We start from the raw sequence: 144,179 nt of genomic DNA, 5'->3' as shown, positions 1-144,179 counted from the left end.
TACACTGCATAAAGAGCCCCTGGAAATGTCAGGGCAATTTTGCAATGCTTTAAAGGTTGTGGTTCACCTACGGAGGGGGACCTGTTCCTTTCTGAGGGACCGGCAACATCCTTTACCACCAGTACGTTTGAGCCCATAATTAGACTTGGACTCCAAAAGGTGATACATGACCTTCTGAAATGAGCTACTACAATTCCAACTACCAGGGCTGCTGTGCTCAGTGACAAAAATACTCCGGAGGGAGATTTTTTCCTACTTTCAGATTCAATATAAAGTGTTGTTTTTGGCAGTCAGCCCAGAGCTGTTAATATAAGAACGGTCTCCCTCAGAGCAGTGGACAGCAGCGTGTGCTCTGATACCCACAGGAAGTCTGCTGCAAGCAAGGGGCCTGTTCAGACCATGCCAACACACACTGCTTTGCAGGAAGCTGAGACCAGGGCCTACACACAATATCAGTAAGATGGCTCTGATTTAAAGATGTAATTATGGATAAAAGCTTATAACCTCACCAGATTCTGTTTTGCATTGCTTAGTGGGACAGTTTGCTGTAGTGGTTGATTGTGTTGCATCTTTCAATTTCAACTTTTTCTCAGAAGCATGCAATTCATTTAAGTCTGAAGAAATATATAGAAATTTTGCTTCAGTTTGGTTGTCCAGTTAGTTTTAGCTGATTTGCGAACTGTAAACTAATTGGACGGTCTACAGCATATGCTAAAATGCCAGACTGCTTTTTTAAAAATTAAAAATGTTAAACATTCAACTGTATGTCAGCAATATGTCTAATTTAAAGAGGGACTCTAACACACATGACTGGGTTGCAATGTCCAGGTTGCAATTGGATAAACAATTTAAAACCATTTAATGCATCATTTACTCTAGTGAGTAATGGAAACATCCTCTTCAAACCATGGTGAAAATTACCACATATCTGCTATCGGCATTTCCTTTATACTAGAGGGTTACTGTATTGCTTGGACTGCTCACCATTTTTAACAGCACCTGTAGGGACACTTTAAACTGTATATGTAACTGCTTATTCTGTCTGAGGACACCTGACTATCACACTCAAATGTGATTGTTGAACATCCCATCATAGATTTAGTCCTCCCTTTGCTGTTAGAATAACCTTCACTCTTCTGGGAAGACTTTCCATTAGATTTTGCAGAGTGGAAGTGGGGATTTGCCCATTCAGCCACAAGAGCGTTAGTGAGTTCAGGTACTGATGTTGGGTGAGGAAGCCTGGGGTACAGTCTGTGTTCCAGTTCACATTTACATTTATATGTCATCCTAAAGGTGTTCAGTTCATCCCAAAGGTGTTTTGTGGGGTTGAGGTCAGGGCCACTCGAGTTCTTCTACACCAACCTTGGAAACCATTTCATGCTGGAACAGGTTTGGGCCCCTTAGTTCCAGTGAAGGGATACTATATAACTCTGTGCTTTGGGGAAACAAGTTGGGGAAGGCCTAATTATGGGTGAGATGGTCAGGTGTCAAAGTATTTGCCATATAGTGTATCTTAGCATTTATTCTCTACAGTATATCTTTAATTGTTATTAACATGTTACACACCATAGAAGAAGATATAATCCCCACCAAAGATACAATATTTAAAATAATAGGCACAAAATAATTTCATGCTTTTATCTATGATAATGTATCTGCTTGTGGCAGCAAAAACTTAAGGTTTACAATAAAAAAAAACAACACAGAAGAAGTATCTGCACACTAATTTATCATCCAACCATGACATGTTCTTCCAAAACAATGTACACATTGCCATGAATTACCCTACAAATCCATCAAGCAAAATTGTGGAAAAAAATTTCCAGCATGCCATTGTGTTTGTTTCTCCAAATATTAAACTGCACTGTTCCAGACAGTCTTGCTTGCAAATTTCTTCTGCTAAAAGCTGTCCAAGAGTAATTTTCATAGTAGGCTCAGTGGCGCTGGGCTAATAACCCCACTTCAATACATTTATTTGTAAAAGCATAACTAGTCACATGTTTGGCCACACACAAAGGACCATCCATGCATTTCCTCTCATTATTATTCAAGAAACATGCCTGGAATTAAATAAGATGAAACCAGATCCAGATATTCAAGACCTAATGCATGGAACGACATGATTTTGATTCTGGCCAGAATGAACAGTTCAGATAGTTCAGCTTTCACGAGCAGCAAATTCATGTGGAGTGCTGATATGCTGTGTAACCACTTTTAAAACACACAAAATGAAATGCATTTGGTCAAATAAACATAGTTCAATGTTCAAGCCATATCCCCTTCAGTCTCATGTGGAATATATTATGTGTATAAATGCATGCCAAATTCTGCTAAACTGTTTGTTCCGAAATGAGAATTAAGAGGTGGCTGTCGAATTCCTCTCAATAAAATAATAACAAATTGAAGACGTCATTGTTTTTTAGGAGCATGGGCAAAAAAAAGGGGGATTTGAGAAGCAGATCATCGGTCAATACGAGATTCAATGTGAAAAGCAGATGGCTAACCACATAGTGTTCTCCTTCATTTCCAACTCATGCGCTCTTTCCCTGTCTGTCTTTCTCTTCCTCTCACACTGTCAGTGCTCTCTAGTCACCCATTTTTTGTCTACTACAGACTTTCCTGTGACTGTGCTCTTTCCTCATACATTCTCTGGCCCTCTCTTGAGACTGTGTGTCTGCTGGGCACAGTTAGCAGACAACACCTCTCCTCCCAGTAAAAGTGTTCTCTGGCAGCTGAACTGTAAGCTAATCACACGCCAGGAAAGGAGATCTGCCACTGCCTCTTCCTGTCAGCAGGCATGACAAGTTGAACTTGGGGACGCTTAAATGGCCAGAGCCACTGACCTCTATGCCTGACCTCAGCATGGAGTTTAAAGCTGCCTCTCATTTACAAGGGTGAAGCAGCCTTGCCTCTTCAGGGTATCTGAGGGGTATTTTTAAATTTGGATTAAATGGCTTTACTGAACTGGCTTATTTGGATATGCGTCCCGTGTGCTCTCGCAGGTGCTCTCTCATTCTTTCCCACCCTCTCTTTCTCTTTTCCGAATCGCTATCTCTCCAACTTGCTCACTCACACAGTCATTATTTGATCCAGTACAGTCTACATTGGTCTGTCATCAGGCAGAGCACTGGCGTTCTCTGAGTGCCCGTCATGCCAGGTGCCTGACATCCACCATTGACCTGAGAAAGTCCTGACACAAGAGGGCCCTCTAATGAGACAGTATGGAACCTCTGCAACCAAACTGTCCAAATGTCTTCACATAGCACTGCTCAACATTCATGATTGACTTGTCTTCACTGCTTCTGTCATTAATCAGGGTACAGTATGGTTTGGCAGGTCTGACCATATGTAATATAGACAATATATAGGGTGGTGGTTCTTAAAAATGACATTTGTTCAATAATTTTAACAGGAAACACTAACACTGATATGGTTAATATTATATCTGTTAATATTTCCTCAAGCTTGATTCCCTCACTAGATATACATTCATTTTAAATAGGAAATGTATTGACCTATAAAAATCTTTCTGTGAAGGAACTAGCCAGAATAGTCATACAATGTAAAGTGTGTAAGTAATATAAATCTGTACGTTGCTCCAAGAAAGCATTTAACACCGCTTGTTTTGTTTAGCTTGTTTTGTGTTGCTTGAATATATAATGTTAGCTGTATTGCTACTAGTTATCCAATAAGCTGTCATTGCTTGCCATTTGTAGCCCCTTTTGTGGCAGATTGCTCCACGACCCGTACTGCCATTATCAATTAAAAAGTGATCAATATTTCACATTCAGTAAAAAGCTAGCTAGCTAACATTACCTAGCTAGAAACTAGCTAAGTGTTTGATAGTTAATTTGCATGCTGACCGCTTACACCCACCCACCACACATGTTGATATATAATTTGCACTCTGCTACAAATGTAAAGCAATTAAACTCTGACTGAAACAATTTATCTTAGTTACTTAAACAAGCTGTGTGTGTCTAAAAAGATATGTTCTTTTGATCTCTATACTTTCTCACTGATCAACCATAACAGTAAAACCACCTGCCTAATATTGGGAAGGTCCCACTTGTGCCACCAAAACAGCTCTGACCCGTTGAGGCATGGACTCCTCAAGACCTCTGAAGATCTGCTGTGGTATCTGGCACCAAGACGTTAGCAGCAGATCATTTAAATCCTGTAAGTGGTGAGGTGGGGCGTCCATGGATCGGACTTGTTTCTCCAGCACATCCCACAGATGCTCGATCAAGACTGAGATCTGGGGAATTTGGAGGTTGAGTCAACATCCTGAACTCTTTGAACTCCTGAACAATTTTTGCAGTGTGGCAGGGCGCATTATCCTGCTGAAAGAGGCCACTGCCATTAGGGAATACTGTTGCAATAAAGGGGTGTACTTGGTCTGCAACAAAGTTTAGGTAGGTGGCACGTGTCAAAGTAACATCCACATGAGTGCCAGGACCCAAGGTTTCCCAGAAGAACATTGCCTAGAGCATCACACTGCCTCTGTTGGCTTGCCTTCATCCCACAGTGCATCCTGGTGCCAACACCTTCTGCCATTGCTTCATGTTCCAGTTCTGATGCTCACGTGCCCATTGTAGGTGCTTTTTTATCGGTGGACAGGGATCAGCATTGGCACTCAAATTGGTCTGCGGCTACGCAGCAAGTTGCGATGCACTGTGTGCATTTCTATCATAGCCAGCATTAACTTCGTCAGCTATTTGTGCTACAGTAGCTCTTCTGTGAGATGAGACCATAGGGGCTAGCCTTCGATCCCCGCATGCATCAATGAGCCTTGGGCGCCCATGACCCTGTCGCCAGTTCACCGGTTGTATTTCCTTGGACCACTTTTGGTAGGTACTAACCACTGCATACCAGGAACACCCCACAAGACCTGCCATTTTGTAGATGCTCTGACCCTGTCGTCTAACCATCACAATTTGGCCCTTGTTAACATCACTCAGATCCTTACACTTGCCCATTTTTCCTGCTTCCAACACATCAACTTTGAGAACTGACTCATCACTTGCTGATTAATATATCCCACCCCTTGTCTTATTCACATCACCTGTCAGTGGTTTTAATGTTATGGATGATTGGTGTATGTCTCCTCTTAAGTTTCAGTAGAGCTTTCCACCGTTACATATTGTGTTCAGATCTGATAAATTAATTATGTGTCAATTTCACAATGTACTAGTAAGTTTACTTGCAGACTAAAGCATAATCGGAGAGATGTAGAGTTTAATTTTGATGTACTATCGTGTCTAATTATATCTGAAGAGACCTACACTTTCTATTTGTATATGCTATTTGTACATATATTTGAAGATACACTAGGTGTCTGTCACGTATCAAGAAACTCTGGACTCCACTTCCCATCAGCCACTGCACTGCTCTAGTTGTCACATGACCACCTGCACCTGATTCACGTTTTGGTTAATGAGCACTCATGTGTATATATAGTCCTGGTCTGCACTATGTGCTTGTCTTTCGTTGTCTTAGACTCTGGTTGTTTATGTCTTGGTGTTTTGTTTCATGCCACAGTGTTATTCCACGTTGTCTTTGTTTCTTAGTACGTTTATTTCAATAAATGTCATTATCTGCACTTGCTTCTGGCTCAACCTCGATTTGTGACAGAAGGATCGGGAAGTTCCGGAAGCGTAGTCGTAGAGTCAGCAAGGGTCAAGCGATCGGGCGAACAATACAAATGGGGATATCCAGAAAGCGTAGTCGAGACAAGAAGCGAGGGTCAAGGATTATCAGAAACAACGAACTAGATAAGCTTGGTAACGCAGCAAACTAAGCTACTGAGCATATACTTCGCGCCGCTTCTCGGTGGCTGTCTTCTCTAAGTACTAGTGTGTGATTGGTGCCAGGTGTGTCTGATCAGAACTCCATGGATGGGAAGTGAGTATTGCATCCTGGGAATTGGAGTTCTGATCAGACCGAGCTGTGACAGTCTCAAGTAAACTATTGTTGTAGTTGCTGATGCTGCAATTAATTTATTAGACAACGTTATTTGAGTTTCCTAAATGCACAGGTCTACTTATTTATTGTGCAAATTAAATTATTTATTAGGTTTTATGTGAGCAAAAGACTTACATTTATGTGACCAACAGAATGAGATATTACTGTGCAGTCTGTGCAGTTCTTCAACCAACACTTGAAAAATAAATCAATAAACTAACTAGTGAATGAAGGAAAATATTCTCTCTTTTTTTCTGTTTTTTTACACTCTGTATTTACACTCTGACAAGAAGTTCACAAGTTTGAATCATGCTGATGTACAGCCTTTCTGTGTTTTGACTTCTTCTTTTCTAAAAAGTCTCTTAAGGAATTTTATGAGAAATATTTATGACAAAGTGGATACCTAAATAAAACACAAGTGAGAATCACTATTAGATATCAATTAGAAAGCTTCAGGAAATTTTTTGTCTCTGGATAGACATAGCTTTAAATAAGTAATCATATAGAATAAAATGTTGATTAATCAATTAAAATTTGTTTTTAAGACTCTCCTCTGGTTGGCCCATTATGTGCTAATAATGAGTTGTGTTGTGTGCTTTGCTGTTGCTATTGCTGGTGTGTAGAAGCTGCTATGACAAATATGCCATGCTTAGAGACCCTGCAGTCCAGCTCTGGTTTCACGCACACTAGGCATGGTCTCCCCTAGGTCCCTGGCCACAAGAACTGTCAAAGCTCACTTCCGGCAGCTGGAGGGGTGAGGCTTTAGAGGCCTTTATTCACTGGCCTTTCCTGCCATGCTCGATTGCTTTTCTCCTCATGGCTAATCCACTGCAGATGACCTCTGCAGACATGAGACTCTGCCTTATTCTTTCCATGAGCCAAATAGCAAACACAATCCACTGGATCTCCAGAAGAGTCAAATTAGTGAGTGTGACATACACATTTAAAGATAGACTCTTTAAACCAGTGTCTGCCTGTAGTCCAATTTCAGTCACAAAGCAGCTAAGTACTTTGGGATGTTCTTTGATGAGGCGGAAATGAGAGGTATGGGGGTGTGTTGTGTATGAAGCTGGCGGATCAGCGGCCTCTTTCTTCTCCTTTTCCTGAAGCATTGTCCAAGAAAGTGTCACTCAGTTCTTCAGCAAACAATATGTGGATTCAAGAGAACTCCTGGGGCTGAGACCTGGACTCAATCTAACAGTCATGAAAGCTTTCCTGTTCTCTGACACAGCCATTGGGTTATGTTCCATGGGGAAATCTCTTACTAACCAAAGAATATCCAGTACAGTGTAATCACCTATGATATTTGTTGGTTATCGAACCTTGCTTTGATCCATATGGAGATTTAAACACATTACTAACACTAGCCAATACTAAATTATGGGCAATAAACACACCTAGCCATACATCAATCTTTCCACATCAATAAATCATTGTTATTATGTATAGCACACATGTATGTCTGTTTTAGTACACTCCTCATGCAACAGTGATTCAATCACAAACGGTGTCACTATGACACACTCAGCAACACTATCTAAGTCACAATCAAACTGATGCCAATTGCTGAATAATAATGTTTACACAAACTTATTTGCTTGGCTGAGATTACAGTACAGTGGTGGAACAGTGGTGTGTTCCAGAAAGCAGGATTTGACTAATAGCATAAGTCAACATTCACAAAAATCTGGATTTTTCCATTCAAGTTAAAAGGATTACACAGATTCAAAATCAGTTACACAGGCAACTAACAGTATGCTCTGAAGCTGACCTTGTTTGTAGTATTTATGTTGAGAATCGGTATATCTTTAATAAATGTCATAAATGTCCTGCAAGTTAATTGAACATCTTATACAGAAGATCAACTGATGGTAAAGATTTACCCCTTTAAAGGGTTAAAAACTCTCTAAAATAACACAAGCCCTCTTCCTGGGATCCCAGAAAAGTGAAGGTCTAAGTGACGTTATCTTGAATATTACTTCAAGAAAAAGATAAGAAGAAAGTGACTGCTGTCCCCTCACCTCTAAATACCACACTCTCATAATCAGCCATTATTGGCAATATTAAATGCTCATTCTTAGGGCAGCTTTCATGAGCCCCTTTTCATAAATGGTGTATAATCTGCTCATTGAGGGAGAAAGGTTAAGGTTGGGAACCACTACCACTTTGTGGACGTATGTTTTTTTTTCAGTTGGCTAGAGAATGACAGTGTAGCCTATAATGTGTGGCCTAAACTATAACATCTAAGCTATATTATAGTATCTCATGATGTTTCTTTGGCTTAAAAAAAAAAGACAGGTAAATAAGACACTTAACATTATAATCTTGAGCACTGACTTTTTTTTTCACTTTTTGAATTTATTTTTTAACAAATAATTCTATGTTGTTAATCTCTGAAAAGCATAACTAGTCACATGAAAGAACACACGAAAACATTTTTTTTCAAACGCTGAAAAATTACACCCCGTCTTTCTGCACTGCAAGCCATAAATAATCACATTTTTCAGGGATCAGCTGTTTTAAAGTTCGTCATGAATGCACACAATCCTGATTTGACCTGTCATGGCACAGACCTTAGTGACCACTGACGCACAACACTTGATTAATTTAGAGTAGACTTCATTAGGTCACATTCTTATGATGCCAGATTTTTAAATGGCATTTATAAAATGGTAATCAGACACAAATCTGAATTTGCTTTAAAGAAAATAATGTTATTGATGGAGCATTTATTAATGTTTCACTATTGTAAACCATGCTAGACCTTGCTTTAAGATCCTATTTATGCAATTCATTGTGCTGTTAACAAAGACAACTAACATTACAGAGGTAGTAACACTAAATCTTTTCCATATTAACACACTTTGACTGTATATCATGGACACTCAACACTGAAGACATACAGCAATCAGGCTTTACCAGTTGAGCTTGTGGACCATAGAGTTGACAAATTCATGTGAAAGTCAGAGAGTTTCTTCATGGTAACTTGAAATAAAAAGGTAGTATCTAGATAGGCATATAAAAGCCAAGGCGGGCGTTTCTGGATAAACTCAGATTTCAGTTTGACTACAAAAGTGTGGTGAATGAGACGACTGCTAATAAGCAATAATCTGGATAAATACACAATTAAATTCATTTTAATGTGCTGAAATGTTTTTCTAGTATTGTAGGTATTGTGCAAGAGCTTAATGACCCTGTAAAATGTGTTTTGTGAAATACATGAAATTTTTTTATATGCTTTGGGGTTACGTGATAGATGATACCTTTAGGGATGTTTAGTTGTCTACCTAGCTGAAGTCTGTGTGTTTTGTATGTAAGCATGTGTGCATTTCAGGAGAGGTGTCTGAGGGCTGCGGATGGGGGCCACTACTGCGTGTCCCTTAGCACTGAAAATAAACAAAGGAATGGAAGCAATCCGAGCATGGCCTGAGGGAATGATTGACAGGCAGCAGCTGGAGGAAGGAGAGCACTACATATACATACATATTCATATTCTATTCACACACATACAGTAAACCTACACATGAGTAAGCATACATGTAACATAGGCTACTACTGGAATCCTATCCAGCAAAACCATCCCAGCTATATTCTATGCTAATTATTTATGCATAAACATGTCACTTTAATATTAAAGTATTGACTAACTCCGAAGCAGAAATGACAGAATTCACAAGGCAACAAATATAACTGTGGTCACTGTGAGACCAGGAAGTCTCTCACAGCAAAGTCATAAAATACAGACATGCTCAAACACAGACACCATCTGGGCCAACCGCTCCATTAACACACTGATGACTACTGCTGATGGGCAAATTAACACTTAGATGTGTGTGCTGTCTCGCCTCTTTCTCTTTTTCTTTCTCACACACACAAGCTAATGGCTTACACCTGGAGTCTGGAGTAAGGAAACAAATATCTGCATGACTGACTTTCTAGAACTTTATAGAGTGTACTGTTTTCCAGAGAAAGTTAAGAAAATACAGATAAAAAAACCAAAAGCATTAGTAACCAAACAATTGCCAAAAACTCCTTACTTTTATGTCCATGTTCCTGCCTTAACATTGTGGTCACTGTCATATCACTAGACCACATTGTGTTCCCATGATTGTGTTACTCAGGTTATATCCTAGGAGACATGACCCCACTGAGTCAGTGTGACTTATTAGCCATCCGCTCTGGACTTTGACGGTTTGCTCTGCACTGGAATTCTGAGATGATGCCATCCTGTCACTCTGTTTTGCATCATAACCCATCATGACACAAGTGAAAGTCAATGACTGCCAACAGCGCCCAAAATATGACTGCACCTGTCACTATAGAGATGCCAGATCAGAGGCACAAGTGTACTCCGTTTAGTTTGGATAAACAAGAAAGGACTATTTCTACACACACTTTTCACATCTTTCAAATTACATTGGGGAATGGAATTTAATTGACATCAGATATGTTTTCATCCCACAGTCATGCCTATAAATAGTCATCTTCAAATATACCTACAGGACCAGAATAGGAGTGGGATTTATGAATGGAAGTCTCAAAAAGGCACTGTGAAAAACTTAACCACAAAGCCAATCTAAATGGTGGTAACCACGGCTTTCTTCAAAAGCCGGGTGTGTTCCAGTCGGTATAGTTGGGTTCAGAAGCAAATGGTTAGACCTACCTGGTGGACAGAGACAGGCATGTGAGACATCCCGAGTCTCTCTGGTCTTTGGCAGACGAGACGCTAACTTCTGCAAAAGAACAAAGAAGACTTCAGTTATACCAGGAATGACCTTACATACTATTAATCAGGATTATCAGACACCCATTTACAGGAAGATATAAAAAATAAAGCTTGGTTTGTATAGAATTTAATAGCCAACTTGACTAGATAAACAATATACCTTTAGCAGGACACTCCATGCATTCCTTTTGCATAACAGAGTCGTTCTCTATCTGGGTTCTCTGAGGCCACTAACAAGCACAGTTAGTAGCTCTATTACTGTAATACTTCATACCATTATTACTCTAACACTACTTTCATGCCCATTTAAGGCACCTTTCTAATACATGGCTGCCACACCAGCTTAATATATATGTTTCAAAGACCAATTTTACATTTGCCACAATGAAACATACTACATGCATACTGAAGTAAATATTCATCAGTTACCACTAATGTGAGAAATAGTGAAATAAAGGTTAATATCTTCAAACTATTACTAATTTTACTAAGATCAGGATCAGAACTTATAACAGTCACTGCTGTATTATTTCTGTTTGATTGATTAGGGAAAGGTGGCAACTTAGTACCTGCCCACAGGTGACCCTATAGCAAATCTTGTAAATAATTTTTGCTACTATGACAACAAAGAACACAGTACATCATGCCCAATATTATAAAATTAAAATACTTGTGTTAAATTATAAAGAGTTATATCCAACATATTTTCTGGCCCCAGTTTACACTAACCACAATTCATTCCAGGGGTTTATTTGGTTGATACTGGCACACTCTCTTCCCAGCTGCTAAAGTCTTTACACAGATCAGGCTCAGGCACTACAAGCAAGCTGTTTTTCCACAACACTGACACTGACTGAAGTACGGGTGAGTGCCTTGTAAAACAAAACTAGAGCTAATGAAGATTAATAAGAGATGAGCAAAATGAGAAACAATGTCAGGAGAGTAAACTGTAATAGCTTGGTTAAGCAAGAGACTGTTTATGAAGAAATTCACTAAGGCTTGGAAAATATCTCATTAGAAAATCATGCATACTTTTCTCAAATTATTTTTCCAAATTACTATCACTTACTAAATAACTTTTTTTTCTGAAAGTTTTTGTCATATATAATTATGGAACAAATTCCCATATTTTCCAGTTTCACAGTCTTTGCTGAGACCACTTGTTTTTACAGGGCAAAACCTTGAACACCCACAGTTATATAAGAAGCTTTTCAGTTAGAACGGACAAAGGACAAATTATTATTATGATTATTATTATTATTGCACCTTTCTTGTGTCAGTTTATTTTATGATTCAGTGCCTTCATGGTACCTGGTGTGTGCTGTGGTGTGAACAGTGACATTATTGTAATCATAATAGTAATGAGGCAGCTGCTGTCAGCGTACTTTAGCTGAAGTTCTCAAATTAAATTATATATTTTTTAAATCTGTGTGATTACTTCAATGATCCCCAGACTATGCAGCCAAGGAAAATATCGCTCTCTGTTATGTTTCCGTACTTAAATAAGTCTATTGATTTTATTCGTTTGGTGTCTGGAGATGACTAAATTGTGTTTCTGGCGTAAAAGATTGAGTAATGAAAACTGAAATGCAGGTATTAAACATAAGTGGCAAAAATAGAATAAGTTCATGGTGACATTATCCTGACCACACCAGATAAACACTATAAGTTCAAACACAGAGCCAAGTCATTAGACACCTGCGAGCCATTGTAAATAACTAAGATGTGTTTTTCAGCACTAACCCAGACCTGGAATAAGTCCCACCTCACTTTACTTTAGCACTGAGATGTTCCGGCTGCCTCTCTTGCAGTCTGCTTTGCTTCATTAAGGCCATAACTGTCCTCTGCAGACCTGACAGCTTTACTAACTATGGACTGAGATTCGAAAAGCAGGGTTCTGTCTTCCTTAAACAACAGCACAGCACATACTTTACACACTGCTGGGTAAGTGACCATTAGAGGCCTGTGTGAGGAAAGCTTAGCTGTGATAGACTGTGTTTCTCACTTTTCTACACCTTACTCTTTCGGATTCAAAACTGCACAAGATTTTGTGTGATGCTAGTGCTGAAAGCACTGAGAGATTCATAAAACATGTGCAGTGGGATGCTTAAATATTAACTGGTGGTCTGTGAGACAACAATTAAAGCATTTTTAACTGACACTTTTCTTGAGACTGATAGTTCCAAGTTTGAATTTAGAATTTGTTAAAAGGTGTAAAAAAAAAATAAAATAAATAATAATAATAATAATAATAATAATAATAATTTTTTTAAATAAAAATGTTTTGTTTTGTTTTGTTTTTAAAAAAGGAATGAAGGGTAACTGCATTTTGTGGTGTAAAACAGTTGAAGACACTTTTAAATGGTAAAATAATTAGAAGTACATTGAATGATATGAGGTAAAATACAAATAAAGAAGGTGGCTGGCTCACATGATAGGTAATTTCAGGAGTAATTAAAAAGGGAAGCTTCTTCATTTCCTGAAAGGTAAGCTCATTTCAAAAAGTATCATACAAACTAGGCTAAACATAGGTTTCAACATAATTTTATGTCTAAATAACCATTACAGTAATTTCAACTGCAAATATACTTAGCAAAATAATTAAATTAAACACTTTGTGAGCCTAGGATGTGAAAAGTCCAATTATACAGCATTATTCTAACTCAATTCTTCTGCTTTTTGGGGATTTCAAGACTTCCAAAGAAAATCAGAGATTACTTAGAATGTTCATTAATTATGCTCCATGCATACAGCAAGATAAGCTTTGCAATGGCCAAAGCTGTGAGATTGAGTAGCAAATAGACTAGACCAGGTGCTCAGTGAAAGTGAATGGTGCATAAACAGAAGTAAAATAACAAAAAGAAAGGACATCTGGACAGGGAGAAGAGCTGTGTAGTGGAGCTCTAGAGACCCTCAGATGTCTTAAAGGTCCTGTTAAAAGCCCCCCCCCCCCCCCCCCCCATTAGGTGAATGATTTTACAAGATCCAAACAAGTTGTTTCTGTTATATTTATATATAAAAAATAAATAAATAAATTCATTAATTAATTAATAATAATTAAAAAAAAACATTTAGTCAAGGGAAGTGAGGTTTAATTCCTGGTAAAGATCTCTAAGCCAGAACACAGACTCTTCACTCAAGCCTAATAATGTGATATATGATTTTGCAGATTGATTTAGATGATAAGATTAAAACATTAGCACCAGACCAAGAATGTGTCCTGAACACAACATACTTGCAAGACATTTCCAGGAACCTGATAGTTCATCATGCATTTCCCATATCCTGATTTCAGCAGCCTCAGACATGCACTCACCTCCTCCAGCATCTGATCCAGACGTTTTAAGAGCACTGGTTCCACCTGCTCGAGAAACATCCAGGCTGAGTGCTGAGGCTCTCCGTGCTTCTCCAAGCTGTTTACCCTGGCCTGTAGCTCCGAGGTGCGCAGATACACCAGCACACACACTCCGAGAGAGAGGAGGCAGAGCGCGACACACACTGCCACCGCGCCACACACCTCCGTCCGCCTCATCCACACGCCACTTTTACACGGATGCTCGGTGCAAGTCCTTTCTCCAGGAGAACCGCGACAAACTTTACTGTCTTGTTCCATTTTAGTCAGATGCGTCTAACCTGGCTTTTTTTCTCCCTAGTTTCTTCACCAAGCTTATAATCTACTCATCAGAGAAGACATTAACCGGCAAACAGCGCGCGCACACAACTTTTGTCCAAGACTTCCTCAGAGAGCAGGTTAATCAGTGTCGCGTTAAAAGGAGGAAAGGAAGTTATAAAGGAGTTAAACGCATGTTTCCTGATGATGATGATGTGTACAGGTGGATCGGCGGGCTCTAGCGTTGTGCCGTGGGAATGAGTCGTGCCATCTGAGTGTGTCCTTCTGAGCTCCAGTATCTCAATGCTGTAGTGATCTGTGATGTGAAACTTGAACCTCTTCCCTGCAATCCGCTTCAGCAGTAGTCTTTTCACTCCACACTCCACTTTAACTACAGCTCTTCCCTGCGCTCTGCGTTAAACTGCGCTCTCATGCGCTCTGCGTCTCTCCTGTGTGCGAAGCTCCTCCCCCGTGTGTGTGTGTGTGTGTGTGTGTAAGTGATCGTTGCTCATCAGCTCTGGGCGGAACGGAAGCTTCAGTGGAGCCGCGCGCTTCCCCGCAACCACACCGACAAGATATATTTAGGTGCCAAGAGCCCACGTGTATAAAATGTCCCTTTGATCTGTGCGGCACAAATATTTTATATAGGCCTACACGTGTGTACTTTTGAAAATACATTTATTCTAATAAATGCAAATGTAATAATATAATAATAATAATAATAATAATAATAATAATAATAATAATAGTAGTAGTAGTAGTAGTAGTAGTAGTAGTAGTGGGGCGGGGGGGGGGGGTCTATCTTTGTTTAAAAGAACCCACTTGTAGTAAGCTTATAGTCAACTTACAGTCAGAGTAAGCAGATATTGTACACCAGAAAATAATGAATACACAATTATTTGGGTGTAGATTACCAAATACTTTTTTCACAGTAAAGAATGGACCCTTTTTTCACCCTCTAAGAATAGACAAAAATGCTTTTTTTATTAACACATTTTTGCCAACTGTAGTCATGTTAAATCAGTTCAATGCAGTTATTTGTTCAATAAATTTGCAGTTTAAATTTGCAGTCACAAAAAAAAAGAAAAATGCCCATACTTATATTTGGAGCAGTTATTAGTATTATCTAAAACAAGAGATCGAGAAGAGTGCTCCATGTTGGAAGTCGGAAGGAGAGTTGACTCCTGCACAGTCCATGTGAACTGGCACATACTAAATTATTTGGTGGTTAAAACTTGAAAAGAGCTGCCTGAGCAGACCAAATGGCATTTTAATTCTGGCCCCCAAAATATGATTCATGTGAATACATGTGTGTTCTATGTGCAAAATCAACAGCTGAGAGTACCCACAGTCTTTCATTCCATATGAGCAATAACTCCAATGATTTTCCTAAATGTGTCCTATAGCAGACTGTATCACATTGGAATGTACAATTTCAAATACATATGGTCCAATACGGGTAGCACAACAATGAAAAAAGACATATTTGCAAGACATTCATTACATTTCTAGATTTCCTAATGAATGTTTTCAAAACCTTTCTGTGAAGACCTTTTTGAAATATAACTCTTGTGGGCATACAGTACACAATATGTCAATGGACCAAAAGTTAATGTTTGTTTAGTGACCAGATGAAGGCGGACCAGGGCTGACCTAATGTTAACCAACAACAACATCTTTTTAAGGGCCAATCTAGACCAACTGCCAATTAATGGTCATCCATAGCCATTTCTTGGTGATAATTGTAACCTAATTATGACATTTCCCATGTACAAAGAGAACTTCAAAGTCTTCTGATAGATGTTGTAATAACCAATACCTTCCAGTCAACAGTTTGTTTGGACTGTGAAGACACACTCACAATTATACATGCTCTGCTCTTATAGTTTCTGTTTTGTCCGATTTCCATTAATCCTTTGATTAAAGGTCATGTCAGTAGTAATAAAAAATTACATGGTTACTGTTTCTGTAGCAACTAAGGCAGTAAGAGAGCAGATGAGTACTGACTCACCAGAACCAAGATGGCAATGTTAAGGAGTGGCTGCTCAAAATGTATTTACAAAACCACATAGTCAGTTTGGACCATAAGTCCCAGAAAAGCTTTAAAAAGTTAATACTGAATTTCCTGACTTGGGCCTCCAGCTGTGATTTATTCAAACCAAGAGATGTTCCCTCCGCTTTCAGCCACATCTAAAACATCTTATAGTTTTTTTTCCATGTGGGTTAGGCAGTCTTTAATGCATTTATTGAAGCAAGTGTTAAAAACCTCTGTAATTATAACGTAAACAACTGCCTCATGAGTGAAGCAAATGAAGCTGATGATGAATATGCCATAACTTTAGATGATTTTTTAAGACAAAATGGTAAAGTGAAGAGTTGCTTTCCAGTATAACAAATTGAAGTGTAGATTAATGGCTTGACACAGTGTATATAATGTAATGTAAATAGTGTTCCAGTCAAAATATAATTACCGAGTCCATGTAGTCATTTACAGCAACAATAATAACATTTAATGAAATTAAATGAAAGTCAAAACATAATCAACAGGAAAAAGATGAAGAATGAAAGTAAAGAAGAAAGAATAGCTAATAGTGGCTTAGAGAAAGGTAGCTAATAGTGGCTTAGTGTTTAGCACATTTGCCTCGCACCTCGTGTGTTGGGGGTTCGATTCCTGCCTCTGGCCTCTGTATGTGTGTGTGTGTGTGTGTGTCTGTGTGTGTGTGTGTGTGTTACATTTGCATGTTCTCCCTGTGTTTCAGGGGTTTCCTTCCCCAGTCCAAGTACATGCGCTGTATGCTGATTGGCATCACTAAATTGTCTGTAGTGAGTGTGTGTGATTGTGCCCTGCAATGGATTGGCACCCCGTCCATGGAGTCCCCCACCTTGTGCCCCGAGTTCCCTGGGATAGGCTCCAGGCTCCCTGTGACACTGTGTATGATAAGCGGTACTGAAAATTGATGGGTGGAAGATTGAAAATTAGACTTCAAGAGACTGAGAAAGAGAATTACACAGTTTAGGGAACATGACATTATCTATCTCCATCTGGGACCCAGATAGAAGTCCAGTACCAGAAGCACTGAGAGCGCAGACAGGGAAGCAGGAGAGAAGAAGCTCAGATAAACAGGACAACATTAGAACATGCTGGGCTTTATATAATAAAAGAAATATATAAAATTGTATATGCAAATTAAAAGATAGCTATTATAAATGATAAAGTATTGGGGCCATTAGGTAAGAAGTATATTAAAGAGCACTTTATTTATGTGTGGAGCTTACATATTACTAAAGTGCTCATTAATATACTTTTTACCTACTGGCCCCAATACTTTATCATTTATAAAAGCTATCTTTTCAACCGTTATGCCACTGGTGAAAATCCCTTTTCCCCCACTGCTGTAAATTTCTCTGCCTTATGCTGAACATTGTCACAGCTCGGTCTGATCAGAACTCAAATTCCCAGGATGCAATACTCACTTCTCAGGCACGCATGCGCTCCCCATCCCCGGAGTTCTGATCAGACACACCTGGCACCAATCACACACTAGTACTTAGAGAAGACATCCACCTAGAATCGGCGCGAAGTATACGCTCAGTAGCCTAGTTTGCTGCGTTACCAAGCCGATCTAGTTCGTTGTTTCTTGTGATCCTCGACCCTTGCTTTCTGTCTCGACTACGCTTTCTGGATATCCCCATTTGTATTGTTCGCCCGATCGCTTGACCCTTGCCTACTCTACGACTACGCTTCTTGAACTTCCCGATCCTACGCTGTTCACCCGCCTCCCACTCCTGCTTCTGTACCGTCTCGAGGTTGGTGACAGAATACTTCGCCTATTAATGGAGGCAGCGGGAGATCGTTGGCCGAACGCCATCGAGGGACATGGCCGGATGCTTAGCGAACATGATCACCGTCTCACCCACCTAACTGAGCAGGTAGCTCGGTTAAATCAAGCTGCGCGGCCTCCTACGGTGCCGACCCCACGCTTACCTCCCACTCCAGCGCCGGAGAAGTATGATGGAGATCCCGCACGCTGCCGGGGTTTTTTACTCCAGTGCTCCCTGTTTTTCTCTACGTACCCAGCCATGACGGAGAGTCAGAAGATCATCCACTTCATGGAACTTTTAACCGGGAAAGCTCTCCCCTGGGCTACCGCGGAATGGGAACAGGAAGGGAACTGTATCAGCACGTTTGAGCAGCTGACATCACGCTTCCGCACGGTATTTGATCATTCTCCAGACAGCCGGGAGACTGGGGAGGACTTATTGTCCATGGCGCAGGGATCACGGAGTGTAGCGGATTATGCCCTCGAATTTCGCACGGTCGCCGCCCGGAGCGGATGGAATTACCCCGCTCTAAAAGCCATGTTTCGCCGGGGATTAAATGCTGACATCTTAACGGAGCTGGCGTGCCGCGATGATCTTTTGACCCTCGACTCACTCATCAACGTAGCTATCCGCCTGGATCATCTACTACGTAGCCGCCGCCCCGGACGCGGTGAGGCGGAAGCACTGACACCTGAGCACTCTAGTGAACCCATGCAGCTGGGACAGACTCGGGTGAGCATGCAGGAAAGAGAACGACGGCGCCGTGAACACTGTTGTTTCTACTGCAGTGAGAAGGGCCACTTCGTGCAACAATGCCCTCTCAAACAGGGCTCTACCCGAGGGGAAGCCAAAACTGCCAGACCATCTCAAGCAGGGGTGAGTTTCGAACCCATTACCCAGCACTCTGTTCAGTCTGCCTTCGTATTGCCCATTACAGTGGGTTACTCAAGTGTTTCCTGTGTCTTAGAAGCGCTGATCGACTCGGGAGCGGCGGGGAATTTCATTAACCAAGAGACCGTACGCCAATATAACATCCCCGTTCGTCCTCTCTGCACCCCCCGCCGTGTCCAAGCCATTGATGGGGCCCCCCATAGGAGATGGCTTAATCACCCACTGCACCGAACCTGTTAACCTCCGAACCAGTGCCCTTCATCAGGAGAAGATCACGTTCCACATCATAGTGACGGCTCGGCACCCAGTGGTTCTCGGTCTCCCTTGGCTTGAACATCACAATCCCCAAATTTCATGGAACCAAAGGGAAATCACGCGCTGGTGAGCTCACTGTATTAATCACTGTCTTCAAGTCCCTGTGATCTCCGTAGCATCTACCTCCATTGAAAGCCCAGATAAGGCAGATAACGTTCAGATCCCCAGTGTTTACCATGACCTCATGGAGGTATTCAGTAGGAAGAAGGCGAGCGGACTACCTCCCCACCGTGATTACGACTGCGCTATTGATTTGCTCCCAGGCACTACACCACCACGAGGGAGGATCTACCCGTTAACGATCACTGAGCAAAAAGCCATGGAAGAGTACATTCAGGAGGCGTTGCACCAAGGGTATATACGACCATCCACTTCTCCAGCATCCGCAGGATTTTTCTTCGTGGAGAAGAAGGGAGGAGGTTTACGACCGTGCATCGACTACCGAGGACTGAACCAATGTTGCGTCAAGTACCGCTACCCACTCCCTCTAGTACCAGCCGCTCTGGAACAATTACGCACGGCCACCATCTTCACGAAACTGGACTTACGCAGTGTATACAACCTGGTCCGGATCCGAGAGGGAGATGAATGGAAGACTGGGTTCAGCACAACTTCAGGCCACTACGAGTATCAGGTCATGCCGTATGGGCTTTCTAACGCCTCCTCGGTCTTCCAATGTTTAATTAACGATGTGTTACATGACATGCTGGGACGCCATGTAATCGCCTACATCGACGACATACTGCTATACTCTGACTCCCGGGAAGAACATGTTCACCACGTTCGCCGAGTGCTACAGCGACTGCTCCGTCACCAGCTATATGTTAAAACCGAGAAGTGTGAATTCCATAGAACCACCATCACGTTCCTGGGATACATCATCAGCCCCGAGGGGATCTCCATGGACCAAGAAAAGGTCCAGGCGGTAGTAAGCTGGCCCACACCCACGACGATCAAGGAACTACAGAGGTTTCTGGGGTTTGCGAACTTCTACAGGAGATTTATCAGGAATTTCAGTGCCGACGCCAACCCCCTCACATCCCTGCTAAAGGGGAAACCCAAACGTCTGGCATGGAATTCAACTGCCCAATTCGCCTTCGACAAGCTCAAGAAAGCCTTCACTACTGCACCCCTCATCAAACATCCAGACCCATCCAGACCGTTTATAGTGGAGGTGGACGCGTCAGAGACCGGGGTAGGAGCCATTCTGTCCCAACGGTTTGGAGAGAAGCCAAAACTTCACCCGGTGGCCTTCTTCTCGCGAAAGCTTTCCCCAGCCGAGAGAAACTACGATGTGGGAACTCGGGAACTCTTGGCAGTTAAGTTAGCGCTGGAGGAGTGGAGACACTGGTTAGAGGGGGCTACACATCCATTTGTCATCTTCACGGACCATAAGAACCTGGAGTACCTTCGCACTGCAAAGCGACTCACACCCCGCCAGGCCCGATGGGCCCTATTCTTCACTAGATTTCAATTCACGTTATCCTACAGACCCGGGTCCAAGAACACAAAAGCGGATGCTCTGTCTCGTCTCGATCAGACGGAACGGGTCAACGAGCAGGAGGAGTACATCATTCGTCCTTCATGTGTTATCAGTGCGCTAGAGTGGGAGCTGGACGCAGAACTAGAACAGATTCCCCAGTCCCAAGTACCTGTAAAGTGTCCTCCTAACAAACTCTTCGTACCCGAAGAGTACCGCCAAGAACTCATCATCTGGGCACACACGGTACTCGGTACGGGACATCCAGGTACACAACGCACACACCATCTCCTGGAAGAGAAATACTGGTGGCCCAATATGATAGGAGACATACACAAGGTGGTGAAGTCCTGTTCATCGTGCGCACAGAATAAAGTACCTCGGACCCTCCCCGCTGGGAGGCTCAAGCCCTTACCTATCCCCGAACGCCCATGGTCACACATATCTGTAGATTTCGTAACAGACCTGCCTAGATCCCAAGGAGATACCACAATTCTAGTCGCAGTGGACCGGTTCTCCAAGTCCGTACGTTTCGTTCCCTTACCCGTTCTCCCCACAGCATTCAGGACAGCCGAACTTCTATTCCAGCATGTGTTCAGGTATTACGGCATTCCTGAGGAGATTGTCAGTGACAGGGGCCCGCAGTTTACCTCCAGAGTGTGGTCCAGCTTCATGACGAAGATGGGAGTGACAGTGAATCTCACCTCGGGTTATCACCCACAAGCCAATGGGCAAGCCGAACGAGTCAATCAGGAACTGGGGTGATTTCTCCGTACGTTTTGTGCCAATAACCCAGACGATTGGAGCAAGTTCTTGCCATGGGCCGAGTATGCCCAGAACTCACTACGTCATTCGGCTACCAATCTCACCCCCTTCCAGTGCGTGCTCAGTTACCAATCCCCACTGTTCCCGTGGAACGCAACTCCCACCACAGCTCCGGCCGTTGACCACTGGTTCAAACGTAGTGAGCGTGTCTGGGCGGACACCCACCAACGCCTGAGGGAGACCTCAGACATGTACAAACACAAAGCAGATCGCCGCCGCAAGGAACACCCTGATTACCAACCCGGCGATCGGGTGTGGTTGTCCACAAAAGATTTGAGACAAGCGCATGGCTGTAAAAAACTAGCACCGAGGTACACGGGACCATTCAAGATCCTCAAGCGAGTCAATGACGTCACCCACTGTCTGGAACTGCCACGACACAGTCGCATCTCCCCTTCATTCCACGTATCACGTCTCAAACCTGTTGTCAACGGTCCTCTAGCCACCGAAGTACCAGCTGAAACTCCCACGACCCCTCTGGAAATTGATGGACAACCGGCTTACCGCGTCAGGAACATCCTCAACTCGAGACACAGGAGGGGCAAGCTGGAGTATTTGGTCGAGTGGGAGGGTTACGGACCTGAGGAACAGTGCTGGGTTCCCAGGCAGGATATACTTGATCCACAGCTTACCAAGGACTTTCACACAACTCATCCTCATCTCCCAGGTCCACGGCCCCGGGGGAGGCCAAGAAAGAACTCTGCTCCCGGAGTGAGCCCTTTGGGGGGGGGGGGTTCTGTCACAGCTCGGTCTGATCAGAACTCAAATTCCCAGGATGCAATACTCACTTCTCAGGCACGCATGCGCTCCCCATCCCCAGAGTTCTGATCAGACACACCTGGCACCAATCACACACTAGTACTTAGAGAAGACATCCACCTAGAATCGGCGCGAAGTATACGCTCAGTAGCCTAGTTTGCTGCGTTACCAAGCCGATCTAGTTTGTTGTTTCTTGTGATCCTCGACCCTTGCTTTCTGTCTCGACTACGCTTTCTGGATATCCCCATTTGTATTGTTCGCCCGATCGCTTGACCCTTGCCTACTCTACGACTACGCTTCTTGAACTTCCCAATCCTACGCTGTTCACCCGCCTCCCACTCCTGCTTCCGTACCGTCTTGAGGTTGGTGACAAACATGAAATATATGTAAGCACTTTATTTATGTGTGGAGCTTGCCTGAAATTATTAAAAATGCATTTTAACAGAACAAATTCCATATAACACAGTCATTCCACTTGTCACTAAATGCCATTATGTATAATTATTTAGCATTTGTATTAGTGCTCCCTGTAGCTGTTTGTATGAAGTATAGAGGAACTACCAGAACTTAAGCTGGAGTCACATCTGGCCAAGTACCATCCTGGTCATTACAGTCTGTAAAGAAAAGGTGCCTGTTAATGCCACCACCATGTTGTACTAAGTCCAGAACAACACTATTTTCATTGATGAATTGCATGTAGATTCACTTTTAGCCTTCAATGCTTGAGGACTCAATGAAAGTGCTTATATATTTACACAGACACTAGCAGCGTATCTTTCTATATGTGTGTGGCTTTTTTTATTTTGATGCAGTTAGTTTTTAGGGTAAGGCCTGTGTTATTTACAGTTCTTCACTCTATTATTTTACTACTGTAATACTATACTATAATGTAAGAATACTGTTACAATTATTGTGTACTATTAATTATCAGTATCACTGCTCTGTGATTAGTGTAGCATTAGTATTAGTTCATTTGTGTTTAAAAACCTCTCTTTCCCTCTCACTTATTTCTGGATAAAAGTGTAAACCAAATGAACAAATGCAACATAATGGCATGTTTACCTAAACAGAATTATAACTTTAAGACATCTGGACATGATCTGAACATGACAATTTTCTGGGCAGCTACTCAGTAATCATGCAATAAACTCAACAGCTTCTCAGGACCATTAATCGTGCATGATCTGAGGCTGGCCTTCACAAAATTACAACCCAAAATTAAAAGGTTAATCTTTTTTTTGTTTGTTTGTTTGTTTTTAAAGACTGAATTAGCACTGGAAATGAAGGAGAGGACACTTTTATTTAAACATAAATTAATCTTGCATCTCTGTAGTCTCTGTAAGACTGCATGGTTCTGTAGGGGCAGTAGGACTCATATGAATGGAAATGGAAGTGAGGCATTAATTTCTCGGATTTTCCCCAGATACCATTTGTCTGTTTTCAGTTATTTGTTAATACATTACATTTCCAGAGCATAGAGAAAAGCAGAGGAATATTTCTTCATTTTTACCTCCTTCATTCTCCGGATTGATCCATGAATGCTTGGTGTTTGAAGGCTTATTCAGGCCTCTATACACAGATTGTCTGCTAAACCAATTCCTGTCTGCCAAGAAGACTCAATAGTGTCTCCCAGTAGCTGCAAAATCAGGAATATGTCAGCTTCCTGTGGTCCTTTTCCATCTTTTAAACTCCTTAAGTCAAGCCTCACTGCCCAGTAAAGGCCCAAATAAAGTGCTTAATGATAAATAATATGGGAACTGACATTTACTTCACATGTGAGCCAATGTAGCGGTTGTCTTTGACTAACAATTTGCTTTAGATGGTTTAATTATCATTTTAGCAGAACGTAAAAAAAAAACTCTGTCTTCATATTTCCTCTTTATTGTGAAAAATGCTTTTAGGAATTCAAGCAGCTTTACCCATGTACATGCAATTTAACATTTTAGGAGCAACTCACCATGGGATAAAGAATGAGTTATATACATGGAGCAAAGAAAATAATAAGTGGACTAAGAAAAGTTATTAAAATTTTAAAAAATTATTTAAAAAATGTATCTCCAATTTTATTTTTATTTATCAGTAAAAAATAAAACTATTACATGAATGAGATAATCAGTTCCATAATCAGGAATCTACATATCTCTCTCTCTCTCTCTCTCTCTCTCTCTCTCTCTCTCTCTCTCATATCTCATACAATTTCTCTAAACTTTTCAAGATATACAGTTCAATTTCTGGGTTCACAAAGGTCCCAAACAACTGTGTATTTTCCAAATATCAAAATAACTACCTCTGGTCTCAGTGCCACATCGTGGAATTGTTGTAGATCAAATTTATGAACAGTTTTGTGAACTAAAAACATCCCTACTCAACATTTGTTTTATTCAACCCCTTCTGTCATTGATAAGCGGCCAAAATGTCACTTTTACATGACAGTGTATGCCCTGCTCACAGATTTCAGCGTCAGACCCTATGTGCCCCGTATAGTTAAATGGTCTGCACTTATATATAGCGCTTTTATCCAAAGCGCTAAGCTTTTATCCAAAGTTCTCTCACCCTTTTTTATTTTATCCATTGCTCCATCCCCAAAGTTTTACATCACACTCAATATTGTGGATTTTAACTTACTATTTGAGTTTCACTCAACATTTTAAGACAACCAAGTTACACAAATTAGCAAAAACTCCCATATGACTGAAAAATGGGGGGTGTCTCACAGGCTACACTGGTCACTGGTCACTGGTCTCACAGGCTACACAAAATATTCATTCATTCATTCATCTTCCTTCACCACTTTATCCTGGTCGGTGCTGTGGTGGATCTGGAGCCTACACTGCAAAAATGTCTTGTGAAAATATCTTGAACATTTTATCTAGTATTTCTTATTATAAGATTACAAAAAAAAAAAGTAAGATCATTAAACCTATTTCTGGACATTTCAGGCTAATAGTTTTCTTATTCTATTGGCAGATCATTTTATTTCTTTCTTGAAATAACTGCTTAAAATGAGCAAAACTATCTACCAGCAGAACAAGACTATTACAAGTACTAGTACAAATGGCTTGAAATAGGTTTAATAATCTTATATTTGGTCTATTGTAATCTTATAATAAGAAATACTAGATAAATCTGACTATATTCAAATATTTCCACTTGTCAAAATGTAATTTTTTTTGCAGTGTACAGTAGTATACCACAGGGCACACACTCGTTCACATTCACATCATTCACATCTAGTGCAGTCTTGGTAGTTCAGATAATTATATAATCAAATATATTAACACATTCTGACAAGGAGGAATGTACTAATTGGCATTAATATATCAATTCCAAGCTCACTTGTTGCATTACATTTGAACAGACCAATTTGATCATGTATTGTAATTCATTTAGTTGGTAAACATCTGGATTCTCTCATATAACTGTTTTTTACTGTGTGACACTCCACAAAGGAAGTTTTTTAAAAAAATACTCATTAGTCCATCTCTCAGTCTGTTTGAGGGCTTGCTGTCTTTAATAAAGTGTTAGGGAAGACAAATTAGAAACAGGTATCCTGTGGGGAGCAGATGGAAGGCCTGCAATGCAGAAAAACAATCACTCAGCATAGTGAAAAGCATTTGGACATGATCATTGCATTAGGTTAAAGCTGTTTAAATAACACACTGTATGGATCTTCTATGTCACAGTGTGTCCATTATAACTGCGTTTATTTGTATAGTAACATCTGATATACAGTATTAGCTGTTTTTTCAGCTGTGTTCTTTTCTTTAGTGTGTCACCCAATAGTGGAAGCTAAAGCGCTTATCCTCTGGGACTCACTAATTTGTGTCAACTCACCCAGTTCACAATTTTAAGTATATTTTAATTTTATTTTACATATGGAATAAAGGACAAGATAACAAGAAGTGAGCAAAATTCTTGAATTAATATGTAAAGTGTTTATATTTGTGTCTATTCAGGCTTGCATAAACTCCAAAGCTGTTGAGTTTAGCTGCAGTGCATTAGTTGTAAATGAGGGCAAATATAGAGGCTTCAATTTATACCATGCTTCATTTAAACCTTTTTTTTTTTTAAATCTACATTAAACTGTTCTGTTGGCTGGCCATTTTCTAATCTACCATCTGTACTAATCAGCACTGGTAATCAGACTTCATAGATGAGGTGAAAACATAACCGCTTACTTATCATATACCATTACCATGTGTCATTATTAGGAACGTTGCTGATATTTCTGGACCTCCCAAATTAAAAGTTGAGCTTTTGCATTACCACACCACAGAGTTTAATTACATTGGGCTGATGGTGGGTGAGGTCACTGGGCGAGGTTTGTTTTGAGTGGCCTGGCTGAGTGAAATGAGCTGCCTCAGCATTGGCTTTTGGCCTCATCGTGGCCCATTTAAATTGCTTGCTGTTTGGTCATGCTTTTAATCTGTGCATGCATGTACTCCTCTGGAGCTTTGGTTTTGCATCCCTTTTAACTTACATGTGCATTACATAAGCTTAGCTTTTGTTGTGCAACAGACTGATTTGCAGAATATTATGGCAAATTAAAATGTTAAATAAAGTTTGTCACCATACAGCTACCCTATAACATTGAAATGTATTTAAACATTGCCTGTACAATCTTTTATTTTAAGTATATTTTTCTATGAAATTATATATTTTCTTTAGACATAGATTCTTTTCTCTTCCATAATATAAAAAATGTCAAACTTTTTCTCATTTTCTGCAAAATGTATCAGAATGAAAAATATAAGAGAAAAGTACACTGGTCTACTTATCCACCTTCATGTCCAGTTACTATGTACTGTGCTACTTGGCTTCCACCTAGCACCTAATATTGCTAATGTGGAAAATGCTCTCTCTCTCTCTCTCTCTCTCTCTCTCTCTCTCTCTCTCTCTCTCTCTCTCTCTCTCTCTCTCTCTCTCTCTCTCTCTCAGTGTGCACACCCTCTGCTTTTCATCAACCTGCTGCTGCTAAAATCCCATTTTGAGGTGGAGAAGGGGCAGACTGAACAGGTGTGGAGAGGGAGAGGACAGAGAATAGATGTTTCCTGCACCTCACACATTAAACTCCAACATCCATGACACAGAAGGACTCTGTTTTCACTCTGTCATTCCTCATTTCTGCACTACCTCTGAACCATATTTAAGGGACCTTCTCTTTCTGCCTGTAGGCCAGCACAATTTCACATCGGCCTGATGTTCAGTAGTATACGTCCACTTTTTTTTTTTTTAGCTAAGCTGATTTAAATTATTTTGTGACCTTAAGCGTAAATTACATTTTGTGAATTGGATAGTTCCCAGCTGGTAGGAATAAGACAGCAGAAGGAGAGTAAACCTTCCTGAGACAAGACTACAGGTATTGAACAATATAGAAAATATAGACTGTAGACTATAGACTTCACTATGTGAAGTTGATTTTGTTCTTTGTGAAGGCTGCAAAACTACTTGTGAAAATTGTGCATTCAACTCACTGTGAATGTTTCTGTCAGCTTTTCACTTCTCTGTGTTTAATTTGAATGAACAGCTCTCAAAGCTTTGTTTTTTTATTATCTCCTTTAAAATGTTAAATAAAATGGTTATTAAATGTACAAATTTCTCTTTTGAAAATGCATTGTGAATAAAGGTACTATTATAGATGGTGCTACCAGAGTACCAGATCCTGTAACAAATGGCAAATATTGGAATTAGATTTAGGAAAGATGTATTTTCAGAACTGTATATGATTACATATAAAGAGATTGACTGTTTCTTCTGTTATGATTGATTTGATTATATTTATAGTTTATACTTTGTTATATTTATTATATTTACAGTGTAAGTGGTAAAAATATATATCAGGTGGGTGTTGGTATCGGCTGATGTGCAAAGTTTCAGCCTTGGAAAAGAAAAAGTGGTATCATGCCATCTCCAGTTACTATATTTGAACTGCCAAAGTTTCAGGTTTGAAAAGGATCTGAATCCATGTGTGAATTCCATTCTGTAGGTACTATTAAAAGCAATATGTGCTCAAAGAAAAAAATACTTCTTACCTTTCTGGTGCTGCAGAGAGCAGCTTTGCTTGTGTGTGAGGAAAAAGGGGGATTTTTTAGTGCTGTGAAAATAAACAACTGTCATGGCCACTTTCACCTTCCTTTTGTAGTAGTAGAGACGAAAGGGACATTTGTTCTGGGATCCTGACTGGCTTTGAAACCATGGCCAATACTAAGCCTTTGTTCTTAAGGGGGGATGGGACTGCAAAAGGCACACACACACACACACACACACACAAATTTTTATTATTTTGAAATTGTATACACTGAGAATAAAAAAATGTTACATTTTCCTTTTACTAATAAGATTTTTTTTTCTCCAAATGATACACTCATAATTGTAACTACACTGAGGAACAATTCCCGTACAGGGCAGTTTATGGATGCTGGGCCATGTTTTTGCTATTAGAGGAGAGAGGATGGCTAATTGCTGGCCTGCAGCTAGATTCCACTGAATGTCAGCTGAGAAAACATGAGTGCTTGTCTCGCAATCACAGCAGTTGAAGGAATAATCAAATGCCCCAAGAAAGAAATTAGAATAGCAGGGATCACAGAAATGCCTTTCTAAAGCAACTCACTCTGAACACGTTCTTTCCACCAACACCTAAAACACTCCTCACAATTAACATGGCACCTTTTCTTGCTGAGGAAAGGTTTTAGTTGCAAAGCACTGCTATTACATGTGTGACTGAAACTGGCTTTTGAATAGTGGTTTAAATCAGCAGAAATGGAAGTGGGGGTGAATGGAGAAGTTCAAAACTATAGACTAAACTGTTTGCCTTTTTGACCTCTTCTCCGCTTTAAAAAAAATAAATGGTTAGATTAATGTATAAAAAACAGCTGCTTTATACATTTTGCTTGCCTTCAGCAAACTCAATTATTCTGCTAGAATAAATCATTTTATGTCACACTAATTCTAAGAAACAGCAGTGGTCCCACCTCAGCTGTCTATATTTATATTTAGTGTTAAGGGGGAAAGTGAGCAATGCCATAAATTTTACAGCCTCAGAAGCTCCGCCTGCTGTCTATGTAGTTGTGTATTGTTTTTTTTAAAAAAGAAATCCACTAGGAACAGGTGCTTTTTGAGAAGCTCTGTTCCTCTCAGAATTAGGGTCCTATTCAAAATATTTTGTTTAGTACTCTAATCACTCATTATATCTTCTTGTTAACCCATCGCCATGCTTACAGCACATTCCCAAGCTAACTGAAGGTTACAACAAATCAAACTTCCTTAGAAGATGTTTTTGGTGAACATCTAATCAAAGTCTTGTGTAAGGCCTCCCTTCCTTCATTTCCTTTTGGATAACCATTTACGTTCATCCATTGTATTACTCAAGGCCATTGATATATTATGTCCTCCATGCAAATGGATGGGCTTTGTTAGTTGATGGGCTTTGTTTGTTTCTGAACAGTTTATATATATATATATATATATATATATATATATATATATATATATATATATATATATATATATATATATAGAACAGTTTATATATATTGACCATTTTAATGCAAATCAGACATAAGTTTTGTAGTGTAAAACCTTCAACAACACATGACATGATAAAATCTACACTCTAACCATGCAAAATCATCATCCAAAATGATGACCAACAGATGTGTCTTGCAGCTGGCCATTTTGTATTATTTTGTGAATGCTGAAATCCCAGTACAGATCAATTTTAGGAGCAAAAGAACAAAGAAAGCTGTGAATCGGACACAAGTATTTTCTACTGCTGACATGGTGCACTAACTTACTGATTCTCTGCAAGTTTTCGCTAAAAAACATGGGGTTGTTTTTGACTCAGTTAATCAAAAGGCTCATGCTCATTACAGAGTTTATCAGTATGGGCTTTGATTTGCCTTGTGGCAAATAATCACAGATGAATGTTGAGGGTCTTTCTTAAAGGCACAACACGCAGTTTGGCAGAAACAGGATTCAAACTCACAACCTAGTTGTGTAGTCAGTAGTGCAGGGCCCTAACCACTGAGCCACCACTTTATTGTGCGTTCTGATGGATAGTTCTACATCATGGAGGGATATCATAACCAAGCCATTCCATATATTGTATATAACCTCCCTGCTATATCCTGCAAATCAAACACTGGAACACATATAACTACTGAAACACATCACTGTTTACTTTTCAACCTTGAAGAGACAGATAATAAACTTACTGTCAGATATAAATGCAGACATACAAACAGACACTATACAGAGGCAGATTATTCTGTGGTCTCCAAGAGATGTTTCACAGCCAGGTTACATAATAATAACTGCCAACTGTAACAACATCACCAGTGAATGAATGTGTTTTGTTCAGTAAAAATGGTATCTGTCCAACATAAACATTTACTGGTTGCTAACAGTTTTAGTTGGGTATCATTCTTATCTATCATTCTACCATCTATCATCATCATTAAGAACTTTACCATTTCTACCATTTTACTGATCAAAACCAGCCAAAATAATAAAAAAAAATATATATAAAAGAAAATAATACTGAAAAGGGAATGGTGGTCTGGTTGTTTTAAAAAGATGGAATCAGTTTTTTTTTTTTTTAAATAGCTTTGCAACTTCAGAGGAAGAGTAGATAGCAAGTCCCAAAATCATAGGATAAGAATAATATGATAAACAGCTTGTACAAGCTCAAAAGATTGTCCAAAAATAACAGACCTTTCACTGATGTATTAAGGTGCTGAACTAATGGTAAGGAAAGTCACTTAGGATAAGTATTTTACATACCTTGTGAACAATACTTATGAAATAATTTATTTTTGTTGCATCTCAGGGGATGGTCTTTGTGGAAACCAAGCGGTATCCTATGATCTTATGTTAAGACATTACCTTAATTGGATCCCCATTCAAAGAAAATATGTTCAGGATTATGCTGTTTCATTTGTACTTCTCCCCTGAGACTGAACACTGATATGACAAAGCTCAAGAATAGACTTGAGTGTATAACTTTTGCATAACCTGAGACTTAACGTCTGCAAAAACAGTTACTACTATCTCCTTTCAGGGGTTAACAACATTAGCATTTCAGCTGGTCTTTTAGAAATACACACACAAAAAAATGGGGCAAAAATAGTAAGCATGTTTTTGTGTGTACTTAATGCAAGCATTTTCACGAACACTCAGAGAGGAGTGATAATTGCAGTCATGCTACACTTGACAGACTGAACTGCCTGTTATGTTCATTAGGTGCAGGAACAGACACTGTTGACACAGGTGCTAAACTTATCATTAAGGACTAATGCACCATATTGTGGGGGGTAATTGTGTTCAAAGCCATACTTTTCTTGTTAATCTTGTAGACTGTACATGTCTCTGCTAAAGTGATGAGTGTGTGATCTAAATAAATTGTGTAGGAGGTGGATTGGGGTGGTTGCGAAGCAAACAATTGCTTTCACATACTTGCCTCAGGCACATCACCTATGTTTTATTTTATTGTTAATCCAGTATGATCATTCAGATGCTAAACTGTGGCTTATGATGAAACTTATGATGAAGCAGTAAATGATATTACCAGCGCAGGCTGTCATGTTTACCTAGAAAGTACTGTAACGAGTACACTAGGATTTTCACATTTTTAAAATGAACTGAAATACACAGTATGTTGCATTATTATCATTATTATTATTATTATTATTATTATTATTATTATTATTATTAAACCATTATGCAGCTAATTTGGGCCTGTCTTTCACCTTCTGTTATCAGGAAGAAAGCATGTGGGATTACTCAGAGAAGTCAGAGAACTTGGATATGACCCAAGAGAGCATGGACCTGATTACAGCTGATAAAATCTTGCAACTGTCGTTATAGCCCTGAGCATACGGCTTAATGTTATCAAGATACACCACATACTCTAGTGGGACTGACATGCCCATCTGTAAAACACAATGGAAGAAGAAGAAGAAGAAGAAGAAGAAGAAGAAGAAGAAGAATAATATTGGTGCAGTGGGTAAAGTTGCTACCTCACAGCTTCGGAGCCCCTGTTTTCATCCTGAGCTCAAGTTAGTGTGTGTACAGATTTCATATGTTCTGTTTCCTCTGGGTTCTCTGGTTTAATCCCACCTTCCAAAAAATGCACCAATAGGTTCATTCTAAATTTCCCCATTGTAAATTTCCCCTAAATATGAATGTGTGTGTGTTCATGGTGCCCTGTGAAGGACTAGCAGCCCATTCAGTGTGTATAGTCACCTAAAGACCAGAGTTCCTGGGACCAGGATGAAGTAGCTAATGAAGATGAATTATGAATGAATAAATAATAAGAATAATTAACAATGTGACCAGAAAAGTATTGACAGAGAAGATAAATGCTCACAGTATTAAAAAAAAAACTACAGTGATGTGTTAAATATAGTAACTCCAGTTTTCAAATATCTAGCTCAATAGCATGCTTTCGATACGAAGATAAAAGGAAACATGTAATAAGCAGCTATCAAGTCTATTGGGTTAAGTTCAAAGTAATTTTTTTTTTGTTCCCTTCAAAGAACTAAGGCCTGGGAGAACCAAAGTGGTTGTATTGTAGACTGTAGGTCATGGTTATTTTTAGCATTAGGCGCACACACACACACACACACACACACACACACACACACACACACACACACACACACACCTAAAGAATGCTATAACTACTCTATAGCTACTCTTAACATCAGTATCTAAAAACCTCAGACTTAATTTTTTCAAAAAGTTAGTTAGTTAGTTGTGCATAGTTTTTATATAGTTTTTTTTTTTCATTATTATTATTAAATGTATTCCAGGATGTGTGCACTATAGAGAGGGAACCAAATATAAGGTGAAACAATAGAGTCATTCTTAATGCAACCAATTATAATATGAACAGAGAGCCACCAAAAGGAAGTAATGTTTACATCTATCAATCTATTATGTTTATAAATTGTTCATACAAGTAATGTCAGGGCCGTTTTTAAAATAGCAGGCAGTAAGGCCTTTTAGGTGAACTACAGATAGAGAGAGCTAATGTAATCAAACATGATATTGATTACAGAGGGTGAGTGTGCTGGGCGCCAGTACTGAAGGACAATAGGGTTAATAAGTCATCTGCAACGATGGACATGACGCAGATTAAAACAATATAATCTTCATTTTTGCATAAGCGAAGCATAAACAATAGTGGCACTTGTGTTGATATTAGGGATATCCTGTAGATACTAGTGGCCTCGTGATGCTTGGAAAGAATATACTTATGGCCTACCTTGACACTATAATATCAGTCTGACATTATATTGTTCTCTCTTAGTCCTTACCATTTCCTACATCCACCCAAAGGACAAATATGTCAAACATGACACAGCAACAGGTTTCATAATTTTTTGCATCACATGTGTTTGAGCTGAAACATCTTTGCAGTCAGTTTTACTCCTTTCATACAGAACTTGTGCATTGATGAATCGGCTCCTTTGATGTTTCTTCTTTATTTCCAAACTGGTACATTGACTCAAAAGTTGAATGATCTCTTTGTGGATTCTGGGACCAGTTGTGCAAAGTTACCCCAGCAATAGCTGCAACCATCTTATTCCTACCATCACCTATTACCAGGCTGCTTGATAATCGTTACAGTAATCTAAGCAGTCCTTTCACTCTGAGTGAATTAGGACATAGTAACTCAGCCAAGAAAGAATCACAAACCATTCTTCTAATGATAAATCTCTCCTAAGAGTACTCACAGACTTTGTTGTATCAAACAGCAGCTTATGTATGTTGTTAATCGTGTGTATGTTGTTAATCATGACCTTAATGGGAAGCATCTTGTCTGAGTCACTGGACCAAGCTGACCTTTAATCTGTCATTAAATGTTTAATGCAGAGATACCTTTCATATGGCTAAATGGGCTGAGTTTTAATTATTTTCCGTTTGTCCTCTGGTTAAAACCCTGAGCACATGGCGGAAACATTAGCTTTAATGCAGTCTTTAATGACAGCCCATGTCTGTGTTCTTGCTTTAGTGCTTCTCCTGCATGGTGAGTCCAACTTTTCCTGCCTTCCTGTGAAATCATCAGTGTATTGAGGTGGTAGGGAGAGACTTCAAAGCAAGGACATACAGATATTTTCTACAGAGACTGCACGGCAACCCTTGGCAATATAGAGTAGCCCAGAGTCCTCACAACATTTCTTATTTCTGTTTCAGTACAGCATTTCTATTTCAAGTTTTAAAATATCCATAGGTGTTTATTAGCAAATTTCAGATGGCAAGTGGGTATGACCTATAATCAATGTGAATAGCCCACAGTTATAGTATAGACCAAGCAAATACATATTTATGACATATATGAATACCTTATATATTATAAATAAGGAACTTATTTATAACTTGAGAATTTTTTTCCCTAGTGCAACAACCATAAGATTTACTAAAAACAAAATATTCTGAGAAAATCTCATTACTTTTACTGAAGGTACTTGATTGTTGTTGTTTTCTTATTTTGTTTAATGAGAACATTAAATTTAAATCTGTTGCAGATTGTGAATGTAGACTCATTACCAGCTTTACAAAAATTAGACATGCGTAAAATAAATAAAAGTCAACTAATTCAATTTACATGAAAATAGGAGCACTACACAACATGCAGACACATGCTGAACTTAAACTGTCAGATTACACCTGAAAAATACGAGATCATCCACAATGAAAACTCATGTCAGTCTTTGAAATGGCGATAAATAGTGTTCATAGGGCCACAAAATCTAATATCTTCCCCTTTTGGTGCATTGCACCATTTAATATTTTTATTAGTATTGAAATGGTTTTCTTAAAAAGAGCAGTAAAGCATTTTTCATGATGCATTTAATGGTTTGTCTGTGTATTCCTTTGCTCCAAGTCTGCTCGGTTTTAGACAATGCCTTAGGCTTTAGGACTGACCAGAAGGGAAACATTAATGATTTTTCATCACTGTGTTGACAAATCTGTTCACTCCTGTAAATGATCAAGGCTTTACTTTGTTGTATAATTACAATTGCAACAATGTTTCTCTCTGGAAATGCAGATAACTGCAATTAAACTGACATGTAAATCAGAAATCTTTATGTGAACTGGGAGTCTGGCTCTATCTCTTTCTTCTAGTAACCACAGAGCCACATCATAAACAGGATTAAAAACTATAATGACAGTAAAGCATATAATATTTAGGTTAGAGTTCCTTTAATTCATATATCAATGTGGTGTGTGGGAGGAGGGTGTTACAATCCCCAGTATATATATATATATATATATATATATATATATATATATATATATATATATATATATATAATCTTTTTTTTCCCACTCTACCAAGAGGAAGCATGTGAGCACGAAATCCACTACTCATCACCCAGGAGACAGACTTAAATGGAAATATCTGCTGAGGTGACCTGAAGTCCAGACTTCCTAACCTTAACAAATTGCTTCCTGGTCATGCTTTCAGATAATCACAAGCGCAGGAGATGCCTCTGCAAGTTCATTCTCCTGGAAACCTTTAAGAGAATCTATCTTGGAAGAAACATAGCTGTGTCTAAAGCTTTTCAGTCATATAATTAGAAATAAAATGCATTTTTTCTACTGATGTTTATTCACATTTAAAAATGTTTGTCAGAAATTTTGAGTTTAACAAATATAAACGGTCAATGTTAATGGGACAATACAGTACTATTTTTAATGGGTTTTAAACTTTAATAGAGTTAATCAAAATGCTATAGGTGCCCTTTAACTGCTAGACTCATCACTGAAATAGACTGAAATAATCCTAAATAATAGCGCATAGCATCATACTGATTGCTAAACAGTGTCATCAGTGGGAGTTGGAGGGTCTAATTGAACATACATCTGGGAGAGAGAGGACTGATGAACAGGGTGAGATATGGGCCACTTCTGGAATGCTGCTAGTTTAAAAGATGGAAAGCAACCCCAGGTACTAATGAGAACTGAATTATAAACCAAGACTTCAATAAATAGATATATTGTAGAGACAGGTAGAAGGAGAATAGGTGGTTGTGTGCAGTACAGCAAAACATTAAAATCAGTGTTGAGGATGTCTGGAGAACAAGATGTCAAGATGTCACACTCAACCAAAACTGTCTGGTGAGGAAGTGAAGATCCAAATCCATCAAGAAGGAATGATCATTTGGGAACCGACTAAATATAACATAGAACAGATGCCATGGGAGCTCAGTCATTAAAATCCTGCACCCATGACCATAAGACTGTGACCCAGACTAAGAGATATTGACAGGAGTGAACCTGTTGTACCACAGCTGGGTCCATGAGCAAAAGCCATTTCAGTTGCACTACATGTTAAATGACTGAATGCACCTGATATCAAATGAATCACTGTCCTGAATTTCTGAATGGCTTTAAACACAATCGATATACATATGACATGTCTTTGTTTCATGTGAATATTTCATTATTCCTTATAAATCTGAACAATTTAAATGCATTTCCTTAATGATTTCAAGCTTTTAAATCATGTTAAAAACTGCACTCAAGCATCTGCTGACTAGGAATATAACAGCTTTTCTTCCTTGTTATCTGCAGACAGTCTCCTAACAGATGCAGGCTCACAGAGAGACAAGTGGGTGGAACAGTTTCCATGATACAGGAAGTGGAAGCAGGCTTTTATCCCAGGAACATATCTCTAGATTCCCCACTGTCACAATCTCCAGACTGAGCTTATCCTGTCCTTTAACAACTGTGAGGAGGGGTTCCTCTACTTGCTGTTTGGCCTCTCTCTCATCATCTGGCAGTTATCAAGAAAATTAAAAGAACACATGTATATAGTAACTGAACTGTGCTCTATGGACAAATCCCGCTCTCACAATAGCAGAGGACAGGAAGATCTAGCAGCACTGATGCTTTACCCCCTGTGGGACAAAGGCCTAGCCTCAGACATCTGACTTAAGGACACAGGGAATTGTACAAATGCATTTAAAAAAAAATACACTATAGATCTCACTGTTAATAACGCATTATCCAATTCACAAAGGATCTCGGGTCAGGTGGCTGTGGCTCAGGTGGTAGAGCGGGTTGTCAACCAATTGTAGGGTTGGTGGTTTGATTCCCGGCCCACATGACTCCCTGTGCCGAAGTGTCCTTGGGCAAGACAATGAACCCCAAGTTGCTCCTGATGGCAAGTTAGCACCTTGCATGGCAGCTCTGCTACCATTTGTGTGTGAGTGTATGTGTGAATGAGACACACTGTAAAGTGCTTTTGATAGTATTGCTATATAAGTGCAAACCATTTGGTCACCAAAGAACTGGAGTCTATTAGTCCAGTATCAAAGGTTCCAGATGTATGGTTTTTGGTTCCAGCTCAAGACTGGTACCAAAAGGAACCAAAATTAAGAGCATTGTTCAATTCTGATTAGTTACACATATCATGTCACACCATGTTGCCATGTATTCTGAGAATAATGGTATATAACACAGAAAAATAAGAACTAGTTCTTAAACATGCACACTCATTCACAACTAGGAGCAGTGGGAACACCTGAAGGAAACCCATGCTGACACAAAGAGGATGTTTGAAGTGACCCTTGATCTGAGAGATAACAATGCCATCTTCTCCACTACCATACTACTTCACATTCAAATTTAATTTCTAAAAGAAGCATAACAGCACAAGCAATTATTTTTACAAACACAACAGCTAATATAATCTGGTTAACAAGTGGCTGACAAATGAATGTTAATTCAAGCCCTTTTTATTCCATCTAAATCCTGGCATCATTTTTGTACCATAATGATGATGCACTTGATGATTTACATGTGATGCTATTGGTGAAACAAATCTGAAATAACTAACTGAAAAGAAGTTATTTAAAACAGCATCTTGCCAGATCATCTAAAATTAAAGTTCATAAACAAAGCTGCAACTGCAACCACCAGCCCAAACAGCTTAATATACTCTAACTGTTGCATATTCATGATTTATTTTTTTTATTGTAAAAGGATGATGCTAAACTGTGAGCCAAAGCTTTAGGTTCTTTTTCGGTTCTTTTTTTGTTTTTGTGCCAAATTTTTTTTTGATTGACATTTAAGTGCATTGGATGTAGGTGTCTCATTAATGATTGATTCACATTGTGATATTCAGGAAGAAAGCATAAAACCTATATACATGACAATTTTACAAAAACCATAAGTTCCAGTCATCGCATCCTCATCAACACTGGCTTTTCATCACCATTATCCAGTGGGTGACAGTTTTACATGCTTTGGGATCAACTATAGTGATCTCTTTCCTGCAGTAAACAGAAGTGTCTATCAGTAACACCCAGCCACCCACTGATGACCACATATCCACATCCTCTGTGAAACCAGAACCTTAAACAAAAACGGAAATAACGAATAGCAGAAGATGAATATAGGGAATAGATATAGGTTGATAGAGAAAGAAGCTTTCTGAATATTGAGAAATGAGAGCTGTATTCAAAGCATATGTGCTAAATTACATACCAGAAACTTCATTGTCTTAGGCAACAGGAGAAACAGAGATAAAGACAGAAAGAGCAATGCATTACAAAAGGAAGACACCTTAATTACAAGCCCTATCAAATTTCCTGATGGCTTTTCCAGTCCCAAGGCTTAATCTCTGACCTAAATTTCACTCAGTATCACCCATCAACATCTATCTCTGCTCATCCCTAAACCTGCAAAGTCCATCATAGCAAGAGGAGTGGGAACATTCCAAATTCAGTGTCCCAAACTCCCTGCCTCTTAGTAGAAGATGGTTTATTAATGAGAATTACCCATTCTAAAATCCAGGATCCACTGGCAAGTACTTGCTAAACTACTTTCTTCCTGCATATGAAACCTCAAACCTGCCAGCTAATTAGAAAGTGAATAGTATCATTTCTGTAATAAAACAGTCAACAAAAACACAAATCACTTTCTTGATCACTTTCCCAGTCTCCAGGCCAGTCTGTCTATCTCTGCCATGCACTTCACTCAAAGTCACCAAACAGCATTTCTCTGTTTCGTATCAGAAGGATGTTGACTGTGTATTGGGATTTTTTTTTTTTTTTTTGTTATTTCTGCCAAACTACCATACATTGAGATATTACATGGAAAATATGTGTCAATAATCTGAGGTACCAGCACATCAGTTAGAGTTATAGTAAGCCTGTAACCTCACTTGACTCTTGCTGATGTAACCCAACATAAACAGACACTGTCAAAGGCCGAAGTGCTATTTTCCCGGCAGCTCTCTAGTGATCTGGTTTTCCACTTTGTTGTGAAAACATCACAAAAATGCTAGCCTGTCTCACAGTGGGATATGTGAGAATGGGCATCATGCATAAAGCTCACTATACTAAGAGGGTTATGGCCCTCTCACGGAATACTGTATTTAAGCCCTGCTGCTGATGCCTTTTTCAGACATCGACCTTAGAGGAAACCATGTGAATTCTGCTCATATGCTCTGTGTGCTGTTTGACTAGCTCTTTAGCAATGAGGAAATCAGTGAAGTCAAAAAGCAAAACTAATATAATAAAATTGTTATGTACACTGTGGCTTAATAAGTTGTGTGGAAAACCATTTCATTATGTTAACCCTTATCTAAAGCAAAAACAGCAATGAGCACCATATCCCAGGCCTGTCTACTGAGACCATCTCCTTCTTTATTACTATGTATCCTCATATCCCCATCAACATGTGTATTCCCTGGCATATATTCCCTGAGAAATGTTTGTCTTATTTCTGAGATAACGTTTTCTGAGCCTGAATAGCAGTAAAACTGAAGTTATGTTTATAGGTTCTTACATTTGATTCTTTTGTACAGAGCACTGTTAGCAGTGGCATCCTTTTTTCACCTCAGAAATATAGCAAGATTGTGCTCTATGCTAAATTTCTCTGTAGCTGAAAAGCTGATAAACTCATTTGTTATCACTCAGATAGATTACTGTAATGCCCTTTTAGCTGGAGTTTCTAAATCTACACTCAATAAGCTCCAGTATGTACAAAACTCTGCCACCAGGATCCTGATGGGGATCAGGACATGCAATCATATTACTCCTGTTTTGGAGTCCTTGCACTGGCTCCTGGTCAGGTTCCATGTCGATTTTAAAATTATGATGCTGACATACAAAGATTTACATGGCTTGGCTCCTCATTACTTATCTGCACTGTTAACCCCTTACACCCCAAATCACAGACTGCACTCCTCACAGTATAATTTGTTAACTGTTCCACAAACCCACTTAAGATCTATGGGTGACAGGGCTTTTTCTGTCTATGCTCCTGTCCTTTAGACCACTCTTCCTCTTGAACTTAGGGAAGTGCAGACCTATGACATATTTAAAGCTCAACTCAAGACATACCTTTTTAAACCAGAATTTGCTTGCTGACGTTTACTTTTATTTTTTTTCTATGTACTGCTTATTTTGTGTACAGCGCTTTGAAAAGCTGCTTTTAGAGGCACTTTATAAAATAAAGTTTATTATTATTATCATTCTGACATTACCTCATTTGACTGACACTTTTACCCAAAACAACTTACAATTGAGATAGGATACAAATGAGCAGTTGAGGGTTAAGTGGCAGCTTGGTGGTGCTGGGATTTGAACTGCCAACCTTCTGATCAATAGACCAATGCAGTACTGTGGAAGTAGCTAACATGATAAGATGAATTATCTTCCTTGGGCTCCTACACTGGCCCATTCAAATTTGTCTGGGGCTGTCAGCCTCCACATTTTCCCTGTTTGAAAAAGCTGTCGGAAGTCCCTGTGGTCAACAAATGGATAATGAGGAGCAAGGGAAACTACCATTATTCAATTACACTAAAGTATACGATGACAAAATATCCCGGTGGACAAAAGACGGCACCCTCACTCACAGTTACACCCAAGCCAAGTACAGCATCTGAAACTCCTGTCAAGAAAATTAAGCCACAGATTCACTGGTCCTTTCAAAATTCTCAGACAAATTCATCCTACTTCCAGGCCCAGGGGTAGGCCCCATTGTAGAAGTGGTTCAGCTTTGGGAGCTGCCAGGAGATTACTCTTCCCTACCAGCTAGAACTCAAGAGACCTTTGACCCCAATTTCCTGTTCACTTCCTCATTTTACATATACTGTATAAGCTTTCAGTTTTCTACATTATTACAGTAGTTCATTGTGAAATGTGGCCAATTCTCTAGTTGTATAAGTTAACTTTGAATGTATATTTTGCCTGTTCATTTCAGTGCTCTCTGGATTATCCTCTGTGTCCATCGTTTGATGCCTGATCATTTTTTAACCTCTGCCTACTTTAATGTTTGGGATTTTGTATTATGTATTGCTATGGTCAATAAAGCCTTCTTGCATGTGGATCCTAATCCTTCTCCTGAGTCCAATGCTTTATGCGAACAAGATGCATTTGTAGCATTGTTCAGAGCTAATGAACAGTATGGCAAATTCTGAAATTACTATTATTAATTTACTATAATGTGTTTACTTACATATTTATGGCACTACATCCTTAACTAGTTATTTAATCATTTGTCTACCTAATAACCAATAAATGAACCATTTTGTTTTCCTATTTTAAAAAATGTGCATATTATTCTGCCTTTGAACTAGTTCAACATGATGCAGATGATGCAGATCTTTGCCTCAGATGAAAAACTTAAAGTTTAGAGTCTGTATTTGACTCCAGCAGCTAAATGGAGTAATCAATCATTCCAGTTGTTCTACCACTCAGGATCAAACTAGGCAGCCATTGTAAAAATTAGGTATGACCCAGTGATGTTAGAGCCCTCTGACACCCCTGATATGTAATTAACAACCATTAACATATGCTGTGAATAACAGTAATAGACCACAAGGAAAGCATGAATAAATATTGATTATGAACAACATAGCCATTAGAGAAACAGCATAAGGTAATGTCCAGGCAAATTATATACTTTTCATCTAACAGAAGAATAATTCTCATAAGACTTTTTATTAAAATGTTCCTCATTTTAGATATAGTTCATGAACAACAACAACAGCAACAACAACAACAACAATTATTCTTATCAATAGTAGTAGTATATAATAATAATAATAATAATAATAATAATAATAATAATAAGCAAGTTTTGTTTTCTCTTAAAACCAAATGTAAAAATGATCAACATCTCTAACGAAATTGCTCTCAGTATCCAGAAACTTTACTGTTGCTTGTTGGCTAACAGGATCAGCAGTTTAGCAATAAAATATGCTCAATAGTATTGCTGTTGCAACTTGTATTTTTGCTCATGGGTTTATGTTTTATAGTTCACATTATAACTTAAAGGTTTAATAGGTTTAATAGTATTACTGGCATGTGAACAATAAAATACAGCATATTCTGATTAATCTTTATGTTCTGTTGTAAAATTGGTTGCTGTAGTGGTGTTTTATAATACTGATCCTGGAGCACCTGCTTAAAAGCCACTGCACAGCCTTGTTAGACATTTCAGGAAGAGGCTCAGGGCTGTTATTCTCTCCAGAAAAAAGGCTTTACCAGATATTATGTATACTTATTTATTCAGCAAAAGGTACAGCACTTAAGAAATTTTTTTATGTTTTAAAAAAATATTGAGTTAAAATACAATAAAAGATACAGCATCCCCAAATGTTTAACCTCATATTATTCCACATTGGATGTAATATTTAACAGTTTTTCCCCACATGAGACAAATGGAGTATTACTAATAACAATATAACATTGTGGAAATTGAGGAAGCTACATAATGTGAGGTAGATAAAACAGTAAGTAACATTAGTCCTAAGAACACTGCAAGACTTAAAGATGATACTTAATTGTTAAATGCTTTTAAGTATATTTTCAGATAATGTATTTTATGTGATTAATTACTGTTCATAAAAGTTATGATACCTTATTGTTGTGTTGCCAAATGAATCAATATCTAGAGTTTAATTAATTATTCTTACAAATATGATCCTCTCCATTTTAAAAAAATAATCAGAAGGCTGTTGCTCCTAGGCACCTTCCTGATACACAGCTGCATGGTACAAGCATAAACAGAACAGTTTGCACATTTATTTTATAACCCAGTTTATCACAAGCTCAAACATGTGTTCCAATAAATTCTAGTGCTATGGGCACTTTACCATAATAGAACCACTGGTGCTTATTGACAGAAATGTAACACAAAAGAATACAAAGAACCAGACTCAAACGTTACATCATGCACCTGCTTTAAAAGCCAGTCCGTCTAAAATACATTCCTTATGTGGACGATGGCTTTGGCTAATTATGTGTTTGCCCAAAGATTGAAGTCATGCAGTGGCTTTTGGCTGGAGAGGCCAAAGCAGCACTTGACTCACACTGTAAAGTAAATACTGAATACTGAAATACTGAGTGTTTTACTGTGATTGGTCTCAGCTGGCACACAGATGGCAGTTTCCTCCAAGCCTCTAAAAACTGCTTTAATTCAAGAGGACCTCACGAGGACCTGGATGGGATCCATTATTTATTTGAGAGATCACAGCTTGAAAGCAGCATGCTAAAGCATTAAATAGTGGAACTTTAAGCAAAAAGTGAAAACAGCTGGCAAGTATAGATGTTAACATTGCTGGTATTGTTGATGAAAGATACGCTCAAGGCATTACCTATTAAGCAGTGTTTAAAGATTTCTTCATAGTAGGGAGAGCTTGTAATTTCACTTCTAATTAAAAGAAACACTTTCCAAATTTAGCAAAATAGGCAACATAGACTAATCTATTTGCAGATTAACTATGTGCATACACACATCCATCATTCCAATCATCAGTTTAACTTCATCCATAAATATGTATGATGAAGATGTCATTTTGGCTCATATTCCCATTCTACTGAAATTTAATATGAAAGCATAAGTGGGGTCCCCCCCCCCTTTATTAAACACACTTCAGATTTGCTCTGAGACCAATGAAATTGAGCTCAGGAGACCCCAAGTTAACAACAACATTACTTTGTGTGCACAGGAAAAAGAATTTGCTTATTTTACATGTTTTATTTTTTGTTTGTTTGTTTATATATTATATTTATATTCTTCTGTGGAAAAAATAAATACAGCCTTGGCCTCAGAAGCTAGCATTGCCGCCTTTAGCAGGAATAACTTCTTATAGGTGTTTTGCATAATTGTCCAGCAGGCTTGCTGGAATTTTTGACCACTCTTCCATGCAATATTCTTTCAGTTGCAAGATGTTTGAGGGTTTTCTTGCACATACTGCCCGTTTCAAATCCCCCCACGACATTTCAATAGGATTCAAATCCAGGCTTTGACTAGGCCATTCTATAATCCTCCATTTCTTATTTTTGAGCCATTCCTTGGTGGATTTGCTAGTGTGTTTAGGATCATTATCCTGTTGAAAGGTCTACTTTCAGTTCTATGTCAACTTTCGGACAGATGGCCTCACATTATTTTCAAGCACTCTTTGCTATGATGCAGAATTCATAGCTGAATCAATGAATGTAAGCTGTCCAGTCCCTGAAGAAGCAAAGCAACCCCAAACCATAACATTTCCACCACCGTGCTTCACTGTTGGCATCAGCTGCTTCTCCTGAAAAGCTGTCTTTGGTCTGCAATAAACATGTCTGCCAAAAGGTCTGGTCTTTGCCTATATGCTCATTGGCAAACTGTAGTCTTGCAAAGGCTTTTTCTTGGCACGCCTCCTATGCAGGTCAAATTTGTGCAATCTTTTTCTGATTGTAGAAGCATGTAATTTGACACCAACAGTTGCAAGACTTATTGAGAGAGAGAGAGAAAGAGACAGAGACTTTATTTTCGTTATTTTACAATGAATACTGAAAGAAGACAGAGTGGCGAAGGTGAATAACCAGCGGTCTGTAGATCTATGGTATATTTTCAACACTTGATGAATCATATATTAGTCCACATGATCATCTTTGATTCTACACCCCATCTACTTGCTGAATATGGCAATCAGCTGTCAGGGTTATTCACAGTAACAGGTCAAGCACCCTATGAAAAATGACCCTATACTCTGTACACCTCCAGTCTAACACCTGCAATAAGTTCTAATGTTACAACATTTATGCACAAACACATCTGCCTTCCTCAGAACTCAGGAGTCTGTCTCACATACACAGCAGATGGGAGCAAACTATTGCTTTTACACAGATATAGGGTGTCTGTATTAAAGCTGGGTTTTTATGATAGAGGGCACTGAGTCACTTAAAAGCCCTTACAATATTTTCACCTGTCCTCTGCTCTCCTGGGCACCTGTGAAAAGAAGAAGCTCAAGTAGAACATTGAGTTCAAAGCATGACTGCAAGCAACCTGCAATCTTGCAGGCAGTAGTCACTACAACACTCCAGAGAGTTCACCTTCCATCTATGTGAATGTTTAAAACATGTGAATGTGAGGTGTGCAAATATTCCACAGCAGGGTCAACAACCATTATTAGATCTTTGGTTAAAAGATTTTTGAGAAGCATTCCTAAACTGTACAGCAGTTCAATGCATGAAATGCCGATAAAGGTGAAGAGCCTGTGTTAAAGTTCAAAATGGGGGGAAATGTGATATCAGTGATTTCGACCATGGCTGGTTTGAGTATTGAAGAAACAGCTGATCTCCTGGGATATTCATTTATACAGTATGGTGCTAAAAAAAACATCCAGTGAGTGGCAGTTCTGCAGGCAAAGACGCTTTGTTGATGAGAGAGGTCAGAGGAACGAACAGAAGGCTGTGGTAACTCTCAACAGCCACTCTTTAAAATAAGATAGGATAAATTCCTGGTAAGCAGAAAAGCATCTCAGAAAAATATCACAGAAGGCAGATGGGATACACATGCATACACAACTGTATGTATATTCTAAAATATCACATGATTCCACCCCTGTTAGACAACTGTACAGAGTATTATCTATTTATATGCATATACACAGTTGTCTGACAGGAGTGGAATCATGTGACATTATAGAAATTTCAACCAAATTTCAATATACTGAATAGTTATGTAGTACATACTTATGTAAAGTTACATATAAATAATTATGTATAGTTAAATTAAATTAAGTTAAGTTAAATTCCTACTGTATGGTGAGTTGAGGGATTTAGTGCACTAAGGCAGAGGAATGTGATTTTCCTTTTATTTGGAGGCAGATTTCTTTATATTCCTCTAATATGTCAGTGATGATTTTGTGTTACTGTCTCAAACACAACACAGTTTTTGTGCTTCAATCCTCAGCCATTAATCACCTGTGTTCTTAGACACTATAGTTCATTAATAGCTTTGTTTAAGAGTGAAGGCCAAGGAGGACAAAGGCCCTCAAATTTCTCACAGCTCTAAATCATACAGCGCTCAGGCAGATCCTGTGGCCGCATGGATTACACGTTTCCTTCCACACCAACACAGAAACTTGCCGATCAGGTGATTTATGGCAGGTAGTTTAAAACCCACCCACCCCTCTCTTACTTGCTGATGTATGTTATTACAATATGATTTATTCTCCTCTGAACAGGACAGGCTGATGATTTTAGCAGTCACCCTGTGCGGTGAGGTGGCCTACTGTGGGAAGAGATCAAAAGGTTTCAGATCAGGGATGAAGACTGGGTGGGACACAGGATGTGATTGAGGGCAGTGCAGAAGTGGCCATGGGCAAGTTCCCCACCATAACTAATTAATTTCTTACAGTTCACGGGGGGAAAAAGACATTATGACTTTTGAATAAAGGTGGTCCACATGAATAACTTTCACTTTTAGTTAATTGTCAACATATTACATGTTCTTAAATGATTCTTTCAACATTTGGTAGTTTGTGAAGCTAAGAAGCTTTCCCTACAACACTGAAATGTTTAGAAACATCCTGTGCCTATATAGCTTAATGTTTACTAAGCTTACTATGACTCACTCAACATTGAATAAAAGCCATTTGCTTTTTTTTTTTCTCAGCACGAATTCAGGAAACACTTGTCCAGAAAGTGGACACATAACACAAACATCCTTTTCCAAGGGGAGTTAACAACTAGCCATTTGGAGTGCTAAAGCCAGGTAATTGATAGTTCCCAGGCATTTGGGAGTATTATGACTACAGGTGAACCATGTCCTAAAGATAGACATGGGCCTACTTTTAATGCCATTCACATTTAAATGCATTCAGATTGTCAGGAAAAGATTTACTCCTGGTGAACTCATTATTCATTGCAACAGTTACAAAATGGTTCATGCATAGCTCTATTGTGAGTTATAATTTGCATCATAGAATGGTAAACCCCTGAAAGAACCTGCTAACCTCTTTCTTAATACCTTATGCTCATTATGGCATTTCCTACCTCTCATGTACCTAACATTATATATATATATATATATATATATATATATATATATATATATATATATATATATATATAATTATTATTATTATTATTATTATTATTATTATTGTGTAAAAATAATAATGGTAAAAAAAAATTAAAGGCTGTAAATTTTACAGCAATTTACTAGCAGCATTGTTCCCAGCAAAGTATTGTAAAATTTACAGTGAATAACTTAAAAACATATTTACAGTAAAGTACTGTAATTTCTTATCATAGTATAAAATAACACAATGCCGTACATTTGCCCATTTGGCTGATTATTTATTTATTTTAAGCAATTGACCCAACCATAGCAGTTTGGTGGTGCTGGGACTTGAACACAAGTTTTCTTGTTTTCTAACTCAAAGCCTATTAACCACTGAGCCACCATAAGTAGCTCAACTAGCTTGCATTATTTTAATGCAATCTTTAAGTGCAAGTTAAATCAATGTTGGTTGGTGGTTGTTGAATCAATGCAAGCTAGTTGTGCTAGTTGAACTAGTAGTTGAGCTAAACGTGAGGCAAACATCATAGTTGGTAACACAGACCAAGTCCAAATACAGAGCCCAAAACAATCTGTCAGATAAGACCAAAATAGCAGACAAAAATCACAATGATAACAAGAACCGTTTGAAAATCCAAACACTATGTAATTCAAGCAAACAAACAAATGGCTCAGAAATGCAGCACATGAACATATGCAAGACTTGACAAAGTGTATATGAGAATCTGGAGTCTTTAAAGTGTTCATAAATTAGGTAGTGATTGATCCCAGGCTAGCTAGGTGACCCAGAGGACTAGTATTCTGGTGATGGGGACTTCTGGTGTTGAGGAGTGCCATTGTCAGGTGAGCTAGTGACACTATAAATGCAGAACATACAAATAAGACTTGATTTTGGTATCCACATCATGTTGTTTGCTATTAAAAATTATTAATTAATGATTAATTTTTGTTTTTGTAGAAGCAAGAACAACTGCAGACCCATAGCCAGGACTGTACATTCACACGACAGAATTAACAGTCTTGTCATTACATTTAGTAATTATTTATTTAAGCTGGCTTCTTTGACACATTTAAATGCATCATCAGCAGCGACTGCACTGTGATATAAAATAGTGGGTATAATAAACATGAAAGAGGTGGATTATTTTCATGATCCTACATTTTTAAAATGCCTCTGGAGGAGAAACAAGATGTAAATAGAGTAACCATACGTTTAAAAAAAAGAAGAGACACTGCATGAATATGGGCTTGAACTTGACTTGAAGAAAAAACAGGAAGCTTTAATGTTATTGCCACTCTGTCTTAGAAAGGAATGGGTGTCTTCATATATGCATGAGGAATAGCTTTATGATGAGACCCATGTGCTATAAGGCTCAAATGTAATGGTAATGGATAGTATTTTTTTTGTTCTCCCACTATAGTAAATATCATGACCAGCTGTAAATGATGTAGAAGCATTCATGTTCTCTCACATCTTCCTTAAGACAGTGATCATGAATGCAGTATATATACAGTACGATTTGACAAGTTAGCCTCCTTGGTAGGTTCCAGTTAAGAGGAAGTACAATTTAAAAGTAAAATAGTTAGTTAATCAGCCCAGGGTATGTAATAAAATGGAAATCAGGTAAATGACCTTACATACCTTCTAAATGCAAAACATTGTTTAAGATATATACTATAAGCTTTACCTTTTTATTTTTGTTTGTTTGTTTTGTTTTGTTTTTGAAGTCTATCTTGGTTTGGTACAAAAAATCAAGTCAAATAGTTCCACTATTTAGAAATATAACTTGCAAACTGCTACCACAAATGCAGAGTGAAGTTAATAACTTGCATGTGCAAAAAATGTAGAAATAAAACCATTGTACTTAGTATTTACTTCCTTTTTTGCATAGATTAAACAACCGGATAAAACAAGCGGATGCCACACACATCAAATACAATGGGGGAAGAGACGAGAGCAAAATTGAACTTTTTGGCTGTCATACTACAGACATTTTCGTAGAAGTAATGACACCGCGCATCACCCTTAAGACACTATACCAACAGTGAAGTTTGGAGGTGGAAGCATCATGGTGTGGGGCTGTTCCCTTTCAAAGGGAACTCCATGTTACTTTTAGCATAACACTATGGGAGCGCCCATCGCGCTTGACTGGCATCAGAAGCTTGTGTAAAATCATGCCTATTTATAGGCCTGCCATGATCAGGTGACGTGGCAATTAAGCGCGTCGCGTGATATATATGGCACCTGTGAACCGCGCCATCAACCTTATTATCTTCAGCTAGACTGCATGTCGGTTGTTTGTGTAAAGAAACAAAAAGACGCTTCATTTCCTCTCTATCTTTTCTCAAAATCTCCGGACTTTTCTAGCCCTTTAAAAAAAGAGAAGAAAAAAAAGGAATGAGCGAGAGAGAAAAATGAGTGAGAGAATTCAGTTAGTGTGTTACGCCTTGCTCCCATTGGAATAGTGCACACTTTCTGTGTGAAGTGTCTAGGGTTGGAGCATGCGATGGCAGCCTCGAGAGGCTGCGCATTGTAATGCCTACATTAGGCAGCTCAGCTCGCGACTCACTCTCTTCTCGGAAGCCGAAGCGAGTTCGGTTTCAGAGCCTCGCAGATTTGGGCTGGCCGCTGCCGAGGCAGCTAGCCGACTCAGGTCCGGGGGATCTCTTATGGATCTGGAAGAGGAACCGGAGACGAGCGCTGCTCTATCTCTTGCTCTGTCTTCTGGGTTCGGCTCTCCGCTGGATTTTGGAGCTAGTGTCACGACTCCTCCTTCCGCTGTGGAAAGCCAAAAGGGAAAAAAAGAGAGAAAAAACACACACACGCAAATAATAGTAATAATTCCTCTCTGACTCCGAGGAGCCAGAAGGATGTCCTAAAAACTGAGAGCAGCATATAAAGAGCTGCTTGAAATGATTACTAAGACTAGATGAGCTTTTTTCTCCCCAGTGAAGGTAAATCCCTCACACTGCAGAAAACTCCCCTTTCTCCCAGAAGTGCATGACAAAATATCAAGCTTCTGGGGGAAAACCATGCATAAACCGTATTTATAATCCCACGATGTTGGATTATTCGGCCATTGTGGGGAATGAACAGCATGGCTATTTAGCTATGCTGAAGGTGGAGGAGGCACTTGCGAGCTACCTCTCTCCATCGACGGCAGGTAATTTAGGGGGCCGGCTTTGCAAGGCCTATGCAGTAGTAATCTTGCTTGTGGGTTACTGCAGATAATGACAGTGTTGCAGGCCTACCTGCTGATTGAGCTCGACATATGACATATGGCGGCATTCAGCCAGTTCCTTCCCTATTGTGTCTAGTTCACACTCCCGAAGCCAGCACTAGTGTGAGAGAGACACAGAAAGTGAGTATGGTAGCCCACCAACCCCCACAGACAGCCAGGGGAACCCGGCGGCCACAGTTGCGGCCTGCTATTAGGCCTGATCTGAGAATGGTTATAAAGGCCAAGCAGACAAAGAACAGCGGTCCTGAGAGGCCGTGGAGGGACGTATCAGGGGACATGAGGTTGTTAGGGCAGTTAGCCCCCAGTGCTACTGTAGGACCTCCCCTAGCCAAGGCTGTCCCAAGTTTTCAGTGTTCTCTGGTCAACGAGCTGTCACCGGGCAACGAAAATCTGACGCTTTCCCTCCAGTAGAATGTGGAATAGTTAACGTCACTAAAAGACCCTCTGGCAGCGTGGAAACTACTGCCAAATGTGTCTCCATGGGTTCTGTCTACCGTAGAAAAGGGTTACCAGGTCCAGTTTAGAGCTCGACCCCCCCCCCCCCCCCCCCCGGTTCAGAGGTGTACTCACCACAGTAGTCAGCAAAGACCAGAGCCCGACATTAGTGCAGGAAGTAAGATCCCTCTTATTATTATGACAAAGGGGCCATAGAACATGTACCGCGGTCCCTGAGGGAGGGAGGTTTTTACAGCCGTTATTTCCTGGTCCGCATAAAATAGAGGAGTATGCAGCCAATTTAAGATTTGCGTCATCTGAACTGTACTCTTCGAACATACAGGTTCAAGATGCTGACGCCCAAACTTATTGTTCCACAGATTCAGTTTGAGGACTGGTTTGTGATGATAGATCTAAAAGGTGCATATTTCCACATAGAAATATCGTAAGTTTTATCCCCTCGCACCTTCACAAAGTGCATTGATGTCATTCTGGCTCCATTGTGACTCCAGGGCATCCATGTACTAAGCTGCCTGGACAACTGGTTAATTCTAGCACGATCCAGGGAATTGGCGGTTCAACATCGAGATGTTGTTCTCGCCTACATGAAGAGCTTGGGGCTCAGGTTGAACCTCAGGAAAGTATGCTTTCTCCAGTGCCGTGGACAACTTTTCTAGGGGTTATAAGGATTCTACTACGATGAGGGCATTTCTATCCCCAACATGCGTAGGGTCAATCCTATCAACATTGAGCAAGATAAAGCTGGATCTTGGCATCCCCTCCAGTCTCTATGGGAGACTATTGGAGCTTATGGGTAGCTAACGTCATACCACTTGGCCTATTGCACAGGAGACCATTCAGCGGTGGCTGAGAAGTTGGGGGTTTCATCCAAGGACGAAACCTCTGAGAGTAATCAGTGTCATGCGGCGATGCCTATGTGCTCTGAGAATTTGAGTGTCCCCAGTTTCTAGCCTTGGGTCACACTCTAGGGGTGTCTGCTTAGCGCAAGACGGTAATGACAGACACCTCCCTCATGGGCTGGAGTGCAGTCTTAGACAGCTGTCCAGCTCACGGTTGCTGGAGCGGCCCTCATCTGGAGTGGCATATAAATTGCCTAGTAATGTGGGCCATATTTCTAGCACTGAAATTCCTTCTTCCTCAATTGAGAGGTCACCGTGTGTTTACAGACAACACAGCGGTGGTCTCATATATTGACCACCAGAGAGGATTATGTCCACGCCCCCTGTTCAAACAGGCACAACTAATTCTTCTGTGGGCAAAGGGAAAGTTTTGTCAGTGAGTGCAATGTACATTCTGGGCAACTGGAATATGGGGGCAGACATCCTGTTGAGGCAGGGGCTGAGGCCCAGGAATTGGTGGCTCCATCCACAAGTGGTGGAGTCCATATTGGAGGAGGTTTGGCCAAGCGGGACTGCATGTGTTCACTTCCGAGGAGACAACACACGGCCCGCTGTGGTTTGCCCTCACCCGTTCTGCACACTTAGGACTGGACGCCATGGTGCACATGTGGCCAAGGTCACATCTGTACGCTTTTCCCCCGATCGCTCTGCTCCCACAAATTCTAGCGAGTGTTAGTGCTAGTAGCACCTTATTGGCCAGCTCAAATATGGTTCTCGGAGATAATATCCCTGCTAGATGGCACTCCTTGGGAGATTCCAGCTAGACCCAGTGAACTGCGCAACAGCTACAGTCCTGGAGTTCTTACAAGGACGTTTCTCAGAAGGGTGGGCTCTTTCTACAATCAGGGCTTACGTGGCCGCCATTTCGGCCAGCCACACCCCTGTTGATGGAGCCTCTGTGGGGCAACATCCTCTAACTTCGAGGTTTATGTGTGGTGTCAGGTGGCTGAGGCCCATCTGCTGGCCACACATACCTTCCTGGGACATTCTGTGGTCCTGGAAGGTCTGTCAGGTGCCCCATTTGAGCCCTTAGAGCCAGCCTCTGAGAAGCTTCTGACTCTAAAGGTAGCTCTTCTGCGGGCCCTGACATCTCTCAAGCGAGTCGTAGATCTACAAGCTCTCTCAGTTGTCCCTTCCTGCCTTGCCTTTACCCCTGGATTAGCCAAGGTCTTCCTGTATCCTAGGCCGGATTATATTCCGAAGGTGCCTACATCTGCTGCCCAGCCTGTGGTGTTGCAGGTTTTCTGACCTCATCTGTTCCTCACACCGGAACAAGAGAGAATGCACCTGCTGTGTCCAGTAAGGGCTCTCTGTACTTACTCTGTATTTGCTGGTCTGCTTGGCAGCGACAGTAGAGGTGATGCTGTGTCAAAGCAGCGCATCTCTAATTGGATAATGGAAGCAATCTCTATCGCTTATGAGGTGCACGGTCTCGCTATGCCTCTGGGCATAAGGGCTCATTCCACTTGGGGGGGGTCGCCTCCTCGAAGGCTTTGTCCAACGGGGTATCCTTACAGGACGTGTGTGCTGCTGCAGGGTGGTTTATGCCACACACATTCATTCGATATTACAGCCTGGACATTCATTCCGCCCCAGGTTCGAGTGTCTTGCAGTGACAATCGGGCTTGGGTCTTTTTGAACAGGCTGTACTCTCTGTATGACCGAGTGGGTATACTCATTCCCATAGTGTTATGCTAAACGCAACGTGGAGTTCCTTTTGAAAGGGAATGTCTGGGTTACACATGTAACCCTGTTCCCTGAGAAGGGAACGAGACGTTGCGTAGCTTTGTCATACCTGTGAATAGGCCTGTGAATTGCGTCTTCAGATAATAGAGGCTGACATCGCGGTTCACAGGTGCCATATATATCCCCCGATGCGCTTAATTGCCACGAAACCTGATCATGGCAGGCCTATAAATAGGCATGATTTTACACAAGCTTCTGATGCCGGTCGCGCACAAGGGGTACTCCCATAGTAGAACATAGGGAACAGGGTTACATGCGTAACCCAGATGTTTTTCATCTCATGGTACTGGCAGACTTCATATAATTGAAGGAACGATGAATGGAGCCCTTTACTGGGAGATTCTTGAGAAGAATCTGCTGTCATCCACCAGGATGATGAAGATGAGATGTGGGTGGACCTTCCATCAGGACAACGATCCAAAGCATACAGGAAAGGAAACTCTCAGTTGGTTTCAGAGGAAAAAAATCAAGGTGTTAGAATGGCCCAGTCAATCACCTGTCTTGAATCTGATTTAAAGATTTAAAGACAATATGTTTAGAAGAATGGGCAAAAATCACACCTGAATACTGAGACCAATTAATTTCTTCATGCAGGAAGCATCTTGAAGCTGTCATTACAAAAAAAGGCTTCTCCACTAAGTATTAAATAAATTTCAGTTAGCATGTTCAATACTTTGTTCCTGTGTCATTCTGCTTTATTACACATAACTTCATCTATTGATTTTAATGTCTGGATTTCTTTATATGTTTGGATTTCTTGAGTTAATACCAAAGTCTGGTGAACATTTCATGTGAATAGCCTCATTGGAAATCTATTTACTGAAAAAAATGATGACGTGTTCACTACTTATTTCCCGTACTGTAAGTCTGCTAGGTCTATATCAAATATATTGTGCATAAAGATTGAACAGGAAATGGACCATTGAAAAACAAGGACAATGTTCATTTGAGCTTGGGAAGCTAAGTCTGCATTTCCCATTTCTTCATCTGTAGTTCTTTATACCTTCCATATTTGAAGAGTTTTCTAACTTCAAGGCAAAAGCATATTCCATCCATGTCCACTATCAAGCCATCAGTCATCCAATAACTGTGACTTGCAGTCTGTCTACATTTTAGAATTCCTTTCAGATGATTGTTCAATATCCGCACATATCCTCTGCTTTGTTTTCTTTTTTCTACTTAAAGCTGATGTAATTTTGGAATTTGGCCATCTCTGGTAACAAAATACTATTGCAGCTACATGTGGAAGAATTTCATAACACGGTTTGTGCACACATTAATCTCATGGCTGAGAGTCTGTTTGGAGTTTGTTGTTCAAGATTTTCTAAACAGGCTGGTATTGTGGATCAGTGCAATATGTAATACAGCTGTAAGCTTGTCATTAAACTACTGTAGACATAATCTTTAGGACCAAAAAATATTACCGAACTCAGAAATGATCACTCTGGCTACATTACTGAAGACATATATCACTGAGCACTGTCTTTCTCACTTAAGTTGTAATGTTTCCATCTCCTGTATAGTTCTTCGAACTATGTCATATAAGCAAATGGCAATCTACATGTATGTCCTCAACACTATCAGATGGAAGTTGCTAGAGTTTCAAAACATTGCATGTTGGTGAAGCTCTAGTGATGTTAACCGTTCTCTGTGGTCAGAGTGCATCTCTAACAGAGAGCCATACTTGGTGCAGACCTTTCATCTCCCTCTTAGTTCTAAGGGGCACAAGACAGGCAGTTTATCATTTCAAAAAGAAACAGAAAAGCTTTCAAGTAAGCACATCTACTGAAATGTTACCCAGACCGTAATTATAGCACAGGGAAGCAGGGAGGCCTTGAGCTTTGCTGCAGAGGACTGTGGTAGCTGGCAGCATGGGGATCAAGCTCTCGGGAAGAAGACTGAAAGATTTAGAAAAGCAGGATGGAACACAAGGATTGTAGATGACTCTGATGCTGCACACAGAACACGTGATAAACAGAGAAATCTCAGCTGAAGTAAAGTGCTATATACTATAAATTTAAGCATCACTCAAAATGTGCTTGATACCTCTCAAACTACACCAAAATCCATGATGAGGAACTGCTATAGAGTAATATTTGTTACACAACAGAATCATAAACCTGTCCTACATTTGTTGTTCTAAATTCTCCAGTGTGATCAAAGAAAAAAATAATAATTACAGCCCTATTCGTGAGCAGCAGGTTAAAGTAATGATGCACAACATCCTAAAACTGTTTCAACATCTGTGTGTGGCCACTATACTGTTTTTCAGAGGATATACCACTTCCAGATTGCACATGTCTGACTTAGTCATTTTGGAAGATGAGGAACACACAAAGTGAAACAAATAAATGTTATGAAAAGCAGACAGACAGACTGAGTTAGGGTGAGCAGGTCAAATCCTAGCCCTATAACTATTAACCCAATGTTGTCTTCATTTCCATTTTCTGAATGATACTGGCCATTGCTGGACATTGTGGAACTTATTTTAAGTTCCCAAACAAATCCAGATGGGCAAAATGTCAGACCGATATATCCTCACAATCATTTTAAAATTGTGGTGAGATCGGAAGCATAACCTTCTGCTGTACACTGATCTAAATATATACATGCTCTACTGTGGATATGGCTTGGGGTTAGAGGAACAAATATGACACGAAAGGCACAAGATGATTACAAACCAAACTGTATGTAGGTCTTAGTGAAAGAACATACTCTGTTGGCAACAGTTCTGAACCCTGTACTCTATGAGTTTCCACCATAATTTCCCAATTTCAGTCTTCAAGCCAGGCAGGAAGTCAAATAGTGAAAATCTTTGCCCTTTTACTTGTTCTATCAAGACAGATACCAAGGATATTGGGTAATTGTCATTTACTGTATTTATAGACTGATCAGCCATAACAATAAAGCAGTGTGAATAACATTCATTATCTCACTACAATGGCACCTGTCAAGGGGTATGATATATTAGGCAGCAAATGAACAGTCAGTTCTCGAAGTTGATGTTTTGGAAGCAGAAAAAATGTGCAAACATGAGGATCTGAGTGACTTTGACAAGAGCCTAATTGTGATGGCAAGATGACTAGGTCAAAACCGCAGGTCTTGTGAGGTGTTCCCACCTATAAAGAGTGGTCCCAGGAAGTACAACCAGTGAACCGGCAACAGGGTCTTAGGTGCCCAAGGCTCACTGTTGCGCTTGGCGAGTGAAGGCTGGCCCTTCTGGTCCGATCCCACAGAAAAGCTACTGTAGTACAAATTGCTGAAAAAGTTAATGCTGGTTATGACAGAAAGGTGTCAAAACACACAGTGCATCACATCTTGCTGTATATGCTCTGCTGGGAAACCTTGAATCCTGGCATTTATGTGGATGTTACTTTGACACGTACGACCTACCTAAACATTGTTGCAGACCAAGTACTCTAACATTCCCTAATGGCAGTGGCCTCTTTCAGCAGGATAATGTGCCCTGCCACACTGCAAAAAATGTTCAGAAATGGTTTGAGGAACATGATGAAGTGTTCATGGTGTTGACTTGGCCTCCAAATTCCCCAGATCTCATTCAGATCTGTGGGATGTGCTGGACAAACAAGTCCATGGAGGCTCCACCTCGTAACTTACAGGATCTGCTGCTAATGTCCTGGTTCCAGATACCACAGTACACCTTCAGAGGTCTTGTGGAGTCCGTGCCTCATCAGCATTAACTTTTTCAGTCACAGCTGTTTTGCTATTAATGTTATGGCCAATCAGTGTATGTTCTTGGCTGTATTCAGCTCATCAGACCAGTGATAAGCTACAGAGCTAGGGATATGAGATATATGCATTTATTTTCTTTCTGCTTTGAGTTCAAAACCAACGCATCTCTTCTATTCAGAGTTCATAGCGCTCGTCAAACATCATAATGTGAAGCGTCACTATGAGTCAGATTGTTGTGTCTGAACTAATCAGCAATGGTTAAGAATTAAGATATAGCTGTTGTTTCACTGTTTGTTTGGGGGGTTTTTTGCATTGTTTTTCCCTGTCCCTGATTTCTTTTATCTTTTGCTTCTGTTTCTGTTCTTTAGTGCTAGTTGGCTATGACTTCAGAGTTTGAATTTTGCATTCAAATTGAGCTTTTCTCACCTTTGCATTGATTTATATACTGCACTGTCACAATTTGACTGACAAAACATCCTCCTTTTGCCCTTAGAAAAGCCAGTGGGGTGAAATTCTTGTCCAGGTTAGCATGGGAAGCTGCAGTATGGGAATTACTGCTGATGGAGGATAGCAGAGGTGTCTCTGCCACTAATCCACAGCTGTATTCATAAATCAATGCCTGCAGGGCTTTACTGTGCCCAGAAGCTTTGCCATCATATGCACAAGTTCAGTTGCAAGGATTATCTGATGTCATTTGTTTTATACAATGATATGCAAAACAAACTTTTTTCTGTCTTCCCATGACTTAAATTATCTCAGCCGGTGATGTTTCAAGATAGTACTTTACCTTATGTTATAGATATTACACAGAACTTGGCAGCACAGAAAATGGTAGCACAAATTTAATGCATAGACTTAATACAATCTGTTTAAAGAAAACTATGATTTACTGTATACTACTAAGTTCTATTATAATAACAAATTATAAGTACTGAAATAACTCAGAATGTATATATTATTTTATGAAACTTGACATTTATTGGTATTTCATTATTTGGCAGGAATACATCACTGTGTCACAGAATAAGAAACTGGAATAAAATGTAGCAATTTCTCTAAATATCTTCAATATTGTCAAATCAGAGGACATATTGTAGTTTCCATGTGAGAATTTTTATGTAACAAACCCTTTGAAGTATCTGAGTGACAGATGCATCATTACCAGCTATTTTTCTTTCTCCAGCTGAATAAAAATGCCACTGCATGCCTGCTTTGCACTCGTTTACAGCCTTTAAAGGAATTACGATGATGCCTGATGGCCACAGTGGGTTTTGGTACAACCATCTTTCAGGATCACAGGTCAATGCATATATAAACACTCTCCCCCTGGGGTCAAGGACTACTCTTGGATTACACAGTCAGCGTGTCATCCTTCCATTCTCGGTGTGTCTTCCATGCTCCGACACAGATTTAAAAGCAGCACGGGGGTGGTTATGGCTAAAAAAGGAGGATAGAAACAGTCAGTGGAGCTTATGTCCTCTCCTTTGTGTGTGTAAGCAGGCAGGGGTGCCAGCGCACTTATATAAGAATGTCCCCTGTTGGACCAGGAAAATGATGTCAATGTTTATGGTGATAATTAGCTCAAAATATCTCCAAAGTGAGAGTGCAGAGTCTACACACAGTCAAGGCACAAAAGCTAACTAACAACTATGACATGAGATTTGAATTTTTTTTGACATCGTTATAATCATAGCATTTGACTGTATGACCATTCATCTGTCTTCAGTCTTTAATGTGGAGAGACAAAAAACCTGCTCTGTGGGTCTGTGTAATACCTGATGGCAAAGCCTCTGTATTTACAGAGTATTGTTTGAATCAGATACTAGCTATGAACTTCAAAGGGATCCACACATGTGAAGCTAGTGTACCACATAGCTTTGAAATCTAACACTGTTATGTGATGTTGTTGAGGTGACTGCCTATCAAAGTGTTCAGCCAATAAAAAAAAAGCCTAAATACTGACATACAGGCTCATCCAGAGATGCTTAGTCAACAGGACATTTTTTTTTCTCTTACGCAACATAACAAAGATACACAACATGAAATAACAGCTGATGACAAACGTAGATGTGCTCATTACATTTTACGTAAACAGTTATTACTGCATCTCACAGGCAGTTATACATTAAATCTAGGTTTTCCAATCACAGACCAGCTGTATTTTTATGTTTTTAATAAGTAAACATTACAGGGGTTCCAAAGAAGTCAGGAAGTAATAGGAGTTAAACTATATATACAAGATTTTGTATTTACTTATTAATTTACATTAATAGTTATTTTTTCCTTGCAGGTGAAAATGGAATTAAAATTCCAATTAAATGGTAGAGATAGTGCTTTTTGGTACACTAATTAGTTCTAGACTTCAGAGAATGTCCTTAAAAACTACATAGATCTCTTTTATTAATCATATACAGTATGTGTTTCATTCTAGTAAAACTCAATATCATAAGGCTGCATACATAGAAATTGTAAGCATTAAAACAGATCTCATCCCTGAAAAAGAAGCTTCACTTACAGAAACATCTGCATTTGTGGAGACTATTCTATATCTTGCTGCTTACTAACTTTTTTTTCCCTTTTTTTTTTTTTTTTTTTTTTTACACAATAGACCCCCATTTCTTATCCTTTGATTTATGGGCTTGACTCCTTTTCCAGATGTATGCGGCACTGCAGTGGGAAGCTGACTCACTCCATGGCCCAGTCCTGCTCTAATACACGCTGAGTGACACTTCTCCAGTCATTGAGCAAACACTAGGTGGAGGACTCATTTTCATGTCCTGCCATTAAATGCACTGACATATAGTTTGCAGAATTATGTGATGGATAGTTTAGATGGATTATGTGTTAGCATGTATTGCCATATCAAAGGCAGACGTGTCTACAAACATAAACACAGGTGGAAGTAAATGAACGGTGGTAGACCTGCAAGAACTTCAATGTAAAACTAGACTGCTGATTACAGACCAGCTGCATTTTTTATTTGCATTTAATAATTTGTATTTAATATTTTTTACAAAAAGGCATGACACCCTGATTTCTGAAGCATAAAAATCTGGAGTTAATGTTAATTGTGAAACTGTTAAAAGTGATATGAGGTAATAGAAAAGGCTTCATAACAAATGTGAACATGATTGATGTGTTTATGATTAAGTAGTAAAGTCTTAGTGTTGTTTTGATTGAAGGGTGATGAAACATTCTATTATTTTGTCCCAAGATCATTAAATCAGCTTCCTTTTTTACTTTTAGAAATGTTTCTGTGACTATATGCTTCCTCTGAATTTTAAGCATCGGTACTATCAATAACATCAGACTTGTTAACAGAAAAAAACTCTTATGCAGTTCACACATTTAAAGTGATTTATAATGCACAATATATATATATATATATATATATATATATATATATATATATATATATATATAATATATATATATATATATATATATATATATAGAGAGAGAGAGAGAGAGAGAGAGAGAGAGAGCATATAAAGACACAGGGGTATAGCTATTAGAAGAGATTGATACCTGACAAGTTATTGGGGGATAGCTTTGGAAATGGAAATGGGTCAGATCAAGCCTTGTACTGGAGAATTTGGTGCTAGTCCAGCACACAGAAGTATACAAGTCTACAGGACCACAGTGCTGACAGTAGAAGCTATAGTATAACTGCATGTTATGGAGGTTTCAAACTTAAACCAGTATATTATATACATTTTATGTTCATTCATGTTTTTTTTCCTTCACATTAAGGATAATTTGTCACATAAAATTGTGTGCACTGTCAGGTTAATTTTTATGTTATCTGGTCACAGATTATCTTGACAAACTTTGCCCACTTTGCCAGTTGGACAGAACTAAAGGACACTGTCAGGTAGGATTAATAATTCTTTGGCTTATGGATCGCGCAGCAGTTTTCTCCTGGCTAGGCTGCCATCATCTGAAATCACTACAGAACTGCAAAAGAAATGTGTCTTCTGTCATATTAGATTCGGCTTCCTCATATTCAGCAAGGTTTCTAATTTAAAATCTACATAAAGAAAGTGAATGTTAAACTGATATATTTGATTTCATCTTACACCATACAGTGATTGTTTGTAATTAAAAATAAAATCAGCATGAATGCACATATGTATATAAGTGAATGCATTTGTACAATTTCTTTTGTATGAGATTTTACACATGTTCTGTATGCAAGTGATTGTTTGTCATGAAAAGTTTGAAGCCAACATTATTATTTGTAAAGTTTGTGTTGAATCAGAAAGAGAATATTGAATACAATCTTTATTTTTAGATCTGCTCATGTTTTGTCCCAGTCTCTGTAGAAGTCTATGTCCCATAGCTCCATGTTTAACAGGAACAGGAAATACTGCAGAAGCCTAGAAGTTGATGCACTGCCAACTTTAAATGCCATCTCTAAAAATATCCCCCAGGAATTCAGGGCTTGGCAAAAGGGGCAAGGTCGCTGGCCTGGGGATTGTCGCCACTTTGAGGGCCTATTTTGACACGAGAGCCTTGTCTAACTGTAACCCAACCCTGTCTCTCTCTCTCTGCCCCTCTCACTACTTCTCTATAATTCCCTCCTGCTCTTTAACTCACTTCAAGTCCTTTGTGCTCAACCAGGACTTCTGGAGGAAATTTGGAACAAAGGTGTTGAGCTATGGTCTTTGGAATGGTCTGCTTGGAGAATGGTCCTAGAGAATGAAAGATCCATCAGCTTAGCTATTTGCTTGCTGACACCTATAAATACCTGGGCAAGGTGACCATGCTGAGAGAGCTTGACGAGGCCTGTTTTTATAAGTCTTAGAACAGAATGTACCCAAAGAAGAACCCCCAAATTAGCAACCATGTTGAACTTTGCCACTAAAGTTACGTACAGTGTGTCAAAAAATATGATTTGGGGTTTCAAAAAGTTCTGGACCATACAGTCTTGTTGTTTGCTTTCATATTCCATATGAGTGTTTGTGCATAGAGCTCTGCCAGTATATATATATATATATATATATATATATATATATATATATATATATATATATATATATATATAAAAATTAAAAATACATTTTTAAAAAAAGTAAACATGTGCCACAGTGGCATAGTGGGTAGCATTGCTATTGCTAAGCACCTAGATCCCCATTTTGATACTGAGCTTGGGTTACTGTTTGTGTTTCACATGTTCTCCCTGTGTCTATATGGGTTTCCTCAAGGTTCTCTGGTTTCTCCCCACCTAACAAAACATGCCAGTAGGTGCATTGTCTATGCCCTTGGTATGAATGTGTGTGTGCATGATGCCCTATGATGTACTGGTGTCCCATCCAGGGTGTATTCCCACCTAATGCCCAGTGTTTCCGTAGTTAGCTCCAGATCCACTGTGGCCCTAACCAGGATAAAGAGGTTACTGAAGATAAATGAAAAGTGGATGAATGAAAAAATAGAAACTCAATCTACCAGTTGGCTCTGTATATCACTGATACACCTATAGTGAGTATCTATATTACTGTACTTCTTTTTGCATGGCATGATAGGAATAATACAACAAATAAAAGTATGCTCTTGTGCTTTTTGTCTGGCAGCCAAATGACTATAATAGAGGTCTAATGCAAACATACACTTGTGCAATCTGCAAAACTTTCCCAAAGCTACCTACTGTAATTGTGGTTTTGGGGCTTTTTCAAGTGCTTCTAGGAAACAATTTGAATCCCTTCCATGGCTGTAGGGGTAATTCACCAAATAGGAAATGTGAAATGGTAAAACATAAAATGGGATCATACTGAATAACAAGAGTCATACCATCCTACAGTTCTTGCCTGGGTTCTCACTGAAGCTAAGCAGGGTTGAGCCTGGCCAGTACCTGGATGGAAGACCTCCTGGAGAAATCTAAGGTTGCTGTTGGAAGTGGTATTAGTGAGGCTAGAAGGGGGAGCTCACCTTGTTGTCTGTGTGGGCCTAATGCCCCACGATACTGTAAAAACAGCACTGTCTGTCAGATGAGTTGTTAAACCAAGGTCGTGACTCTCTGTGGTCATTAAAAATCCCAGGATACTTATCGTAAAGAGTAGGGGTATAGCCCTGGTGTCCTGATGAAATTCCTCCGTTGGCCATTCTCTATCATGGCCCCCTAATTATCTCCATCGCTGAATTGGCTACTCTACACTCTCCTCTCCTCTCCACAAATAGCTGGTGTGTGGTGGGAGTTCTGGCACACTATGGCTGCGGTAACATCATCCAGGTGGATGTGACACATTGGTGGTGGTTGAGGAGATTTCCCCCCATACAACGTAAAGCACTTTGAGTGCCCAGAAAAGTGCTATATAAATCTAAGGGGGGGAAATTAACAAGGGCTATTCTTAATTACAGTACTAAAACTATTCAAATAAAATTGCTGTAATACACTGACTGAGTTTAATTTAAACTACTTAATTTTATAAGATTGATGCACTGTTAACTGCCCAAATATTTTGGTACTGGAGTGTATGTAACAAATAATACTCCTATTGCTATTAGAGATGCACTGATGTACCGGTCAAAAATCGGTATCAGCCGATAAAGGCATTTTTCATGCTATCGGCCATCAGCCGATAGTTTAAAAACATCAGATGATCAGGGCCGATATATTATATCCTGATATATTATATCCTGTCAATCAAAAGAGGGCAGGAAAACACATCGAAAACATTTCGTGCTGTGTGTAAAGAAGATGTCTCTTGTGTGGAATGACTGCAGTTTGTAAGCTCTGTAATCTCTGCACTGCTAAAATTTTACACCGAACGCTGCAGCAGTGAAGCGGGAATTTTGGTGTTGAGTCAAATTGTTGTTTTTTTTTTTGCTGCGCTGCTCACACTGAATTAAAGCACCACTACACTTATGAAATATTTAAATGAAGTAAGTGGACAAAAAAGTATATTTGAATATATTTGTAGAGTAGTATATTTCATATCCAGTTAATGTTAATATATAAAAAAGTTTATATTATATATTACCAGTTTGATGTTCAGTGATGAAGTAGAAATTCTTTTGTTTGTGGTGAGTGAATGTGAGACTAACAGGAGGTTTTTTAGAATTCAGTCAATTAATTCTGTTAATATGAATTAATAACATGCAATAAGTTAAAAAATCTTACTTTAATCTTCAGAATTTAGTTCATGTGTTAATGTTAATTTGAGTAATGTGTTTTCTGTTTATGAGAACAGTTACTGTGAAACAACTTGTTGAAATGGAGAAAATAAAGTTTTTATTTGCATTTCTTTCAGAATTGTGGAATTAATTATTATTCATTTAAAAGAAGGTAGAAAAGGCAGAACTATCGGTATCGGTTATCAGTATCGGCCGATATCACTCTGAAAAATCGGTTATCGCCTGAGAAATTTAGTATCGGTGCATCTCTGTATCGGTGCAATAATTTCTACCCATTACATATAGGCATAAGGTGTCTTGCATGTTTTTGTTTCCTTTTTTACAACCCTGGAAGATCACCAAATTCTGTAATTCTGGAAGATCACCAAATTCTTTTGCTGCACCTTTTTTAGTCGTAGCAAGCAGTGTGTATTGGTGTGAACAGGACCTGCACCCTGTTTTATATGATAGCTGCATGTAAACACACACATAGAGGAAACACAGAGCTTCCTTTCACTCACTCTCACAGGGAGGGAAATCCCACCAAGAGAACAGGAGAATAATTTTCCGTCAAGATATCCTGTATCACACATATACACACTTTGGAATCAGAATAGTTTGATCCATAAGCATGTGATAATGTTTGTGCATACTGTAAATGCTATTCAACTTTTTTGTTCATTCCATATATGTGTATTACTTTATTAAACTAGTTTTCCAATATAAATTGTTTTTCAAATACTCTGAAAAGTCTGAAAAGATTAACTAAGACATAAAACTAACTGACATTTTTACTAGATTCTTTTTTCTTACTATTGCAAGTACTGGAGAACACAAAAATGGAAACGTTGCTAAATTATAACACCATGATGAGCTACATACTGCTCGCTGTCAACTCCAGTGAATGAAAGAGGGTGTCGCTGATGCTTCTGTGATCCCTGTGCAACAAGTGCAATGATCAGCAGGCTTTTTTTGTTTAGACGAATTAAACCAGGTGTTTAGACAATTCGGTCTGTAGCTGCTGACTAAGAGTGCATGCCCCCCTTCCCGACATAACCCTGGACCCTTTCTAAGGCAAGATGCACACTTACCCACAAAAAATGTCCCCAAGCAATGCACGGCTGGGGAAGTCATTGTCAGACATCCTCTGTTCTAGAATCTACCACACAATGAGTATTGCAGATTTCACTATACAGTGCACTTCAGTGTAGTATGACATTCAATGATTAAACAGGATTCGGTGTCTTCCTCTATGACTAAGACTAAATTTAGGCCCAGAATTGTCTGCTTCCTTTCTCATTGGATCCTATAATAACCATCCGGACTGACAGGGAAGTATCTTCATGTACTTTTGATTTGATTCTGGTAGGGATGGGAATGTATTGGATTGGACTGGGCTGAAAAGGCAAGGAGAGGCCTTACCTTTTGAATCCAATCCAATCTATTCCATTCCTTAAATGTTGGTATCTCACAAGCATTCCACTGCACATTCTGGGTTAACTTGACCATACATGAAAATTAAAATACTTTTAGTGCATATTTTATTTTGCATAGACTATTAACTGTAATTACATTAAATGACTTTGACTGTAATGTAGAATGTTAAACCGCCAAATCAGGAATCAAAGCAAATTCTGGTACTGCAACAAATAATGCCTTTAAATAACAATAAATCCAGTAAAATATTCTGTGTCTAATTTTATATATTATTAATCATAAGGAGCTGGGTGAACCATGATGCTGGAACTAAAACAGTTTAAAAATTTAAGTTAGTTACATGGCAGTCTTTGGGCTTCACAAAATTTCAGGCATCACTTTGTTTTGTAATACTCATTTTCAGTTTTTCAATGCTACTATTTACATATTTGTTATATAAATGTTTTTTTTTTAAACAAGAAGACCTCTGTCTTCCACTGTCTCCCTGTTCTTTCACTGGGAGAAAACAGGGCAGAAATTGGCACTATTCTCTTGATCGGCATTGAAGTATGCTTGCTCAATCACTACTTCACCCAACGGAGTAATCTGTCTCAGAAAGCAAACTCAAACAGAAGACAAACAGCTGGCAATTATTGTTACTTCCACGTAATACTTGAGAGCGCTCACTCTAGTTCCCATCTAATTCACAGGATTACTACACTTTTATATATTGATTACATTGTCAATTTTTTTTTTTTTTTTTTTTTTTTTTTTTTTTACATTTACAGCATTTAGCAGATTTATAGAAGTGCTTTGTAGTCTCTATCAAGAACACATCCTCATGCTACTTCACTATGTCAGAGCGTAGGAATACCATCACGAAAATTTACTGAAACCCAGAAGTCATTTTAAATTATTGGCATTAATTAAAGAATATGAAAAATAAATAAAACGAGCCAACACCAATCCATAAATTAAGATAAATAAAACTATTTATTCAAGTATTACGCCTGAAATGCACATTGGGTACAGTGTCTATCTTTTTCTCCTCTGTTTACATGTCACAGCATTTTCTTTTCACCTCACTTAATTCACACCTAATTAACCCTTTCTATAATTTGTCTCAAGATTTTGACCATTCCAGGTGCTGTTTGACTGCTAAATATTTTATTGGCATAGAAGTGAGTCAAAATAACTTCCACTTCTGCCTTTATTTCGTGTTTCCAGCACTCTGTGTGCTTTACCTTTAATGGAGTTTTGTGGGCATCACAAAACGCAAATGAACTGTGTCTGGAACGGGCTTTGCACTTTACATACGCATGTGAGTACAGAAAAAGCACTTCCAAAACTTTTGTAAATCTGTTGGAAAGCGGTTTGGCTTACACAAACATTTACAGACGTGAATAAATGATTGATAAATGAGGCCCAGTTTGAGCACTGGCCATTTCCATCATCCAACTCCATCAGCGTGTGACAGACTCAGCACCCTAACCTGAAACACACAGTGGGTTGAAGCTGAAAGTTGAAACTAGCAAATGGGAAAACTCCACTAGTTCAGAACAAACCGCAAGCGCTCACACACATCTGTAGTGTAGTCTTCTGCTGCCCTCTGAAGGAAACGCTCAGATGTGCACTATAGTACAATAATGACCCGTTAAAATTCATATAGGCAACAGTAAGCAAGACAGAGATTAGTCTTACACTAGATCTACACATAATTATTATTAACCCACGTACAATACATTCAGTAAGACACAGCCCTCAGTGAGAATAGCGCAAATGTTTATAAAACTGGGTGAGTACCTATAATCAGATGTTCCTCTTTTAAATGAATTATGAATGGAAACTGTGGGTTTCATTCTGAGTCAAAAAAAAAACAAAAAAACTTTCCCAATGTAGGATTTATGGATTTCTTCTATACACCCAATTAAGGGCATAGCGTTTATATAAAAAAAATTAAAACACTGTTTTATATTTAAAAAAAAATAAATAAATAAAAACGCCTTTTAAATGTTAGGATGCATATGTGGGGGGGCTTTTGCTCTATTTTGCCTCTCAGCAACATCAGTAGCATGAGCCTGCCTCCATCGCCGTTACACTGCTACTGGCTCCAGTTTGCTATCCCTTCTTTTTTTTTTTTTTTTTTTTTTTTTGGAGAAGAAGAGGAGCTCAGCATAAGGGCACAGAACACGGATAAGAGCAAGAATTGCTTGTGGGAGCGTCAAACGAAATATCTGTCCTTTATATGTCGCGTTAAGTAGGACACAACAGGTAAATTCCAGCAAATAATAACAACGCCAGGTTGGTTAATAGCGCTGCGACTGAGGGACTAGTTCCCGTTCCCGTGTGTAGATTAGCCTCAGCCTAACGTTACTGTACACGGCGGCTGCGAAACAAAATGGGGGTTAGGTTCGTGGGCGGAGCGGCTTTAAAACGAAACGCGTTGGACTGTCTACAGCCTGTCGCTTTGATAAATCCGATAGCGGACAGTGTTGTTTGCTATGTAAAGCGGCGAAGCTAATAGGCGAGGCCTTTATTTGGTCCGCGGTTATGTGCGCACATTTGATCCGTCTTTTCTCCATGGCGCCCACGGAGCGACTGCAGCTCGACCTGCTGCGGGAGAGTTAGCAGGAGGCGCCTTTTTCTGCAGCACCCCCGGTTTTGTCTGTTTGTTTTGTTTTGGTCCTCTTTTTTTTAATTGAAGTGGGGATCACACAGTCTGAACGCGTTTAAATGTGTTCGTTGTTTGGCATCTTTAAAGAGGCAATTTTCCTTTAAGTGTGTCTTCCTGTGTGAAGCCGCTGCGGGAAGCAGCAGATGATCAATGTGTGTTATTCGCTCGCGCATTAACGCTATTGCACAACTCGGTGCTTCTTTCACTCGTTTTTCTAAATTATACATCAAATTAAATGTGTTTTTATTTCATGCAGAACTGTTGACCTGTTAGGGTAAATGAAAAAGAAAAAAAAAGCCCGTATGTGTACAATGTCACGATCATCAATGAATTATGTATTGGCTGTAATGCTGACAGGTGAAGTATTGGTGCTGAGCTCCTGCTACTTTCAGTATATCATTTATCAATTATTTAGTGGAATTATAAATAAAAATGTCCTAAGGTTTTGAATGGGGGAAAAGGGGATGGGGGTTATTCCCTTGTAAAATCATAGCCATACCTACTCTCATTATTTTTATATTCTTCTGTGTAATATAAAAATCATAACTTGTACAGTTATATCGCCTTATAATAGAAAATATTGTAGTGATATTTTGATTTCTATATTTCACTCATCCATTGACATGTAACTGTATTTCAAGTAGGCGATCATCCATTGACACTGTGAACCAACAAAAGGTGAGGTCACCGCTCATTTATATTGTATTATAATGTATACATTTAAACATGTGCTCTGACTCTATAAGGCTGCATTTATTGCCTTTATTAAAATGTCTTATCATTATGTTTTGTTTTGTTCTCCTACTGCCCACCCCCTTATTACATCTAAACCAGCATGTCGGCCAGAGGAGGAAAAAAGAAGACCACCAAGCTGTCACGCTCAACCCGGGCTGGCGTTATCTTTCCTGTAGGGAGGATGATGAGGTACTTACGCACAGGGACTCATAAGTACCGCATCGGTATGGGAGCTCCTGTCTACATGGCAGCTGTCATTGAGTATCTGGCAGGTGAGAGCAGGCAGGCACACACACATACATTTATATATATATATATATATATATATATATATATATATATATATATATATATAAGCATAGTGCATATAAAAAGTCTACACACCCCTGTTAAAATTCAAAAATTGCTGGTTCATGTAAAAAAAAAATGAAACCAAGATAAATTATGTTAAATCAAGATATCAACCAACATAATTCATGTGACAAACAAACAGAAACATTTTAAATAAAGGAAGAAAAAAAAACCCTAGAATAACCTGGTTGTTAATGGGGCGTGTGACTGTACTCAGAATTAACCAATCACATTCAATTATCATAAATCTGTCATCAATGAAGTGATTCCGATTAACCCCAAATAAACATCAGCTGTTTCTGTAGGATATTCTTGACATCATCTTGGTTTCGTGTAACTGCTGAAGCCTTGGTCCACAAAGAACTTACAAAACATGTACAGGATCACAATCAGTGGGTTTACATGGACAACAATAATCCACTCTTAACCCGATCAAGACCATACTTTGATTAAGAAACTACCATTTAAACAGCAGTTTTTAATTACCTTAATCTAATTAAGGTCATACTCGAAGTAAGCAATAATCGAATTAAGACAGGTGGAGTACTCCTGTTTTAGTCGCAATATGGACGTGTATTACAGACATGTAAACACCTTAATCACATTATGAACGTCGTGTGAAAGTTTTCACCGCATTTTGCAACAGTATATGATCACACACAGCAGTTTTACATTTTCCGGTGAACAAGAGAGTTCGGCTGCGTCCCAAACCGCATACTTGCCTAGTATAGGCCTGTAGTGGGGAAAAATACATGTATCTCGGCTAGTATATAGACGGTAAATACGCGGTTTGGGACGCAGCCCACGGCTTCAAGCAGTTGTCTGTTAGCATGTATAGCATGACAAATAATTAACTGCATTTAAAGCGTTCGTAAAAAAATTAAATAAAAACACCCAAAACTGTATACGGTACCATAATGAAGACGAACTGTATGTTGATACGTGAAATTCTGGAGGGACGGCGTGGCGCAGTGACGTAATGACGTGGGCTGTTAATCTAATTATGTTCTATAACATGTAAAATGGGAACATGACAGGAGAATTCTAAAAGCGACTCATGTAAACACCTTAATCACATTATTATCTTACTCAGATTAAGGTCAATAATTAGATTACTGCTGTCCATGTAAACGTAGTCATTGTCAGATATCGATCAGGAGAGGTATACAAAAGAATTTACAAAATTGACCAAAAAACATCCACGCCTGCCTAAATCACCCTAAACTATGTGGCAAATGTGTTTTGACCATGGTAGAACTTTATGGGCATAATTGTAAAAGATATGTTTGTCACAAAAGCAGGACATCTTATCACCCAAAAAACACCATACCCACTGTGAACATTCAGAACAAAACCTGCAGGCCTCTGTTAAATAGCTGAAGATGATGAAAATATTTCACCTTCCAGCACGATAATGACCCAAAGCACAAATTCAAGTCAACAAAGGATGGCTTCAGAAGATGATAATCAGTGTTTTGGAACAGTCCAGTCAGAGCTCAGACCTAAATCCTATCGAACCTGTGGAATGACTTGAAGAGGGCTGTGTAAAGGAGATCCTCTCACTGACAGATCTGAAGCCTTCTTTTTTTCCCAAGAAAGCATGGAATAAACATATCAAATCAAAATGTGCTGTGTTGGTAAGTATTATTAGTCCAGGGGTGTACACACTTTTGCAACCAGGTTATTGTAAATTATTTCTTTTCCTTTTTTTTCACTAAACCATTTCTATTTTTCTATTTTATTGTTTTCACTTGAATTTTGTTGGTTTGCTATATCACATTAAAGGTGATTTTAACATTAAAGCAGTTAGTCCCTGGGTATTTATATATTTATATATATATATATATGTTTATATATATATATATATATATATATATATATATATATATATATATATATATATCGAGAGAGAGATGAATATAAATACACATTTTTAATATTTCTATGTTTAGCTGAAATTTTGGAACTAGCTGGTAATGCAGCCAGAGACAACAAGAAAGGACGAATCACTCCACGGCATATCAAGTTAGCAGTGGCTAATGATGAAGAGCTTAACCAGGTACAGTACATCTTAGAAGAAATTAAGTCTTAACTTTGGACAAAAACATACATCCTTCGTCCTGTTTTGGGAAGGTGAGAGCAGTGTTTGTTTTAGAGATGCAACAACTAATCGATAAAATCGATAATAATCGTTGTCAACGAATCTCATTATTGATTAGTTGGTCTGCGCACAGCACAGGGGAGATGTACTCATTACGTTACTTCTGTTCCGAAAACACGCTTCGGAGAGCAAATACTAAAGTTGTGTCTCAAATGACGTACTATACACTTACACTATGCACTCTGCACTACCGTCTAGTGTGGATTTTAGCAAGGTAATATCTCAAATATATCACTAGCAGTTTCTTTTACTAACCGGAAGTATAAGCCGCTTCCTAGTCAACGGCGCATGACGTCATACGCACACTAACATTAGCACACACCCGAGTCACCGACAATGACTTTCTTCAGTTTACTGTTTCTGTCAGCGTTACCTTTTATTCCCAACATGAGCTCAGTCACCATCAGATGGAGGAGAAATCGTCACGTGACTGAGGAATAAAGTCCTCTAAGGCAGAGGAGCATTTTATATTAAACACCACGGAGATAACTGGTGTTTGCTATATCACATTGAACTAACAGTGCTGCATGAGCACATCGTTATGTTTATATCCAAAATGCTCCACTGTGTGTAAGGGCTTGGGGGAAACTGGTGCAAGCTGTTTAAAAGTTTTCATTTAATTTAAGTTTATTGTCATTATATGGTGTATTCGCGCGCTTGCAGTGTAAATGCTGTCGTTTATTATAACGGAAGTGATGTGTTAGTAACGAGGCCGCGTTGCTGATCACACGCATAGTGCGAGCGCAAGTAAGATCTGTAATGTCTAATTAAAACATTATGATCACAAGTAAACACAAGTAAAATAATATGTCCAAAGGCAGCAAGTAACAGAAACCACAAAGTGCAGTGAAAGGGAGTTTTTATTATTAATTTAGGACTATAGTTTAATTCGGTGCTTTTTGTGCATCCATAAAAAATAATGCATAAATACTATAAAATAAATTTTATATATATAATTTATTTTATTCATTTATTTTTGTTTATATTGTATATAAGTATTTATGCATTATTTTTTATGGATGCACAAAAAGCACCATCTTAAACTACAGTCCTAAATTAATAATATTTATTCTGGCGTGTGTGTGTATTGGGTTCTTTTCTGTTTTGGACAAACAGTTGTGTAAAATTTTATTCTGAAGTTTATATTTGTAACACTCAGTTTGTGGATTTTATTTTAAATAAACAAAAAAAGGGTACAGAAATTTTGCCCCGCCCCATCCGATTAATCGGAAAAATAATCGGCCAACTAATCAATTATGAAAATAATCGTAAGTTGCAGCCCTAGTTTGTTTATTGCAGTGCCAGTTAATCAGTTTCATTCCACATGTGTAAATGAAATTGGTGTGAATGAAATATTCAAGTGTCAATTGAATTTCATTCTATTCCATACAGTAACTGTTTATAAAAATGTAACTCTAATAGCTGATGTATAGCAATAACACCTTAACAAAAGGGTTTTAAAAAATATAAAAGCACATTTTATTTACATGTACACGATGGTGACAATGTTACCCTGGTGCACAGAACTATTACAGTTTGATTTAGATTTGTATCCCATGAAAGTTGTTTCTCATTATCTTCATTAAACACTCTATTAGTGACATTCAGAGTGAAAAATTAACCCAGAACCCCAAATTGTTCTGGCCCTACAGTTATTATTAGCAGTGCTATCATTGGAGGCTATCTCATGGGCGGCTGTGGCTCAGGAAGTAGAGCGGGTTGTCCACTAACTGTAGGGTCGGTGGTTCGATTCCCGGCCCACGTGACCCCACATGCCGAAGTGTCCTTGGGCAAGACACTGAACCCCAAGTTGTTCCCGATGGCAAGCTAGCACCTTGCATGGCAGCTCTGCTACCATTGGTGTGTGGGTGAATGAGACACAGTGTAAAGCGCTTTGGATAAAAGCGCTATATAAGTGCGCCTTTTACCATTTAGGATTCACAGGTGGTTTGCAAATACCAGAAACAAAAATTTAATTTACAATTTATTGTGGAGGATAACATTATTGTTACCTGTTTATTGAAATGTCTAAACAACCCATGTATCAACAGAAATTATTACACTCTGTAGCAGGGAACAGTTAAAGGCAGTGATGGCAGTTGCAGTAATACATCACACAGTTCACACTTTGGTAGCTTAATAGAGATAAAATTGTCCAAGGTTAATTATAACGAAAGGATTAACCATATATGCTGTAACGTACGCAAATGCAAGGCAGTCTGTCTATAAGCTGGCATATTTCCTATTTATTGCCTTGTGTCCAGGGCCTTAACTGAAACAGGTGTCATTAGCTTGTTCTTAATCACAGTAATATTGTACGCATACACACAAATAATCGGTGTGTGACTAACTGAATAGCAGTATTACAACAATTAAAGCTTAGCTTTTTTGAGTTCACATTCTTTTCAAGACAAGATGTAACTTGTATTTTGATGTGGCTTTGTGCAGCTACTCAGAGGGGTTACAATATCAAACGGTGGCGTCCTGCCCCGTATCCACCCTGAGCTGCTCTCCAAGAAAAGAGGAGGGAGAGTGAAGGTGGACTCACAGATGACGGCACCAGAGAAAACAGAGAAAGAGGTCAAGAGCAGCAAGAGATCCTCCAAAAAGAGAGGAAAACCAGGCCGTAAGCCAAGGGTCAGTCCAGCGCTACCTCCTCACAACAAGAGCATCTATACACAGTCACACTGGTGATTTTGTGATTTCAGGAAACACTTTATTACGTCATTCCATTTCTGTAAGACATTTCAACCTGTTGTATTTTGTAAAGAAGACACTTATTATGTTTACTTTGTCTGTTTGCAGAAGAGTGCAGATAATGACAAAGACGGAACCAACAGCACAATGGAGGATGGACCAGGAGAAGGATTCACTGTTCTCGCAGCAAAGAGTTTGTTCCTTGGACAAAAGGTATTAATGTGACTGTGCACATAACTGTCATTTACTCAGTCATTAACAATGCAATTCATACAGTGACTTGCAAAAGTATTCAAACTCCCTGGAATTGATCAGATTTGTCTGAAAAACAAATGAGAGATGCATATTCTTCCCATCAGAATTTTTATTGCAAACTCATGTTCTCTTACAATGAGTTTTCAAAGTCGAAATTCATTATTGGTCAGCAAGTATTTTAAAGAAACTCTGTTTTACTTGCTTAAGTATTCAACCAGAAGCTCCAGATGACACAGATTCCCTGCGTCCCACTTAGCATACTTATACTATTGTACTAAAAGCATGTACTCTTTTTGAAGAAAAAGTATATACTTTTGAGTGTGTATTAAGAGTATGCCAGTACTGGGACATACTACCACGTCATGTAATGGAAGAAAACGTTGTTGCTCAGAAGAAAACAGTCACTGTAAACAAACTCCTTGTTGCATTTCAGCTTTTCTTCATTCATTATTCCTTATATAATTTGTACTATATAATTTAATTGATCATTCCCTTGATTTATTTTTCCACATTTCATTTGCTGAAATGCATCCTTGAATTCGGCAAAGTAGATGGTAGCAAAACTCCTTCTCCCTCGTGCAAGGAGTTGTGGGCAATATTAACTGAAAAAATGTCTTAAAAACAAGAAATCTACCAGAAATAGTAGACCATCCGGGTACCTGTGGGACACTCATTTCAACATACTATGATTTAGGACATACTAATTCTCATCTCAGATACTATTTAGAACTGATAGTATGCCAATTGGGATGCAGGGATTGTCTTAATGAGGATACAATTAACTTATAACTGGCCTTCACCTGTGAAATTTTAAAACTGCCATGGAAGAGCCCATGTCAGAAGGAAAAGAGTGAACATGAAGTCTAAGGAGCATTCTAAGCATATTAAAGATTAGGTAGAAATTTATAACTTAGGAATAGGGTGTAAAATTATATCTAAGAGGTTGGACATCCCCGTAAGCACTGTTGGCTCAATAGCGAGGAAGTGGAAGCCAAATCACACCACCCAAGCACTACCTACACATGGCCACTCAAAACTTGAGGCCCACATTCATTCTGAAGGCTTACAGTATACAGTGGCTAAGAGTAGAGTGCACGTACAGCAGAGAGCCATTTCAAGAGGGCTGTATAATTGCGAACTGAGGGTGGCTATAAAGAAACCATTGCTCAAGAAAACCCACGTGAAAGCACAAGAGTGACCCAGTGAAGATACTGTATTCAGTATAGTACAGGGTGAATTGAATTTTCAAACGACTCTTTTTGTTTGTTTGTTTTTTTGCGTTTTCCATACTGTCCCAACTTTTTCAAACAACAACTTTTTCCAAAACACAAGGCCAAAGCAACATAGTGGTGAAAAACAACCAAGTCAAAGTCCAAGTGGCCATGTCAAAGTCTGAAACACACTGAGATCTGAAGCACTCTTTGCAGTCAAAAAACAACATCCAACCAACCTGAAGCAAATCTGCCCAGGAAGAATGGGTGAAAATCACACCCACACAGTGTGCAAAGTTGGTAGCAACTTATCCCAAAAGACTTAAAACTGTTATTGCCACAAATGGTGGTTAAACTAAAGGTACTATTCTGAAGGGGTTGAATTATGCAAGCAGCATTTTTTAGTATTTAATTTTATTAAAGATTTGCTGACAAATAGTTCATTTTGAGTTTGAACATTTTTTAAATACTAGATGGAACAATCTGTCATTTGTAATCCAGACAAATCTGTAGGCACTATAGGGTGTACCCAAGTATTTTTTTTTTTTATAAGATTACTAGAATATTGATATACTGGTAATTAAGACTAAAGCTATTTGTCATCTGTTTCAGCTGTCTCTTGCAGAGAGTGACATCAGCAAAATTGGAGCCATCAAAGTTGAGGGAATTATTAATCCCACAAATGCAGAGATTGATCTGAAGGATGGAATTGGTAAGTAGAAAACAACATGATGCAGAGGTGCCAACATCTATGTTTTAGCTGTTGCTAATTTTTGATCCCTTGTTATGGCAATATGGGAGCTACTTGACGATAAACTACACTCTTTCTCAGCTAAAGCAGCATTTAGTCCAACAAAGAAAAAAATCCACCCAGCAGAAAAGCCAATTAATTAAAGGAAAAAGGTTTCTGGTTACTTTAGTTTCACACCAACTTTATCAAGGTGGAATTAAGGAAAATAAGGAGGGACTGTTGGCTCACTGGAGGAGCTGCTTATTATTAATAAGTGATCACAGTGGACTGTCACTTGGCTCATATTGGGGGAAAAATAATAACGTCTGCCATCTCGTCCTCCGTCATACACTAGGAACGGTGTAGCTCACAGTAAATCATAAATCCTTTTGATTGATTGAGTAATTTTGATTGACTGTTTGATTAATGTATGCAACTATTGATTTGTTGGATGTTCTTTAGCACCAGCATTATCCATACTTCTCTACTATGTGACAGGTAATGCACTGGAGAAAGCTGGAGGGAAAGATTTCCTGGATGCTGTAAAAGAACTGCGGAAGACGCAAGGCCCCTTGGAGGTTGCGTCAGGTAGAATTTACATACTCGTACAGAGGGAGTGGGCGTGCACTGTCTATTTTTATTTCCCATCTATTGTTTCCGCTTTGCAAACTGCTGTGAGCTCTGACTTTTTGCTTTCTCCACTGCAGTTGCAGTTAGCCAGGCCAGTGGAATGGCAGCACGTTTCATCATCCACTGCAATGTCCCTCAGTGGGGCTCTGATAAGTGTGAGGATCAGCTGGAGAAGACAGTGAAGAACTGTCTGTCTGCTGCAGAGGAGAAGAAGCTCAAATCTGTGGCATTCCCTTCTCTACCCACTGGAAGGTGAATCTTTACACTAGGGCTGCAACTAACAATTATTTTCATAATCGATTAGTTGGCCGATTATCTTTTTCCGATTAAGCAATTAACCGGGGGGGGAGCAAACTTTCAGTACCATTTTTTCGTTTATTTAAAATAAAATCCACAGACTGAGTGTTACAAATATAAACTTCAGACTAAAACTTTACACAACTGTTTGTCCCAATTATATAAGTCTGAAAAGAACCCAATACACACAGACACACACCAGAATATATATTATTCATTTAGGGCCGTAGTTTAAGTCAGTGCTTTTTGTGCATCTGTGCAACTTTAGTATTTACTCTCCAAAGCATGTTTTAGGAACATAATTGACAAAATGAATAAATGTGCTCTACTTTATACACTTAGTGGATAGCACATTTGCCTCGCACCTCCAGCGTTGGGGGTTCAAATCCCGCCTGTACCCCGCGTGTGTGGAGTTTGCATGTTCTCCTTGTGCTTCAGGGGTTTCCTCCAGGTACTCGAGTTTCCTCCCACAGTCCAAAGATATGTTTTGACATTTCGTAGTGTGTGAATGTGCCCTACAATGGGTAGGCACCCCATCCAGGGTATCCCCTGCGTTTCCCAGGATAGGCTCCAGGCTCCCCATGACCCTGTGCTGCAGTAGAGAAAATGGATGGATGGTAAACAAACTACAGCACTGTTGAGTTTTTAAGATTGACTGGTCAAAAGGTGTTGATAAACGTTTTTTTTTTTTCCTAACAGCAGCTCTAAAAATAGTGTAAGCCATGATTCAAATCACAGGTTTTTATTAATGCCTCATTCCAATATGTTAACATTTCTATTTCTGTGCTCATTCATAAGGGATTGATGGTGGTTGCCCCACATAATCAGAGCCTAATAATAAATGAATCATAAATGAAATAAAATGAATAAATAAATCTTTTACAGAATGTCATTTAACAAACAAAATCGTATAATTGTTAGTGATGGCAATTTAATTGTGGGGTTTTTTGTACTTTAAAGGATTCTGCAGTTTCAGCATTTTTTAACAGTCAGAGGTAAAGCTGTTCTTTTAAGTTTTCTGATATATATATATATATATATATATATATATATATATATATATATATATATATATATATATATATATATATACACACACATACATGCATACATATATATATATATACACATACATACACATTATATATATATATATATTATATATATATATATATATATATATTATATATATATATATATATATATATATATATATATATATATATATATACACACACATACATGCATACATATATATATATATACACATACATACACATTATATATATATATATATATATATATATATATATATATATATATATATATATATATATATATATAAATAAAATGTAATGTAATTGTAATAACTTTTTTATTCCCAGTACAATGATAAGCTGATTTACAAAAAAAAAAATAAGCTATAGGTAAATAGAATCAAAATTAAACAATATAAATGCGTTTATGTTCTGTTATATTTGGCTCTCGTTTAGAGTAAAGTTAATTTGTTCCATTTTTGTTCATCAACTGAGCATGGTGACATTCCATGTTGTATAAAGACTTTTAAATCACAGTTTTTTCTGTGTAGTTTCTGATACATAAAATATATATTATAACCAGAGTTGGGTATAATGCGTTACTGTAATCTAATGACTTTTTCTGATAACACAGTAATGTAACTCATTACATTTTAAATGTATATAATTTGATTACAGTTACTGATGTCAATAAAATTAAGTTACTTGCATTACTAATTTACTGTTAAGAAAACAATAAGTAAAATGCATTTTTAAAATAAATCATGTTTTGCCCCGAAGATTTTTTTCTTTAGTCCCGAATAATTCTCCACTTGGAGCGGTTTATCATTACATAACTGAACGTCAGTAAAAGACGCCGGTGAAATTACATGTCTTATTCGCCGACAGCTCTCAATTCTGCCAAACGCTAGCTCACAGACAGTGTGAGGAAAAATGGATATATACGCTGATTTTTTAAAAACCAGTAAATGGGTTGAAACTGAAACAGTAACATCCTCTGATGCTGAGCAGGAAAACAATGTGTGTAAATGTCTATGAGTTCCAGTTTACATGAACATGATATGAGCAGAGCAAAAGGAAAGATAATGTACTTTGCATGGCACTGTAGCAGCTAAACCCATACAATGATAGCTTAGCTGTGCCTCCCCTTGGCTTGCGACACCAAACTAGCCTAGTTAGAAAAGTTTTATAATTTATCGGTCTGGTAGTCCTACAAACAGTGACAACACCCGAAGCAAGTGTCATGATAAATCCAACCTTTTCTGATCATGTCATACATTGTGCGCTAAAATTAGTGAAAAAACTATTAGTTTCACTTTGTAGTGTATTTTTGTAGGTTTGATAGGTTTTGAAAGTAAAGTGAAAGTAAATTAGTAATCTGATTACCTTTTACATGCAATAATGTAATCAGATTACAAGTATTAATTAGTCATCTGTAGTGGATGACACTTTTTTTTTGAGTAACTTACCCAACACTGGTTACAATGTTCAGTATTTCACTTATAAGAACTTGGTACATGGTCCCTTTCACGTTCCAGCTTACCCGCAGAATAAATCTGCATGCCTTTGGTCATAACCTTAATTTCCTAGATTTATCATCTGAAAAGAAACAAGTCAAGATGTCACTGTTTGATGTGGTCATCTCTGTTTACTCAACATGTGACTTTCATAGACAAATGACTCATTCTGTCTTTTAGTAAAGTTCTCTTTCAATCTTTTTCAGAAACGGTTTCCCAAAGCAAACTGCAGCCCAGCTGATACTGAAGGCCATTTCAAACCATTTTGTTTCAGCAACCACATCCTCACTGAAGAACATTTACTTTGTGATGTTTGACAGTGAGAGCATTGGAATTTATCTGCAGGAAATGACCAAGATGGATGTCAAGTGATGACTGTGCAAGGGGTTCTGTTGTTGGTAGCTTGCATAGCTTGGATGCTAGTCTGTTTTATCTGGTGAGTTCTGTGTAGGCCATTTTTTTTTTATGGAAAACCGAACTGACAGATCCAGGCTAACCGCAGAATTTTGGCTCGTTTTCCAGCTAATGTGTTGTTTGACTAAAGATGCTGTAGTTATTTGGGTTTCGGAACAAATTTGGAAGGTATATAAAAAGGGTATTTGTGAGTGACGTACTATATGAATTTATGTTACACTGTTTCCTTCATGACACTCATTTAGAGTAGGCCAAGTTCATTTGTTCCATTTTTGTTCTTAGACTGAGCTTGTTTTAACATTCCATGTTGTATAAAAGACTTTTAATCACTGTTTTTTCAGCTAGAGTTCCTGTGTAGTTTCTGATACAGTTAGTTTATTAAGGAAAAAAATGTGTGTCATTTTGATTTGAAATAAAACAGATGTTTTACACTGTACATCAGGCACAGTTGTGTTTCTGGTTTGCAACAGAAGTTGGTTGTCATGCAGTTCATTACATTTTCGTCATATTTTTGCATCATATATATTTTATCATATACAACTTGTTTGAGCAAGTCATGTTCAACAATGCAAAAATAAAATGCACACACAAAAAAAATCCTGAAACAAAGACAAGATGAGAATCATGGCTCAGAGAAGGGAAGTTCATGACTTTAAAAAAATGTCATTATTTCAGTACTTTTTATTTTATCACATGCAACTGAAACAGCACATTCCAGCAGCAGACGGGTCCAAGAGTTTGTGTGAGGTGCTACTGCTGTTAAACATGGCAACACCACAAGCAGAAAAAGTCAGCATTCCTCTGACCAGATGCTGAATGGACAAAAGCTCAGAAAATGTCTTGCTTTCTGTAGTGTTGGCAAGTAGCTAACTAAAAGTAGTGACGCTACTACCTTAATTAAATTTCTCAGTTGTTGTGACAGTAGCTGCACTACTTTAAAAATAGTGTCGCTTTTCCCATAACGAGTTACTTCTTCAAATGAGCAGCGACGTAGCGAGGCCAATCGTTATGGGTTTTTTTTTTTTTTGTCCAATTATAGCAGTCCTCTTCATTGCATATCTGCAGTGCCCGCTTGCTTCACAGGAATTAAGAGCCTCATTATAGCTCACATGGACAGGTAGAGACCGTCTGATGGACATGTAAGGCAACCAACCGCAGTGTGTTAAGTGAGGTATGGGGCGGGTCAATTATAATACCATAATAAATGAATGCTGGGGTTTATTCTCTGAAACAGAGAATATTACTGCCACTTTGCTGTTAATAGGCAATACAACACAATGTTTACATTTACTTACAAATAAAATAAAATAATTCAATAAGTTTATCAGTGCATGCCGAAGGATTTATTTTATGTTCTGGATTGTATTTCTCAAACATCTCGTTTAAGAGAGCAGCTAGAGAAAAAGTTCCTATCTTAACATATTTATTACTGATTATTTCCATGAGTAATTAATTACTCAGTTTAAAAATACAAATAATAATAACAATAATAGTAATTTACTGTTGCAAGTATCAATTATTCAAGTTCGACACACTCATCGTTATTATCCTCGATGGAGCGGGAGATGGTGACTGATTCCCATAATGAGAAAACCAATTATCCATTTCCTTAATTGTCGTTCATGTGCCTTAAGGACTCAAATAATAAATCTTACACCTTTTATATGTAATCTTTGCAAACCAAAGATTAAAATACTTCGTCCAATTCTTTGATTATAATAAATGTCCAAGAGTTCAAGCACAAATACGAATAGAGGTGAACGCAGTTGTCATTTAAAATTGCCTAATGTACACATTATAAATTCATAATTGTTCGGAATTGTTTTTAAATGTTTAATTTCTTTATGCATAATTACACAGTTATTCATAAGCAGATTCACAATCATAACATACTAAAGATTTTGCCCATTTAAATAGCTTCAGCGTAGTAGCTACTTTTGGTTAGTAACTTGTAGTGTAGCCAACTATTTTTTTAAAGGGTAGCTTGACTGTAGCTAAACTGCTTCAGTCTACGAGTAGTCTGTAGCTTGAAAATCTAGTTTCAAAGTAGCTTCCCAAACACTGGCTTTCTGTAGTTTGAATGTAATTTGATGTGTGATGCGGAATAGAAACACTGGCTTGTGGGATTTTAATTATGTGGACTTTCCAATATAGCAATTACCATACAAGCTAGTTTGTTTATCAGATCATATTTATTAGATTGTAAAAAGTACATTTGATTTATATATACATATTTGTATGTCATTCCTGTTGACTAAAGAATTACCTAAAATCCCTCCACTGCCACTTTCATTTTGGGTGGTGACCGTTTTTTGTCTGACACAAGGCAGTGGCATCCCTTAGTTAATGCAACTGATTTCTGAATGATTCTGAACTTCAGCAGCAAAAGACACCATCTTAATTACTCTAACTAAACACACAAGTTATGTCCTATTCTCATAACTGGGCGATACTTTCGGTGTTCAGCAACTTGATAGGAACCCAGTCAGCAAAAAATCCAGTAAGACCTGGAGCAAAAACTAGTCTTCTGTACACCTATTTTGGGATAACCAGTACAATAATAGAGCTCTTGAAGTTACAACTGATTTATAAAACAAAAAGTATTTGTCTTTACTAGATTTATAGTTCATATCCATTCCAAAGAATTTTCTTTTAATATATATATATTTTTGAAAAAAATGTGATCTTTAAACGAATTACACCAACATCAGAAATAGTAACACAACGTGACCCCAAAACTGTACTCAGTTCACAATCTCTTTAAGACCTATCAGGATTAAAAACAAAATAAAATAAAACCTGGCATGCAGATTTGTGTGGACAGCACATTCACCCATTTAATCCACCTCCGACAGGTTTGACTTAGAAACAAATCAGGAAATGTTCTACTTGTGGTGTTCACTGAACAAGTGGATCTCCTCTGTCTTTGGGCTCGATCTCAAGATAATGTATATTAATTACGTCTCACCAAAAAAAAACTACATTTTGACAGATATTTTCAAATGATGAAATGCAGGACAAACATTTCTGAAATTATCGTGGTCAGTGTACAACACAAGATAACTGTAAAAGTCTAAGAAAGCAAATATGTAAACATAAATTATGTTTGTTTAACGTTACTATACAGTTTAACGTATATTGAGTGGTGTGGAGAGTTAGTGCTAGATCCTTTTCTATCGTTTCGTTTTCCTGCAGTCTTTATACCCCAGAAATAAAACACTATTCAGTAAAGTTCATGCTGAATCTAAACCAAATAATTTACTGTTATATCTGTTCCAATAAATTTTAGGAATAGTGTAAGTCACTGCAGCTTCAATATATTACATCTGCACAAATGGGTAGAAATAGAAACCTGAATCAGTGTCATACCTGGTCCCATAACTGTAGGTCTGTCCTTCGTATTCCAGTTGCGCATTGCTAATCTGAATAAATATTTGTGCAAACTATATTAATAATGAAGGCTTGCATGATCAACAGCAGTGGGTGTAATATACCTTAGAGTGGACATGTTTTATGTGGGGAAATAAGGAGCATGTCAGCTGCACTTTCTCTCTCTTTGGCTCTCCATCACTCTTTCCAGGTCCTGGCCTTATGTAATGTATTCGGTTGTGCTGATGGTGAGGCAAGCATGTAAATGCAGAGAGAGAGCAGCAGCATGAGAGGGTCTCCAGTCCTCTTCTCAATGCTCAAGGACAATCCTTGCATGTCCTATTTGACCTCTGAAGTGTCCGCAGGTTCGGTTGGACGAGGCGCTGGAAGCAGGGGTACAGGCGATGTGGCTTCTATGAGGGCGGGATTTAGAATGATTGGCAGTGTCATGGGGGGCACGCCCACCTGCAGTGGAGAGGCTAGGGGCTGGAGTATTAGAGGAGATTGAGTGAGAGTGGGCGGGGAGTCACACGAGCTCTTAACTGGAGTGGGCATTGGAGTAGTGGAGGGGGGCACTGGAGATGATCTATCATTTCCTGTGAGAGTTAGAAAGAAAAGATCAGGTAAGCACACTTACTTTAACAGGGCACATCATGGTTACTCACTGTCTAGTTAACATGCATGGTGGGTCTGTATGTATGGAGTAGCAAGCATTATTCCAGGCTCACCATTGGCACTGGGTGTTTGTATTTCCTGAGGAGACGCAGGCCTGCTGGGGGTCTTTGGTTCTGTGGGGGCAGTTGGCACTGGTGCAGGGGATGGCACAGGAGGGGAAGATGGAGAATTGGGAACAGAAGTGGGAGCAGGTTCTACAGGAACATTGGGGACAGGTTCTGCACACAGTCAGGGTAATAATTAATTAAAGAGTGACTACTACAGTCAGAAAGACTCGGAATCCTTGAAAACCTGTAATCACATACACTCTAAAGACAGAGTGTATTATAGGCTGTGAGGTGAAACGTTGAAGCTCTGCATTATCATACCTGGCATGACAGCTTGTTTGAAAAGCTCCTCTCGGAGGTGGGGCAGGAAGCAGTCAATCCTCTCCCATGTGATCTCCCACAGATCAGAGTAGCCTGTACGCGAGTCTGCACTGTGGAAAATCCCAGCTGTGTCCATTACCAGCAGCATGTTCTTCAGAGACTCAGGGATTGCCTCCAACTGTACAGCAAAAAATGTATTACAGCATTTGTTTAACATTGATAACTTATTAGACTGTGATCTCTAAATGTAAATACTGGAAATTGTGAAGTTACTGATTATTTGTTGTGTTACCTAAAAAAAAAAAATCAATTAATACAAGTGTTATTTTCTTTGTAAATACTTACACTTATGGTACATTAATGCTGAAGATCATGGTTTGTTCATGTTAAGTAATGCATTATATAATGCAAGTTAACGAAACCTTAAAGTAAAGGGTTACTAATAAGGACTATGGAAAGTCTTCAGCTCACAACACAATAGACCAACTGCAGTACTAACAAGGCAGGACTAAGCTGGATTCTAAAAACAGGTGGCTGTGAAATATTATCTTCATCTCCATTCCAAGCTGTACAACGTACAAAACTAAAAATACTAAAAATGTATTTTTAACAAAGCAATTTATATATTATTTACTTCCTCTAAGAAAAAAGAATCTAGGGTGCATCTTGAACTCTACAGAGACCTTTTGCCCAGAAACATGGTATAGGTTGAATTAATCTTGTAATTTTACCTCACAGACACTGCATTTGAAATTAAAACAATGAGTACAATGACTCATTATTGTACTCCTTATTTGTACTCAAGTACCACAGACTGTATACTTACTGGCGTTATTGTGTGCAGTATAACATCAAAAATTATTACTGAGAGTGTTACTCACCAGTAGATCACTGGAGCCAGCATGCATGTATTTGTCCATGAAGTCTAGGATGGTAAGCCAGAGAGCAGCGAATGTGGGCAGAGAAAGCAGCGGCGAGAGATGCTGGAGGAACACCTGAGAAGGCCAAAGCACCAGACATCATTTAGCAGTTTCAAGCAGAAACCATCACACTCGCTTTCTATTTACAGGTTTGCTTCAGAAAATACTAAATCTACTAGACCTTGGAGAGCAGTGTGCAGGCTCTCATTCTAGTCTCCTCCATGCCCCCGACATCTGCTGGGCTGATGCTGTCTAAGAGCTTAGTCAGTAGCGGAAACAGGACCTGATATGAAAGGGGTTAAGCTCCGAGTCAGCATAAATGGGTGTTTGACTTGTATTTAACCATTGTGTCGCATATGACTGTCTCACCTTGTTGAAACAGGATTCCCACTCCACAGCATCCAATGTTTGCAGATCATGTACAAGTAGCGCCCTCTGGAGGTAAGTGAGAGCCTGCATCCGAACCTGCCTCCGAGCATCACAGCACAGCCAGGCCATACCTGCAAGGGGTCACATCAGTCTTTTATTCTGCTTATGCTGCAGGCTGTCACATACATATGCATACCAGTGAAATATTAACAAACACATTAACTCGAGAATGTGCTCCAGTCAGATAGCTGATTCATTGATTTGTATTTGGTTCAAATCTGTTAACATATCCATTTTAAAAAAAAAAGTTACTTTATCAATATTTTTCTAAAACCTAATTTAAAATGATGTATTGTGATGTCACAACTTAAGCTCCACAGCTCTGAAACCTCCAATCTGCATATTAGTACATGATGATGTGCTAACTGGAGGCTTTTAACATAAGAATCAGCATGCTCAACATTTTAGGATTTCTAAAGGGCATGTGGAAAGGTATCAAGATTCTCCCTTGACCATTTTAATTTTTGTCATCAAAAAATAATAAATGACTTATTACACAATAATGGTTTAAACTCACAATAATGGTTTAAAATTACACTTCATATGTACTTTAAGGGTTTTCTGTGTGTATTTAAATCTCTCTCAGACTAATGTCATAATGTGATTGAATGAAACAATTGAAGTGGCCTCAGCACTGAACAGGGAGAGGACAAAGCAATTTGCTACAATAAAAACTTGATGTGTGACTAGATGGCATAATACAGCTAAAGAAACTGACAAAATTTTGGTTTTGTAAGACTGTTGTAAGCTTGACCTTGGAGCAAAGGACACCAGCAGCTCGACCACAGTGTCTGAGAGTCAGCTTCAATCTTCTTTCCACTTGCCTCCAGATGGTGCTGTTCCTCTGCCCATGAGCTGTAGATACTTGCTGCCCGTGTGTGCAGTGTGTGCATCAGATCTAACAACTAGAGTGGAAGCGCTGAATTAACCATCAACAATACATGACCAGCAAACTGAAAAATATACAGATCCCCTTATCTGTTGATCAGCATGCATCTTTGTTTATATCCATGGGCAAATGTGATGCAGTGGACAGTGTGGAACAAAGGCAGGGGCAGAAATAGGCACAAGCTAATTATTCCAAAGGAAATGATAGTGATGAAGAGGTCTGAATAAGTTGTAATCTGTGTATTATTTTTCTGTAATTCATTTAATAGGCTACTTCATTAGCTTTGAATTTGCATTAAGCATTCAAATTAAAGAAAATACAGCGAAGTGTTTAGAGGATTAATCACCAGTTATTGTACCCATAAATTTGAGCAGAAATGGAAAAAGACCAACAAAGCAACACTCCTGCCCCAAAGGACCTCACCATCACACAAACCTACAGCAGCAGGCGTGTACACTGTAAAGGTAGTAGGGAAAGGGCTGCGGTACTTACGTCCTGACTAACCTGTAAAGACACCGTATGGTAGCTGGCTGGCACCCCCTCGTCTTCCTCATCGTCACTGTGGGAACGGGAGGGCCGCTGACTGGCAGGTTTAGCTCGTCGGGACACACCCTCCTTCTCCCGTGGCTTCTTCCGTAGCCGACTAGCTTTTGAGTCGTATTTGTGGCTCTTTTTTTTCTCATGGGTGCGATAACCTGTTTATGTCACAGGAACACAGTGAAAGAAAAGGAGTTAACAGACAGTTAAACCTCATTTTGTCAACAAGTCCTTCCTTCCTTTTCAATTATTTGACATAGGGTAACATCATCTTTTATCTTTCAACAGCCGTGCATGTCAGTAACAACATAGTTGCCTTGGAAATACATCAAAATATTTGTTTCTGTTTCCTGAAGTGCAGAAGACAAAGAACAACTATACTACATGTTTATAGCACTGTTTCCATTAGCTTTTTACATGTTAGAACTACACACTTTGATCAAGCTGCTTTCATAGTGAGCTTGTAAGCCCTGTTGACAGCAGGTATCTACAAAAGTGCATGGAGCCCTCTGATGAATAAGAAGCTCATGTCTAATCACAGAGCCAAAAAGTACTGAATGTCTTAACTAAGCCTGCTGAAGATAGCTGAATTGAAAAACTGTGGGATAAACGGACAGAGGGTATACAAGTCATGCAGTTAGATTGCCCCGAGTTAAATGACTCACCCTTAGAGCACAGCTTAAGATACCCAACCAAAGAGCTTCCAGGCACTGACACATCCAATTACAGTGCTATGGAACCGACACACACAAAGACTTCTTAATCCCAAAGGAGTCAATCTGCACATATGAGATCTGAAAAGGAGTCGATCTACACACAAGGCTTGCTATAGTGCTTTGCTTAAGTGAAAACTCGAGGAAACAGAATTATGATGTTCAGAGTAAGGCAGCACTAGATTTTAATATACTGTGTTGTGTTATATCCAAGATTTCTCTCAAGCAAGGCCACAAAATCCCCTGAAGTAACATATTTTAGAGGGATTCAAAGGGGGTTGAATAAAGGAGCAGGCATCAAAAAAACCTCCAATCACGATTCAAAGACTGCATTTGTTGTTTTGATGTCTATGTCTTAGCTAAACAGCTAGCATGGATGTGACCGCCAGTGCTGACATGTAGGTGATCATAGACACGATGACCACCTTGTCTTATGAGTGTGACAATAACAACCGAGATGAAGATGTGTCCTTGGGTACACTAACCTCCATTAAGACTGGCTTCCACAAACACTCGGATGGCTTTCACGCAAAGCTCAAAGTTCTCAGGTGTGACATGTGCAGCATCTCGTACAATAAAAGAGAGCGACTCCACAGACTTGATGAGGGACTTGGTATCATGCAGGCCCATGTCCTGACCCAAAGTTAAACTGTACTGGTTAATAAGAGGAGCAAGTGGTGCCTTACTGCTGTCCAGGTCATCCTTACCAACCTATCAAAAGACACAAACACAGTATATTAAATGTAGATGACGTACACCAAAGACATTTGGGTTTGAGATCACAAGATGAATGAGATGATGGTTCAGAATTTCAGCTTTCATTTCCTGATAGCTGCATCTAGATTTGTTAAACAACGTTTGGTGGCAGACCACCCAATTTTCATGTGAGCAGATAGTCTTATGGTAAATTAAACACCACTTAATATTTGGTTGAAAATCCCTTGCTTGCAATAAATTCAAGCCAGTGACCCCACTGACATTACGGAAATACAGTGATGTTCTTTTGTGATGCTTTTCCAGGCTTGTACTGCAGAGTATTAAAGTTGTTGTTTGATTTGGGTTTTTTTTTCCTCTTCAGTCTCCTCTTCAGGAGGTGAAATGCATGCTTGATTAGATTAAGGTCTGGTGGTTGACCAGTCCATCGACGACAATAATGATGTGGTAAAGAGTCTCACATGCCACTCATGTTAGCCAGTCTAAAACCTTCTACTTTTTTCTTATGATGAAGTCCTTTTTTGGGTTGGCAGTGTGTTGTGGGTCATTGTCTTGCTGCATGAGAAAGTTCCTCCCAGTTTGATTGGATGCATATCTCTCTGTAGGTTGGCAGACGGAATGGTTCTGTAGACTTCTGAATTCATTCTGCTGCTACCATCACAAGTTACATCATCAGTAAAGATTAGTGAGCCCTTTCCAGAAGCAGCCATGCAAACCCAAGCCATGACACTACCTCCACCATACTTGAACAATGAGCTTGTAATGTGTGGATCATAAGCAGATCCATTATTTCTCCACACATTTGCATTTCCACCACTTTGGTAGAGGTCAATGTTGGTTCCAGAACTTTTGTGGCTCTTGTGGTATGACCTTTATATTTGTGCTCTCAAAGTCTTCTTTGAACAGTGGATTGTGATACCTTCACCCCTGCCCTGTGGAGGTTGTTGGTGATGTAACTGACTGTTGCTTTTAGGTTTTTCTTCACAGCTTTCACAATGTTTCTGTCATCATCTGACGATGTTTTCCTTGGCTGACCTGTTCAGTGTCTGGTTTTTGGTACACCAGTGGTTTCTTTCTTTTTCAATACATTCCAAATTGTAGTATTGGCTATGCCCAATATTTGTGCAATTGCTCCGATTGATTTTCCCTCTTTTCTCAGCTTCACAATGGCTTGATTTTCTCCCATAGACAGCTCTCAGGTCTTCATGTTGGCTTACCCGTTTTAAACACAAATGCAGTCTTCACAGACGAATCACAGGGCTCGAACCAAGAGTACACATTCAGAGGTATTAATTGTTTAAACAATCACTATAACAGGGCACACCTGGGCAACAAGAAACACCTGTCAGTCACAAGTTCTAATATATTTGATCACTTGAGAAATAGGTGGGTTCAAACCCATGCTATGTTTCAAGTTGTTTTACACATCTAGATGTAAATAACCTGAAATGAAAGCTGAAATTCTGAGCTATCATATCACATTCCTCTTTTGATCTCAAACCCAAATGTCTTCAGTGTACAGCAAAAAAAAAAAAAATACTTTAAGAAGGGACTGTAGTTGTTTCCTTTGATCATTGGGAGCACCCAATCCTATAACATCATACCACTAGCGTTTTTTAGATTATTTCAGTTATACTGAAAATACTGATTGGGGCATTAAAGAAGTTTCATAAAAATAAAAAATAACATTTATAATGTAATAAATAAATAAATAAGTGGGGGGTGTCCCCTTGAAATGTACTGTAAATAATATTCAAGGCACATTTTTAGGAGGGAGATTCTGGCACAAATTGTCGTACAACAAATTAAAATACAAAAGTGGGATATCTATAGGAGGATATCTATCTAAAGGACAAGAAGTGGGTAGTGTTTTCTTCTGTACTCACCACTAGCCATCCCACTTCAACTTCAGTGGCAGAGCGGGATAATCTGGGCTTGTTGTGTTCAGTGTAAACCTCAGAGTCAGAGGTGTAGCCTCGGTCCAAAGTGACTTCACTCTGGTGGTATGAGCTCACTTCACTGTCAGACTGGGCACCTAGAGAACCCATGCATTTAAAATTCAGTTATCACCACACCATTACACGTTGGATCAGACTCTGATAAGATCTGAATCATTATCCAGCAATGTACAGAACATACTCTTTACCTGTGTCACTGTCAGGGCTGCTGCTGGTGACCTGCAGTGCAGCTGGAGGTTTGACTCCAGCACCGATGCACTCCAGCAGTGTAAAAAGAGTGTACCAGTCATCAGTGCAGTGGATGTTGGCAGCATTGGTTTTGAGCAGTTCGTGTAGACCATAGGCAACCTCTCGACTCACTCTGGACAACACGTGAGGCTTCATCATCAGGAGCAGGCGCAAAGAGAGCAGCACCTGTGCAAGAAGTTTTACGGCATAGGTTTAACTGATTTCACTCCTTTGCAGTAATTTTTGGCTTAAGTTTCCTTCAACATGTCTCTCACTGTGATATGGTAATAACATTAGCCTCAGTTTCATGCATGTCCCTACCTTGTCCGAATGACCACGTATTACCCAGTGTGTTTGTGTACGTGAGACTTAACGTCAAATGTTTGCTCTTCAACTGTTTTTTTTTTTTTTTTTTAAAATGACACCTGCTTAAGAATGTTTATAACCTAAAATGTAAGACAATGTAAATTTGAATTCTTGATACAGATTAAGGTCTTCAGTCATGCCCACGGTATTTTATGATTGTGTGTGTGTCTATGTGATAGAAACAGGTGTGTATGCTGTAGTTTTGCAGATAAAAAGTGTCTGGACCTACCTGTGAGCTGATGTCCTCTCGGCGCAGCAAGCGTATAGCAAGTCTCAGCAGTCCCACTACAGCTCTTTCCACCAGGAAGCAGCTCTCATTGGCATGCACACACAGGTGATACAAACGGGCACGCACAGTCTGCCACACACACGACACCCGGTCCCTGCAGGTACCCGGAAAACGTTGGACACAAGAAAAGTCATTTATTCTTTGCAATGCTTTAATTAGATCCAATCGCTTCATAGGAACTAACACATTACTTCATTAATCTTTTGGGAGTACAACAGTCAGAGAGGTAGTCTCTATGTAATAACACTTCCTTGAACATTTCAACAGTCACTGTACCTATTCTCTAGAACGATACGCAGCAGCATCTCTAGACAGAAAGCAGCATCTTCTTCATCATAGGTCTCTTCATCAGGAGTCACTGAGATAAGGGCCTGGAACAAATCGGTAAATCTATTATAAACACAGAGATCCCTATATACATAATCTTTTTGAGAAACTGTACAGTATACTGGTTTAAATCTTTCAATTTCATAGGCTGACGGAAAAAGTCAATGTAAGGAACAGGTCTCACCTTCATAAGCTCCTGCAGAGATTCCAGCTGTAGGAACTTGCTTTCTGTGATCAGCTTCTCAGGGTCACAATGCTGTCACGAGGAAAAAGCGAAAGAAAACTCAAGAACTGAGCCCCTCAGCAAAAAAATGAAGGGGAGATATTCTGTCTGTACAGTGTGCATATACCTTTATACAGAGCAGGGCAGACTGTTTGGCCTCCTGATTCTCAGTAGAGGGTCCTCGCTGTCCGGACTGCTCCGCTCCACCACTCAGTGTCAACCAATTAACAAAGCTTAATACAGCCGACTCTCCCCTGAGAAAGATGCAATCTTTAGTATTAATGTTCTGAAGCTGCAGTTATCACCAACAAAAACAACAAGACAGTATGTTGCAATTTTTTATTCATTATTTCTCAACCATAGCTTATAGTAAAACCTTACTATACTTATCGAGTAAAACCTAAGTAAAAAAAAGATTACAAATGTTCACTTTATTCCACAGCTTTGTTTGTAAATAGAATAACAGCTATTTTATTATGATCATAAAAACATATAGTTCCAAGTCCTCATTGTTTATTTCATAAGGCCTTTTTTTTCTTCTCCAAAATCCATTACAGGGATGTGAAATAAAATTGACCTATTTGCTGGCGTCTCCTCACGCTGTAGAGAAATCTTTCCATTAGGCTCTACGAAATCCTCAACCTTTGAAGAAAGCAGGAAATAGGAGATTGTTACTCTTGAAACAAGCTAAACGTTTCTATTATTATTAAATATGCCTTCCTGACAACTGATACCAGAGCAACAAACTTTTTTTAAAAAATCCAGAAAAAAAATTGTGCTACTTGTCTTGTTGCATTTACACAGAGTTCAAAGAATCCATGAGGATCCTTCTCTCACCTCTACCATGGATTTGGGTAAGAGCTCAGCCCTGAAGAGCTGCAGCATAGCCTCCATGATGTTCTTCCATCCCTCTCGCAAGATATCGCCATGCCGATGGGCGAGGTTAAACGTAGTCTTTGCTGCTATCTGAGCCTTGGCATTGCTACCAAAAACTGTGGGCAAGTTTTCTACAGACTGACAACACAAAATTCTTGGTCACAAATCCAACAGGAATGATCTTAAATGAAGAGCTAAGTGTGACAGACGGGCATTTTTCTTACCTCACTGTTGAGTGTGGTAAATTTGCAAAGGGAGATGATTAAATTATCAAAAACATCACTAAATCCATAGTGTGCTGATATCATTGCACATTTCCTGAAAGGGTTTAAAAAACAAACAAAAAAAAAACAGAACATTATTGTGTTGTAAACATCACTAATAGTCACTCTACAACGTGCCATCTTCCATTCTATAACATATACCTGAAGCCTGCAATGGCTTTTTGGATAATGGTGTCCTCTAAGCTCTTGTCAAACACGTATGAAAGGGCAGCGATTGTTGGGCCCCAGGTCATTGTGAACAGGTCGTGATCATAGCTGCCAGCAGGCACATAGAGGAAGATCCCCTCGGAAGTAGCCCCTCTGTGTAGCAACACACTCCACACATAGTTCTCCTTCACCAGGCCTTTCTGCTCATCAGGCATAACAATTTCTTCATTCCTGCAAAACAAAATCACACACAACCCAACAGTTTAATTTGAAAACACTACTTGGCTAATTGTACACTAAGGTGTGAGGTAACAAAGACTGAAGTACAACAATTTCAGCAAGCATTAAATTATTTAAAAAAACAAAACAAACAAACAAAAAAAAAGTGTGTCTTTGCAATCTTACTTGATGGCATTGTAGATGTCTTCCAGCATGTCCTGATCAAAATCAGTACCACCATTCACACCTTTCAGATTTTTCTTGAATTGCTACATTAAAGAAAAGGAAAAAAGGAAGAAACCGGTTAAAACCCCTTAATTCTTACTAACTGCAGAAACATCTCTTTCCTATCACCTTTCAAATCTAACAGTGGGCCTTAGGGTTACTGCTTCTGCTGTCCCTTAAGTGTTAGAGCTGGGCAGACCGGTCTAAAGCCAAACTCGATCCCAAATAAACACACACATCCGCTGCTGATTGATGGCGTTAGGCCACTGTTTTACTGCATGCCTTCTTAATGGCAGGTAAAACAAGGGAAAGCTAAGCTCCCTGGAGAGAGAGAGATGAACAGAAAGAGAAATAAACAGTGGTGTAAACAGGCAGAATGGGGGGAAGTGCCAGCTGGGCCTGTGTTGTTCCATAACGGAGCTTTGGTCCAGACATTTACTATAGCTGCCTCAGAGACGAGACAGCTGCACTCACACACGTCAGCCAAACAGCACTGCGACCTCTCAGCTTCAAGAGCTCCACTTTCACTTAGAACTCTGCTCCGACACTTATCCCTGAAGTATGCAGTGTGGGTATATCCCAGGACTAAATTCCAAGAGATTGTGATGCATTTTATATCCTTTGTAGATGGATTTTCATCATTAGTATGGTACTAAATTATTATTGACATGTGGGGCTAGAGTGAGAGGGAGAGTTGCCTGAAATGACATTGATGGGCTTTTATAAGAGCAGTCAGAGGTTCTAAGCTGTCTACACAGGTTGTCCATCAAACATGTGGGGTAGGGTAGTAAATATGAAGCAGCAATCATTAAAAGCTCACATTTTGTTGTCATCGATTCAAACAAAATTACAGCAAATGAGGTAGTCAAGGATTTTACTACATCAGCTGAGAAAGACGACAAGGAAAGACACGACAGTAATGTTGGGGAAGGTATAATTAGCAAAGCTGCAAGTTTTGAAAAGACTTCGAAGACATGTCACTCAACAAGTGTAGTAGAGCAGAATGACATCTTGCAAATAACATTTACCCTGTCTAGTAGCTCCACAGTTGCATAACATCTATTTACTCATTAAACCTATATGGCAAAGATATGAATGCACACCTCTAGAAAAAGCTATGTTAATGGTTTAGAGACATTTGTAATACTATACTGATACAGCAGTGTGCTGGAGATGCCAGACTCACCTCCACAGTCATGGGGATATTCTGCTTGCGAACGTTGTGGTTGTGTTGATCCGTGTTCAACATAATGACCGCGTAGGCCAAAGCGAAACCAGCATCGTTTGACAAGAAGGGATTCCCATTTACTTTCTGCACATGGAGAACAGAGCAATACGATAGGGATAGAAAAGAAACCTTTAATAATTCTAGTAAGAGTAGAAACAACTTAATAGAGCACGGAATATAAATAGTTCACAACGACATGTCCAAGACCTACTTCCTCTCAAAAGGTCAAAGAGTCAATCTTTTCCTGTTACGATAAGCTGATGTAAAGGGGAAGGGCACAAACCTGTTGTACCTATTCTGTACGAAATGAGCTCATCTGTTTTTTTTCAGACTGAGACTAAAAAAAAAAAAAAAAAAAAAAAAAAAAAGACATTACTATGAATACTTTCCAGGTCACACGGAGAGCACAACCAAGCTTATTTAAGGAGTGTGTTCTAAATGTTCCCTTTCTTTGGTTTAGCTTCATCTGCTACTGCAGGGCAGATCGATTATGTCACAAGTCATGCTGCAACATTTTCCTCATCCCTGATAACCTGCATGACTAATGTGCCTGTCCTTTATCCATACTGGTTTGCTGTTCCACAGTCGCTAATTACCTGATGATAGGGCCAGTTGGTGATCCGGATTGACTTAGCATGTGGTAATGGAAGAAGTGGTGTGTGTGTCCTAGTAATTGTGTGCTAGTGAGACAGCAGTCTACACTCTATTTGCAGTGTGTGTGTGTGTGTGTGTGTGAGACTGTGTCCCTGCCAAGGTGAATGTGTGTATGCCAGCTGACTCACATGCCAGTTGTCAGTGAAGGTCTCCAAGAGCCGATGAATGACCGGCGCTTCGCCAGGAAGTCGGAAAGCCTCTAGATACAAACGCAGTGCCTCGTCTATACGCAGCCCTTGGAAAGCGAATGTGCTGCAAAGAAAGAAGGATTACATTACGTATATCATATACGTATATATACGTACATTGTAACACCTTGAGAGACTGATTATATTTTCTTCGCATTCGCCTACAGAAGTGATATGGCAAATCAGTGTAAAATAAACACAATCTTGTGGAAATGTGTCTTAAGATCCAACTTAGAAAGTATAATATCACAACAGCAGAGGGCAGCACACTCATCAGCAATATTTCTTTAAACTGAAGTGCAGCTATAACAATGTGTTTAAAAGGCAAGTACCTTGCTGTTAATTATCTTATTTTAACTGCTAAACTTGAATATAAAGGATAGCCTGAAATAAACTGCAATATACTAAAAACCGGTCAGATTAGGAGCATCCACTAGAACCAGAAGTCAAAGTACATCTTAAAAGAACTCTTACTTGACAAAACTGTCGAGCAACTCAGTGTTGCTCCTTTCACTGATGAATTCTCCAATCATCTTCTTGTCCAGTCGGGGGTTTTCTCTAAGCCACTGAGCCACCTCATTGGTGTCCATTGGGCTACTCAGAAGGCCTTTTTCCTGCAGAAACTGGATACCCTTCTTAGGCTTCTGATTGAACTGCTCTGTGCCTGTGATGAGAAGCTACAAATACGGAGCAAAAGCATTACGCTGCTCATACCTGTTCACCAGCAGTCTGACACTTTCATGTTTGCTTACTCGCCCGAGGTTAAAAAATAAATAAAAATCACTTGAAGTCACTCAGCACTTTTCTGAAATCGTTTTAAAACATTCTAAGCACTCCACTGCAACGAAACAAACGCAGCCATATTCCACCCATGTCGCAGCTGCTTCTCAAAAGGATTACGTGTAAAATATGAGCTGGTGGTTGAAAATATCCTTATACCCCACTACTTAAGTGATACAAATATCCTCCATATAAGCAGGTGACTTAATTGTGCAACCTATTTATACACCATTAGGCTTGTTTATGCTGTCTGTTAAGCTGAATATTCTGTGAAATCTCAAGAACTCCGTTACCTTTTTCTTCGTTTTGATGCTCATCAGTTCCTGGGAGTCTGGAAGGCAACTGGTGAAACGCTGTGGCTTTTTAGGGCTTTTCTTTTCAGCTGAAATATTTTGGAAGAGAAAAAAGAAAGAGAAATGGGAAAAACTTTTTTTATTATACCACTGCCAAACAAAAAGGTTAATATAACTATTGTGTTCATTCTTATGCAAATGCATTATTTAAATGATACAGTACCTGAATCGGTCTCCTCCTGGTCTTGTCTACCCAGTCTCATCTTTTCAGCCATGAGATGTCCACTGGTTGGAAGGCATGTTGATGACACTCCAGACTCCACTGCAGTCTGTCCATTTGAACCAAACAAAGCCTTGCCGGTCTCTGTAGGTCAAAGGGATGGGAAAAAGGAAAAGCTGAGCAATACCTGAGCAAATACTCGATGACTATTGAAAATCAGCACACTGGTCATCATCAAACCTGTTAATGAATCTGTGGTACTGTCAACAGTGGTATCTCCGTCAGCTGATAAAGTTTCTGAATGCTCTTGCTCAGCAGCCCTGTCCATCACTTTGACCTGACAATGGGCCTCTGTGCTGTCTATTACAGTTAATAGGGCTTCAAGTGATAGGAGATGAGTTGTGTAGAGCTGACCAGAGACTGGAAAAGCATTCTGCAAAATAGTAGATCAAATCAGTCATCAAATCAGCTGTTTTTAAAATGAACTTTTCAAGTTGCTGCTCGATGCTGATCAGTCATCTAGAAATTGAGGTTGAGATGGATCACCTTGGAGAGCAGCTTTGTGAGGTCCTCGAAAAGGTTGGAACAGTAGAAATCACAGTCATAGTTAATATAGAGCTCGGTCACAAAGCTCGGGATTCTCCACAGCTGCACGATCGCCTCAAGGGCCATTTCCTTCATTTCATAGGGCATCTTTGGGTTCTCTGAGGTAATGATGTCCATTAACTTCTTCAAATAAATCTACAAGACACAGAGCTAATTAGCTATTTCACACAATACCAAATATACGTTACATTTGAACAAATTTCAATCTAGAAATTTGTATTTGTGCCAATGTTCACATACCTCAAGCTGAAATTTGAGATGTCCACGCATGCTCTCAAACAGCAGAAAGCAGACTCGTAAGGAAGCAGCATACAAATTCATTCGGTCTTCACTTAATAACTACAAAACAGAGCTCCACGTTATTGAATTATTTTTACCCTATGTAAAAAATACATACAAAAAGCACACAAGAAAATCCACATAGAAAATGTCTACCTGTATGAGATGTCTGCAGAGCTCATCTTTGACTAGGACCAGCAGTGACTGGTAGGGAGCGATGTGTGTGGCCTCCAGAGCCACATTGAGCAGCTGCAAACCCATGTGCTTCATCACATCGGAGTTGTGGCGGTCATGAGGGTTGGTGAGAGAAATGAGAAAGCGGAAAAGCTCTCTCAGACATGGGAGTCCATATGGGATCAGCGCTGCACCTGACGGAAATGGAACGTCGCAGGCACGTTTTAGGAAACACTGGGCTTATTTACTAAATTTTTAATCAGACTGCATAAAACAGAATACAACTGTACCCTCTCTCTGGGTAGACTGAGTGAAGCGCACTCCTCTGGGATTTACATAGTCCATGTCATGCACAGATGCAGAGTCAGACTGATCTACTAATAAGTCTCGGTCCTCCAGCACCTCAGGAATGGACTCTACTGAGGCAGACTGAGTACGTTCTACCTGTCTACCCTCACTCTGTCAACAAAACATAACACAGACAATTCTCAGTAATTATCACAAAAGAAAAAAGACAACAATATTCAACAGGAATGATATTAAAACATAGCATGACCTGACAGGAAGTACATGTACACTTCCTGGCTATCTGACAAAAGCTAAAACATATTTAAGAACATCAATAATAGCACATGTCTACAACACAGCAGCATATTATTTCCATTATACTGTATATTATAGTCATGTTGTCCAAAACAGGCAGATTCAGCCCTGGCGCTGCTATATATTAAATTTATATATATTATATATTTTATATATATATATATATATATATATATATATATATATATATATATATATATATATATATATATACACACACACACACACACACACACTAGAGTTTTACCTGTGTGTCAAGCATGCTAGCATCAGTGGAGGCTGCTATGCTGGGAGTGGTGGCTGTGGAGCAGCTCTCCAGGTCTGTGAGGTCTTCTTTAGATGTGGTTTTAGAGCAGTTGGACAGTCCACTGTCTGTAGTAGGGCTGGAGATGGAGGAAGCTGCACTATCAGAAACAGGCAGCACTGCCATACCATCACCTTGTTGATCAATAAATGGCACTCCACCTAGAGACACACAGATGAAAAATTATCACTTTATAACCGTGTCTGTAAAGTTGCATTTCTGAATTCCCAAGGTACCTTGTGGTTTATTGTTCGTCTTCTCTCAGACACCTGATTCTGCTCCATGTATATGATGCATTGCTTTACACGAGTTAAAGCAGAAAATCCCTACTAAAAAATTTTTTTTATTTTCAAATAGGACTGGCACCTGAACATTTGCCAATTACACAGGAAAAATTACAATCACCACCTGACGGTTACCAGAATCCATTCTATCCCTCACGAACAGTGCTGTCTCTTTCATACTACGGCCCACACATACTATGACACCTGAATAACAAGATGTGGGGGGGGGGGGGGGGGGAGTGTAACGCATAAGTAGATGTATATTGCATGTTAACTAAAGGCCAATGCACACAGGCCATGTAACTGATAGATAAAAAATTGTTTCTGCAGTTTGTTTGGATGATCAAACAAATTATAAAAACAGGCCAAAACCACATGACCTTAATTACTAAAGAAGTCTAAAAACTTCTTTAGTTTGTGCATTTTCTAATGTGGGCTGTTAACTTGTCTATTAACAATGTTTTCTCTTTCTCTGATTTTTAAGTAGTCTTTGGGACTACTGCATACCATTTTTAGGGCTCTGTGAAGTAAAAGCACAATTCCTTAAGGAAATAAATGGGCACTTGCTGCCCTCGATGATGAAGACCCTTGACAATGAATATACAATGAGTCTTTCACTATTCATTAGACAAACAAAACTCAGTGCAAGATAGCTGATAGTGTATGAGCTAAGGGTTTACCAGAGAGGTTGTTGCTGAGAGTGCTGAGCTGGGCCTGGTCTATCTGTCCTGAGGGGCTGCGCACCATGTGACGAGAGGGACGAGGAGAACGCTTTTGTTTCTTCCACTTGGATGATTCGGTCATTCCACCAGCACGCATCTTCAGCTAAAAAGCAGACAAAATTAAAGTACAGGCCCTGAAAACCAAAGAATGACAAAAGTTTCATCTGGAACTCATTCCACATGCACTTGTTAAGATGCACATTATGTCAAACAAGCTCTGTGTAGATGGGAGTCCTCTGATGATGGCATAACTTGCATATGTAAGACAGGAAGTGACAAGGTAGAGCAGATGAACATGCAAAGATAAAATCCTAACATGTAAAACCTTATCAAGGACTCATCTTTTCACTGAGATATATTCAGTCTAGAAAGTTACACAAATTCAAAGTTACAGTGACACACCATCTTTGAAGAGCCACACCATGAAAGAACCTGCTATATAAAGCCTGCCTATTTGTCTTTTTGATATACAATAAAAGATATCATTCACATTCAATAGCAGAAAAACTGGAAAATCATGGGTCAGGAAGGAGATAGGATGGAGGAAGATATATTGATCATTGACTGCAAACTCTTCTCCTTACCTGGACTCGTTTGTTTTTCCATAAGATATTGTAAGCCTCAGGAGAGAAGGGGCATGCCCCAGGATTAGTGATGAACACATTACACATGCAGACAATACAGAAGCATGACAGCAGAGTGCACTACACCATGCACAGGGCTGACGCTGACACACACACACACACACACACACACACCTAATCAAATATGAAGATCTCCATTTATATATATTCCATATACTACATACTGAAACACACATGCAACTCCTATGAAGGCATGTATGACTCTTCATAAAATAACCTGTCAGACACCCTCACAAACACACAGAAGGCAACCTAATGCATTTGTAGAACATCTAAGAGGGGTATTACATACTGCAGACAAACACTCATCATGTGCAGGCTAAGACGTACATATATAGAGATATAGAGAGAGTGAGATATATACATACACACGCGTGCGTCACACACACAATCATGTGAAAAAAAATAAGCACACCCCATGGATATTGTTGGCTTTTTGGACATATTTGGACAAGCAAACATTTGATCCTCTTTGAAACAGTGCCTATTAATAAAGTTGATGTACTTGAACAAAACCACAAGGAAAATTTGTTTTTACAATCATTTATTCAACAGATGTGATATTCTTCTGTGGAAAAAGTAAGTACACCCTCAGAAGATAGTTTTGCCCCCTCTAGGAGGTCCACTTTCAGTTTAACTTTCAAACAGATGGCCTCACATTATGTACAAGCTCTCTTAGATATGACACAGAATTACCAGTGGGATCAATGAATACAAGATGTCCAGTCCCTGAAGCAGTGAAGCAACCCCAAACCAGAACATTTCCACCACTGTGCTTCACAGTTGGTATGAGGTGCTTCTCCTGAAAAGCTGTCTTTGGTCACCACCAAACATGTCTGCTGTTACAGTGGCCAAACAGCTCTATTCGTCTGTCCAAAGCACATTATTCCAAAAAGCCTGGTCTCTGCCTGTATGCTCATCGGCAAACCATAGTCTTGCTCTAATGTCCTTTTTAGACAGCAAAAGCTTTTTCCTGGCATGCCTCCCATGCAGGTCAACTTTGTGCAATCTTTTTCTGACTGTAGAAGCATGCACTTTGACACCAACAGTTGCAAGGCATCCCCAACTTTTTTTCTGAAGGTCTTATAGAACTCTTTAGATCTTGGCATGATGACACCACATACCTCAATAACAAAGGGAACACCAGACAGTAGATATGACAGGGGTATAAATAAGACAGGTTCCACCTGCACTCTCTAAGCAGGTTCTGATCACTGGCACACGATCTTGAACACCTGATTCTAATTTTATGGATTTGAAGCTGTGATGTAGGGATGTACTTACTTTTTCCATGTGAATGCTCTGTTTTTTGTTCATTTAAATTGTGAAAATTACTACAAAATGTCAAGTGTATGTGTCATTTGATACCTCTAACAACTTTATTAATAGGCACTGTTTCAAAGAGGACCAAAGGTTTGCTTGTTCAAAGAATGCAACAATTTCCATGGGGTGTACTTATTTTTTCACATAACTAATATTTATATATATATATATATATATATATATATATATATATATATATATATATATATATATATATATATATATATCATTATGTACATGTTATGCGTATTCAGAAAAAAGTTTTTTTTTTCCCGTGAAAACTGTTGTTTATGCCCACATGCTAATATGGGTACTATTGCTGTAACAGTGGTTTTCATCTTCTATCATCAATTCACAGACAGTGTGAACCAAAGAGCCACAAATATCAGGGTGATGCAAGCAATCCTGTTAACTAGTTAAACCTGGTTTAATGTGTACTTCAGACTTCATATCACATATTTAAGTATTACTGTATTATAATACTATCTAGAATATCTGACACATTATTGCCATTGGCATCAGCACATTACGTTGATCATTTTAGTACTCATTATTTTAAGCATTTTACTTTTGAATTACAATTTAATGTTGCTACAGCATTTGTTATTTAGAATGTACTTCAAAAAACCCATGCAGTCACTGCTTTAAGCCATGCCTCCCAATGTATTTAAATGCACTAGCTGTGGCCCAATCATTACTCCCACTTTATATAAACAAAAAGTACCCTGTCTAAACCACTCTGATTGGGGTTTCTAGGGTGAACTGCATGAATAAGATCTTGTCTGTCCAGGATACAGCCTGGGATCTGTAGAAAAGAACCAGCACAGAAAGGTACTATGGGAAAGGAAAAGAGACACACTGCATCACAGCAATAGGAAGGAAATGTGGGTCTCTCAAAAAATATGTAATAATAATAATTATTATTATAATAATCCACAGATCCAATATTGTCAATCATATTAATATAACTATAATATGATCAGATATTTATCAATGCCAGAACGAATGATTAATGGAAGAGCTGAATGATGAGACATGACGATAAATGAGCTGTATCTTTGTACAAAGCTGTGTAGGGATAACAGATGTAAGGGAAGCCGGGCTAAGATTAAGGCACCAGGGAAAGCAGACAGATGAGACAAAGTCAACTGAGACACTCAATTCAATCACTCAACATATCTTTGATATTTACCTTCTTCATGTTGGTGCCCACAAAACTTTTAGCCTCCTCTTTAAACTGTGGTAATCTGCATTGAGAATAGAATGAGAGCACAGTAAATGAGTAAATAAATTAGTTGGGTTTTTTTTGTTTTTTTACTCAGGACATCTGTATTATATGAACCCACACTACGTTATGACATCACACCATAACTATGTGTCAAGTACAAAGGAAATTTTAAAGAAGTTTTAGCTGAGATTAAGAACTGGGGGAATGTGGTTCTTGTCCAGCTGGCCCAAATTAAAAGTCTTGTTCATTCTAAGAGGCCCATCATGGTCTGGTTGGAAGACAATATGTCAGCAGAGCTGACATCTTTGTTCGAGTGTCATGACTTTTTGACCTGTGCTGCCGGTTCATTAGCTGAATTAGATGAGATGATGTTCTCATGGTGCGTTGTGTGGACTCTGCAGCTTTGCCTTAAATAAGCCATCACCTCTCACACAGTGGGAGAGACAAGACCTGATGTTAACTCTGCTCTGCGTTAATAGAGTGTTGTCTTGCTGGCTCAATTATTGGATGATCTGTGAGTCCAACAGATTAGCATCCCTAATGCTTTCAGCAGACTGCTTAAGCCTCCTCCTGAGCACTCAATAAGATCTGCTGTTCATTACTCCATCTCTCACACAGCCACACACGCGCATGCGTACACAAACGACATCCACTGCTTATTACTGCTCTTTTACATGCATGCACACACAAATACACACACACACACACACACACACACACACACACAAATACATACTCGTTGTTAAGGCCTTTCACCCTTATTATAAAGACATCATGGACAAGAGGGTCTAAGAAATAATACAAGAACAGCAGGAGCAAAGGTGTGTGTGTGTATGCATACCGAAGAGACAAAAAGGTGCTTAATTACAAAGTCTCCATATAAATAAGGTACTGATGGTCATCTCAAGGACACTGGGTTTCAGCATATGTTTATGTACTTACAAAACAGAAAAAGCTTTCAAAGAAACTATGATTTGGTTTTTCAAAAGATGGCATTTCTGTGTGTATAAGTTGTGTGTGTGTGTGTGTGTGTGTGTGTGTGTGTGTGTATACAGTTCTCATCTATATGCAGATGGTAGACCAGGTTGCTTTGTAGGCTCATTCTCTTGTCTGTGTGGGATGTGACTGGAAGCCTAATACAAGTGCTGTCTCCACGGATACGCACCTCTGATAAATGCCATCCCATAATCATGTTACTGCATTAGAGAAGCAGTGCACTATGACCTGAAAAGCAGGACAAAGTGGTGCTGCATACAATTTGATGACATTCACTGCAGCGCAATAGTGCACTAAATAAAGACATCAAATCTAAATCAAAGCCTGTTTTTCCTTAAACGCCACGCACAGTTAAAACCTCCGTGGGAGGGGGTTTTGTTCACGTAATAATAATAGAAAAAAATTATAAATGCAGTCTGAATCCTGCGAGGCTTCGCAGTGTCGCAATCTCATTAGCGTTCGGCTGGGAAAAGAACCTTTTGTACGTCGGAAGTGGAAAAGCTAGGGAATCATCTGAGAGTGAAATTGGAAACCGTTAAGGACACAAAACAAGTTCCTGCTATGTTTGGTTTCAGGTTCGGTTTGATTATGTTTACACCCAGCAGACAACTGGGTCCTTAATCCCCTCCAACCCCCTCACTCGCTGTCTTTCTCTTCCACACTTATCCATTCCCCTTTCTCTGGTTACCTGGAGAAGAGCAGCTGCACCATGTCCACCAGCGTGTGTTCGGCTGATTTCCTCAGCAGCTCTGTGGAGGGCAGACAGAGCACGGATGGAGTGAGCAGGAGGTTAGCTTAGAAAAGTGGGAGCAGCAGTAGCTCAGGACCCGAGAGTCCCGCTCTGTTTGGCCAGGATTAGTGCTAGGCTTTATTAGTGCCCTGCTCAGAGACTGGGGGCAGGGAGCTGTGAACTGCAGTCTGACATACACTGGGTCAGCACTGAAGATTTAACTGTGCCAACATAACAGCTGAAAATGTCAATATAATAACCAAGACTGCATTGGCTGTCTTATTCACTTAGAGATATATGGCTGGTAATAATGTTTCAAGGGGACTGGAGCAGCCTCAGCCGCACGGCTCACCACTTAGTCTCATCTCAAAACAAATGCGGAAGCAGGACTGCATGATCTCACACACAGACTCGTTCGTCAGATGGGCTCCCACTGGAGTCAGCAGCAAAGTCCTCAAAACCTGAAACGTCACAAGCAGTCAAAGTCAGCATTAAGTGACTAATAAGTTGACAAAAGCAAATAGCTGCAGTGTCATTTTTGTGTAGGAGCGGACGATATGGCAATACTTTCACAGTGCATGATATACAATGTGTGCCACATTTAAAAAAGAAAATGAAAAACTAAAGTATAATGTCAGTAATGATATCTTCGATAACTGCTGCATCCTGGTCAGGGTTGCAATGGATCCTGAGAACACAGAGTGCGAAGCCAGAACACATCCCGGATGAGACGCTGTCTCTCTCACACACAAATTATTTAACACAATAAAAAGAAGAAAGAAAAAAAAACTGAACAAATAAAACATTTTTAATTCATTACTGTGATGATAGTGGATTCAGTCAGTATTATAAACCCAGTGATTATATCCAGGAGACCTCAGTAAAGTGTACTGTGGCACAGTGTATTATGTTGCACATTGCCCAGTGCCATTTTTGTGTACTTCCAACACTTTTGTCAGATTTGAAGTTGTCAGGCCATTACCTGGAGGATTTTCATAAGCACCACTTCATCACTAGCAGGGTCCGTCCCCACAAATCTTGCATGAGTGACCGCGTCAGCCATGTTCTCAATCCCCTCTGCTGCTCCTTCATGATTGGCATCTGTAATGGACAACGGTCAAAACATATTAAAGGAGCCAGGCATTTCTTAAAGCTTCAGATACATATTAAGGAGTTAATATTTGGAATAACGACATACTGCATTCAGAAGGTACACTGACTATGGTGAAGTGTCAAACAATAAATCTTATACATTTAGCTTGGTTCATCCCATCACAGCCCTTCCATTCACAGTACTCCATGAGAAGGGTCTATCACAGCCATCTGACATCTAATCACCAGATGTGTCCTTTGTGGGCAGGTGGGTAAATTGGCTGTCTAGGCAACGGGAGCCAGTGTTTTGAAACCTAAGCTGGGCCAGAAAGCAAGCTGGAGCCAGGCTGCTTTTCTTTCCCAACGCCTTTAAAGAGTATTTCATTAACTAATAAGCACACGCTGTCTGGAATGGAAACCAGGGCTCTTGCTGCAGGTAGAGTACCGACACGAGAGAACATTTCGCTTATTACTAGCTACACAAAAGAGGACGGAGCTGAGAAAAGGCAGCCTTCATTCTGCTGCTTCACAAGTCATGCTTCAAATGGCAGACAATTTCCTGAGTTTTATTTAATTAGCCTGTAGAATGAACTCTTGCATTCCAACGTTTCCAGAAAATACTGGGATGGACATGCAAAAAAAAAAAAAAAAGTAAAGAACAATCACCGATATAAAGGATTTATATACATTCGAAAACTTACAATGAGGTTAATGAGGAGCATTAAAATTTATGAAGAAAATATGGGAAACCTCTCAATCCAGTCTTAAATCATCCATTCTTAAGACCGTTTATAGAGACCACATGGCGAAAAAAGGTCTATGAGCACTAGTGAATTTAACGCTTATATAGAAACAAGGGCCCCAATAAACACGAGACGCTCTTCCAAATGCCCAATCTCCACGGAAACCAGAGCTATGGGCTATTCAGCACAACATTAGAAGTCATCTAAAATACTAATCCTCACTTGGCACCAGCTACACAGACAGGCGGCAGGGTCCTTGTTGAAATAACAGCAGTACGGGTGGGGCTGAGGGACTGTGTGCATGTATGCGAGAGTGGGGCTCAAACAGCTGTCGTGTAGTAAGATGGTAAGTCAAAGTACATTCAGACACTATCACTACTGAGAATGCCAAATCATGGAACAGCATTTATGATGAGCATCCTTAACTTTAAGCCAAAAATATACAGATGCTCATAAACTAGCATTAAGATAATTTCTTGTCTGGGTGAAGTGTATAACGAATCAAGCAAATATATTCTTTATTTTAAACTCAAATCACTAAATAATATGAAGCTTGTGTCTTATACAGCCCTGTCACACACATGCACCTTCATTCATAAAAAGTAGCCTAAAATGCTCATCATGCATGATTTTTCATCCACTGACTAGTCACCCCAATTGAACTGGGGCAGAAAAACCTTAGTGGTGTGAGGGAATCGGGTGGAAAAAGAAAAAAAAAAAAAAACAAAAGAAAAAAAAAAGTAGCAGGAACGGGAGAGTGGGAAAAGTAGGATCTGGAAATCTGTCAGTGTGGCCATCCCCCAGAGCCAGCCAACCTCAGGCCTGAGATTTGAGGGGAATTAAACCCTCGGCAAACGAACTCACTCATACAAACACAGACCCCCCAGTGCGCTAGAAGGGCTCGGGTCTCACTGTACACACGGAGTGAGAGACAACGAGACATGTCAGCAGGGACCGGTTGATAAAAAGCACATGCTGTAAGTCTCAGGAGACGAGCGCTGGCTAGAAAGCAATTTAAACAGCGTGGACTATGTTGCATTAAAGAACAGCACAATAAATAAATAAATAAATAGCATAAAGCTGAAACTGTCCTAAATACAAAAACAAGTATAATGTGTATAAATACAGAAAAATTGCTGGTGTCTGATATGCAAAAAAGAGTGACAAATGCAACTGGAGTTCCATATATGACCAACAGATGGCAGTGCTCTTCATGCAGTGAAGAACGTTTACTGGACATGCGAAGTGTCATGAAGTCTGTAACCTCCTCGTTTAAGGCTAACTGTACTCCAGCAAAGATGCTTTGAAGCCTGAAGAGCTGAATTAGTGAGAGCAAAATCTAGAAAGTCAGCTGTACAGATGCTGCGTTCCACGATGGCCAAATCATTTGGAGAGTCCACTGGAACTATAGAACTGTAGGGAGTGGTATAAGGTTCGTCTATGGAATGCTTATTCAGAGTAATGATAATGTTACTCTTCATAGCACATTAGGAGAGAGTGAATGAGCATAACCTGTCGGTCAGCGTAAAATTATTTGCATGCCAAAAGGTCATTTAATAACAAACTCATACAACTGCATTAAGATATCGGGCTCCTCACTTGGGATTAAATCAACTCTCGCTCTGTGTGCGTGTGTGTGTGTGTGTGTGTGTGTGTGTGTGTGCAAATGTCTGCATCCGCCCACAGAAAAAGGTTTTTATAAAATGATATCTACATGATTTCAGTACCCACACAAAATATAAACTAGAGACGGACATAAATCACACAAACACCGCACCGAAACATAAACTCGTTATCTGTGGTGAAGTGTTAACAGCACGCAGGATGGTCTGAGAAAACTTTAGCTTATGACAGAGGCCGTGCCAGCGCGTGTGCATATCTGATCCCTCCTATGGCAAGACAGCCCATCTTTTGGACAGCCCCAGGCTGGTTGCCATAGAAACTCATACATGTGAACCCCCTGATGAGATGCTGGATAAGAGATCAGTGCTGGATTTGGAGTGACAGCAGACCTCTGGGAGTCCATGGCTTATTTGTTAGGCATGTGCATGTGTGAATATTTCCTCTCCTGTGCCTATTGTTCACTTGATGCAATTCAGTTGCCATTTGGGTAAAAACAAATCCATGTAACAAGCTTGTGAATTCCAATGAACTACATTCATTTTTCTCAATTTAAACATCACATCATGCTCAACACTGGTATGTTTATGTCATGGCTAGTACATTTTCTCCCTTGTTACTTAAAAAAACTGACTAAATGATGGGTCAAGTAACTCCTTGTTGCAACTGTAGCACTTCAGGTCATAGCAGGTCTCTCCATCTCGATTTTGTTGTGCAAACCATACAGTTGCTTGACAAGTGCGGTCATATTATTTATTCAACAACCCCCCCCACTATTTATAGGAGATTAGAGAAAAATTATGGATGGCTAACATCTGGAGCTGTGTGTTGGTTTCGGACATTCACTGGCAGCATCACGCCATATTTCTCTACTAAGGCTATGGATAGACTGTGCTAATCACTAGCTTAGTCTGATTAGTGCGCCTCCCAGGGGTAGGGCATTTTATGCAGCAAAATCTACAAACAAAACTGTCCATAAATCTTCAGTTAAACATTTTAGAAAATCATACACAAACACACACACGCTTTCCTAATTTCTGAAAATGTTTAGGACAAACTAGAAAAAAATCCGGCCATCTCATTTCAGTGTTTATTTTGAACTGTAACATTTTGGACTATGCATAGTATATGCAATTGAGGCGGTAGGGGCGTGGTCGAGCGTCAGCTGTAGATGTAGAGGAGGCAGGTCGAACTGGCAGGTAACGCGTGATTCTGACCCGTGTTGGATCAGGCAATTTACTTGTGCGTGTCTGTTTGTGCTTTCAGTGCCTCCTGTAACGAGCGAGCGAGCGAGCGAAGGAGAGAGGGAGAGGGAAAGAGAGAGCACAAACATTTTGCGTGTGTGTGTGTGTGTGTGTATGTGTGTGGTTGAACGAGTTGAATAATGCGAGCAAATCAGAGTACATGTTACAGGAGAAGCATGAGAAAATAAATATACTTCTACAGTCAGAGACCTTATTTAGGTGAACAATTGCGAATTTACTTTCTTCTAATGTATGTCTGCTTCGTGTTAATATTTTTACTGGACATTGTGTTGTTTTGAATTTCTATATTTTAAACATGTGTATATGCACGTATATATGCACACATACATACGCACACATACATACATACATACACATCATCCTGTAAATGTTTGTAACTTTTTTAGTTCACAGAAATCACAATGCTTCTTACAATTAAATGAAATCCCATTAAAAACTGAAACAATAAAGTTAACATGGAAATAAGGTCAAATGAATTTTACCAATGAGGCCATAAGAGAGGAACTTGTTGACAGAAGTGAGGGCAAGGCCGGTGATTGGTCCGGTTGTATCCTCCGAACGAACAACTTCCAAGAAGGGTCGGAGAAACACGTTGGGCTCCACTTCAGAGAGGTCTGAAAGAGAACAAATGACACATCAATGCATGTCCAAACACTCGGCTTATTTAGGCCAATTATGTGTTAATAACCTAGGAACATTTCCTTGCTTGACCAAAGCAACCTATAGATCCTCAATAGTAAAGCAAAACATGACACCTCTACACTGAGTTGCAGATAAAGTTAAAAGTCCTAAACATGTCCACTACAAGGTTTTTGTTTTTTTAAAAGAAAAAAAGAAAAAAAAAAAGAAAAAACAAGGGCTCCACAGATAGAGAGGAACACGAGGGAAAGAGTAAAAAAAGAGTAAGCACTAGCAACAGTGAGTTCAAAACAGCGAGCAAGATTTCCTGGGGCAGGTTTAAATCACCAGCAGTGTGGGATATCTTATTACAATTCAATTTCTAGAAGCTTTGCTAAAGTAGTGGTATAAATTCTAGGATTTAGCATTAATGAAATGTCTCAACTGAGTAACAACTGTTCAAGAAAACAAACTTTTTCTCATAATACATGGGGATTTTGGTCTAATAAAAAAAGCATGGAAATTGCACTGAGGGCAAAGTGTAGGCTTTTTTTTAAAGATTCAAATAACATATATTAAAGGCTTTGAGGTAGTACAAACGTCCCAACTACCTAATATGACTGTTTTGCATCATGTAAAATTTTAACTACTACCAAAAAGATACACCTACAACCACAGCAATTGTCACTGATGAGCTCTCATGAGAAACATCAGAGCCTAACGCACAGAAATCCCTAAGCTGACAGAGCCAGTAAAATCACAGCAGCAGCACAGGGCACTACACTCTGCACGTCCAGAATGTGACACTGAGCTGCATGCGTGGATGGGAAAGCACCTCGGGCCAATCCACCCAGGAATGGGAAGCAGGCCTTCTGAAAGCAACGGCGAGATGAGGGTGAGAGGTTACAAAACACAAACCAGGTAAAACAACAAGGGAAAAATTAGGCGAGTCACGAAAGGCAGCGAAAACGCTAAGCTGGCTCTCTGCTTGCCATTTTAATTCGGCCTGGATTAAGTCTCTCCAGAACATTTACTTCATAAAAAAAGCAACTTGTGACTTCAAAGCCTGAGATGAGCGCATGTGACCACTGAGTATTAGCTGGGATATCTAATATCCCCGAGGCTTGTTTGGAAATCAAATATGAAACAATTTAAAAATTTCCACACTTTTGTTTTATCTTCGGCCAGTTCGCTCTCAGACTAGCCTCCAAAAGCAAATCTTCAGCTGCAAGGCTTTTCTATAGGACCAGAGTGTCCTTTGCGCTCTCTCTAGAGAAAACGCTCGATGCTGCATTGTAGAAGAATTAACACACTGAAAATTCTTTGAAAAGGGTGTTGTATTCAAGAACAGATGACTCGAGTACCTTCAAGTCCATCAGAAAAGCAGAATCATAGAACAAAAACAAAAGTAACTTTGAAAACTAGTCTAAGAAAAATTTGCTAAGCTTACAAAAAACTGGGTGTAATAACTATTGTGCTAAATCACATCACAAGAGCCAGGAACTTTTAAGGGTGGGCTTAGTGTCTATTACTTTACAGTGAGAGAAGGGGGTCGGAAAAGAAGTGCACAGACATGGGAGAGAGTGCTGAAATGAATCTGTCAATAGAGTCTAATAAAGACTTCATCAGAGGCGATCACCCCATAAGTGCCACCATGGCGCTCCTAGTCTCTCAGGCTGGAGAACACAATTGTGTTGTATTGATCTGGAAGGCCATCAGCAAGCAGAGACATTCCATCAGCAGCCCATCACCCCCCTGCCCCTCTCCTCTCTCTCTCGCTCGCTCTCTCTGGTTTGTGTGGGCCAATCTCCTTAAATAAAGGATAAATATGACTCTGTACTTTGGAGCACTCTCCAGGGCCACACGGGTAAATAAATAAAGAATGGAGGTGTTGGGGCATCATGGTGAGACAATCCCACAGTAATCCCACAGCGTGACCTCTGGGTGACATCACCTAAAATAAAATGGGGACTAAAGTTGTTCTGCACTCTATGTATATTTCATCTAAAGGCAACTTGAGTACCTGAGTGAGTGCAAGTGCCTGATGTGTGCACTTGGAGGACATGCTGCTTCACATGCGCTTGGTCCTACAATCTCACAAAGGGTTCATTTCATTTCACTGTAACTAGTGGCGATACTCTACATTGGAATACAAAAATACAAAACAAATCATCTGCTAGTGCTAAACTCTAAATGTGTCCCCTATTAACGTTGCTTAGACCATAATTTAAACCAGTGCAGAGAGGCTGATAGTTTCCAACAACAGAGTGCGAGCTGGATCCTTTTTAAAACACCAGCGCTGTGCAGCCATGTGTGTCTTGTACGGTGTGTTGCGGTATAACAACCCCAGAGCACAGGAGCCCCTGAACCTTATGGGAGCACCTGTGGGAAAACATTACAAATGTACATGCATTGGCACCGAAGCAGAAAGAGCTTCTTTTACAAAGAAAGTAAGGGGTTTTATTGGCTATAGCCAGTTTTACTAGAAAACAATCCAGCGGGCTTCTGTCTAGACATCAAGGTAATAATCCAGACTGAAAACCTCCAAAATATACAAAACAATTCATTTTATTAAAAGCTCTACATCAGATCAGCAGAATTCTGAACTGCCAGTCCTAGATGTTTTATACGAATGTGCATGTTCCTTTCTATATCCCCCCCCCCAATACTTAACCAATTATATTATTGGAACTTTTACTAAATTATCTCACAGCTTCGGATGTTAACCCAAACCATGCATGCCTGGAATTTTAATGTTAATAAATCTACAAATTTCAAGAAACCCAGTCATTTATCTGGACAGAACTGCTAAAGTTTGCAGACATGTAATTCTAAATATATTTAGAGTACTTCACCCACCGAGGTCCCAATGTAATTCCACATAAATCACATTGCACCCAACAACAACTTTACAAACTATAGTTACCATCCAATAGACACACAGAGAAACGAGACATAGAAAGAATAAAAGGGTGTGTGTGTGTGTGTGTGAGAGAGAGAGAGAGAGAGAGAGAGACAGCTATTCAGAGCAGCACATGATTAGACTACAGCACCAGAAATACAAACAGTGTCTGATGGAGTACTAAAGCTGACAGTGCTTTGTATTTGCTTAATTTAACCACAAAAGAATGAATAACTTAATTTGTCAAACTGCTGTGTCACATATTTTAGTCAGTCATACACTGGCTGCAGTCATTTGTAGTGTAAACATCAGTTCATTTCAATCCCTCAACAAACCAGACCCTTTTTTTTTTTTTTGCTTTATATTCTGTATGGAAACGAATGCTCACAACAATTTCTCAAAACAATCAAACTTATGAATAAAGACCTGAAAATGTTCATTTTAGTTCAAATCATGAGTGAAATAACGCAGAAAATCACCCAAAGACTCTTTGATAGCACTAAAAATGTTCTAGATTTTGAAGTTCAAATGTGTTCATGTGCATGGTTCAGGAACTGGCTTTATATATCCACTATATGGACAAAAATATGTAGACACCTGACCATCATATCCATATGAGTGCCATCACTAATCTGTTGCCACCAAGTTGGAAGCACATAACTGTATAGGACTTCTTAGCATGCTGTTGCATTACTGTTTCTCTTCACTGGAAGTAAGATCTGGTTCACACCTAGCATTAACGTGTGTCCTGGGTGATCGGATCACGAGTGGATGGCCGAGATGCATAGCCCTTCATACCTGACAGTGAACAATTTCCATACATCGTTTCTGCTGGGGAAAGCCCGTCACACACATTCTTTACATCAATCTTCTTTCTTTTCAGCTGAAATGTCCCAAGAATCATAGCTCGTAGACCTGTATGGTCTGCTAATGAAACTTATATGACAAATGAAGCTATGAAAAGCAGCTGCTTTGGTCTCTGCTGTTATAGTATTGTCTTTTTCCGTTAGCCTAGTGGCAGGTAGCTCTACCAGTCAGCACTCTACCATAGAGTACCGACAATCTCACAATGCTTACATAGTTAGGGCAATGACAGTTAATTAGGAATCCTATGAATCCCAGAGCACCTCCAAATATGGTTTGAGTGATCTGATCACCAAGACGCTTTTGAGCCCATTCACACCTGTATTTAGCGCTGACCACTTATGATCCGATCACCCAGGACGCATGTTAATGCCAGGTGTAAATGGGGCCTCAGTGGCCAAATTCAAACCTATTCCAACATTACAATGCCCCTGTGCACAAATTGAGGTCCATGAAGACATGGTTTGCCAAGGTTAGAGTGGAAGATTGGGTCTTGAGTTGTCTACAGAGAGCCCCGACCTCAACCTCAACTGAACACCTTTGGTATAAATTGGAACCTGATATCAACGCCTGACCTCACTAATGCTCTTGTGGCTGAATGGGCGAATCCCCAGCCCCGTTCCAAAAGTTATTATAACAGCAAATTGGGTACTAAATCTGGAACGGGATGTTCAAAAAGCACATAGTGTTATGGTCAGGAGTCCACAAACTTTTGGCCACATAGTGCAAATGACTACTGACTTACACTGAGCACCAATCAAGCCCTAATAAAAGACTTTACAAGATCGCAGTGAAAATTCTCAAAAGTCTTGGCCCATGTTGAGGTGGGGTGGTGAGATGGTATGGGGGTTAGTCACCCTTTGAGCAGCCCAGCACTCGTGCTTATTGATCGGCAGCTGGAATTAGAGGCATCGCCTCTGCTGCATTCTGCTCTGGGGGAGAGGGGACGCTCTAACAAGGCCAGCAAGGCCATAGCAAATCCAGCGAGACCCCTCATCTCTGCCTGCAACTAGCCCAGCAATTCTCTCCTCCTCCTCCTCTTCCCTCTCTTCTAGCTCTTGAAGGAAATTGGCACTTGTCGAAAAGGGCAATTAGGATGTAACAATGTTATAGAAGTCCATATGGTTGTCCCGTACAAGCCGCAGCGGTATCTTATGAATGTTTTGAACAATGCCCTGCACAATCTAAACAGGCTATTTTGAAAGCCCCAGAGAAATTAACACTTTTCTTGAAGCTTCTACAGTAACACAATGCAGCTCTTTTTCACATTCACAGCAGGGTTTTTCTATCCAGGGATGAAATTTAGTTTAAAATTTATATACAGTGTTAGTCATTTCATTTTAGCAAGGACAAAAACTGATCAAAAAAGGGTTCAAACAAGTATTCAATATATTTGACAAGGAAATTCATTAGAAAATGGTCATCTGAACAACTGAATAATAGAAAACCTTCAATCATTTGAATAACTTTTACTATTAAACCCCTCATTTAATAGTGTTTTCTACCTTGTCAAAGCATTGTGAAGTAAAATCACAACACCCAATTGTTCATATTTTACTGTAGCTAAGTAATACCTCCAACTGAAAACATTTATATAAAAATAAAACAAATAAATAAATAAATAATCAAGACAGTCTGCAAAACCAAATTTGGGTAAGAGTCTGTTATGTTTAATGAACATTTAAAATAAACAAACAAACGAACAAACGAACAAACATGGGGATCAATGCTGAATGAGGATCATATTTGTACCAGAGTGTGCACTAAATTCTGCAGTCTTGTAAAACAATGGCAGGTTTCCTACTGTAAGCTAGCATGCTGTCAATTACGTTTTCACCCTCTCGGCGACGAAACACCTGAGCAGCATCCGAAACCTATTTAGATTGCACATGTTCTTAAGAAAAGAAGATAAAATAAACTTTACTGATCTCCAGTGGAAGCTTCAGTTGTTCGAAGTTAGCAGTGTGTAATTGCCATCAAAGGTAAGTTGAATAGTAAAAGTAAATAAGTTAAAATGACTAAAAGCCAGTAAGCAGTACAAAGTAAAAGAAAGACTGCTCATTTTTCAAAACATGGAATGAACAGTTATAGGACTTACACATATTACTAACTGTATAAAGTAAAGCATAGGCGTTTATTCTACAAAAGGTGGTAGATATGTTAATATATATAATATACTTGGAAATTTGACTTGATAGCACATAACAGACAATAAATGAATGAATATTAATGAAATCATATTCCACTAAGAAAAAATAATATTGGACATAGGAGTATGATAATGGCAAATATAACATTTATACCAGTCCAGGTGATGGAAAGCAGAGTACAGGTCACATCACATATTCGTATTATGAATGCTAAGGACTGGTACAAAAGATCTCCTAAAACATTCAGGTTACATTTTGGACTACTGAAGCACTGATTGAAGGTGCTCCTGAGCTGTACCAGTATTCTGTGTAGTGTCTGAGCTGGTTGACAAAAATCGAGGTCGGTTAAGGCTTTTATCCTGGTCTTAAATTAGCAGTCTAAAAGCACAGCTTGTATATAGCAATACTAAATTTCCAGTAACTGCTGTAATCATAATCAGCCACTTTGCTATTACAATGTGGTTAAACTTTGCTTTATTAATGGAATAAATTCTACTCTCCTTATGGAGCTTTCATAAGCACTCGCACTGGGACTTTTCCTCTTCAGGTACTCTCTCATGCACCCTTTGCTGTTCGGCAGGGATAACTGATGTTTGCATAGACTACATTGAAGTACCTTTAAAATACAAGGTAGTCACTGAATAAGTGTAGAAGACACATACTGTATGAATCAAAAACTTTAATTGGTCATTAGAAATATAATTTGATGATCATTGACAGTTTTGTCATGTTGTGTGATTGATCACTTAAGCAAGCATTTTGATCTGCCTCATTTTATTATTTGTTGCGGATTTTACTTTTACAGTCCACTCTAAACAATTTCATTGTTTGCACAAGATGATTAAGTATATGCAAGTATTTTATTAAATTATTCAAATTAATTAAATCCTGAACTTTTCTTATCCTCAATTAATATAATCAGTTATTCAACATAATATGAGAAAGAGAAACCAAACAATCCATAGTTTCAGCGCTATTGGAGGTAGGATACTGCTCTCTCTCCCTCAACACAAACCACATGGTTGGTTGGTTGGTGTGTGTCTGTGTGTGTGAGAGAGAGAAAGAAAAAGAGAGAGAGAGAGAGAGAGAGAGAGCGCAAGTGTGGGTGATAGAAAAGTGACAGAACAGCACCAATTTTAATTCAGACAGATGAACTGGAATGTTTGAGGAGTCCTTTCCTCTAATCCAAACCCTCTTTTCTTTCTCTCCTGCTCTCGTTGTGCAGCTCTGAATGGGTGGCTGAGTGGCCCAGGCTTTGTTTGCCACACCTTGAGGCTAATATTAAAAAAGATGCTGAGCGAGAGTGCAAACAAACAAACAGCAGCCCTGCACCTCACCTCTGACCTGAGGGGGCTTTGTTCAAATTGCCCTCTGGACTCATATTGACCAGAGACTGAAAGACTGAGGGATTTGATAGGGCTCAAAACTGGCAGCCGGGAGAATGAACAGGGAGAATAAATAGTTTACGTGGGGAATGAGCAGCATGTTAATCCACTGACTTCAGTGATCACGTTACGTAAACTTCAAAAATGACAGGGAAAGTCCTCACTTGGTGATTGTGGAATGAATAATTGAATAAAGATGCATGTTTAAGACTACCTTTTTACGTTTTTACGTTTACCAGTCTAATATAATATATATGTATATAAAGTTGTGATTCACAAATGTATTTTAAAGTGGCGTATTAGAAACAAAAGTGATGTTATGTGGTATGGATTATTTATATTGAACATCAGCCCCTAATAATAATACTTTTCACTACCTATTTTACTATTATTCAGTATCTAGTAACTAGGAATTTTAATGTACAGTTTTAACCAAGCATTACAATTAGATTAAAATTAAGCTGCATCATCAATAACACTACATAATGAACACTTCTTTCATTTAAATTTCATTCCTGACCTCTGACTAGAACTAAATAGTGTATTTATTTCAAACTAAATGACTACAACAAAATATTCCAAAACACGATGCATTCATAAACCATGACTTCATTAGTATCTGAGCCTCATGTGGCTCACACCTGTTATCCTGCAAAAAATAAAAAATAAAAAACGGGAAAAAAAAACTAAAACGTATTTTTTATGCTTCATTCTTTACACAGAAGCCACATTATTCTGGCAGAGCAGAGCGGGCCGAGATGTACAGTAATGTGTTTCACAGCGTGCAGACGGCTCATGATGGATGGACTTCTGCTCTGAAATGTGTTACGCTCAATCAACTCATAAATAACGGATGTTTTATCATGCTGAATTAAAACATTTGAGAGAATGGCAGGCATACATGGCTCAGTTCCGCTGTCTGTGTGTGCGTGTGTGTCTGAGTGTGTGTATACTTCCTCAAGAATGTGTTGCTGAAGGTTGCTTCCTGCGTTCACGAGGCCAGGGAGAACTCTTCAGCACGGATGTAGAAAAACGCGAGCCTGATATTAGACCATACTTAAACAATCCTCAAATTCTGGAAGGAATCCTAACAAAGGCTCGGGATTAAATGCACATCGCATATTACATTAAAAAAAAGTTCTGACGAACTTTTGTGCACGTTAAATTTTTTTTAGTCAATTGTTGCCTACTTTCTGGGTAGCGGATATTCGACAGCACATCAAACACCTGATGAATTCGGATTTATAACGGCTGTGTGATTACACCCTCCCTCCTGGGGGGGGGGAAAAACATTTAAAAATTGAATCCCATTTTAACCCACAATATATACACCAACACGGTGTGACCTTCAACAGGGATATCTCTGCATTAGCACCTCTGATTAGAGGAAAACCAAACAGTATGAGCAAGACCCTCATTTTCCATCTCGTACTTTGATCTTGCACAATCGGCGAGTTTTTAAGTGTCTTGAGTAGTGTGTGAGGCTTGAGAATGGACATCTCGTTTCGGTGGGGTAGTGTAAGGAGTTAACCCTGTGAGAGTGGGCAGTGCCGCAGGATAAACCGCCACACATGCTCCAGTTTCTGAGCAGATTTCACACCCTGCATGAGGACTACTACAATCCACAACTGCACGGAAAGAATGAGAGAGAGAGAGAGAGAAAGAGCAGGAGAGAGAAGAAAAAAGACTGACAGAGGGGGAAGAAGAAATAAAGCAGGCCGACAAGAGACAGAGCCTGTGCCTTATTTGTTTCACCTGCTGCATTCCTTCAACTCTGCACTAATGGCATTCCCAGGGGCTATGAGAGAATCCTGCAACCATGCACTGTAGAGCTGGACTACAGGCCTCAGCTACTGTGTTAGCAAGACACAATACCCACAGACACTGAGGCGCATACTAAAACAAGCCCTGACTACAATTACATCGCTATTTGAGCCTGGAAGGCACAAAGAAAGAGTGAGGAGAAAGTGTGTGTGTGTTAGAAATCCTATTACCAAAATACTTAATGTCAATGTGATTCTTAATGAAGTGCAATGAATGAAAATCAGGTACTCATGCTCTCATTGTTCTACCATTCCCTACACCCCCCCCCCCCCTAAAATGTATCGTCCCTCTTTTAAAAACAATATTAAAGTTCTTCACCATTTTTATAGTAAAGAGATATAGAACAGCTGTATTATTTTTATATTGCTGGATGATCAATCTATCTATCTATCTCTCTCTCTCTCTCTCCATGTATCTCTCGATCTATCCATCTGCTAAGCCATCTATCGATTTAGCTATCTATCAATCATGAGCATTTTTAAACCTCCAGAATGAACTGAAATTGTTCAAACAGTGCAACATTTTCAATGAGTGAATGATTAAACAGGCTGATGATTAGAGATTTAATTAAAGGATCCTGCGATATGTTTTTGACCCGATGCCTCCAGCTTCCAGCTCCAAGACCACAGTTCCATTAACGCTGCCTTAAGTAGTCTGGCCCATGTTTTATACCTACAATTGTACGTACAACTCTCTCAGCATTAACAGTGAATCCTGCACGTGTGTGCTTTATAAAGCACAGCAGTTAGGTGGGCTGGATTAGGATCAAGTCACCTAATGACTGTGTTATGAGCAGGCGCATTAAAGAGGATTAATCTTAATCTAAGCTGTTTCAGTTTGCTATGAATGTGTGATAGGGCAGAGGGCTAGAAAGCAGCCGGAAAACGGCCCAAACGGTGTTAAAGAGCGTTAATGCAGGATCAGTGGAGAGACATTACAATCATTTTTCAATTTCATTATATGAAACCTGCTCAACCCTGCTGTTAACATTAATGTCGACTTTAAATGAGCAATTAATGTCGAGAGAACAAAAGACCCACTTAAGACTAAGCTCCATAATGTGTACGAAAAACACTCAGGCAAGATTTCAACAGGTTTTGCAGAGTAATAATATGAACAGCACAAAAGGGCTGTGCTTCCAAGTGTCAAGCTCACTCTCCATGGCAACAGCTGATGACTTTGGACAACACAAGCTGAGGGACAACATTTCTGGGCGCTGATACCGAAGGATCACTGCAGTGGGCAAACACAAGAGCAGATCGGGTTTAAACCCAGTGGGGCACTGAAACGTAACTCTGAGAGTGGCAGGCGATGCCCTGTACAGCTTAGCAGACCAAGGCGACAAATGTCAAAAATGACTCCCCTGAGTGCCGGCATGTCTACGATATAGTAACCGTCCCAGCACGTGAGGGAAAGGAGATCTAAGACAGTGCAGTGTACCCTCCACACTCCAAATCTCACAGAGGCCTTCTTTAGTCTCTTTACTTTAAATGCAATTCCAGTGGGGGAGGCAGAATAAATAAATAAACCCACTAATTAAGTTGGACATGCCCGGCCTCAACTGTGCCTAAGAGTTTAAGAATCTGAAGATCTAACACTAAAGTACTTGAGCTGAATTCACATCCCATCCCAGTCCTTTCGAGTGATGTCTAAAGTGCACTTCCCTGGGGCTTGCTGTTTGTCATAAAACATCTCTCAGCACACAATTTACCCAAAACTGGAGAGGCAAAAAAAAAGGAATACAAACACAATTTCCAGAAGTGGCGGAGGAGTAAAACTCTACAGCCGTTTGCCAGCAGTGTGGTAACTTTAAACCGTGCAGCGTTAAGTGGCTCCTCCACCATATTGTGTGGTAATGTAGGACAGCTGAGCACATGGGCCCTGCGCCAGGGAGTGCATTATCTTTATGAATTCATGACAAAATTCTTCTTAGGCAGCAAACGCCAGATAGGTGTTTGTAAACATTCATGCTCCTTTCACATGAGAATGTCTTGTACAGATGGAGTTCGAACATAGCATTACTTATTTTGAAGAAATCTTTTTCGCTCTTCTAGCATTCTGCCAATACACAACCTTTCACTACGTGCCAGCATTCAATAAAAAAGTACAGTGTTTGTATAATTCTTTGCTCTCTACAGACCAACACAGACTTGACTAGAGTTTATACGTGCAAATATGAAGAAAGCAATAAGACAAACAAATGAAATGTTCCCATCCTTCCACCAACCAATGGAAAGATGAAGAAAAAATTAAAAATTAAAGTTTTACTTTAATAACGGGTGATACAAGGTTAATAATTAAAACTCTCTTGAGTTTTGAAAGCATTTCAACATGTTAGAAATACTTGTGTTAAAGGCTGAATACTTGTATACTGGAGTGTGCTGTATGCAGTCAGGTCAATGGGAATCACCCTCCAGTTCCAGTGCATGAGTGCAGCTTCCTACCATGGTCCAAAACACAAAACTCATTCTAAAAATGCATACCTAACTTCAAAAAAACTACATGCACTCTCAGCTGGCCAGCCTACAAGCTTGTACTGCTAAACCGTTGTAAATGAGGCAAACAGAGCAGCACATCTGGTCTTTAATGAACCTAAATAAGCTAATGTGAAGGCTCGCTCATCTCTAAGGTTGTCACAAAACCTGAATTTTGACTTTGACACCATTAACAGTTTTAAATGTGATTCTCAATATGAAAACCATTAAACGCTTTAATAACAGCTAAAGAAAAACAAGAAGCAGACATTTATCGAAGAAACTTGTATTTGTACTCCTAAAAACATTTTGCTACACATTGTGGCTTATTTGGTTTGCATGCTGTTGTTTCCTCTAACAGAATACTTTCCCATAATTCAGGATTTTGCCGTCTGTTGCGTCTCCATCTCTCTCTGTTCGTTCAGCACACGCAAGGCTGCGCCTATCCAATCCAACTGGCATCACGGCCATGGAATGCTGAAGTCCACATTTTTCCCATTCAGCAAGGAAAAACGCCCTTTCAAAACCAATCAACTAGAAATGTTGCTTTGTTTTTATTTTTTGACTGAACTTCCTGGAACCCATTATGAAGCTGTCAGGGATGTATATTTAGCTATGGCAACAGCGCGTCTCCTCACACACTTGCGCCACTGGTCACGTCACCTCGGATAAACAGAAAACAACTGACTACCCTGTTTGTCACCTTTAAAGAAAATAGTTTCATGTGTATGAGAAAGAGGTGTACGAAAAAAAAAAAAGTGTCTGCATAGCTATCATTTTACCATAAACAAACAGCCAATAGTACATTGTTATAAACACTACATTAGAAATGGCTGTTTAAAGTTAAATAAATATACACAAAATAGCTACAAAAATAAAGTGGTAGATAACCTTAAAAAAACAAAAACATAAGTAGTTATATCTAACTTTCAACCTAATATTTGTCTTTTTTCAATAAGACATTACTGCACAACAAACCTGCCAATTTCAATTCCAGTCACATTTTAGTTGTAATGATATGGCTCAAGACCCTTAACGAGCTGGAGCACATAAAGAAAAATGATAAAGGAAAAAAAAATGCCTGAGATCACATGTGGAAAAACTTTAGCATTGACAAACACTCAGAAATACTCACCTCAGTGACATGTGATGGTAGTAGGAAAAGGACACATGGATTAAGCATGTGAAGGCACTGGGGTGATTTGTGAGTGGAATAAAGTCAGATGAAATCACTTGTTATAAGGAATGTTGACGATGAGCATATGGCAGGTTAGAAGTTCATGAGGCAGGTTAAAAGCTCTGAAGGTAGGTAATGGTGGAATATTCAATTAAAGCAGGTCTCTGGAGCATTCATGTGGTGTTAGGGGAGGCCATGTTAAGGTCAGGGCTGAACTCTCTCTGGCCTGAAGTGACCCAAGGTGGATTAAAACTGCCGCTTATGTTTACGCACTAAATGTATTTTTAAACGGACAGAGTTCCATTTCGGAATGTGTGCAAGAATCAAGTCTACTTGAAGAAACGTGTGACCATGTAAGATAACATCAAATTTTATCCATGAATTAAAAACAAGCCCTTGTCAAACACAGGTGGTGTGTGTTTGTGAACGGATCTGCTTTTCCCCCCTATGAAAAGAAAGCAACTGTGGGATGTTTTAATTGCAGACCAATACTATAAATCTAATGCTGAATAAGGAAGAACCCATGTTTGAATCCCCATGTTACCACGGTCTATACGAGAACAAAACAATAACAGTGTCATGTGTTGGTTTATAGATTCAGTACACTGTGACGTTGTGCCCAACTCTTAACGAGTAAGACCCATGCTGTTACTCAGCAAGTGCTCTCAGGTCATAAATTCTGGGTCAAGATTTCATCACTCATGGCTACTACCACTGTGTCAGTATAGCAGGAATTTTTACAGTATAAAACCAACACAGGCTTATGTGCATAACTGAGATGGCTAGAATTTGTAGAGTGTATACAAGAACTGCTTAACAAGAAAGGCTGGGTAGTACATCCGCCCCCGGCCCCCAAAATTCAGCATAACAAAATACACCCAAACACATTCGCTCACATAACAGACTTCATATAGACAAAATTAGTTGCTAATATACACCACTACATGACGTCTAAAGATTCCACAAGGCAAGTAACGTGGTGTATCGGCTGACTGACGCAAGTATATACAACCTTTAAGTGGTTTAATTAGCCAGTGTCTCTTAAGAGAGTCATCAAAATGACATAAAGCAACTACAAACCCCAGTTAAGATCTTTAAACAGGAAAGGATCATAATCCACTCGTTTTGACTGGCAGTAAATAACCCAGCTACCATGGCACCACATAAAAAAAAAAAAATGGTGAGCAGACTTTGCCGGGGGGTTGGGGGGGGGGGGGGGTCTGCCGTAACTGTATATCGGCAGGTCTATTTTGCTTTCAGAGCAGTCATCACCTCCTTGTTGTCCTAGGTTGTTAGCATGTCCCCTGGTCAGCTGTGAGGGCCTCCTCTCTGCCAGCCTCCCGTCTATGTCAGCATAGTGGCTTTTGTTAAAATATGTAATCGGCAGCGCTGATCCCATTCTATTTAAGAAGAACTCGTCAACAGGTTTAAAAGGCTGGCCACATGTGTCACCGTTCTCGCTTGAATATTTATATGTGCACCCCGAATGGCTGGCAGTTGTTTAATCATCTGAGAGCGCCTGTTCCTCTTCCACGCCCCTGACGCCAACAAGAAAGTTCTGAACCATGTCACCTTTACAATGGCACTCTGCTTCAAAACCAGCTGCTGCCCAAAAATAGGAACAAGTTTTTTTTTTAATGCCAGGCCACCACTTGAATGCGGCTGCCTTTGCCAGAGGTCTGTAATGCGCCAACTGTAGGCAGAGGGAGGACTTCAAAGGCTTTTGGCTGTACAGGCTTATTTTGTCATAGGATTCACTGGAGAGTAATTGAGAGTGAGCTGGACATGTTCAATGAAGAAGGTGATGAGCACAGAGACAACACCACCTAAACACCTGAATAACTGGTGAATATTCTCATACACAGGTGGCCTATTACTACTTCACTGACAGCGAAAAGGGATAACTACCTTAATAATGTTTCACCAACATCTAATGTTACATAGGATGGGAGGGTGGGTGTTGATTTACCCTGACTTTAAGGACAACCTCTAATGAAATAGCCAAAAAGAGCAACCACTAAACACAATGTGTTGTGCACCAACCACCGATCAATGACATTTAATTTACTATACATTTCATTTGGTAAGACTGTTTTGTCTAGCATCACAACTCATGAGTCGTTTGCCAAGGAGGAAAATCCCACACACTGTTCAGTCCCTCCAGGATTTTACAAATTTGCGATAGCGAAAATTAAAAACACAAAATCAAACAAACTCCACAATATTCAGAGGAGGTCGCAATCTTTAAAAATTAGTGCAGATTTTCCACAGATTTGGGCCAAGACGTGTCATGTGACGTCATCACAACGGGCGTTCTGCGAAGGCCCTCTTCTATTCACGTGTGTCGAAAATGAGTACAGCTAAAAAGGTCTCATTTACCAACAATTATCACTGCATAAGACCGTGCAAAACGACTTCATGCAGTTGCAATTTCACCAACTCGAGTAGCTTTCAGCAAAAAAGCACAAAAAAACTCTGCAAGCCGCATCACAAATTTTGAGAAAAGCCGCAGCAAAATCAAGCATCTTTGGCCGCAACAATCACAAATCACATTAATCAATGTTCATAATAGTTGATATCCAGCCAAGTTAAGGAAAATTATTGTGATTGTGTATTAGCTTGTCTTGATATGTTTATCCTGATGTAACTTACTCTAATTAAAAGGTAGAGTTTGCCACACTGCAGTTGATTTCTTGATTCTGATTGGTCAGAAGGTGTTCATATGAAGAAACTTTCTGAAAGGAAACCTTTATTTAACAATTATGGAAGGAGTCTCCAGTGTCAGGTCTTCAAAAGACAAAAGTAAAGCTATCCCTTTAAGATTTACTCCACAGGAAAGTCTTCAGGGCTGAGGACTTTGCACTTTGTAAATCATAAATAAAATATTTGAACATGAAGAGCAGAAGAAACTAACTTGTGTTTACATAAACAACAGTGGAAACAACATCATCTCTGAGCACTGACATAATTACAGCTTTGTTCAAACTGTATATGCCAATACGATGGTCCAGCTTTCTGTTTGTGCGTGTACCAGTGTGAGAGTGCCAAACCAAGACTAACATTTATTTATTTATTTATTCATTCATTCATTCTTTTAATGCCATGCCAGCATCAGTGGCTATTTTCATGGCAAGATCAAGGTAGGTAAAGTAGGGCATTCCAGTAATTCTTACAACATTACAACAATAAAATCTTACAACATTTCAGCAGTGTCAACAAACCAAGACTAACAATCTAATGCACAATTAGATATGTGTATTAGAAGGTTCATGGTCACAGGGTCCTTATGGGGCATGAAATAACAAGCAGCTGTGTGCACGGTGTGTGTAGAGTGAGGTTTATTAGCCCTATCTATAAAGGCAGTCTGGGATTCACACTAGGACGCCCTAGGCTTAAGATCTCAACGTCACACAAGGCACTGCCTCTGCAATACTAATATTAGCCCTTATTTCTGCAAACCCCAACTCCTCTCCATTCCCCATCTGTTCAGGATTAGCCTGCTATTGAGCCCAGATTCACATCACAACCTCTGCACCTCACAGCTCCTAACTGTCAGCACAAAGGCTCTGATGCAACACTGCATTAAAAATTTGTACACGAACACAGAGCTCTCCTTTTGCAATATTTCGAATCTTTCACTGAGACGCAGCATATCGCACACCACTTGAAATGGTTTATGTCTAGGTGCTTCTTAGGTTACGTTCAACTTTATTGTCATTGTCAGAGTACAAGTACAGAGGCAATGAAATGCAATTCGCATCCAATTTAGTTCGTTAGATAAAATGAATACGGTTATGGTGAAGCCTGAATAAGACTGGCTGTAAATCAGTCAGACCTGCCGATCTGATCTAATGACAGAGTCCGGTAGAGCCACAGTGGATCAGCAGACTGTATTAGCAACAACGCAGTATTCAGACAATCCTAACAAGAACTAAACCAGATGTGAGAGTGGGACTAGTTTTTAAATCCCATTCCCCTGCGAATCCCCTGAGAAAATTTGACTAATCCCTCCCACTCCTGCAGTTATTTTTAATGAACTTGGTCAGATCTGTTTCACCAAACTATACGGAAATGAGTCATTTAAACCACAGCAACTCTGAGCAGGACAAAGCAGACGCAGAAGATGAATGACTGGATGCAGTAAACACATTGTGCAGTGCCGAAAACAATATGTTGGACTGCAACCTTTATATCTAACCACCCACTCCCACCGGGTGGCATAAAACCACCCGCTCTTGCAACTTTTTTTTTGTTGGGTCTCATGGGATCCCAGTCCCAATGTGCGTTTCATGGCTAAACTAGTATTAATAAAGATTCAGTCAGACTTCTCGTTCTTTAGTCTTCAAGGATTCTTTCCTCTTATTGGCTTTGTAAAGGATACAATGGTCTTTTATTCATTGCCGCACGTTTAATTGAACTTCAAGAGAGGAGACTTTACATTAGTGTAATATTAATTCAGAAAGCAGAACGCAATTAAGCAGCTCTGTTTGCTCAAAATCGTTGGGTGTGTTGATGAGGGATTAGCACAGCCCTCACAACAAAAGCTGAGTGTAACTTGAGGAAATTTGCATATCTTATATGCTCTCAACATAAACAGCTCAACTATTTTCAGAGCATGTAAAACCAAGACATAGAAATATTTTCCCACTCAAAGCGATGCATTCAACTAGCAGTGTATGTTAATATGCTGATAAAAGAGAACGCAGCACTTTGCTATCTGTTCACCAATAAAAATGCACCAGAATTCCAAATCAGACCAGTGACAATTGCTGACAAAGACGTACGCTGGAAATTCCATACTGTAATGAACTCAGACTTATTTATTTCTCAATACTTGTTTAATTCCACAATGAACTTGTGAACAAAACCATATTTCCCCCCCAATGGTTCCTAATGTTCAAAACAGATTGTAAATTTGCACTAAGCAAAAGCATTTATGCTGAAAACTGCAGGCTGCTAAGTAAGTGTTTTAAGGCAATTTGCAAGGCTAGTGCTTTGAGACCTTTTAGGAACCCTAAGAGCAGGAAGTGCATCAGTTTTAACCTTGCAGCAGGCACACGTCGCTCTACCTTCCCATCTGTACATCCGGACCTCCCACCATCCTAATACACTCCCACCTCTCGCTCGCACTCTGCTCGCCTGCTACACGGGCAGACTGAGTCCGTGATTAATGGTTGTGCCGGGTCTCTCCATGCACTCAGCACATTGTTGAGAGGCTCTGAAACAGAACAACAGTTGCATCCCATCCTCACACAAAACTTAAGTCCCGCCTGTCAGTCGCCGGTTAGTGGACTGTTAACTGGCCAGATTTACAGCTACTAACTAGCGCTGGGTGGCTGCCTGGCACAAGCATTCATCATCACTGAGGAAGTGTTTCACTTTTGCAGCGAGCTCAAATCAGTGATAAACCTACCTGACGGACTGATCAATCAAACAAAGAAAACCCCTAAATAAACAGAGAAGACAAACAAACAAACAATTTAAGACTAGTCTATGGCAGAAAAAGGAATAATAAATATATATTATCCATGATGGACACATTTATAACTATTCATTTATTACATTAATAATTTACACTGCAAATAAACCAGACGATTTAAACTATATATTTACAAATGTACACCAGCAGGGATCAGTTGCTCTCTTTGCTTGGTCACATGCAGCAGTTGAGATTTGCAGTGTAACAGAAACCCTGGACTCTAGTTTTGGCCCAGTGGATAAGAGACCTCCCTCCTCAGGGGAGAGTAGTAGTAAATTCCTTCTAGTTAAACTCTCGTTACTCAAAAGTCAAGGCCTCTATCCCATTTTTAAAAAAAAAGGGAACTAAAATCCTAATCGTAGCAGAGAGCATTCAAAAAAAAAAAATGCGTATACATGGCACTACGTTTACTGCCTGGAATGATCATTCACAATTTATACCTCTTCAAAAGGTTGACACAAGTGTGTTTCACACCAGCATATGCCACCATGAGTAAACATATTTGCATATGTGGTTGCCTGATTTGAGTTATGGCTCTTCTTCTTACACTATGACTGCCAAATTGCATTCTTGCTGTTCATTTAGGAAAGACATATGTGCAGATATCAAATGGCAAATGAGCAGCATGAGGCCTCCAGAGTGTAGGATATACCCACATACTGAGTGAAGGCCACATTGGGACACTGGCACACAGGCACAGCTGTAAGTCTAAGACAGCTCGCACTTGACCTTGGGCTTCACTGCAGAAAGTGAGACACAAGCAGAGACCGAGAGAGAAGGAGAAAGACAGACAGAAAGACAGACAGAGAGAGAAAGAGAGACAGAGACAGACAGACAGACAGAAAGAGAGAGAGACCTCAGATCACAGACTGCACCACAGGGATTCTAAGACAGGACAGTTCTCGTCTTGTTTTATTACCATCCTAATTTAAGACAAATTATGGGTACAACATGGACCTATACTCATATTTAAAACGAACTAACTGCCAAGTAAACAGTACTGCAAACACACTAAGGCTAGCAGTAGTCAGCTGTTCATCGGCATCAGAGGGCACACACTGTGCTCTGAATAAGAAAAGCACAGATAAAAGGCGAGCCGACTAATTTGATCAAGCTGAGGACCTTGCTAAGCGATCTCTGCTCTGTCCTTTGTTCAGAGGACAGGAGATAATTCAAAATAAAGGTCAGTGATGAAAGCATCACCATGAGGTGTGCTCTACAGTTCAATTACATCCTAATAAGCCATACGGTTCAGGTGTTCCTAGTCAATTGGGGCGGCTTGTAAATTTTCCCAGTGTTATAAATGGGTAAGGGAATGGGGGGGGGGGGGGGGGGGGGAATGCTGTCAATCAGACGAAACCTGTATTTGTATGAATAAAAATAAGGGGATTTAGCACTTCACTTTCCTCAACAGATTTTTCAAAAAAAAACCTGACGCTCAATGTATCAGACAGGGAGGAGGAGACGGCAGAAAGATTTAAAGCTTTAAGGTTGAGGCTGGCTGGTGCATAAAAAGCAGAGAGGAATCATGTGAGCAGGAGAAGAAGAGACCTACATTTTTCTGTCAATCAATACACCACTTTCAACCCCCCAATCCTCTTCACTGTTATACTGCTGCGCTGCAGAAGTGGTTCACAGAAATTATTCAACTTGACGCTGAATCTGATTTCACAGTTTATCCATCCCACAAATCCAGAACGTTTCACAGCAAATGCTCGGGATCTACTGAGCAGTCCGACTTTGACCTGAACACTAGATAAGTGGACAAAAGGTGCCAAAGTCTATGCCTGTGCTTTACAGTTTGTAAGAACTGCGTCCTGAAAAATAACACCCCGTCTTCAAAGATCCATTTGTCACCTTAACACACTTGTTTGTGCTTCCAGAGAGGCTCTGGATTAGCAAACGCATGTCTGAGTGGCTACCCCTGTCGACAGTGAAAAATAATATGTGCCACAGAATCTGAACCATGGAAACTTGCGACAACTTTACAGCAAGCTTTTACCTTATTAGATCCAGACCTGTGTGTCTATACAAACAAAATTGAATGTCCAAATTCCCTGGACAAAATATTAAAAAAAATAATAATAAAAAAACCATAAAAATATATTTTATATATATATATATATATATATATAAACACTGTGACAACTTGATATATAGAAACATAACTAACATAAAACTGTCCATGCCTTTGCTCTGCAAGAAGAGAGCTCAACGGTCAATGATTAACACATACATTTACTTCCTTTACATACATTTTACATCCTTCTGAGAAATTCTGTTGTTCTCCTTGAGCCTTGATCTGCTTCAGAACTCACTAATAATCTATATTTTAAAAAATCTGCTATCAAAAAGCTTTTTTTAATTGTGTATATATAACGTGTGTGTGTGTAAATACATAATTAGAAAAGATACTAGGCATTTTGGCAGTATGCAGTAAAGTCATAATATTGAATTGATGGAAAGCATACTACTTGACCTCACAGAAACAAAACAACAAAAAAAGCTTTGGAGGAAAGAAAAAAAAAGGGAAAAAAGAAAAAAAAGGGGCTTAACATCCCACTGTTAACAAGACCAGGGGTAGACCAGGTACTGGGATGTAGAAAGTAGACACACACACACAACTGATGCTCAACACCCACAACTGTACAGACTTCTCTTTGTTTCAGAAACACACAAAAAAATTCCTGTTCCACAAGTGGAAGAAGAGACAATACTTCCTTTCCCAGAACAATCCATCTCCCAGTCTGACAAGTCCCCCTGCTATATTTACACAACCAAAGCTGCAGATGATATACTTACAGCTGCACGCTGCCGCCGTATGGCACATGCTCCTGCCAATCATACGGCTGGTAGAGGGGAAGGAGAACAAGACCTGTATCAAGCTGAAGAAAGCACAGAGTCCTTCGTTTGCGTAGAAGATAATATATTAACGCAGCGTGAATGGAATTAATGAGGTTTTGTTCAGCAGACGACTACAGCCCATGCGACACTAATCGTCAAAGACGCACCACTATAAAAATGAACACTACACTGAAGGAAAGTACTAAGAAGATTAGTTTAAAGCAAACAATATCAATTGTTCTTTAAAGAAACAGAGTCAACTTCAATTTACTAAAAGAATGCCTGGTTCAAATGTAAAAAGGGTCATACCTTGAGCCCTCCAACCTGCCTTGAGACTCGAGAGTTGGTTTAAAACAAAAATATTGAGCTTAACAAATATTTAATACAGAACTCCAAAGAAAATCAGTGAACTGAAATTTAAGAGAGGGGATATGGGATTTCTGGCTATAAGCTAGGCTTTCAGTCCTTGAATCAGGATGAAATTGCCAAGCAACCATACCAAATGTCCTTGAGTATTCTCAACATACCAACATCTTACTACAGTTTATGTCATCGTGTAATATGCAATGTAGACTACTTATAGCATCCAACATATATGGATAAGCTATGATTTATAGACCATCTAGACCATCAAATAGTTAACGCTTCCAGAAACCCCAATTACTGATGAGTTTCTAAGCACAAACTATAAAGCAGCATGTGAGACTGGTGTTTGAGCGCCAACTTGGCAGAGAAAGGGAGTTGTGGTGGGGTTCAGGGTGAAAAAGCATGGTGGATTCCTCCCAGGCCCCAGACACAGGCGCTCCTGTCCATCTACGAGAACTCCCGAGAGATGACCGAAAGTAAGGGGGAGTGGGAGTGAGGGAGGGGGAGACTGAGCGAACTTCCCATGCACACTCTTCACATCCCACAGACTCCCACAGATTCCATTCCCCCCAACTCTCACACTCTTTCTTGCTCACTGCAGCTTGGAATTGAGGCTGACCACTGAGCTATCTGGGTTAAGAGGACACATTAATCATGAGCCATCAGTGGAATAATATACGTACGATGGAATTCCACATGATGGACCAGACAGGGCAAGACGACAATTTGCCAAATTGGAAACTCTAGATAGAAATGTGTCGACAAAGGCAAGGCTTTATTACATGGAGTTATTTTACCATCTAGACCAGTACATAAGAGAAGCCCAATACAGAACAGTTTAAACCCACTAATTACGCAAGATGTTTCTGCTCCCCAAGTGAATTTAGCTAACATTTGAATTCAGCTCAGTTATGCTTCACTAACTAAAAAGTATAAATACTGCAAAATAATCAATGTGTAATATGATATAATGTAGAATAGATGAGATGTATCAGTGATCAACACAGAGAAAAAAAGGGGGCAAAATGGGCACAAAAAAAAGGATTCTGTGAAGTTTCAAGAACAAAATTCTTCATTACCCAAAGCAAAAGTTGGGAGGTACAGTATAACAGCAATAAGGTACTGAATAATAAATAGTTTTATCACAGGGTATAGTACTTAATAGTTAAAAATTACAACAGTTCCACATCAGTGTAATAAGCTGCCAGATTTTAATCACAGTGTGCAACAATGGATGTTCAAATAACATTATGTTAGCAACATGGTTCAAAAGCAATTCCAGATGCTCTAGTGAAATAAATTCAGAGATGGAAACACCTCTGACTTGCACTGCCATGTAAAAACGAACCACCTTAAAACTGCTTCATGGGTGAACCTGCTACCGACCTCAGAGAACCCCTCCGTTGCTACTAAACAATCCACAACATGGTCATCACAAAACCATGTTCTCAAAATACACAAGGGACACGGTGCAATGGAAGATGTGCACACTAGCAACATCTCTAGCCAAAGAAATAGTATTCCACATAGTGGGAAAATCGTCCTTTACAAACACGATCCGCTTGATCCTCGGTACTAGCTGGCTAGAAGCTAATTCTAACAACTTGTAGAATTAAGCAATTAACTTACTGATATTTGTGGACCAGAAATTGGTTGCCTAGACTGCACTCCAGTTCAATAACAGCTTTCACATATAACATCCAACCATACCGTGCAAACAGCAGTGGAAGTCTGAAAACAATTTTACGCTACATTCATTACAAGCTTTATTGCACAATTCAGATTTTTTTGCTCAGATTGTTTGCCTTGCCGCTTCACATTGGTAACTCTAAGTGACCTATATCCATCTTTAACGTGGACGCACACAGAAATCCCCCCCCCCCCCCCGCATGTGCATATCAATATCAATTTTGCATGATTCCCACAAACAACAAAAAGATTATTCTTACTTGCTTGCATCGCAATGAGTTCTGGAGGTCAGCAAACATGATCAGGTCAAGAAAGAGGGGGGAAAAAAGGCCAGATGGTAGGGCTGCACGATTATGGCCAAAATGATAATGACGATTATTTTTTATCAATATTGAGATCACGATTATTCATTGATTTTAGGGACAACATATTTCTATTGCACTTTCACATTTAAATAAACAGACCACTGCTTTCACCTCCATGTTGTGCTGCATTCCTGCTAATATAAAAAAATCTTTGCATCAAATTAGACTGATCCTTAAAGTGCATCATCTCGTAGAAACAAATTATAAATAAAATTGTACCCAAAATATACGATAAGTAAAAATGAAAAACCCATCAACCAAACGGAAATATGCAACCCAATATAACAATATGCAACCAAATGAAAACAATTCAGACCTATGCAGAACAGACAATAACAGTGTTTACGCAGCCAAATCACCCAATAGAGTGAGGCAGGGATGATGTCATTTTGTACCGAAACCCGGAAGTTAGCATCACACTGATTCCCTCGACAAAAACCCAATAGGATTTTCCCATAGGCTTTTGGATTATTGGAAAAAATAAGCTCTGTGATCAACAGGGCTTATTTTTTCCAATAATCCAAAAGCCTATGGGAAAATCTTACTGGGTATTACAATACTAACACATTTTGTCCATCAAAATAATTATCACAAATGAACACTACTTTTATGAAGATTGAAGCCTAAATACAATCTCCAGAAATAAACATCTAACCATACACTATAAACAAACTACACCACGGTCACGCGACTGCAATGTCACCATCACCAAGCTTCCGACAAATTTTTCCAAACTTTATTTAAAACATCTTCCATAATACAGATTTACTCATCCATGTTTTTTTGGGGAATTGTGCACAGCATTCCTGATCCAGTTTATCTGCAAAGTTTTTTCCTGTTTGACGTGATGACGTTTAATGTCCCCGACAACGTGTGTAGTCACATTTAGCAACATGTTAGACTCACGATTTCCCCTCGCACAAAGCGCTGGAGCACGCAGCGCGCTCTGAAATCCGAAGCGAAGCTGGCAGCTTGAGCGCTAACATGCAAACTCCTTTCCGGGTTTTTCATAAAAATGACGTCATCTCTGCGCCACTCTATGGTGACTGGCTGTAAGTTTAGGATGCGCTTGATTTGATCTGCAGCACAGTTTTCTATGAGCGGAAGACGAACTTTAAAACGTCAATATCACAGTCGATAATGTTCATGTAATCGTAGGCAGTCAAAATTGTAATCGAGGTCGATATTCAATTAATTGTGCAGCCCTACCAGATGGCTAGCTTTAGCAGCTATTGCTGGAACTGAGTGAGGTGTGAGAAAGAGAGAAGAGCCAGTGGGGCCGTGGTGATGAGGGAGTCACAGAGTATTTCTATGGGAGAGTATATCTTTGGCATAGTTCATTTTTGGCTGTGCTTTGCCATTTCTTGGGTAACCGTTTCAGACACTACTCGGTTTGTGTAGTAATCGATTCATTTCCCTAAATATCAAGCACATCACTGATTTCCCCAAACTTCCACTGAATACAGTCTCTGCTGTTGCTTTGACACGCTGCAGACCCTGGATGATGATGATTATGATGACAGCAATATGCACACTGGGGAAAAAGCCATATGAATTCCTATCCAACCGTACTCATATGTTGCACAGCCACATAACGGATATGTATCTGAACTAGTACCACATGCAGATTGGATACTTGTGTTCACGCAGTCCTGAAAAGAGTATTTTAGAAGTGCATTACAAGTAAATGTGAAATAGTGTAGGCCTAGTCTCTTCTGACTTTTTAAATAAAACTTCTGAATAACTGACTTTATAAATTAGTAGACTCCCATCACAGAATGTCTGACAGTTTTGGTGTGTGCCGGCTTCTAGTCAACAGTGTATTCAGGTAAGTTTAGCAGAAATTGTGTAAAACAGATTAAAACTTTGGATACAGAAATTTTATTGCTATTGGTGGGGGATTATGCTTCCCCTGTAATACTTGATATTGGGGCAATATTTGAGGATTGTTTGATGGCTTGAAAAATGTGGATACCACACAAACCTAGCGTAGACTTTTCTCACCAATGAATTTAGGAGATCATTTTCACTATATTAAATAGAGGAACACTTGCACAAGACTGCATAACATTTACTTTGGCAGTGAGGTTCGTTATGAATCATTTAGATAACTAAATGAACAAACACTGACATAGTTTCCAAGGGACACCCTAAAATCATGAGGTGAAATAAAAATCCAACAATAAGACAATGAGAAGATAATATTGACTAACTTGAAAATGCCATCCCTTTTCTCAGTGGACATTTTGCGCACCTGATTAAATATGCTTGAAACAGGGCATACTTTTGTGAATGCTAAATAGGCAGACATACACTTATCTCAGTGCAAGCTGACAAGTGGCTCATCTGTATAAGACTACAGAGCCTAATTGTTTAGACACTGAATCACTACTGTGCCTGCATGATGAATGGGTTAGGCTACCTGTAATGGTATAGCAACTTTTTATTTATTTTTGAAAAGATTCTGAATCCATTACTATTAATAAAAAAAAATTATCAAGATTATCTAATAAAAGAAATCGAGTGTGTATGTAACCTTTGATAGTGTTGAGGGTCTCCTTAAGATGACTGAAACTGCTGAGAAGCGGGTCCTGCTCTTCATCCTGTAAGAAGGTGAGCAAAATCAGTCATCAGTACAATACTTCTGAGAACTTCATAAGCCAAACAACAAGGCACTTTAACACTAACACCTCATTTGGCACTAAATGAAGGCCATTCCTGAATGGAATCCATTCATTTTCTTTACCGCTTATCCTACAGGGTCGCAGGGAACCTGGAGACAATCCTAGGGACCATCGAGCACAAGCATCGGGGTGCCAATCCATCACAGGGCACAATCAAATACACATTCACACACCCATTCATACACTATGGACATCAGCCTACTTTGGACTGGGGGAGGAAACCGGAGTACACGGAGGAAACCCCCGGAGCACAGTAAGAACATGCAAACTCTGCATGGACAGGGCAGCACAGGGCAGCACAGGGCAGCGGCAGGAATCGAAGTCCCAACCATGGAGGTGTGAGGTGAGCGTGCTAACCACTAAGCCACCGTGCGCACTGTGCAGGCAATTGAAGAAACTGTGCATATACATCTCAACAATTTCATTTATTTATTTAGGTTAAAACATCTGACTGACGAATTTAAACAAGGCCTCAAAGTTTAAGTCTAGTCATTATCATAAAAAGGGGCTATCATCACTGAAAGCAAAATTTAATCCAAACATAGATGCATGAGATTTTCTCATTCTGAATGCCTTTGGCATAAGGGAAAGAAACTGTACGGTCACAAATTCGTCCTGATATTAAGTGCACTTATCCAAGTAAGTAGGTAATCCTGATTAGCATGGATGAACATATCTTTCAGAAACAGCTGAATAACAGCATATCAGTGTGACTACACTCTTTAGTGATGTGTGAATTTTTGATCATTTAAAATGTCAATCACAATCATTTTGCTCAACACTGTAATCATAACTATTTAGCCAGTTCTGGAGCTTAGCGTATCGTACATGTGTATATTATGTATTTGTATAGCATACATGTTTACAGTATAGTGTATGTGTTAATATGTAATGTTGCTCTGTGCTGCTATGGTTTCTTCATTCATTCATACACATATTCAGAGATATCCAATCAGAAACAGCAGAGCAAACCAGACACTGACTGGTTGATGCCTGTGTTTAGCCTTTTTGAGGACAACAGTGTTTAATTGATCAGTTAGTGGTGTTAGTGCTTCTTCCTTTTATCCAATAAACATTAAAGACAGGGTATCTGTGTCTAATGTTGGAGTTGGGATGAAAAAGAATTGAACCAAAAATGAAACCCAAAAGGACACAATTATAACAGCCAATTATATTGAATTCAAGCCAAAAAGTCATGATCACACTTGAAATATTATTAATTGTGCATCCCTAAATCTCTTTGTGCATCATTCTTTCCAATCTAGAAAGTCTGGGTACAAATGCTTCCACTACTGAAGTTGAAAATGAAAAGGGCATACTGGCTCTTTAGCACATCCTTGTAACTACCACATTTTCAAACTAAGCCCATGAGAAACTTAAATCCAATTAAAGCAGAAATGAGTTAAACATATAAATACAGAGTCACTTTACCAGCGGCGTGTGTGTGCTCCATCTGGAGTTTCTCTTGATAGCACCAACCACTGTTGCAATCTCCCCTTGGATGATGTATATATTCTTGTCCACCATCGTAAATCTGAAAATAAAACAGGAGAATGTACTTAGGCCGCGCACCGAGGATAAAAAAAAACAGAAAGGTGTGTGTTTAATCAAGATTTAAACCGTTTTCATATAGCTTTCAGTCTGAATGTGATACAGTGTCACTTGTACATCTACCATTTGTTCATCGTAAGTAATGTAAGTAACTAAACCACACCAGCTGAACATCTATTTAATATTTGAGAAAGGGTTATGTCAGATAACGAAAGATTTCTTGATTCGCCTCATGACGCTGGACTGAGGCAGCAAATTGAGATTCCATAATCCAACTGTCCTCCTCAGAGTCATAATACTTTAGTAGCATGTTTAACATTAAGAGTCATAAAGGTGCATCCAGAGATTAGAGACAAGTTTGCACTCTTACTAAAGCTACAGAGTTACATGATTACTGAGTTAAAGGTTCCTGAGCTGCTGAGTCGCCCGACAAGCCTGTAGTAGTAATGATGCATTTGATTAGAGGTTATAACTCGTAATTCCAAAACTCTGACCAGTAAAATAAAATAAAATAAATAACCTCAGGATGGTCTCCTCAACTCTTAGTTCCTCAGAGTTCAGCAACAGACATCAAATCAGCATGGCTGCTCATAGCTTCAGAATTCAACAAAGAAGCACTTCTTACCTTAATGCTGTATATACACGTTTTTGCTTTAGAGCAATCAACACACAGACATTCACTTATTAAATCTATAAATTGACTATATAGTTTGTTCTTTTATTTTGCTGTAAGTTGAATGCAGCATAATCCACAGTCAGCACTGTTACAGGGGTATCAGGTCAGAATTGGCCAGATATTTGTGGGCATGTGTCATACGCCAGCTGAGATACATCAAACGTCATGACAAAAATGAGCTCTCACTACACAGTGACTGGCAGGAGACACAGCCAATCAGAGAACTGAGCAAGTGTGTGAGAGAGTAAGCAAACCAAATGGCAGCGAATGAGTCAAAAGAGGGCAGAATATTATACTGTACACGAAAAATAAATTCAGGTGTGACACAGGGATGGGCAATATGGACTTAAATGTATATTACGGTATTTTCTGGTATTTATTGCGATAATGATATCAGTGACGATATAAATATAGTATCATTAACCACTGTTTTTAGCTACAAGTGATAGCAGTGATCTTGAGAGCCTCAGAAACACAAACATTGATCTAAAAGTAAAACTGATTTTATGTAACCAAACCAGTACCAGATTGTAGAGGTATCTCCTGGTTTAGCAATAAACTCCTCCTCAGCTTCACGTCCGCCTTCCACCGTACTTGGTTTTGCTCTGCACGTGAACTGCAAACGGGTCGCACACCATTGCTCACAGAAATATGTCATCAACTAGGCTTTATCGTTATTATGTCGGGAAGACTCGTTGTTACTGTGGGGAGAATTTCTACCATTATATCACAAACGATATATGATCGCCCATCCCTAGTGTGACATGGTTTTAGCTTTTTTTTCTTACTGAATAAGTGGCAAGCTAGTGAATATCAAGTCAGCCAATTTATCTTCATTGGGGAACGTGCATCATTGCACAGTTGTTAAGCTGTTTTAGCTCAAGAATTCATGATGGTTTAACTAGTGGCTAATTGGGATTGTTTAATGGGTTTTTGCATTTCAGAGTTAAATTAGACAAGAGAAAGTTGTCTTTACTTCGATACTTCTGTTCGCTGTGGGTGTGTGTAATTTTTTACAAATCTGTCCCCATCCTCTGATCTGTTTTAGGCTAGGTCAGGTAACAAGTGTGTCTATTTTTTCTGTATATTTAAATTTCATATATACTCAGCACTCAAGGCTTTTACATGCCGATCACGCATGTTTCATCCACAGATCTTTCCCTTTTTATTTTCTGCTCTGTTTTAGATAGCAAGCTACCATTAGCCAGCTAGTGGCTAAAGGCCTATTAAAATGTTCACTGTAAAATGAATATCTGTTGTGCTTACTTATTTGATTCTCAATTAAAACAACAACCTACAACACTACTGTAAATAATATAACCAAGGCAACATAGGTGGTATTACTTTATCTGGGGAAAAAAGGAGGAAAAAAAGAAGAAAAAAAAAGGTTAACAGTGACTGTCAACAGAAAGCTTACATATCCCTTATATAAACAATCGGGATCGGCCGATCATGATGACAAGAAATCGGTATCGGCTGCAAAAATCCTGATTGGAGCATCCCTATTAAATGGAAGTGTAAGCCAGTAAATGGCAAATGACCTTAAACACACATAATACAATGCTGCTAACTTTAGCAAAAATGTACTGCTTCATTTTACTGTTTATGTCAATGTTATGTAGCAGAAGCCCCTACTCTCTTCTGCTACATAAACATAGCTGCGACTGTTGAGTGCATGAAGCGTCTCCGTTTGACTTTGTTTTTTCAGGTTGAATAAGTGCACTTCTCCTAGTTGGAATTTTCAGTGCGAACACTATTTATACTACAAAATGGCATAGAATAGTGCATGCAATTTGGGACGCACCTCAGGACTAGAGTTAAGACCCTGTATTTTAGGTGACTATGCAACAAGTGCTCCCAATACGAGTAATCAACCCACAAAAAGAACCTTGGTACACACAGTCCTGGATTTTAATGCTGTATCAGTGTATCAAGTAGAAAAGCTCTATAAAGGAGTCATCAGAGTTCAAACTCCAGACATACAGGTAAAATAAATCGAGAGTGAAAGTTTATAGGAAGCTTCCATATAATCCATTCTAGCAACTCGGAATAAACTCGAAATGAAAACACCATCAATCGGTATGTTTACATGGACAACAATAATCCGATATTAACCTGATGAAGACAATACCCTGATTAAGAAACCACTATGTAAACAGCTATTTCTGATGACCTTAATCCGACTAAAGTCATACTCGAAGTAAACACAAATCGAATTAAGACATGTGGAGGATTCCTATTTTAGTCACATTATCGAAGTGCATTACAGAAATGTAAACACCTTAATCACACTATTAACGTCATGCGGGATTTTTCACCACATTTTGCGACAGGACACGTACACACACGGCAGAGCTCAACCATTTTACGGCAAAGAGAGCACGGCTGCGTCCGAAACCACGTACTTACCTGCTATATAGTAGGAGAAATACATGTAGCAGTCGTCTATTTGTACGTATAGCATGACAAATAATTAACTGCACTTGAAACTTTCGTAAAATTAAAAATAAAACTGTATACAGTACCATAACGAAGACGAACTGTATTGATACGTGTAATTCCGGAGGGAACGTTGGACGGCGTGGCGACGTACTGACGTGTGATGTTAATCGATCTATGTTCTATAACATGTAAAACAGGAACATGAAAGGAGTATTCTAAAAGCGACTCACGTAAACACCTTAATCACAATATTGTCTTATTCAGAATAAGGTCAATCATTAGATTATTGCTGTCCATGTAAACATAGTCAGAGATGGTGTATGTCTAGTCAAAAACTGCTCACTCTCAGAAATAAAGATACCAAATTTGGACTTTTCCTTCTACCCTATCTTTCTCCTGTAAACCTGAATATAGTGTTCCTTTAAATTAATTTAAAATACATAATTGGACCTCAGGGACCACTTAGTGTACATTAAAAGCTTTATTCAAAAAACAAATTAAAAACTACACCCTATGCACCTTCCCAAGTAAAACATACATACATACATACATACATACATACATACATACCAAAAAGTACAGGATGTACCAGTGACAAGGAAAAGTAAAGAAGTGATACCTTTATTTCTGAGAGTGTAAAAGGAGAAAAACGGACTAATAACTTTAATTATTTCAAGAACACTGTGTAGCATTTAGCCTGTCGGTAAATTCCCAGCAAGTTATACATGTTTACAACGTACGGGTTCAGAAAAATGCCTGCTATGTTATATAGTGAGAGAAATCTGTGAGGAAATCCTGCAGTGCTAACAGAAGGTTTATTCAGCTAGCTGCAGCTCAGCTGGTCTATTCTGACAGCTGACAGGTACAGCTCAGTGTGGACAAGTCTACTTAACGTCTTCAGCAGCATAAACGTAATTCTGTCTTTTAATAATCCTACTTAATGATCTGTAGCCGCTGTGTGAATGCTAAATTAACAGTGTTGCTTGATAGAGTTCATCCTAGCTCGCTAACGAGAGAGCTAGTTAGCATGCTAGATGTTAATCTGTGGTTAAAGCTTAATCAAAGGGCTACTTAATAATGTCAGTACAGTACTACAATTTCCCCCAAACATGACACACGGCGTCTATCAATTCTGAACATGTCAAACTGGACACAAAATACATTACCTGTACAGATGCGAATCCAAAATGGCGTTCAGAGGCTAGCAAGCTCACTAGCTAACTACCTGATAAATGTGAATGCAAATGTTTGTTGTTATAACGCACATTAAAGTAATGCCACTGGACAAAGTGATGAAAATACAGTCTTACGTTTAAGCAGTTTCACGTCATGCCCAGGTTGTTCCGCTCTGTTTGAAGCTGTAACGTTATCTAACGTCGATATGGTTAGCAAGCCGGTCGTGCAAGTAAACTTACTGACGTGGAAAAGCGTGAAGTGCAAACTAGCTTGATGTTTTCATTTGACATGATCCCGTTCCCAGCCAATCGCCTGCACCGATTCTCTCCTAGCCGACATTTCTAACAGACCGTTTAAACACGTATATTCCTAAAGAATGTATATGTATAACGCAAACCCGTAAGAACATTAATGTTCCATACATGAATGAAGCGACAACGGCGAATTATTTGATGTGACAAACTTAAGGCGGATTATCGCAACATGCAAGGGAACCATTAGGTTAGGTTGAACGACAGTGACGTAGCAGGGACTCACTCTGACGTCACTGTTGAGGTCTTGTCAGTGGCCGGTGAGTGGGTTAGCTTGTCGGTCGTTATTTGGTTAATGTGATTTTAACAAGCTGTAGAACGAATGTAAACTGTTCACAAAAAGCGGGCCAGTGCACTGCCCTTTCTAAATAACAAACCAGCTTTCATCTCCAGTCTTTCTGGTTATGAATACTTGCAAATCCCTTTAGTATCGCTTTAGCTAGTTTTGTAATTAGCTAAGTATAGTGATTAGCTAAATCCGTATAGG

The 144,179-nt window shown here is 39.2% G+C and overlaps 2 protein-coding genes across 7 annotated transcripts; one reads left to right on the top strand and one right to left on the bottom strand.

Annotated features, from left to right (window-relative positions):
• The first annotated feature begins 68,401 nt into the window (after positions 1-68,401).
• LOC128605585 (core histone macro-H2A.2) lies at positions 68,402-81,419 on the top strand. 3 transcript variants are annotated; one of them, XM_053621191.1, is made up of 10 exons: positions 68,402-68,545; positions 69,593-69,626; positions 69,783-69,955; positions 71,987-72,093; positions 74,644-74,832; positions 75,001-75,105; positions 76,971-77,070; positions 77,587-77,676; positions 77,796-77,970; positions 80,776-81,419. In XM_053621191.1, the coding sequence occupies exons 3-10, from the start codon at positions 69,784-69,786 to the stop codon at positions 80,939-80,941; spliced, it is 1,104 nt and encodes a 367-aa protein (XP_053477166.1). In that variant the 5' UTR covers positions 68,402-68,545; positions 69,593-69,626; position 69,783; the 3' UTR covers positions 80,942-81,419. The 3 variants fall into 3 exon arrangements, with proteins under 3 accessions (XP_053477166.1, XP_053477165.1, XP_053477167.1); XM_053621190.1 differs by having other exon boundaries at positions 68,403-68,545; positions 69,590-69,626; XM_053621192.1 differs by lacking the exon at positions 68,402-68,545 and adding an exon at positions 68,560-69,305.
• A 2,796-nt stretch (positions 81,420-84,215) lies between these two features.
• Positions 84,216-143,768, bottom strand: gbf1 (golgi brefeldin A resistant guanine nucleotide exchange factor 1). Of its 4 annotated transcripts, none has more exons than XM_053621185.1 (41): positions 143,516-143,768; positions 138,968-139,070; positions 137,389-137,455; positions 111,198-111,329; positions 106,978-107,096; positions 106,348-106,456; positions 105,954-106,014; positions 104,234-104,288; positions 101,659-101,694; positions 101,033-101,177; positions 100,012-100,229; positions 99,452-99,620; positions 99,144-99,355; positions 98,949-99,047; positions 98,649-98,843; positions 98,343-98,535; positions 98,106-98,246; positions 97,883-97,971; positions 97,284-97,486; positions 96,750-96,873; positions 95,926-96,051; positions 94,701-94,783; positions 94,290-94,526; positions 94,089-94,182; positions 93,826-94,002; positions 93,566-93,630; positions 93,116-93,242; positions 92,950-93,021; positions 92,715-92,809; positions 92,379-92,532; positions 91,744-91,969; positions 91,484-91,632; positions 89,369-89,594; positions 88,126-88,328; positions 87,499-87,649; positions 86,685-86,815; positions 86,497-86,598; positions 86,277-86,390; positions 85,396-85,573; positions 85,081-85,245; positions 84,216-84,948 (listed from the first exon to the last, which is right to left on the bottom strand). In XM_053621185.1, the coding sequence occupies exons 2-41, from the start codon at positions 139,061-139,063 to the stop codon at positions 84,692-84,694; spliced, it is 5,595 nt and encodes a 1,864-aa protein (XP_053477160.1). In that variant the 5' UTR covers positions 139,064-139,070; positions 143,516-143,768; the 3' UTR covers positions 84,216-84,691. The 4 variants fall into 4 exon arrangements, with proteins under 4 accessions (XP_053477160.1, XP_053477161.1, XP_053477162.1 ...); XM_053621186.1 differs by lacking the exon at positions 143,516-143,768 and adding an exon at positions 140,288-140,861; XM_053621187.1 differs by lacking the exon at positions 101,659-101,694 and having other exon boundaries at positions 143,516-143,767.
• Positions 143,769-144,179: the final 411 nt, after the last annotated feature.

This window comes from Ictalurus furcatus, chromosome 3 (assembly GCF_023375685.1).
Source record: "Ictalurus furcatus strain D&B chromosome 3, Billie_1.0, whole genome shotgun sequence".
In the NCBI taxonomy this organism is placed as follows: Eukaryota; Metazoa; Chordata; class Actinopteri; order Siluriformes; family Ictaluridae; genus Ictalurus; species Ictalurus furcatus.
This window is presented reverse-complemented; position numbering and strand designations above follow the sequence as displayed.

Coding starts and splice junctions, on each gene's coding strand:
- gbf1 (XM_053621185.1), bottom strand. CDS start 139,063: ATGGTGGACAAGAATATATACATCATCCAAGGGGAGATTGCAACAGTG. Junction 137,456..138,967: donor GGAGCACACACACGCCGCTG/GTAAAGTGACTC, acceptor ACCTTCTTACAG/GATGAAGAGCAGGACCCGCT. Junction 92,810..92,949: donor CTCTGCAGGAGCTTATGAAG/GTGAGACCTGTT, acceptor GATTTGTTCCAG/GCCCTTATCTCAGTGACTCC.
- LOC128605585 (XM_053621191.1), top strand. CDS start 69,784: ATGTCGGCCAGAGGAGGAAAAAAGAAGACCACCAAGCTGTCACGCTCA. Junction 69,956..71,986: donor TGTCATTGAGTATCTGGCAG/GTGAGAGCAGGC, acceptor TTCTATGTTTAG/CTGAAATTTTGGAACTAGCT. Junction 77,677..77,795: donor CCCCTTGGAGGTTGCGTCAG/GTAGAATTTACA, acceptor TCTCCACTGCAG/TTGCAGTTAGCCAGGCCAGT.